The 122042-nt window shown below is 48.0% G+C and overlaps 5 protein-coding genes and 1 long non-coding RNA gene across 10 annotated transcripts; 3 read left to right on the forward strand and 3 right to left on the reverse strand.

Annotated features, from left to right (window-relative positions):
- The first annotated feature begins 2810 nt into the window (after nucleotides 1–2810).
- Nucleotides 2811–8988, forward strand: LOC129630690 (sialic acid-binding Ig-like lectin 5). The gene is made up of 9 exons (XM_055551189.1): nucleotides 2811–2894; nucleotides 2967–3347; nucleotides 3509–3796; nucleotides 3997–4044; nucleotides 4513–4812; nucleotides 4921–5214; nucleotides 5450–5546; nucleotides 6049–6115; nucleotides 8098–8988. Exons 1-9 carry the CDS (start codon nucleotides 2858–2860, stop codon nucleotides 8386–8388), a joined length of 1803 nt encoding a protein of 600 aa, XP_055407164.1. The 5' UTR covers nucleotides 2811–2857; the 3' UTR covers nucleotides 8389–8988.
- A 1885-nt stretch (nucleotides 8989–10873) lies between these two features.
- On the reverse strand, nucleotides 10874–46506 carry VRK3 (VRK serine/threonine kinase 3). 3 transcript variants are annotated; one of them, XM_055552970.1, is made up of 15 exons: nucleotides 46396–46506; nucleotides 45426–45488; nucleotides 40475–40608; nucleotides 38849–38998; nucleotides 38397–38591; nucleotides 29374–29438; nucleotides 28025–28091; nucleotides 26389–26473; nucleotides 26012–26117; nucleotides 23585–23677; nucleotides 20902–21034; nucleotides 19420–19540; nucleotides 15655–15713; nucleotides 12567–12715; nucleotides 10874–11347 (listed from the first exon to the last, which is right to left on the reverse strand). In XM_055552970.1, the coding sequence occupies exons 3-14, from the start codon at nucleotides 40605–40607 to the stop codon at nucleotides 12567–12569; spliced, it is 1356 nt and encodes a 451-aa protein (XP_055408945.1). In that variant the 5' UTR covers nucleotide 40608; nucleotides 45426–45488; nucleotides 46396–46506; the 3' UTR covers nucleotides 10874–11347. The 3 variants fall into 3 exon arrangements, with proteins under 3 accessions (XP_055408945.1, XP_055408944.1, XP_055408946.1); XM_055552969.1 differs by having other exon boundaries at nucleotides 46316–46483; XM_055552971.1 differs by lacking the exon at nucleotides 38849–38998 and having other exon boundaries at nucleotides 46316–46483.
- Nucleotides 29972–35677, forward strand: LOC129631813 (uncharacterized). 3 transcript variants are annotated; one of them, XR_008704180.1, is made up of 4 exons: nucleotides 29972–30107; nucleotides 32565–32761; nucleotides 33490–33542; nucleotides 34473–34625. It is a non-coding gene; the product is annotated as an uncharacterized LOC129631813 (long non-coding RNA). The 3 variants fall into 3 exon arrangements; XR_008704182.1 differs by lacking the exons at nucleotides 33490–33542; nucleotides 34473–34625 and adding an exon at nucleotides 35544–35677; XR_008704181.1 differs by lacking the exons at nucleotides 33490–33542; nucleotides 34473–34625 and adding an exon at nucleotides 33107–33216.
- Nucleotides 46507–46619: 113 nt separating the features above from the next.
- Nucleotides 46620–58519, forward strand: ZNF473 (zinc finger protein 473). Its single transcript, XM_055553047.1, has 5 exons — nucleotides 46620–47188; nucleotides 50888–51091; nucleotides 52335–52461; nucleotides 53827–53916; nucleotides 55267–58519. The coding sequence occupies exons 3-5, from the start codon at nucleotides 52362–52364 to the stop codon at nucleotides 57810–57812; spliced, it is 2736 nt and encodes a 911-aa protein (XP_055409022.1). The 5' UTR covers nucleotides 46620–47188; nucleotides 50888–51091; nucleotides 52335–52361; the 3' UTR covers nucleotides 57813–58519.
- A 4981-nt stretch (nucleotides 58520–63500) lies between these two features.
- LOC129630691 (zinc finger protein 260-like) lies at nucleotides 63501–78125 on the reverse strand. Its single transcript, XM_055551190.1, has 5 exons — nucleotides 77314–78125; nucleotides 74243–74334; nucleotides 73374–73500; nucleotides 71897–71983; nucleotides 63501–68320 (listed from the first exon to the last, which is right to left on the reverse strand). Exons 2-5 carry the CDS (start codon nucleotides 74294–74296, stop codon nucleotides 66480–66482), a joined length of 2109 nt encoding a protein of 702 aa, XP_055407165.1. The 5' UTR covers nucleotides 74297–74334; nucleotides 77314–78125; the 3' UTR covers nucleotides 63501–66479.
- A 5255-nt stretch (nucleotides 78126–83380) lies between these two features.
- Nucleotides 83381–91874, reverse strand: IZUMO2 (IZUMO family member 2). The gene is made up of 7 exons (XM_055553029.1): nucleotides 91643–91874; nucleotides 91384–91458; nucleotides 87718–87804; nucleotides 87453–87473; nucleotides 86033–86113; nucleotides 84677–84803; nucleotides 83381–84139 (listed from the first exon to the last, which is right to left on the reverse strand). The coding sequence occupies exons 1-7, from the start codon at nucleotides 91872–91874 to the stop codon at nucleotides 84097–84099; spliced, it is 666 nt and encodes a 221-aa protein (XP_055409004.1). The 3' UTR covers nucleotides 83381–84096.
- Nucleotides 91875–122042: the final 30168 nt, after the last annotated feature.

Raw genomic sequence — 122042 nt, forward strand, 5'->3', positions numbered from 1 at the left:
TTTCTTTCACATTTATGTTGTATAAGCTGCCCAGAGTGTGGTATGTTGTGCTGTGCTTAGTCACTCAGTCGTGTCTGACTCTTTGCAACCCCATGGACTGCAGCCCACCAGACTCCTCTGTCCATGTGGATTCTCCAGGCAAGAATACTGGAGTGGGTTGCCACGCCCTCCTCCAGGGGATCTTTCCAATCCAGAGATCGAACCCAGGTCTCCGGGATTACAGGCAGATTCTTTACTGTCTGAGCCACCAGGGAAGCCCAAGAATACTGGCGTGGGTAGCTTATCCCTTCCCCAGGGATCTTCCCAACCCAGGAATTGAACCAGGGTCTCCTGCATTGCAGGTGGATTCTTTACCAGCTGAGTGGTATGTTACGGCAACTCAAAACTGACCAATACACCCAGGGGCAACGTATGACAACGCAGATGGAGCATAGACCTTGGAGTCTAGTGTTTACTGGGGGCGTGCTATAGGTTTGTGTCCCCTCGCCCAACAAAAGATGTTCAAGTCCCAACCCCCAATCCGTGTGAATGGGACCTTATTTGGAAACAAGGTCTTTGCACGTGATCAAGTTAGATGAAGTCATGGGGCGGGGGGGGGAGGGGGGGACCCTAATCCAATATGAGGCCTTCCCAGGTGGTGCTAGTGGTAAAGAACTCATCTGCCAATGCAGGAGACGTAAGAGATTCTGGTTTGATCCCTGGGTCGGGGAGATCCCCTGGAGGAGGGCATGGCAACTCACTCTAGTATTCTTCCCTGGAGAATCCCCATAGACAGAGGAGCCTGGTGGGCTACAGTCCATAGGGTTGCAAAGAATCAGACACAACTGAAGCGACTTAGCACGCATCATGCAATCCAATATGACTGGTAGGTATTCTTATTTTAAAAAAAAAAAAAAAAAAAAAGGAAATGTGGACACCGAGACACGCATGCCAAGGGCTTAGCATTCCCTCCCAGTTGCTGGGCAAAGCCCACACCTCTCTTTGGATGAAGGTAATTTTTTTTTTTTTTCTGGCCGTCTTAGTTCCCAGACCAGGGATTAAAACCGAACCCCCTGCAGTGGAAGCATGGAGTCTTAACCCCTGGACTGCCAGGGAAATCCTGAGGTTACTTCTTGACTACGTGCATTGCCAGTCACTTGGGGAGCTGGGTTGGAGCCGGCCAGCAGAGTCGCCCCAGATACGCGTCCTTCGTTGCTATTTTGTTCTGACCTTCAGGAGAGGGATGGACACTCATCAACTCAGCCTCTGGGCAGTGCTGACCACGCTCTCCTGTTAGCGCGGGTCTCAGTCTGGAAGCTTCTCACCGGAGATGCTAAATCTTCTGCAGGCCCCCAAGCAAAATGAAAATGTGCGGCCCCTTTGACAAAAAAAAAAAAAAAAAGTAGGAAAAACCTTTTTCCTTTTTTTTTTAACATTAAAAAAAAAATTGGTGTGGGATTTCCCTGGCAGTCCTGTGGTTAAGACACAGAGCTTCCACTGCAGGGGGCACAGGTTCAATGCCTGGTCAGGGAACTAAGATCCCACAAGCCATGCAGTGTGGCCAAATAAAAAAAAAAAAAATCATTGTAAAATACCCATCACGTAGAATTTACCATTTTAACCATTTTAAAGTATACAATTCCATGACACAAAGTGCATTCTTGATGGTGTGCCACCCTCTCCACCATCTGGTTCCAGAACTTTTACATCTCTCCTAAAAGGAGACCTCACGCCCATCAACAGTCACACCCACAGCCCCAGGCAACCAGTAGTCTACTTTAAAATATAGGCCCCTTCCGAGTATGTGGCCCTGTGCAAATATATATATGTTATAATAAATAATAATAATAAATTATAACATATATATATTTATATATTTATCTGGCTGGGCCAGCTCTTAGTTCTTTGATCTTCATTGTGGCATACCAAATCTTAATTGCAGCATGTGGGATCTAGTTCCCCAACTAGACTATCAATTGAACCCCGTGCATTGGGAGCCCGGAGTCTTAGCCATTGGACCACCTCGGAAGTCCCTCTTCAGTGTTTTTAATTTACTAGCTAATGGCCAATTCCTCAGGTTTGACTGGGAGTTGGGGGGCGGGTGAGCAGTGTAGACTCTCACAGGCACTCAACACAGCACGTTCCAGACTCTCTCTATGCCCGAGTAGGGGGATGGAGGTGGGAAGGGGGCTGAGAACCTGTCTCTTGATCTAGGCTGTCCCTGGATTGACCTGGTGTGATCCAAGCTTCCAGTTCCCCAGGTGTGTGCTCCTTATCCCATGAGATTTCACTTACAGAACACAAAGTCCAAGATCAAAATTATTAGCAATTTCAAGATGACCCTCTTAGAGCATCAGACCTCAGTCGGGAAGCCCTTTGGAGCATGGGGCCCTGTGTAAATAGTTCACTTCCTACTGTGGAGCTGGAGGCCTTATGTGGACACAGATATGTCCCCAGGACAGGCGGGGAGATTGTGTCCTTTGGGGATCCTGGGTTTGGGGTCACACAAACAGTGAGGCAGGATTTGTGAGGTCTTGCCTTCCTCTGCCCTCAGCTCCTTCATGGAGTCGACATTTGCCTGGCAAATGAATGAATGACTGCATCCCTGCCTCTGCAGCCCCTCCCCACCCATTTCCCTTGAGAGCCCCACTGGCCCTAGGCTCACCCAGGGTGGCTGCGTCCTGAATTAGAGCTGCCCAGCAACGTCCAAGCAGGAAAGGAGAAGTCAGAAGAGATATTTACCAGACTTCGGCAGCTCCGAGCTTCCTCTTTTGCTCATTTGTGGATGGTCACTCTCCCTGTCCTGTTGGAGCTTCCTTCACGGACAGAGAAGCAGCTCAGAAACTGGACTGCCCTGGGAACTCCTGGCCCCTTGGACATGGAGAGGCTGCTGCTGCTGCCCCTGCTGTGGGCGGGTGAGTGGGTCATGGGGAGAGTGGGTCCCAGGCTGGCTCTGGGGCTGCAGCTGAGCCTCTGTGTTCCCCCAGGGTCCCTGGAGAAGGAATCACTATACCAGCTGCAAGTGCAGGGATCGGTGACAGTGCAGGAGGGTCTGTGCGTCTCTGTGCCCTGTAACGTCTCCTATCCCCAGCTTGGCTGGGCCAAGTCCACACACGTTTACGGCGCATGGTTCCGGAAAGAGGATAGACTCCAAGAGGACGTTCTTGTGGCCACAGACAACTCAGCCCGGGGTGGGAAGAAGAAGAGAAATATCTCATTCCACCTCCTTGGGGACCCCAGGGCCAACAACTGCTCCCTGGGCATCGCAGAGGCCCGCAAGAGGGACAGTGGAAACTATTATTTTCAGCTGATAAGAGAAGCTGCAGAACACAGTTACAAGAATAACCAGCTCACTGTGAACGTGATCGGTATGGAAGGGTCCCCAGGAACCGAGGTCAGGGAGGGTGGGAAGGATGGACCCTGCCCCTCCATCTCTGAGGGCAGTGGGAGACAGTGGCCCACAGTCAGATCAGGGTGGGCACACACGGGGTCCCCCTCGGGGTCTGGCCTCTCCATCTCTCCTCTCCAGCACGAACATGGACCCCCAATGTCCACATCGAGGAGCCCCTGGAGTCCGGCTCCAGCAGCCACCTCAAATGCTCCCTGCCTGAGGCCTGTGACTGGGCCACGCCCCCCACCATCTCCTGGACCGGGGCTGCCCTCAGACCCCTGGGACTGGACTCCAAGGAGGACTATAACTCCTCGGAGATCCTGCTCACCCCCCGCCCGCAGGATCACGGGACGAGCCTCACCTGTCGGGTAACCTTCCGCAGGGCTTCTGTGAGCGCGGAGAGGACCGTCACACTCAATGTGTCCTGTGAGCACCGGGCCAGGCCCGCGGGGTGCCTGTGGGGCTGGGAATGGGCGCTGGTGACCCCAGGCCAGGGGCTTGGCGGGGGGGTCCTGTTCTCCTTTGCTTCTGGTTCTGTGCCTCCGGAAGTGTGGGGGCCCTGGGAAGGGGGCTGGGGCAGGGGCGGCTCTGACTCCCTTCCTCACCATGGCGTCTCTGCCCCCCAGATCCTCCCCAGAAGCTGACCATCAGTGTCTCCGGAGGAATTGGCACAGGTAGGAAGGGAGGGCCGTGCAGCATGGCAGGGATCGCAGAGAAAGGAGAGCCCCCCCACCCCAGGCCCTACCCCCCCCACCCCCCGCCCCCGCCGCCGTTCATTCCGGATACACGTAGATGAACCTCAGAAACATCACCTTGAGGGGAAGAAGCCGGATGTTTACACGCCACATCCGGAAGACACAAATCTAGAGAGACAGTCGTGGTCGCATAGGGCTGGGGTAATGGAAGGATTGGGGGAGATGGCTGAGGGGTGCAGTGTTTTGGAGGGGGTCGTGAAAATGTTCTAAAATTGACTGTGGTGATGGTTATCCGAGTGACTTTCAAGTGGTATGTAAATGGAGTTGTATGGTTTGTGAATTATGTCTCTATAAAGCTGCTTAAAGCTACTTGTGGGATCTCTTGGCAACTTGAAAAAAACAAACAGGATAGAGAAATAGAGACAGGGCTTCAGAGTCTGGGCTCAGCTCTCTGTGCCCCTCTGTCTCTCTGTGTCTCTCTCTCTCCAGAGCTGAAACACCTGGGGAACGGCTCATCTCTTCCTGTTCTGGAAGGAGACTCTCTGCGCCTGGCCTGCGACACGGACAGCAACCCCCCGGCCACACTGAGCTGGTCCCAGGGGAGCCGGACCCTGAGCCCCTCACATCCTTCAAGCCCTGGGGTCCTGTACCTGCCCCGAGTGGAGTCGGGCCACGAAGGCGAACTCACCTGCCGAGCTCAGCACCCTCGGGGCTCCCTGTGGATCTCCGTGCATCTCTCTGTGCAGAGTGAGCTGCGGGGGGGTGGGGGGGAGGGGGGGAAGAAAACCCCCCGGGGAGAGGACACTCGGGTGCAGGGAGGGGACAGACACCACTGACTCTCCTCCCTCCCTGCAGCACCCCCGCAGCTGCTGGGCCCCTCCTGCTCCCAGGAGGACGAGGGTCTGCGCTGCAGCTGCTCCTCCCGAGCCCTACCAGCCCCCTCTCTGCGCTGGCGGCTGGGCGAGGGGCTGCTGGAGGGGGAGCTCAGCAACACCAGCAACGCCTCCTTCGAGGTCGCCTCCAGCTCCGCCGGGCCTTGGACCAATGGCTCCCTGAGCCTCCGCGAGGGGCTCAGCTCCGGCCTCAGCCTCAGCTGCGAGGCCCTGAACGTCCACGGGGCCCAGAGCGGGTCTGTCCTGCTGCTGCCAGGTCAGGGGTCTGTTGAGGGGAGAGGCTTAGAGGGGACAGGAGTCATCCTAGAGAAGATGACGCTAGGCGGGGAGAGGCGCCTGGGCAGGAGGGTTGAGAGGCAGGGGTGGGGGCAGAGAACTGTTCTTTGGCTGGCTGGGGACTGAGGACAGGAGAGCTCAAACTCTACAGGAGGAGGGGGCACGTGGGTCCTGGGGCTTGGAGGGGAGTCACCCTAAATCTTGCTCATTTGCAGGGAAGCCCAGGCTTGGAGGGGAATTTTTTCTGGGGGCCATCGGGGGAGCTGGCGCCGCTGGCCTGCTCAGTCTCTGCTCCTGCCTCATCTTCTTCAGGTTAGTGTCATCTCTGGGGGCCAGGCGAGTGCAGGGTGGGGAAGGGGATGGCCTTGGAATCCCTGGAGGGCCCCCTCTGGAGGAATCTGGACGGTATGGCGCTTTGGAGAACCGGGTCATGGGTCAGGGAATCAGAGCAGGATCTGTCCCCACCGTGCACCCCAGCCATCGGTGAAGGATGCCCGTTGTTGCTATGAAGGTCATGAGATGAGGGGCGTGCCCTACCTCTTGGCCTTGGTCAGTCCTTCTAGCCTGTCTCTCTCTTAAGTTTTCTTATCTTTTGGCTGCCCCACGAAGCATGTGGGATCTTAGTTCCCCAACCAGGAATCGAGCCTGCAGTGGAAGTGCCGAGTCTTAACCACTGGCCACTGGCCTGCCAAGGGAAGTCCCAGCCCCTGCTAGCCTCAAGTGGGGATGGGGAGGGGGTTAGGAAGGGGGCAATAGCCACTCTCCAAGCTCTGAGCCAGCTGGGCTGCTCAGAGGTCCTGGCTTCCCCTCTCAGAGTGAAGACCTGCAGGAAGGCAGCCCGTGAGAAGGATGAACCTTGCACACTGGGTCCCACCTCCCAGGTGAGTGATGAGCCCTCGGTCCCTCAGGATCCCAGCTGGCTGACTCCCCACCTGGCTGACTGCCATGGCCGCAGTCCTCGTGATGACTCAGGTGCTCATCACGACCCACACAGACATTTCTTCTTGGGTCCCATCAGCATGGGGCTTCCCAGGTGGCTCAGCTGGTAAAGAATCCACCTGCCAATGCAGGACACATGGGTTCTATCCCTGGGTTGGGAAGATCCCCTGCAGGAGAAAATGGCAACCCACTCCAGTATTCTTGCCTGGGAAGTACCATGGACAGAGGAGCCTGGTGGGATATAGTCCATGGGGTCGCAAAAAGTCAGACACGACTTAGCGACTAAAACAACAACCCATCAACACAGCCACTCAGTCCAATGACCTGGGAGCCCCTCCCTTTTGCCCTCTATCTCCTCTCTCGAGAGCCAAGGACCACTAATCCATCTTACTGATTGCATTTATTTCCAACCGGGCCCTCCTCCTTTCTGTCTGGACCCCAGACCCACGTTGCCCCCACTTCCTACCTCACCTCCCCAAGACAGGATGCCGCAAGGATCTCCCCAAAATAACTATTATGTACTACCAACAAAATCAATTTCAGGGGTCCCCAAGATACCACCAGGCAAGTTCTGAGACAAACTTATCAGGCAAGACATTTCAGGGGCTTAGAGGTTCCCTCCCAGGTGCTGGAGCAAAAGGTAAAATTTTCTTCAGGCAAGGTTAACTCTTTGCGCCCTAAGATCTTTCAATTATAACACCATAATGGGGGCTTCCCTGGTGGTCCAGTGGTTAAGGCTCTATGCTCCCAACGCAGGGGGCCCGGGTTCCATTTCTGGTCAGGGAACTAGATCCCACGTGCTGCAGCTAAGAGTTGGCATGCTGTAACTAAGACCCAGTGTAGCCAGATAAATATTAACAAAAAACAGGCAAACAAAAAGGCTTATAATGCAGTTTGGGGATTGTGTTTGCCTGACTCTGTAATGATGAGTGGTCCCTGAGGTCAGTCCAGGCCTGAGCAAATCCCTGACCATCCATCCCATTCCGGTCCTATTAGATAGTAATATAACTGACTACAGCTTGAGTGTCTGCTTCCCCCACTGCAACTGCGAGATAGGGGGTGGCATCGTCTTTGTTCCTCACTGAATATCCAGCGCCTGGCACCAGGAGAGCAGGTCCTTAAGGCAGTACTGGAGTCAGAAGGACCTAGCATAAATCTTGGCTCTACCAAAGATTAAATGTCGGGCCTGGGGACATTCACTTAGCTTCAATTTCCCCACCTGATGTGTGTGTGCTTAGTCGCTCGGTCATGTCCAACTCTTTGAGACCTCATGGACTGCAGCCCACCAGGCTCCTCTGTCCATGGGGATTCTCCAGGCTAGAGTACTGGAGTGAGTTGCCATGCCCTCCTCCAGGGGATCTTCCCAACCCAGGGATCAAACCCAGGTCCCCCTCACTGCAGGCGGATTCTTTACCGTCTGAGCCACCAGGGAAGCCCAAATTTATTGCCACAGCCCTCATTTATCTCCACCTGATAAATGAGGATAACTGTCTCCCAAGTAGATTGTTGTGAGAAATCCAGAAGACTGGCAACTGATTACCAAGTGCCGGGCATTAATACTCTCAAGCATTGAATGAACGAATTGAATGGGGGCCCAGCCAATGTTTGGAGTGAATAGATGAAAAGACTGAACGTTCAGTTTCCAGGTTCACTTGTGGACCCTTCTTGCTCTCTTCCATCTCTTTATCCCTTTAAAAATTTTTTCAATTATTTATTTTTATGTGGCTGTGTCGAGTCTCAGTTTCAGCCTGCGGATCTTTGATCTTCCATGGGGCATGTGGGATGTTTAGTGGTGGCTCGTGGGATCTTAGTTCCCTGACCAGGGACCCTGCACTGAGTGGGTGGAGTCTTAGCCACTGGCCCACCAGGGAAGTCCCCAGACCCTGTTATCCTAATATGACGCCCTTCTTTCCCCTCCACATAGGGTTACCAGGATGAGTGTCCTTCAGGCAGCCCCCTGGACTACCCGCCCCCAGCCGTGGCCGCCCCCCTCTCAGGGGAGGATCAGGAGCTTCATTACGCCTCCCTCAGTTTCCTTGAGCTGAGGCCCTGGGAGCCTCGGGACCAGGCTGCCACCAGCACCACTGAATATGCAGAGGTCAAGATCCTAAATGACGACCCCGCCTCCCGGCCCCGCCTCCCGCAACCTTCTGCACCCTGCGGCTGGGGCACCTGGGGCTTCTCAGGGAAGAGAGACATCAGGGACGATGCCTGAGAGAACAGTTTTCCATGCACACGGGCTACCAGCTAGCGTATGCGAGTCCCGCTGGTGGCGTGATGGGCAGAACTGGGCTCACGTTTCAGACCCGTCACCAAACATGCGTGTGAGTTTGAGCGAGTCACCTTCTCCCTTCTCAGTCTCCTGCTCTGTAAAATGGACACCACAAACCTAACTCACAGGGTTGTCGTGGGGCGTCAAGGCAGTAATTAACGTATATAGTGTCCCACGGGGGTGAATGTGCAAAGGGCATCTCACCCAAGCTTAAACCTCTTCCCAAGACAACCTGCTGGGATAAAGGTCTGGCATGCTGGGCCAAATGGGGACCACTCTGCAGGGCTATCTAGCTCCAGAGGTGCCTCCCCCTGCCCCCAAGGCTGAGCAGAGGTTGTCATTAGGCAGGATCACATCCTTAGGCTCCACGTAGCCAGTCCCCCCTTCCCTTCCACCGGGACTCACCCCTGGGGCACTTTCTGCGAACACACTGCAAACTGGTCTTTCTCTGAGCCTGCTTCCTGGAAACCCAACTTGTCTATTTTCTCAGACACAAAAATCATTCACTGATTATCTGAAATAAATGACAAGGGTACTTTTTAATTCTGTGTCCTTGATACTGTGGTTCTTAAAGAGGTGGTTTTTTTTTTTTTTGTAGAATCTGCGTATAAGATTCCTTGCAGTTCCATTCTGTGTCCATTTACATTGTAATATAGTTTTTACAAGGGTCACGGCCAACTGCTTTTGTTCTTTTTCCCATTGAGCGTCCATTTAACTTTTTCCATTGTTTCCATTCATGAGGGAACACGCCCAACAGTAGTGTTATGAGCCAATATAGGAGTATGTTTTAGCATACAGTTAATAACTTCAGGCTGTAACTGCTCTACAAACTAGAGGTGTTAAAGGTCGTAATTCCATCTTTCATGGCACATTTTGCCTTGCCATTTTTCAGGATTATATTGCATCTCTTGATCAATGACCTTTAGAAATGTGTCCGGACTTCCCTGGTGGTCCAGTGGTTAAGAATCTGCCTGCCAACGCAGAGGATACAAGTTTGATCACTGCTCCGAGAATGAAGATCATTAATACTGAGCACAACACCCTCCTCTTTCAGAAGTTGGGATGAACTGTCAAAACCTGGGCTCTGGAGACAGATAAAGGCTGCTTGAGAGACAGGGAGGGAGACTGCCCACCGCCCACACTCTTGCTGCTCTGCCTGGATGTGGGCTTCTCCCGCTGTTTGAACAGTGCTGGTCCTGCTGGGTGGGCTTGCTCGGAGAGGGGAGGGGAGGGCCAGGGTGAGGAGGGTAGCTGGACCTTGGCCAAGTGGTCTGAGGGCAGGAGGGTGGTGGAGTCGGGGGGCAGGCGTCGACTGTGACCATCCCTCCTGCCTGATCTGGGATCCCCAAGGGTGGCTGACGTCCCTCTTCCCTTGTGGACTCATGAACACAGAGGGGCTGCCAGTGGGAGATTTTCTGATGGGTTTTCTCTCTCATTGAAGAATACGTCCTTCTGCAAAGGGTTATACACCCTTCCTTTCAGCCAGGAAATTGTCATCAGTCTGCTCATTCTTCTTTCCTCTCCAGAGAAGGGGGAGAATCGAGGCTTCTCTGAGCAGTTTATCCCTGCTTCCGGCCTCTGATTCTTCCCATCCCAAAGCAGGGTGCATAATTTAAAATATCGAAAGTGAAATTCAAGAAGGCATGTTTATCTCCTCCTCCATTTTTTTTCTTTTTCTTTTTAATTGAAGCTCCTCCTTCGCAATCCCTCCCAGCCTAATTATTTGCACATGCTGCCAGCCAGCCTGCCTTTGAAATCTCTCCCCAGGCTCGCTCGCTCTGTCCTGTGGCCTCCTCCCTGGTCTCTCTGTGTCCAGGCTCCCCCCAGAGGTGCCCTCCAGTCTGGAGGACCCTCATTCTCCATCACAACCGGTGCTCTGTCTTCAGAGTGCCGATCACAGCCCCAAGTCGTGTCCTTCTGCTTGACTGTAGACTCCATCAGCTCAAGGGCCTTGGCACATAGGTCTGGTTCATCGGGGTCCTCTGGGCAGCACGATGGGTGTCGTATAGCATGAACTCAAGACATGTCTGCTGAATGTTTGTTGAATAAGAGGAAGGGTGAATGTGTGGAAGAGAAGAGGTAAGTGGATGAGAGAATGAGCGGTAAATGAGTAGATGGATGAAAGGGTGAATAGATGGATGGACAAGCATATGGATGGGTGCATGGAGAGATAGATGGATGGATAGATGATGGATGAATAAGTGAAAGAATGGATGAATGAGTGTCTGCTCGAAAATGTGGACAGATATATGGAAAAGTGGAGGGAATTCCCTGGTGGTCCAGTGGTTGAGAATCTGCCTTCCAACACAGGGGACGTGGGTTCAATCCCTGATCAGGGAACTAAGATCCTACATGTTCTGGGGCAACTAAGCCCTCTCACAGCAACTAAGATCTGACACAGCCAAATAAATAGATATTAAAAAAAAAAGAGTGGGTGGTTGGATGAAAGGTTGAGGAGATGGATGGATGGATGGATGGGGAAGAAAAATGAGCTAAATTTTTCCAAAAGGAACTTCTTTTGCAGACAGTCGACTCTCCAAGTTCCAGTGAAACAATTTATTGTCAAAGCATAGTGGTGCCAATGGCAGTGTCCCCACTGAGGGGACCAGCCCAACCCCCGACTGTGAACCAGGGGTCTTCTCCGCCCAAAACCTCAGGGGCTGGCGGGAGACAACAGCTGAAGGGAGGGACAGTCGAAAGGAGGGAGTTCACAGTATCTGGGGCCTAACTTCCGGGTTCCCTGAGGCTGATCTAGACCGATGATGAGCAGTTTCACCTAAAGAAGTGGCAGGAATGCACATTTGAGGGATCTTTTGAGAAGCTTATCTGTGATTCTACAGCAGGCCTTGAGTCACATAGCTCCTTTTTTTTTTCTTCTATTTCAAACTCCAGGCTGAAAGTTCTAGAAGACAATAGAAATGGCTGTCAGTGTCATTCATTCAAAGGGTGCCCTTTAAGACCCTACGCAGCAGCAGCAGCAGCAGCAGCAGCAGCAGCAGCAGTGTGATAGCAGCTTTACATCAATACTTTCTAGGGATGGGCAACACCACCACAAATAAGAGGACCAAGGAGGCTTTGCTGGGCTTATAATCTGGAGGAGAGTTGTGGAGACACGACAGATTAAACACACAATTCCCCCCAAGAGAGGACAAGGGGTGTGCAGAAAACAGGAGACTTGATAAGGGAGGTGGTCGGGAGGCACCTCACTGGGGCGATCTGGGGAGGCCTTGGGATCTGATGGGCGGTGATGTGAAGGAGCTGGTCATGGCAAAAACAAAGGGGACAATGGTCACAGGCCGTGGGGATGGGGCATGCCGAGGTCCTGAGGTGGGACTGATCTCTGCGTGGGCTGGAATCTGAGGGGAGGACGGGCAGTCGGGCCTAGGCAGAGCCAAGAGGATCGCCAAGTTACTCCAAGGTCCCCGGGCTCCTTAAGGAGCATCTCCTCACTAACGTCCTAACTGAGGGACAACCCTGCTGCTGAGTGAGTGGTCCTCGGAGACTGAGCAGACGGGAAACTACAGTCCTGAAAAGGGCCGTTAGGTTTGCTTTTAAATTTCCACCATATGGGTTGGACGGGGAGGTACTGTAAGACAGGCCAGCATCGACGGGAAGACCGGATGGCCCACTCGGTAAATATGGGTAGGGCATCTGTGAGCCAGGCCAGCGACGTGCGTGGGGAACACAGAGATGCAGAGACAGACTCGACCTGGTCCTCACGGAGCTCATTGCCAGCAGGTGACTATGACAAGTGCCCATGCTCCAGGGGATCCCGGACAGAGGACGGACGCAGAGCCCTGGAGGAGGTGGACTAGAAGGAACTTAGCAACTGCCCGGGGAGAGAGGGGTGTGGGAGGAGCCAGAGGTCTCTCAGACAGCTGTGGGGGTGGGGACAGAGACTGGGCGGGGCGCGGGGTGCGGTCAAGCTGGGTGGAGGAGGTCATGCCTTCATTTTTGGAGAGTGTCTGTGGTTAAGGTGGACAGTGTGCTAGGTTCCTGAACAAACAACCTGGCATTTCTGGAGCGCTCTGTGCCCATCCCATCATACGGCATCAGTGGAGATAGCCATGGGAGCCAGGGACAGGGTTGAGACCCCCCCGGTTCTTCCTGCTGGAACCCACCTAGGGTACCACCTGGAGGTCCAAGGGGTCATAGGCGGACGCCCGCAGGTCCTGCAGCAGGGCTTCCAGCTCGTTCCTCAGTGTGGAGTAGGGCGGCTTCTCCTCGTACTGGAGGGCCATCACCACCTTCAGATACTCCTGCAGGGTCTCTGCGGCCAAGACATGGGGGAGGTCTGAGGGGAGCAGCCCCCCAACCCAGAGCCCGGGGGGCTGTGCCCAGAGGGTCTCAGCCACGTGCTCCTTTGCTCAGTGCTTCCTCCGTGCCTGGCACTGCTGCAGCCACTTAGATTTTAGTTTTTTTTAAACATTAAACATAAGCACTGGGAAAGTGGTACCAAGAGCAGCAGCGTGTCTGTCCCCTAGCGTCACTGATAGGGACAGAATAGGACAGTGTAGGGAAACAACAGCCAGTCAAGACGGTGGTGGTCCGGCTCTCTCGCCCGGCTCCCTCTCACTGCCGTCCCACGGTCCACTTGCTCTGGTCCACATTGTGTAAATAGTGACCCTGCGTGGTTATGGAACAGCTGAGATCGTTTACAGCACTGCGCAGGAGAATCATGCCTACAGAAGCTCCACCTGAAAAGCCCTTGCCGCGCGGTAGGGTGATGTCAACCATTAGAGAAGAATAAAGCCTGTCTGCCTTGCTGCTGCGAACAAAGCGTGTCTGCAGCTCCTCACATCTTCTTCCAGCTTCCTATCTGCTGCCTGGCTTGCAGCTGGCCTACCCTGGGCTCAACTATGGCAAGACAGACAGACAGTCAGGACGTTGCAGAAGCCCCAGTAGGGGACTATAGATAGAGAGGAAACCTAGGCAGCTTTTGGAGACCACTTTAAGTTGATGCTGCCTCAAGAAAGCTACTGGGGCTTCCCGGTGGCGCAGTGGTAAAAGAATCCGCCTGCCAAAGCAGGAGGCACAGGAGATGTGAGTTCGATCCCTGGGTTAGGAAGATCCCCTGGAGGAGGAAATGGCAACCCACTCCAGTACTCTCGCCTGAGAAATCCCATGGACAGAGGAGCCTGGCGGGCCACAGTCCATGGGGTCGCAAAGAGTCGGACACGACTGAGCAGGCATACACACACACACACAGCCCGCTTAATTCTGGGGCAGAGCCCACTTGCCTGCTGGCTTGCACCTCTCACGAGCATCCTGTATTAATAAATCTACATCATGCCTATGATTTTGCCTCTTCTGAGCTGAGACAAAAAGAATCTGAGCCTTGGTAAGTCCAGGCATCAGGTGAGTGATTCCAATTAAAAGACAGTGGGGTCAAGGCCTAATCTGAGGTGCACGGATTTATCATCAGCTATCAACTCACGCCAACCTTGTTTCAGCAAAACCCCTACTGCTTCCCCCTCCTGTATTGTTTTAAAGCAAATCCCAGCTGATTATATGATTTTATCTCTAACTATTTGGTGTGTATCTCTGAAATGGGGGCTAACAAGCTTTTACTGTGAAGTGCCGGAGAGTAAATATTTTTGGCTCAGAACGCAGGGAGCCTGTGAGGGGAGGACCAAACTCGGCTGTTCTCCCACAAAAGGCCCAAGGAGGGAGGCCGGGAAGCCAGTGCGCCAAGACTGCTTTACTGATGGACGCTGCAGCTTGAACCTCACAGGGTTCATGTGTCACGAAACGATGTTATTTTGATGTTTTTTCAAAAGATACAAATGAAATTATAAACAAAACAGAAACAGATGTATAATTAGAAAGGCATTTGTCATATGAAATATGTATTTCTAATTATAACCCGTTACTCACATACATATACATGACTATAAATATGTATCACTGAAGCTAGTATCTCATTAAGCATTTCCTTCTGCAAGGCATACTTTTTCTGTCTTTTAAGTTTTGCTTATCTGTTTGTTTTTGGCTGTCTCGGGGCTCCTTTGCTGTGCTCGGGCTTTCTCTAGTTGCGGCGAGTGGGAGCCTGCTCTCTAGCTGTGGCGCCTGGCCGTCTCACTGCAGTGGTTCCTCTCGTTGCAGAGCACAAGGTCTAGGGTGAGCTCAGCAGCTAGGGCTCCCAGGCTCTAGAATGCAGGCTCAGCAGTTGTGGCATAGGGGCTTAGTTGCCCCTTGGCATGTGGAATCTTCTCAGCTCAGGGATCGAACCCATACCCTGGCAGGTGGATTCTTAACTACTGGACCACCAGGGAAGTCCTTTAATTTTTTTAAAAAACCACCTGGCCCTCCATCCCTGAGCGAATTGCTGTTAACATTGGCTGCACATCCTCTGCAATGCTTTCTTCTCAGATTTTCTTCTCTGATGAGACCTTTTAATAATGAAAATGGGATCTGACCATGTGTGCTGCTGCTGCTAAGTCGCTTCAGTCTGTGTCCGACTCTGTGTGACCTCATAGACGGCAGCCCACCAGGCTCCCCCGTCCCTGGGATTCTCCAGGCAAGAACACTGGAGTGGGTGGCCATTGCCTTCTCCCTGACCACGTGTGGTTTATATATATATATGTAAGTATTCGGCTGCAGGGGCCTACAGGTGTGGCACGTGGGACCTTTGATCTTCACTGCAGCATGCAGAATCTTTAGTCGCAGCATGTGGGATCCAGTTCCCTGACCAGGGATCAGACCCGGATCCTCTGCATTGGGAGCCCAGAGTCCTAACCACTGGACCACCAGGGAAGTCCCTGTCTTTTTCACTTTTAAAATCCCCATTAAATGGATTTCATGACTGACTAATGAGTCACAACTGCAGTTTCAGCTGTTAAGTGTATTTTACCACAATTTTTAAAATATCCATAAAATTCTATAAGTATTGACACAGAAAATCTCCAAGGAATCTTCTTAGATGAAAAAGTAAGTCAGAGACAAATATAGGTGATATGACTCTGTTAAAAAAAAACCATACATTATGTGTATGTGGTTACGTGTGTGTGTGCGCATTGGTGTTGTTACTGTTCAGACACACTTCTGAATCTTGTGGGGGGGAGATTTTTGTTTCTACGAGGGGCACAGATACACATGTGATTTGGAAAACTCCAGGGAAATAGAGGGGTGTGAGGACAGGCACCCCCCGGGTGGGCCCGAGCCCTGGTCCCTCCGCGGCCCCCGCCTGCTCCCTCCCTTGCGACATACCTGAGGGGGTGATCCAGCGACTGCACTGTCCCACGAGGCCCTCCGGGTTGTCAAGAAACCTGACGGGACAGAGGCACGCGTGAAAGGCCTTTCGGGGAAGGACAGTCACCTTCTGAATCAGGAGGTCTGGTAGACCTGCCCTAGTTTTCCTTATTCTCATTAGTTGTGATCTAGAACAGGGGTCCCCAAACTTCGGGACCTAATAATGCCTGATGATCCAAGGTGGAGGTGATGTCGTAATCATAGAAATAAAATGCACAATAAATGTGAGGCGCTTGAGTCATCCTGAAACCACCCTCCCGCCCTCCAGCAGTCTGAAAAACCAGTCCCCGGTGCCTGAAAGGTAGGGGACCGCGGCTCGAGAGAGTCACCGTGGACACTGGATGAGTGAATTCTGAACCAGGCGTTTAGGGGAAGCACAGCGTTAAGTACTTGCAGGCTTCCAACTGCAACATTTTTACCAACTTATCAATACATCACCCGGTTTCACCTGTGTGTGTGCCTGTGCGCACGCTCAGTCGCTTCAGTAGAGTCTGACTCTTTGTGACCCCACGGACCACAGCCCGCCAGGCTCCTCTGTCCATGGGATTCTCCAGGCAAGAATACTGGAGTGGGTTGCCATGCCCTCCTCCAGGGGATCTTCCTGACCCAGGGATCAAACTCAAGTCTCCTGAGTTCCAGGTGGATTCTTTACTATCTGAGCCGCAGGGAAGAAAATGTTCCTATTGCAACATGACCCCTTGTGGGCCCTTAGGTCAGCTGACAGGCTGGGCTGGGGGGTCTAGAATGAGTCCCGCATCATCACTGACATTTCCTTGAGGAGCATCTTCATGTTCCCGGCCCTCTCTCTGTGGCTGTGGTTAGGATCTGGGGTTCTGGAAGGAACTGTTACTTATTCTCTCAGGGTCTCCTCATACGAGCAGCTCAGTCTCATTGCTAACACAGCAGAGTGCGTCAAGGAGCAGTTCAGACTTCAGCCACACTAAACACATCAGTGATTGGGCTGTGTCCTCCGACTACCTGTGTCACTAATCCTGAGGCCCATTGTTTTCACCTGGCTTCATTGCAAAAAACACAAAATTACTGGAAAACTAGAAAATAAGTGCAAAAAGAAAAGAAGAAAACAGGGCAACGGGCTTGTGTTACGGCAGGTACTGAGGCTGCCTTCCAATGTAGAGGTTGCCTGCGGAAGCCTGGTTGCTTAGGGCTTCTCTCTCTCTCTCTTTCCCCCTTCTGCAGAGATGTTGCTGCTAAGTCATATCAGTTGTGTCCGACTCTGTGCGACCCCATAGACAGCAGCCCACCAGGCTCCTCTGTCCCTGGGATTCTCCAGGCAAGAACACTGGAGTGGGTTGCCATTTCCTTCTCCAATGCATGAAAGTGAAAAGTGAAAGTGAAGTCGCTCAGTCGTGTCCGACCCTCAGCGACCCCATGGACTGCAGCCCACCAGGCTCCTCCATCCATGGGATTTTCCAAGCAAGAGTAGGGCGTATTAGCACCCAGGTGGGACCTCCTCACTCACCTTCTAGAGTTGCTTCACCTGTCACCATTGCCACGAGACCTGCCCTTTAAATCTAAAAGAGCAGGCATGCCCACACCCTGCCAGTGCCACTGGTGGATGCCCAGGGCTCTGAGCTGACTGCCCCGCCCTCTGACCTCTGACATGCTTTGTGTTTCACTATCTGTTCATAGCCTCTCCCATTAGAACGTGAGTTCCTTGAGGGCAGGGGTGTCTGCCTTAGCTATTCTGTATCCCCAGGCCCTAGAAGAGCCTAGTGCAGGGAAGTGCTCAGTGAGTATCTGTTGAGTGGAGGGTGGCTGCATCTAAACGCCACCGATCTCCTGAGATGAGCCTTACACTTGGGAGGTACCAGCTTCCAGGTGAAAGGGCCTCCTCGGGAGTCAAAGGGCCTGGGAGCACCTCTCATCAGCTGTGTGACCCAGGCCGATCACCTAAGATCTCTGTGCTTCAGATTGGGAGAGCACTTGCCTCAGAGTTGACACAGGGAAGTGGTGGGCACACTGCCGGGGGCAGAAAAGCATACAGCAATGTCAGCCGTGAACAGGTTGTTACGGGCAGGCCCATGTGACAGGTGTCCCTTCCTCAGAAGTGAATAAGCAGGAGACCCGATGCGGTGGGGGTGAGGGAAGGGCTCCCTGGGGAGTGATGACTAAGCTGAAACATGACGGAGGATGAGATCTGGGCCGGGGTACCACTTACACCAACGGAACACACACATACGGGTGAGTGTTCGATTGGCAAAAATCAAACACAACGTATTTTTCAAGGACACAGCTACATCTAAAATTACTTGAGGAGAAGCACTGAGCTTCTTTAGCAATGTAAAAAGTTAAAGAAATAAAGCATTGAGTGAAAGAAGGAGAATGAGATTTAGAGCACAAGACCATTTATGCAAGTCAAACGCACTCATCACATGTTTAAGAAAACAACTGTTGTTTAAGGACACAGATGTGCCTATACCTTATTTAAAAGCAATAGTCAGAAACAGTAAACTCGACGCACATGTAACTGGGGTTAAACTGGAAGTGTTGAGTGAAGAAAGCCAGAAACGGGTGAGATTCGAAGTAGAGTAACATTTATGCGAGTCACATACAGTGCCACGAGCGTCATGCAATTTTAAGATACAAATACATTTAAGCAAGCATATCAGTAGGACACATATATATTCAGTATGTATGAGTGGGTATCCATGGTTGAGTAAAGGAAGATGGGATAATAAAGGGGGCAAAGTGAGAGGCTCAACATGAACCATCGACACAGCATGCTTGGAACTGAGAAGACAGACTTGATGCTGTTCACTGGAGAGTTTTCTCTCTTTCCACTCTCCCAGGGCTTCTGCAGACAGCTCCTGAGACACTGCTGAACTCTGAGTCTCCGTTTGAACTTCAAGTTTGCACTTCAGATGTGATACCCAACCATCTCCTGAATGGCTCCTCTTGGGGTAGCTCTCCTTCCCCAAGCCTACACCACAGCTTGAATCCCGAGCTCTGGACCTGCAGAGCTGCCCTGGGTCTAGTTGTCTACTGTCCACACAAGCAGCAGCACCTCCCTTTACAGCCAACAACCCCTCTGTCTTTGGTGCTGAACCGCGCACCCACCCACACCCCCTGTACCCCCACTGCCCTCTGTCCTTGGTGCTGAACCACACCTCCCTACACTTCTGGTTTTATCCCACTGTCCTTGGTGCTGAACATCTAAACCAGAACTAGCAAGATCTGGTGGTTTCACACACAGAAGAGAGGGAAGTGTGGACACCAGAGGCCAGTGTTGCCAGATACTGAGGCAAAGCCCAGGCCCAACTGCTCAGGTTGCCCGTGTGTCCCTGTGGGAGTGAATGAATCATGGTGTCCTGCACACCGTGAGCATTTTCTACAGGCCAGGCTCTGTGCTGAGTGCTGTGCACCCAGCTCCCTCAAATCCTTCCACCCTGAGGTGGGCGCTAATAGGATCCCTGACACTGGAGGACACTGACGCTTGTGGAGGTTAAGCTGCACCCCACAGCCTGCAGTGGTGGGTGGGATGGGGCCAGAGTCTGCAGTGCTGGGGCCAGAGTCTGGCCCCAGGCAGTGTGGCTCCAGAGCCCACGCTCTGGTCTACTGGAATTGACGCAGAGCACGTGCCTGAGAACTGCAGAGGCCAGAGGCTGCCTCCCCCTCTTTTCTGTCCCCTCTTGGGTTCTGAGCTTCTGCCCAACCTGCAGGGGTGCTGGACCAGCACTGGGCTCTGCTGACCCCTAGACTCACTTCTGTTTCAGCTTCACGATCTCCTCGGTGTTGGGAAGGCAGTTTGTCCATGGCAGGGTCCCATAGAGCCACTTCAGCAAACAGTAGCCCAGGGTCTGGAGGTCACTGCGGCGGGAGGGCCCTGGGGAGGGAGGGAAGGAACGTGGCCACTCAGGCAGACGTTCTGACACGCCCACCCTCATCATTTCTCTCTCTCACCAACTCAAGCATGTGCTCACACATGCAACCATCCACATATACTGGCTCTCAACTGTTCATCCACTTTTCACTTGCCTACTCTCACTCCTTCATGAGTCAATTACTCATTCACTCCCTTGGTCATCTCTTCATCCCTGGTTTCACTAGCTCACTCCCTCACCTACTGGTCCTTCATTCATGAACCTATTTGTTCCGTGAATCCTCAGAGCCTCAGGTGACAAGCCCCTTCTCCCATTCTTTTTTCGTATTTATTTATTTAGCTGCACTGGGTCTTAACTGTCACGTGGGATCTTTGATCTTCATTGCAGCACATGAACTCTTTAGTTGCAGCATGTGGGATCTAGTTCCCTGACCAGGGATGGAACCTGGGGCCCCTGCATTGGGAGTGTAGAGTCTTTGCTGCTGGACAACCAGAGAAGGCCTCCTTCCCATAGTCTTAAATTCCAGACAAGAGTTTGGTTGGGTCCCAGCCTTTGACAGTCCTTCACAGTCCAGTGGAGAGATGTAATGAGGCATGAAGGTGCCTAGAAGGATGGCCACTGAACTCAGCCTCACTTGGTAGGGAAGGACAAACAGAGCAGACAGTGGGGCTTGGTTTTCTTACACTTCCTGAATCACATGATTTAAACATTTCACATAAGCACTCGACAAACACTGCGAGCTGACTGTGTCGGACCCTCTGCCACCTGGTGCTGGGGGCACACGCACCATCCCATCCCTGGGGGACTTAGCATAATGGGAGGATGCGGGCAAGGACTTGGATGGCCATGGATTCAAGGGGTTTGGGCGAGAGAGACCAAGACCTCCTCAAGGCGTCTCCTCAAAGTGCGCTCTTCTCTCCCCAAGCGCTTGCCCGGGATAATCTCACTCCTGTCCCTGGGCTTCAACTGACAACTTCTGAAATACCACTGACATCTGGGTCTCTGTCTAGACCTCACTGGTGTGCTGCAGAGATGGATAGTCAATGGTTTACAACTGGGTATTCAGCAGCCCCTCCTGGATGACGTCGGGGTCCCTCTCGCCTTCTAAGTCCACACAGGTCCTGAACGTGAGCCTGGGGACCCGCAGGGCTTCCTGGTAGTCCACCGATCACTGGCGTCAGTGCTGCCCCGCAACGCCTGATGTGCGGGGATGCTGTCCGTGGTTCTGACCCCTACCATGGCTCCCCGCCTCAGTGTGACTCCTGCGTTTGGCCACCTGCTGTCCATGGCTGTGACAACCGGGAGCTGCCCTTGTCTGAGCAGCATGTCTCCAAGCTCCTGAATCCCTTCTCTGGCCTCTTACCGCATCCCTTGTGCAGGTCCATGCTAATGAACTCAAGGTCCCCCTCATGTGGGCTCCTGCTGCCTTCGGTGTAGGCCACGTGTCTGCCACCTGGCGAATAGCGGAAGGTGAAGCCATAGCCTCCCAGGGTCACCTGTGTGCACATGGGGAGAAGACATACAGTTTGAAGATTAGGAATCTGTATTCTGGAGTCAGAGATTTCAATTGTGGGTGCAATTTGAAACAACCCAATGCCAAACAGTACAGGAGGATGTGGAAAGAACCCAAACCGGTCATTCCCATCACTGCTCAGTTCCAGTTCCCAGAAGTAACCACTAATAGCTTTCTCATATGTTCATCTTCTTTAAATAATCAGCAAACGCATGTGGATAAAGACGACGCTCTAATTTTCCACAGAGGGATCGCACTGTACCTCCTGTTGGGCACACAGCTTTCTGCACTTTAACAGTGTATTAACTGCAGAGCCAGACAGACCAGACTCCAGTGCCAGCTTGGCCCATTAGTGCCCATACAACTCTGGAGAAATTATGAAACTCTTTGTGCTTTGATTTCTCTATTGGTCAAATGAAGATAATCATAGTCCTTACCTTGCAGGGCTGTGAGGAGGCTTAACTGAGTTTAAAACACAAAGTACTTAGCCACCAGATACACAGTCAGCCACATTGGCTTTGTAATGGCTACCTCTTATTCTGCTGAATGGAGAGGGGACACCTGTTGGCTTTGTCCATGTGAGACCTACATTCTTCTGGTCAGTTTGTGATGGTTACTTTTGTGCGTCAACCTGACTGGGCCACACGGTGCCTAGATGAGTCGCCAAAGGTTAATCTGGGTATGTCTGTGAGGGTGTGACTGGAGTGGATGGTAGACTGCCCTCTCTAGTGTGTGGGCCTCATCTCATCAGTTGAAGAACAGGACGCAAAGGCTTAAGTGAAAGGGAATGCCCCTTGCCTGTCCATTTGAGCTGAACATCAGCATTTTCCTGCCTTAGGGTTTGAACAGAAATACCAACTCTTCTCAGGTCTCGAGTCTGCCACCTTTCAGACTGGAACTCACACAGGTTTCTTCGGGCCTTTGGACTCTGACCAGAAGCACACCATTAGCTCTCCTGTTCTCCAGCTTGCCAGCTGCAGATCTAGGGACTCTGAGCTTTTTGAATTTGAGTCAAATTCTTATAGTCTCTCTCTCTCTGTATATATACATAGATACATATATATGTTTATGTATACACACACACACACACACTGGAGAAGGCAATGGCACCCCACTCCAGTACTCTTGCCTGGAAAATCCCATGGATGGGGGAGCCTGGTAGGCTGCAGACCATGGGGTCGCGAATAGTCGAACACGACTGAGCGACTTCACTTTCACTTTTCCCTTTTATGCACTGGAGAAGGAAATGGCAACCCACTCTGGTGTTCTTGCCTGGAGAATCCCAGGGACGGGGGAGCCTGGTGGGCCACCGTCTATGGGGTCGTACAGAGTCGGACATGACTGAAGCGACTTAGCAGCAGCAGCACACACACACACACACACATACTCATTCTGTTGGTTCTGTTTCTTGTTTTTCTTTTAGGCCTCCTGCTATGTGGGATCTTAGTCCTCTGACCAGGGATCAAACCCATGACCCCTGTATTGGAAGCTCAGAGTCTTAACCACTGGACTAACAGAGAAGTCCTAGCTTTGCCTAATATGGTTCTAGGATTTTTCTCTGAGACCACCCCTCTCCAACTCAGTGCAAGTGATTGAGGTGGGGCTCACCCAATCCATGTCCACTGGGGTGGCTAAATGGAGGGGACTTAGGCCTCATTTGCTGGTGGTTATTTTGTCATCATAGCAAAGAGGGACTGCCTGATAATGAGCAATGCAAACACGAGAAGAGCCCAGAGACGAAGATCCAGTTTCCTTCTTAACCACTGGACTACCAGGGAAGTCCCTGTAATATATCTTTCAATATATGGAATGGATAAATTCCTCACAGAGGAACTGGTAGGTCAAAAAACCTATGCAGTTAGCTCCATCAATCTTGCGCAACCAAATGACAGTTGGTGGGCTCTGCTACCCAGGCCCGCTGCTACCTCCCACCCCGACAACTGGCAGGGGAGGGGCCCTCTTCTGTGCACTGACTGCCTGTGGAAATGGTGACCAATTAGTGTGAAATGCATGTTTAGCAAATGTTAGGTGCTGTATTTGAACCAATAAATGTGAATCCTGCAAAAAGCAAAACGAAAATCCATATACATTTAAAATTTTGACTGCTATAAGAAATTACCTTCCAAAAAGTTTGCCCAAGTACACTTCCAATAAGAATTCCTGTTTCCTCACATACTTATCAGCAAGAGATATTATTTTTCTTTTAATTTTGTCCACCCGAAAGGTAAAAAGTAGTAGTTATTTTAAGTTTAATTTCCATGATTACTAGAATCTAATAATAATTGCGGGAGGTTGAGCATTTTTTCATACATTTAACTGACTTGTGGATTCCTTTTTCTATGAACTGCTTTTCCTATCCTTTGTCCATTTTTCTACTAAGTGGCTTCTCTCTTCTCATTTACTCGAAGAAGCACTTTATACATGATGGATAGCAATTCTTTGCAATAAGCGTTGTGAAATAAACGCAGGTTTTAAGACAGGCGAGCCCAGGAGCCCAGAGAGCCCCCAGGGAGGGCGCGGATCTGGCAGTTACCTGGCACAGGTTCTCTGGATTCACAAAGATATTCTCAGCTGTCACGTTGCCATGAACGTACTCATTCTCATGGAGGAACTCCAGGGCATCCAGCTAGGGGAGGAAAGCAAGTGTTTCTGTGAGAAGTGCTGACAACACAAAGAGGCTCCGATGCGAAGCCCTGGAAGGAAACCCCACTGTTGGGCCTGGGGTCACGAGGTCCTGCTTGTCAGGGGGTTGGTAACACTGGTAGATTGCCTGTGTGTGCGCTCAGTTGCTTCAGTCATTTCCAACTCTTTTCCACCCCATGGACTGTAGCCTCCTCTGTCCATGAGATTCTCCAGGTAAGAATACTAGAGTGGGCTGCCATGCCCTCCTCCAAGGGATCTTCCCAACCAGAGATCGAACCCGTGTCTCCTGAGTCTCCTGCATTGGCAGGCGGACTCTATACCCACTGAGCCACCTGGGAAGCCCCGGTGGTGGATTGAGCCTAATTCTGAGTGAAGCATTTGGATGCCCGCCGTGACAGCACATCTAAGAATGTCTTAGAAGACATTAGGGTTTTGAAAAATTCAGTATTAAAGCTGATATTTCATTTCCCATCAATCTCTTGTATCTATTGGGTTGGCCAAAAGTTTGTCCTCAAGCTGGTACAGGAAAACCCGAATTAACTTTTTGACCAACCCATTATTTCTTAGTTGATCAAAATCTCCAGAGGGGAAACAGTTGGTTACTTATTGGTTACTTATTGACCCTTGCAAAAAAAAAAAAAAAACCCACACTCATATATACCAAAGAGGTTTTCTCATTTGTTCAAAGAAGCAGAAATACATTTAGCTGAGCACTTTGTATTTTTATTTCTAGCCCTCACTTTTCCACTGAGCTCTGATTGCATATATTGAACCCCCAGGTGCTCGCCATATCTTGACTGCAACCCCCTTGACTCCAAGGCTTAACTGCCCACCCCATTCTGCTGCTTCCACAGACACTCTGTCCCCACAGCCCAGCTCCTCCTCAGGCCTGGTCCTCTCTTGTGCCTGCTTCACTCAGCCTCCACCGCACCCTCCCCAGCCATCCCCACGTGGCCCACGGGGTCCTTCTACACCGAGCTGACGCTGCCCCTCCCCTGTCCGTAGTCCCCACGTGGGTTCCCGGTGCCCTCGGGACAGGGGTCCCCGCCCCTCAGCTTGGTGTTCAAGGCCCTGGGTCCTCTGGTCACTGCTGAGCCTCCACACCAACCGCAGCTCCTGCCTTTCACCCTCGACACATCACACAGCAAACGCTGTGTGTCATACCTTTGGGACCCATCCCGCCAGCTGTTTATTTATATTTCTCATTTATTTTTATTTATCTTTGGCTGCCCTGGGTCTTTACCACTGTGTGAGGGCTTTCTCTACTTGTGGCAGCCGAGGGCTACTCCTTGCTGCAGTGTCCAAGCTTCTCACTGCAGTAGCTTCTCTTGTTGCAGAGCACAGGCTCTAAAGCGCGGGCTCAGTAGCTGCGGTGCATGGGCTTAGCTGCCCTGCATGGCATCTGGGATCTTCCCGGACCAGGATTGAAGTCATGTCCCCTGCACTGGCAGACGGATTCTTAGCCACTGTGCTACCAGGGAAGTCACTATGTGTGTATTTGGCTGTTCCGGGTCTCACGTGTGGCAAATGGGATCTTCGTTGTCACATGCGGGGTCTTTAGTTGCGGCATGCAAACTCTTACTTGCAATATGTGGGATCTAGTTCCTGGAGCAGAGATTGAACCCGGGGGGACCCCCTGCATTGGGAGGGAGGAGCCTTAGCCACTGGACCACCAGGGAAGTCCCCCCTCCAGCAGTTTAAGTTAGGTCCTCTTCTCCGTCACAGCATGGGGACACTTCTATCCAGAGCACTTTTCACTATTGGTGCAACTGTGGCTTAAACTCAGCCTGTCCCAGCAAACACAGAAAGCATGTCTGTGCAGCCCCGCACTGCACTCCCAGGCCTTGGGATGGTGTCTGACACTCAGCAGGGACAGCATAAATATTTCATGGGAGGATGGATGGAGGAAGGAACGAATGACAGATGTCCTGTGCGCTCTCCCCAACACGAGGCTTTGCCTAAGCTACTTCCTTGGGCTGGAATGCTCTCCCCATGCATTTCCACTCCCACTCTACCCAGCACCTTGTTATTCCCCACCCTTGGCTTAGAAATAAACTCTACCAGGAAGCACAACCAAACCCCTCAATTTAGGCTGGGACCCTTCCTCCAACTCCCACAGCCTCCTGAACATCCCTCATGGCAATACTTATCGCTCTGGTTCTAATGGTCTGGGGTTCAGCTGTGCCAGTCACCCTGCTTGCCCCAGTGCCCAGCGGAGGGCGATGCGGGCTGAATGTGTCAAAGAGCAAACAGACTGATAAACTAGGACCCGGGGCAGCATGCCCTGGATAGGAGCCTGAGACCCTCCAGTACCTACCAGCCGGCAGGCCATCTGGAACACAGACCTCACCGACATCACGTGCTTTGGGAAGTCATCCAGGATCGACTGAAGGCTCCTCCCCAGGGTGGGAAACACCAAGAACCTGGAAGACATGGGCGTCCCAGGAGGTGGGAGAGAGGACTGGGGTGGGGACAGAGTATCGTTCACCAAGGAGGGACTGTGGCTGGGGACTCCCAGGTCCTAGTCCAGGGTGAGATGAAGGGTTGGATGGGTGGGGGATCGGTCTGGCTCAAAGCTGGGGGAGGAAGGAAGCGACTAACTGGCCAGTGGCTCTAGGGTCCCAGCCACGCCTGGTCATGAGGCAGAGAGACAGGAAGCAGCCAGCAAAGCGAGTGCCAGGTGAAGTGACTCACCTGTACTTGTCCTGGTGAACACCGAAACCGATGCAGGTGGGGATGGCCAGCTGGGGGATTGAGTACAGCTTCTTCCACTTGTTCACTGAGGGAGGCAGGGGCCTGAGAGGTCAGGGCCCACCTGGCCCCACACCCACAGCGGACCACAGCCCATTCTGAGACTTGAAGCAGAACACACCTGAGTCCCGGCCAGACCCTGGGTCTCCTTCCTGCTTGGAGACATTGCTTCTGTGGGTGGGTGAGGGCTAGGGGGGCAATGACGGGGGGTGTGAAGGTGGTTTTGAGAAAGCACTGACAAATCTGGAGAGTGGAAGGGGTAGAGTGACCGTGTAACCCATGAATTCTCACGCAGAGCTGATGAGATCGGGAGAAGTCTACACTGGTCACTGTGTCGCTAGATGTCTGACCACCTTTCAGGATCGCAGCTGGATGGCAGACATGGAGCAGTGTGCTGATGAAAGTTTAATAACTGGTTGTTCAGGAAAAAAAATGGCCCTGATTTGTGTTTGCAGACTTCCTTGGTGTAAATGCTTCCCAGTACAGCCAATTACAAGCTACCAATGTGGTATCACCGAAGATAGAGAGTTGGGGTGAGAGGCAGTAGCATGGCCTTATATGGTATTTCCATCACACGGATACAGTGAATGGAAGCAACTTCAAGGGATAGATAATAGGGACTTCCCTGGTTTCCCAGTGGTTAGGGCTCCGTGCATTCACTGCCAGGGTCCAGTTCAATTCCTGGTCAGGAAACTAAGATCCCATATGCCACACAGTCTGGCCAAAAAAGAAAAAAAGCACAGATTATAGATGACAGGTAATGGAAAATGTAGACAAATAATAAGGAAGTGATAAACTTTGAGTGTTTATTACCCTTGCTCCTCTCTTTTACATTTTATTTCTGGCTGTGTGGGATCTTGGTTGCTGTGAAGTCTTTGCTCTAGCTATGGTGAGCTGGGGCTACTGTTTGATGTGGAGCACAGGCTCTACGGTGCGGGCTTCAGTAGCTGCGGTTCCCGGGCTGTAGAGCACAGGCTCAGCAGTGGCGGTGCATGGGCTTAGATGCTCTGCAGCATGTGGGATCCTCCTGGGTCAGGGATCAAACCTGTGTCTCCTGCATTGGCAGGCGGATTCTTTACCACTGAGTCACCAGTGAAGCCCACTCTTGTTCTTAACCTGATTGTAAATTGATATAATTAATTATTTATTTGGCTGCGCCAGGTCTTAGTTGCGGCATGGGAATTCCGAGTTGAAGTGCAGCATTCAAACTCTTAGATGTGGCCTGCGGGATCTAGCTTCCTGACCAGGGACTGAACCTGGGCCCCGTCCACTGGGAGTGCAGTCTTAACCTCTGGACCACCAGGGAAGTCTCTGGTACAGTTAGTTTATGATGGCTGTGTTTTAATAACTGGCTTACAGTATTTCTGAAAATGTAATACTCGGCTCTCAAGAGCTGGGACGATGAGCCAGCCTCAGGCCATGTCTGTTGTCTGTCCTCTGAGGCCCGAGGGGTGATGGGAGCAAACCTGGGCCTTGAATTTCATCGCCACCCTTCCCACACCTTCAGGGAGAAGCCAGTTGTTCTGATCAAGCTGGTACCTCCAAACTCACCCCACTTGCCCACTCCCCTGAGGAATACCTTGCAAAGGCTTGGCAGCCCGCTGGAAGAAGTTCTGTTCGTTGAACAAGCGCCCATCCTTGGCATCCTAGTGGGGGAGGGGAGGGGAAAAGGCTGTCACACTGGAATCTCATAGGCAAGGGCTCCCAGATCATCACTGGCCGTGGGTCATCCCAGGGTAATGCCAGCAACACCCTAGGTTGCTTCATGTGACCACATATCAGAGACTTTGAGTTACTGCTTAGGTTCCTTTTCTTTTACGACAGGATCCACAAGTTTTCCCCTAGATACAGGCCCTTCAGCTAAACACTACATTTTTCCAGTGTCCCTTGCAGTGAGGAATGGCCACACGATCAAGTTCTGGCCAATGGGGATGTGAGCAGAAGAGAGATGGGCAACTTTCAGGTTATGCTCTTAAAGGGCTAAGGCAGGCTCTCCCGTCTCTTCTCCTGTTCCAGTTGGCTGGAATGCAGATGAGATGGCAGGAGCTGGAGCAGCCATTTGAGCCCATGAAATGATTATAGGTTGAAGGTCTTGGAGCAACAAGAGAGAAGGAAATTAACCCCTTGTTTATGGAACCACCATGTCAGCCCTGGGCCACTGCCCCAGACTTTTAAGTGAAAGAGCAATAAAATATTATTTTTGTGTAAGCCATTATTAACATTGGGTCACTTTTCCCAAGTAGTCAACCCAAATACTTTAATTAAATACAATTAGTAAAGCTGGGTTCTTAAGAGCACAGCATCAAAGAGAGCTGGATTCAAATCCCAGCTCTGACATTCATTCATTCTTTCTATAAAGTACCTATTATGTGCCTAGTATTCTTTTGGGTATTGGTGATACAGCAGTAAACAAAGCAACTTGCCCACTGGTGCCCCTGGGCAAGTGACCAAGATTTTATTTTCTCATCTGTTAAATGGGGGAATATGGTGACTATCCTAAAGGTTTGATTATGAACTCGGGTTGGGCATAGAACAAGCTCTCAGCAAGTAGGTGCTATTACTCATCTGGCAAGTCTGGCTCCGGAGCCCTCACTCCAAATCACTCACAGGGCCTCCATCTAGATCCAAGGGAGGGCATCTGAACTAGCTGTCCCAGTTTTTGGGTGCTTGTGCAGATCACACGGCCAGAAAACATCCGAGTCAGGTCTCAGGGATGGACCTGACTGCAGCCTCTGGAGGGGCCCCGTGTCGGAGAGCCCGAGGCCAGAGGAAGGTGTGCCCCGCCCAAGGCCCCACTGCTCCCTGCTGGCCAAGGCTGTGCTCTTTGGCCCACCCAGCCCAGCCCAGCCCAGCCCAGCCCTCCCCTCCCCTCCCCTCCCCTGCCCTGCCCTCCCCTCAGGGCTGCCCACCCCACCTGGGCCCACTCACTAGTTTAAGTGAGAATCTTTGTTTCTGGGGACTTGACTCGCTGCCAGTGGTGGAGTCAGACTCAGCTGTGGACGGACAAAATGAGCGAGGTTATCATGTGCAGGGAAGATGAGGGTCACTGTCCTCCAAGTAACGAACAGCAGTTGTGGTTAACAAGTTCCCACGGGGTCAAGTGCATTCTTAACTTTCAAGACCTGAACCTTCTCATTTTCAAACAGCTTCTTTCTTTCTACCGATTTCTCTAATACACAGCTGTGCACACTTGTGGGTTCCCCTAGTGAATCACTGAGCCTGGAGGGTGGTCCTGAAGCCCCTGACTCAGCCGCTGTATGCATGTGTCTGCATATATGGGTGTGCGGCTGAACCACACTGACTCCGTCTTGTCAGGGTCATCTTAGGCCCACTCTTCTGCCCCCTCCCCTTTATTAGCCACTGAGCTTTTGCTTATGAGGAGTGTACCCAAACCAGCTGCGTTACTCATTAACTCTTGCCTTCCTCTGAAAACTGGAAGAACGCCTTCTGCTGATACAGATGGTTAATGGTTCATGAGGAATAATGGTCATGAGATCCCAGGGGAAGGAACCCCCTGGTTCCTGTTGGCCTAGATGTGCCTCTCCCTCAGTAGCTGGATTCTATCTTTAGCTTCGTCCCCTTTAAATCCCTTTGCACCCCTCTGGCAAAACAGCGCAGTTGCAAATGCTTCCGGATTGCTGACCACTGAATCCTATCCATATGTAAGTTACCCATGATAATCTTCATAACTGTACTTTATGTTCCTTGTTTTTTTTTTTGGCAGTGCTGGGTCTCAGTTGCCACACTCACACTCTCTAGTTGTGGCGTGTGGGCTCGGAAGTTGCAGGCTTAGCTGCCCCGAGGCACGTGGGATCTTAGTTCCCAGACCAGAGATCGAACCCACATCCCCTGCATTGGAAGGTGGCTATCTTAACCACTGGACCAATAGGAAAGTCCCTCCACTTCGTTTTTCTCTTTTTTAAATCTCAAGATTCCTTCTCAGGTCAGGGGATACTATTCATTATTCCTGTTTTTGACCAGTACATAAGCTCCCTCCCCTTGGGGGAGGGCCCCTGCAGCAGCCTTCAGCCCCTCAGGGATCCCCTGAGCTCCAAGCGCCAGGACGGCCGTATGCAAAGGCTGATGGCGAGGGGGGGTGGGGGGGGGAGGGGAATAGGAAGGCCCAGTGGTGGTGGCCTAGCACAGAACCATACTGAAGAACCACTTCTGCTCCAAAGCCCAGAGCTCCAGCTGAGGCCCCCTGACCCGTTTCTCCCACTGCCTCACCACTTCCTTCCCTTCCCCTCTTTAGGTGTCGATCTCCCCCGGGGCACTTCCTCGTAAACATTCCTGGAGCTCGGCCCTTTCTGCTTAATTACAGACCCTGCAAAGGCTCCTGTCCTGTGCCAGGTGTGCACTTTGCACACATTGTTTCCGTTACGGCTCGTGACAGCCCAGGGAAGGTCTGTGTGCTCAGTCGCCTCCGACTCGTCTACAACCCCATGGACTGTGGCCCGCCAGGCTCCTCTGTCCATGGGGTTTTTTAGGCAAGGATACTGGAGTGGGTTGCCATTTCCTCCTCCAGGGGATCTTTCTGGCCCAGGGATCAAACAAGAATCTTTCTACTACCATAAAATTATGGTGGTTGTCGTTAGCTATATTAAATATATATATAGGCTGCATTGGGTCTTAGTTTCAGTATGCAGGCTCCGCTGCTCTGCGGCATGTGTGATCTTAGTGCCAGGGATAGAACCCACGTCCCATCCATTGGAAGCGCAGTTTTAACCAGTGGACCACTGGGGAAGTTCTCATTCTTTTTTTTAAAAAAAGAAACGGAAAAATCTTATCCAAGCCAAATTTGAGGATTACAACCTGGGAAGAGTATCTCAGAAAGCTCTGAGAACTGTTCCGTGTTCCCACTTCACGGATGAGAGCAGAGCGCTGAAGCTTAGAGAGGTCACGTGACACGGGAGGCTCTGTGCCAGGCAGATCTGGGCTCAAGCCCAGGCCCTCCGTCAGCTCTGTGTGACTTGGTGTCACCCAGGCTCACCCCCTGGGCCTCTCTGCTCCACGTCAGTAAAGCAGGAGTGATGAAGCTCACCCTGGAGAGTGCATGCAACGGTTCAGAGGGCAGGAACAACAGTGGTGCCACTGAGCAGGAATCGCAGCCAGCTTTTTTTTCTTCCTGGCTGTGCTGCATGGCTTGTGAGATCTTAGTTCCCCGACCAGGGACTGAACCTGGGCCCTCAGCAGTGAGAGTGCAGAGTCCTAACCACTGGGCCGCCCGGGAATTCCTCAGTGTCACCTTTTTTTAAAAAAAATGTTTATTTGGCTGCGCCAGCTCTTAGCTGCAGCATGTGGAATCTAGTTCTCTGACCAGGGATGGAACCCGGGCCCCCTGCATTGGGAGTCTTAGCCACTGGACCACCAAGGAAGTCCCAGCTTCACCCTTCATATGAGCCACTCAATGACCCTCTTCCCAGCCTCAGAGCCCGGCACCACTCTGGGCACACCGGGAGCACTTAATATGTGGCAGCTTTTAATCTAATCAGCTGAGGGCCCACAGCTGGTAAGTGGCAGAGTGGCCTTGGCCGAGACACAGCTCATTCTGGAGTTTGTGAACTGAACTATCGCCCAGGGTCCCAGCGGCCCTCTGCGTCATCCTTTTTTCTCATCTTCCCCACCCTTCCTAACCACCCAGGCTGCGGTCGTCTAAGACACTGAGATAAAGGGCAGGGAGGTGGTAAAGTGACTGAGAAGCCACGCTTGCCCACAAGAAGCTCCGGCTGGAGCAGGGCGGGAACCAGGGCTTACTGAATCAAGGCCGAAGGTGACATGAGCTCGGCCTTTAGGAGGCAAACTTAGGAAGGTGCTGGATCTCAGGGGAAAGGGGGTCCTCCTCACCTGTGAGGAGGGGGCTGGGGGAATCTTCGAGGGGCAACCAGGAAATGGCCGGGGCACCTCGTAGGCATAATAGCAGGATCTGTCTCACAGAGTCACCTCGAGGTCTGAGGGTAAGTACCACTCAATCAACCACTCGATGAAAGCGTTATCCTACGTGCCCGACACTCAGAAGCAGGTAGGACAGCTGGCAATTTAAATACAATTTCCCTGCATTTCTCTGCAGATTATAAAGGGCTTTTCTCCTCCACTCTTCTAACCATCCCTCCCGCCAACAGCTGGAGAGTCAGCTGGGAAATATCCATCACAGAAAGGAGCCAGCAGAGACCCAGGAAGGGCAGTGGACGTGGCCGAGGCCCCTGGAGAGCCTGGATGTAAACCCCTGGAGCTCCAGATGCTGTGACCTGGGAGACCCCTGATGGATGTATGGAAGGTCCCTACATGTGCCAAAGGCAGACAAGAGCGTGGCAGGCAGGTAGGTGGCAGCCTCTGATCGCCAAGAGACAGGTGACCTTGAACTTGGAGCAAGAATGCCCATCATAACCACAATACCTGAGAATTCCCTGGTGGTCCAGTGGCTAGGACTCGGTACTTCCACTGTGAGGGCCTGGGTTCAATCCCTGGTTGCGGAACTAAGATCTTGCAAGCCTCTCAGCGTGGCCAAAATCCCCAATCCCACCCCCCCAAAACTAAAACAAAAAAACAAACCAGAGTGACAACAGGCAGCACTCATATGCTGCTTGCTGTCCACATTGTTCTACTTGTTCAACTCTCCAACGACAACCCTGTGAGGTCAATATTAAAGCTCTCCATTTTGCAGGTGAGCTGGGTTGGGAATCCACCTTCCAATGCAGGGGACGCGGGTTCGATCCCTGGATGGGGAACCAGGATTCCACATGCCGTGGGGCAACTAAGCCCATGTGCCACGACTAAGACCTGACGCAGCCAAGTAAGTGAGTGAGTGAAAGTTGCTCAGTTGTGTCCGACTCTTTGCTACCCCATGGACTGTAGCCTGCCAGGCTCCTTTGTCCATGGAGTTCACCAGGCAAGAATACCGGAGTGGGCAGCCATTCCCTTCTCCAGGGGATCTGCCCGACCCAGGGATTAAACCCATGTCTCCTGCATTGCAGGCAGATTCTTTACTAACTGAGCCACTAGAGAAGCCCAAGTAAATAAACTAATGTGTGTTTTTTTTTTTTAAAGAACAGTGATTCCATCTGAGGATTACTAGCCGACGGTCTCTCCGTCTTTGGAAGGTACTCTGGGACAGCCTGACTCAGTGGTTCTCAACGGTGGGCGGTTCTGCCCCCCAGGGGGCATCTGTCAATGTCTGGGGACAGTTCCAGTTGTCATGAGGAGGACAGGGGACTACTGCTCCTGGCAGCTGGTGGGTAAAGGCCGAGGATGCTGCTAGACACCCTATTGTGCACAGGACAGTCCCCACAGTGAACGCCAAGGGTGCTGAGGCTTAGAAACCCTGGCCTAATTTATAAGAGGGTAAACGGCATACTTAAAACGAGCTCTAAGGGCCCGTGGGGGAACCCATGGAAAAGAGAGGCAACCATTCCCCACAGAGCAGCTGAAACTGAGGACCAGGAAGAGGCTCAGGGATGCTACTGGGAGAAACACACGGGTGTGTTAAGGGGCTGCAAGTGGAGGTTCTAGAACCACACACTTTGCAGGTGTGAGTAAATTAAGGGATCCAGAGGGGCCCCAGTGTAATCAAGGGCTTTCCAGGTGGCACTAGTGGGTAAAGACCCTGCTGGCCAATGCAGGAGATATGGGTCCAATCCCTGGGTCAGGAAGATCCTCTGGAGGAGGAGATGGCAACCCACTCCAGTATCCTTGCCTGGAGAATCCTATGGACAGAAGAGCCTGGCGGGCTATAGTCCATGGGGTCTCAGAGTCGGACACGACTGAAGCGATTTAGCACGCACACACACAGTGTAATCACAAGGGTCCTGAGAGGGAGGCAGGGGGAGATCTGACCACAGAGGAGGAGAGGGCGATGTGATGGCAGAAGCAGAGGCTGGGGTGATGTTGCGCTTTGAGGATGAAGGGGCCACAAGCTGAGGAACGCAGGCAGCCTCCAGGAGCTGAACAGGCAAGGAAATGGATTCTCCCCTGAAGCCTCTGGCAGGACCAGCCCTGCCCACATCTTTTTATTTTTTTGGCCACGCCACAAGGCATGCAGGATCTTAGTTCCCCAACCAGAGACTGAACCTATGCCCCGTACAATGGAAGCCTGGAGTCTTAACCCCTGGACCACCAGGGAAGTCCCTCTGCCCATGTCTTAACTTTAGCCCCGTGAGACTGATTTCAGACTTGGGACCTCCACAACCAGAAGAGAATAAATGTGTGCTGTCTTCAGCCATTAAGATTGTGGTGATTTGTGATGGTGGCCACAGGAAGGGACTACAAGGCGTGTATCTCCATCCACAGGGGCACAGACCTGGAGGGTGGGCCTGAACTTGAATCCTAGCTGCTTCTAGGGAGCAGCTCTCCACACACACTGCAGTGAGCAGCTGCAGAAATGGATGTAGAAGCCTCTATACTGGTCCTCCCAAATTGTGCCAGGGAGACCAGGGAGGGTGATGTTACAATTCAGTGTCTGACAAAGGAAGAGAGAGTGCCATCTCACAGGGCTGTTATGGGAGTAAGACGAGTTGGTGAGTTAACAGACATAAAGGACTTAGCAGGGAGCACCCAGAGGAGGCCGGGAGTGTCAGCTGCTGTAATACAAATCACCATTCTGGTTGCTGCTGTTGTATTACTGTCAGTTTTCAACTATGTCCTCCCGACTGGTGAAAACTGGCTGAAGCCAAGGGCAACCTGTCCTGGGGTAACGCCGCCCTGAAGCACATCCACACACAGCCCCCCACCCCACTGTGCCCACGCCAGCACCTGGGCCTGGCACCAGGTGGGTATCTGCAGAAGAATGATGATACTGGCAGGCTGGGAAGGGGTTTGCTCTTTTCATCAAACAACCCAAGCCACAGAAGGTGAAGACACGCGGCCCAGAGCCTGACTTTCCACTGCGGGGTGCTGGTGTGAGGGCACGGGTGGCTTCCGCCTTCAGATGCCTCCTGCCTTGTCTGTCTTTCTCCCTCTTCCCTCCCCGCCCGCTGGGGCTCTCCCCATCCTTCTCCCTCCAGCCAAGTCTGCCAATCTTGGTTACTGTTGAGCCGGCACCACTAACAGACACCTGTGGCTGGGCTTGTCCTTCTCGAGGTTCATTACTCTCTGACCCCACACAGATCGCGCTCTGCACCCGGCGTCCCTCTCCCCCTACACTCTCTGTAGCAGCCTGCATTTCAGAAAGAAGGTCACGGGCTGATAACTTCAGGGACACCACGCCCGGCTGCTGAGCTGCCTGATGTCAGCTGCGGTCGTTTTGAAACTTTGCAAAGAAAGAAAAACAAAAAAGCAAGATCTTCACCGGGATATAAAACCTCTCCCTATTCACCAGAGAGGGGAGCGCAGTTCTTGAGGTGCTTGCCTGCTGTGATAAAGCTAATTCTTCTATTTCCTTCAAACCCTGTCTCTGTAATTTTTTTTATTCAGCATCGATGGACAGAGGGCGGTCAAGATTTCGGCAACACTCCCTCTATCCTCTTCTCACTCCTCCTCATTCAGATTCCCTCCTCTTCCCTCCCTCCCTCCCCGTCTTGTGGTGTAATGCTTACGGAGCCAGAACACCTAGGTTCAAGTCCCAGTTCTGCCTCTTTGAGGCTATGTGACCTTGGGTGAGTGGCTTCCCCTCTCTGTGCTCCAGTGGTAGGATGAGGTAACATGAGTGTCTCCCCCTAGCATGGCTAGGAGCAATAAGTGGCCCAGAACAGTGTCCAGCAGGGAGTGCAAGCTCCCGAGTGTCCCTTCACGCTCCCCTCTCTCTCGCCCGTGCCTCTGTCCCTCCACGCCTAACGCTGCCTCTGCCTGACAAGATCCCTTTACAGTTTTCCAAGCTCACTGCCTCTGTCCCTTCTCGTGCTTTGGGGTCAACAGCCCCAGGAGGCGGGCAGGACACTCTCTCTCTTTCCAACGGGGACGCTGAGGGACAGCTGCTTGCCCAGGCCCAATGGGTGCACCAGAGCCGAGTCACGGCTCTACCCGGGTCTGTCTCCAACACCCAGGCTCCACGGCAGGACAACCAACCTGAGGCTCAGAACTGCCTGCACGAGTGTCTGCCTGGCACTTCCAAGTCCAAGGTTTCCTCTCCGAATCCACATTTCTGGCTTTTCCTGACAACTTGGAAGCTCTCTGGAGCCAGGGCTAGTCATTAACACCTCTGGGTTTCATTTTCCTCATCAAGAAAACAGGGATGATGACCATACTGACATCGTGAGGCTGTTGTGAGAATTAAACTGATTAACATGAAGCAAACATATGTCCATGTGAAAACCTATACACACACATGTTCACAGCAGCATTATTCATCACGGCCCAAAGCGGACACAGTTAAAACCAACCGATAAATAGAGCCAGATGTGACATAGACACATCTTATTCAGCCATAAAACAGAAGGCAGTTCTGACAAAGGCGACAGCGTGGGATGGACCTTGAAAATATCGTGCTGAGGGGAAGAAGTCAGACACAAAAGGCCACCTAGTGTATCACTTCATTTGCCCTAATTGTCCAGAACAGGCAAATCCATAGAGACATAAAGTAGATTAGTGGCTGCCAGGGGATGAGAGTGACTGTTAGAGGTACAGGGTTTCCTTTCCGGGTGACAGAAATATTCTGGAACGAGATGGCGGTGATGGTTGCACACCATCATGAATCTGCTAAAACCACTAAATTGTAGACTTTAAAATGGTGAATTTTAAGTTATATGAATTTTATCTCAGGTTTTTAAAAAGGCAAAAAAAAATCTCACAAAACCACATAAAGTTCTTACTTAGACAAGGTCTGGGTCTGGAGTATGCACACGGTAAATGTCAGGTTGATTAAGACTAATATTTCCAGCGCAGTTATTTTTTTCTTCATTGAAACAAGGTGTCTGACTGCATTTTTTTGTTTACCTGCTGCTGCTGCTGCTGCTAAGTCGCTTCAGTCGTGTCCGACTCTGTGCGACCCCATAGACGGCAGCCCACCAGGCTCCCCCTGGGATTCTCCAGGCAAGAACACTGGAGTGGGTTGCCACTTCCTTCTCCAATGGACTGCAGCGCACCAGGCTCCTCTGTCCATGGGGGTTTGTTTACCTACTGACGGTTTTTAAGCTTGGCCCTGCTTCTTCCCGTCGATAAGAAAGCCTGGAGCTCCCTCTTTTGCTAATGGTGGAGATTCAAACCAAATGAAGCTCTGGCTCATGTAGACTCCTCACCCCCGCCTTACCGCTTAACCACAATAAAAACCTGTGCTGGGTGCTTTTCCTTGTTCTTGTAGAGCTGTTCCCTGCCCCCCACCTCATATCTCATAATGCAAGCAATAAACCCTTCATATCCTCATTCACTGATTCCAACCAACGTTCGGGGGCAGGGTCTATCTTATCTCTGGTGGCAGAGATGGGCTTCTCAGGTGGTGCTAGCGGTAAAGAATCCGCCTGTCAGGGCAGGAGACGTAAGAGACGCAGGTTCGATCCCTGTGTCAGGAAGACCCTTTGGAGGAGGGCATGGCAACCCACTCCAGTATTCTTGCCTGGAGAATCCCATGGACAGAGGAGGTCAGTGGGCTACATTCCATAGGGTTGTAAAAAGTCAGACACAGCTGAAGCGACTTAGCATGCATGCATCCATCCTATCTCTGCAGGGCGGACAGAACAGTCATCAGTGCCCTTATCTCCCGGCTGCACTGGGCTTGCACTCCTGTGTGAGGACAGGAGCAGCCTCTACACAGGGCGCAAGCTCTCTGGTTGGCCACAGTCCCCACCACTCCCAGTCGCCTGACTCCCCGCCTCCTGCGCTTACTCTACCTGCCCGGTAGCTGCAGGCACCTACGCTGTAGGCGACTACGTCTGCAGCCCCAAATCTACAAGAAAGCTGCCGTGAGGCCAGTCTGCTGCTGGGATACACTTTCATTTCTGTTCTCAGAAAGGGGCTCTCTCCCCTCTGCCTGGGCTCCAAGACGGCCCACCCAGCCCAGCACCTGCCCGCCTGTGCACACAGCGTACCTTCATAGAGAATGCCCTGGTCATCCCTGGTCTGCAGGCATCTCAGCTTCCAGTGCTGCCCACTCTTGTCTGTCAGCACCGTCCCCACTGGCAAAGCCTCCAGCGAGGCGGTCATCCGGCTTCGCTTCAGGGTCTGAGGGCTCTGTCTGGTCATCTGAGGGCTGCTACAGGGAGCTGGGGATCTGCTCAGGTGCCCTGCAGGAGGATGGTCAGAATAAAGGAAAGGCAGCCATGGGGATGGCAGGGAGCTGTGAGCAGGAAGGGGAGAGGTCAGCTCCGGCCATGGAGAGATGGACTGCAAGGGCAGCCTGTAGGCAGGGTGGTGGGGGAGGATGCTGGGAGGAGGGTCCAGCAAGGGGGAGGCAGGCCTGAGCAGAGGCATGATGCCCCACTGGCAGATGACCCTCCTCTCCCCCGACCGAGAGTCAGGCCAGGTTGAGTAAAACTCTCACCTTTGGGTTTCCCACTGGTACTCAAGGTGTCTTCAGATCCAGAACTCTTGCCTTCTGAGGGGAGGGGTAAGGAGGGGGAGGCAGCATAGCTGCACCATTTCACTTTCTTGGAAGATGTTTCAGAACTGGTGTTCGTCTTTCTCCTTGAGCCTAGAGAGGCAGCCCGAATGCAGACTGCAGTTACAAAGGTCCTTTCCAGGAACCATTAGACCAGAAACCCTGAGATCATATTCAACCACTCTTTTCCCTTTGACCCTCACAGCCAACTTCTATCACCTGAATAATCTAAGCAAACTCTCCCTTTTAGTTATTCTTTTCTTCATGGGTCAGAACCCCTTATAAACCCTCGAGCACTGTGTGGTCTCCTTTACATAATCTCTTCAGATCTATCTTCCAATTCACTATTTTCCCTTAAGCTGTGTCTAGTCCACAGCTTAAACAATACTATGAGTTTCTCATTGCCATGATGTTATTTATTTGGTTGTGCTGGGTCTTAGTTGCAAGATGTGGGATCTAGTTCCCTGATCAGGGATTGAACCTAAGCCCCCTGTGTTGGGAACACAGAGTCTTAGCCATTGGACCACCAGGAAGTCCCAATATTTATTTTTATTATCATAGATTTTATTTGGTTCTTTAAAATTCTGCCTAATCAATTCTAACTAGTTTTTGTTCCTTCATTATCAATAAGATTTCTCCGCACCCAAATCTGTGCCAGGCATGGTCCTGGGTGCTGTGCAAACAACAGGGTTACAAACCACAATCAACAGAGCTTACAAACCAGGATAAACTCCTATCCTTACAGAGCTCAAAGCTGAACAGTAATATAAATGAGTAAAATAATATATTTAGGGCTTCCTTGGTGGCTCAGTCAGTAAAGAATCTGCCTGTGATGCAGGAGACTGTCTGAAGTGCAGGAGACGCAGGTTTGGTCCCTGGGTTGGGAAGAGCCTCTGGAGATAAGAAATGGAGCAGCAGCAAAGTCCCCTGACTTTGTTTTTATAGGATCCTTTGGACTGCCACTTGAAGAGAACCGCAGGTGATGGAGAAGCAGGGACAGCAGGGGGAAGAAAGCTTCTATGACAATTCTGGGGTGGGTGAGATGGACCAGGGTGGTGGGAGGAAGTGGTCTGATTCGCAGTGATTTTTAAAGGGAGAGCTGACGAGATCTGCTGGAGGGCTGCAGCTGTGGGGTGGGAGAGAAAGAGAACTGGAGGATGACTCTAAGGTCGGAGAAACTGGACAAACTGAGTTGCTGTTACCTTGATGGGGAAGTCTCTGGAAGGGGCAGACAGGGCGGCAGGCCTATCAAAAGGTTGGTTCTAGGCACGTGGAGACATGTATGGGACATCCAATAGATGTCAAGCAGGCAGTCTGATTTATATGGATATAGATTTCAGGGGAGGAGTCAAGCCGGAGACAGAAATGAGTCAATGTCAAGTTTAGAGCCGTGAGTCTGCTAAAGATGACTGAGTAGAGAGAGACTGAGTAGAGAGAGCCTGAGCTCTGGGCTTTAGTATCCACGCGGGGTCTGGCAGGCTGTAAAGGCGTCTGTGGCCTCTTCCTAGATGCACGCACACACACACATCACCCCTCCTCCAGGGAGAAGCACAAAGGCCCGGTTCTTACCTTGGGAGGATGATGTAAACGGTTTGACAAAGGACTGGGACCCCTCATGCTTCTCTGCAGGCAAAGGTTTTCCGCAGTAGGGGCAGAATTTGAATGTTGCTTCAATACCTTGGCCACAATCTGGACAGATCATGCTAGGAAACAGAATGGTGGGGAGGGGGGGGACAGGAAGCTGAAAAACTTAATCTGTTGCTGTTGAGTAGTCACCTGAGTTCCTTTTGGTGACAAGAATGCAGAAGGAAGAAAAGTTATCATACCTGGAACACCCTCTCAGAAAGTAGCCTTTTTTTTTTCCTGGCCACACCCTGTGGCATGCTGGATCTTAGTTCCCTAACCGGGGCTCGAACCTGTGCTCCCTGCAGTGGAAGCACAGCATCATAACAATTGGACCACCAGGGAATTCCCACAAAATGGCCACTTCTAAAATGAGTTCCTGCCCCGTGTCCAGTCTCTCCCTAAGGGCCCAGGGCAGGTGCAAAGCAGAACAAACGCAGAGTGAAAATACAGAGCTCACAAAAGGTACACAAATGCCCTGAGGTCAATAAAATTGGGCAGGAGAACTGCTCCAATCATGGAAGCATGGAGGGTCTTCAATTGTAATCGTGATGCTCACCTCTTGAACCACGTGATGGGGATGGGAGAGACGGTTAGTGCTCACCAGATAGTCACATACTCCCCCTGCAATTCCCAGGGTTCCTTACAGTGAGACTGGGGCCACATGACTAGTTCTGGCCAATGGGGTGTGAGCAGAAGTCATTTTCCAGCCAAGGTAGTTAGGGGCCCCAGTACCTCCTCTGCCAGGCTTTCTCTGCAGGGATGGCCCTGAAGCGGCAGAGGCATGAGATGAAGGGCGGCTGCCCAGTCCACACTGCAAGCCCGTGATTGGCAAATAAACTTTCCTTCTACAAACCACCAGGATTTCAGGGTTTATTCGTTACTGCAGCATAGTCCACCACATCCTGACTAACTTAGTCAGATAATGGATGTTCACTGTGATACACTCTAAGCCTTGTGTATTTCTGGAGTATTTCCTAATACTTTAAACAAAAATCAAAGCCAAAATCACACACAGCGCTTGTGACAAAGGAGGACACAGCAGGTATATTCACTAGCTTGGGCAGCCACAACTCACTCCCACAGACTAGATGGTTTAAATGACAGGAATGTATTTTCTCACATTTGGAGGCCAGAAGCCTGACATTGAGGTATGAGTGCTTGGTTTCTTCGGAGGCCCCTCTCCTTGGCGTGCTGATGGCCACCTTCTCGCTGTGTCCTCGCATGCTTGTCCCTCTGTCTGTGTTCTAATCTCCTCCTCTTATAAGGATACTGATCATATTGGATTAGGGCCTACCTTAGTCTGTTTAAATGGCTATGATCAATATTATAATAACATAATAATCATAATAAATATAATAAATATTGCAAACATGGGACTTCCCTGGTGGTCCAGTGGTTAAGAATCTGCCTTGCAATGAAGGGGATGTGGGTTTGATCCCTAGTTATGGAACTAAGATCCCACATGCCATGGAGCAACCAAGCTTGAACACCGCAACTAGTGAGCCTGTGAGTCACACTAGAGAATCTGCATGCCTCAACTAAGACCCAACACTGCCAATAAAACTAAACAAAACAAAAAAGCCCATAGCCTGGTGGCTTACAAACAATAGAAACTTACTTCTTACAGTTTTAGAGACTGGGAAGCCCAACATCAAGGCGCCACTGTGGTTGGGTCCTGATAAAGGCCCTCTTCTGGGCTCCAGACTGACAACTTCACCCTGTGTCCTTATATGGAGGAAGGGGCTGGGAAGCTCTCTGGGTCTCTTATAAGGGCATTAATTCCATTTATGAGAGCTTTATTTTCACCAGGACTTCCCTGGTGGCTCAGATGGTAAAGCATCTGCCTACAATGTGGGAGACCCAGGTTTGATCCCTGGGGCGGGAAGATCCTCTGGAGAAGGAAATGGCAACCCACTCCAGTACTCTTGCCTGGAAAATCCCATGGACAGAGGAGCGTGGTAGGCTACAGTCCATGGGGTCACAAAGAGTCGGACATGACTGAACGACTTCACTTTCACTTTCCACCTTCATGACCTAACTACCTCCCAAAGGCCCCACTTTCTAAAACCATCACATTGGGCATTTCAACATATGAACTTTGGGACGACACAAACATTTAGGCCATAGCAGGCCCACCCTAAAGACCTCATTTTAATTGCCTCTTTAAAGGCCCTATTTACAAATATGGACACATTCTGAAATACTCAGGTTGAGGGTTTCCGTGAACGAATTTTTGTGGGACACAACTCAGGTCATGAGAGCAGGATGAAACTAGTTCATAAGACAAGTAGAGAAATTCAACAGGGATAACAGTACAACAGGCATTTTCAATGAATATATTTTAAACAGCAAAAGGAAAAAAAGCAAAATTATTTTATTTGTTCTTAGTGTACAGTCCCGGTTATTAGCTGGGATATCAAAATCAAAGTCAAAATAAACTTTTGCTCATGACTTCATTTAACCTTGAAAGACAAAGGTTTTTTTCTTTTTACTTTTATTTATCTTTGACAAATAACAACTGTCTATATTTAAAGTGTAAAACTTGTGTGTATAAGTATATGCCTGTGTGTGTGCTCAGTTGTGTCCAACTCTTTGTGAGTCCATAGACTGCAGCCCACCAGGCTCCTCTCCCCATGGGATTTCCCAGGCAAGAATACTGGAGTGGGCTGCCATCTCCTCCTCCAGGGGATCTTCCTGACCCAGGGATTGAACCCACCCCAGGGACTGAACCTGTGTCTCTTGGGTCTTCTGCACTGACAGGCAAATTTTTACCCGCTGAGCTATCAGAAAAGCCTATATATATATATATGACAAATTGAGATTAAAACAGTGGTCATAGTTCAGGCATAAAAAACCACAACTGGGTGGTCACTGAGGGTCTGTGAGAACTCGAACTTTCTGTGACTGCTGCCTAACCCAAGGACACAAACCGTGTTCTGAAACATCTGCTACCTGGCATCTTGTGTGTCAGGGTTGTTTCCCCTGTAACCAAACAACCATTTTGGATCCCAACTAATTCTTGCTTAACAAGCACCCTTACTTCTTGCCAGCTCCAATTGTAATTCTCGATAAACAACTCATGTAACTAACTGTGGCCTTGCAGTTTTTGCCTTTAGAAGCCTCCTCCACTTGTAGTCCAACAGAACACAATTCAAGTTGCTTCTTTTTATTATTTTACCAAAATACGAATATAGGTATACCTTTTTAAAATAAAAGTGTTTATTGAATTTTTCACAACACTCCTTCTGTTTTACGTTTTGTGTTTTTTGGCAGCCAGGCACATGCAATCTTAGTTCCCCAATAAGGAATTGAACGTGCACCCCCTGCACTGGAAGGCGAACTCTTAACCACTTGATCACCAGGGAAGTCCTGATGTATTTCTTTATTAGGATGTTCTCAAGTGCTTCTTGAATCTGGGTCTCCTGGGCTGCAGTCCTAACAAACCTCAAATAAATGCCTATTTTAATCAGGTCCCCATTTCTGAAATTTTGGTTACCAGTATATATTATGAAACTATTACCATAATAAAACTAATTCACATATCCACCACCTCTCATAATTCCAACTTGTGTGTGTGTGTGTGTGTGTGGTGAGGAAACTTGCGATCTACTCTCTTGGCAAATTTCAAGTATACACTCACATTATTATTTGGAGAAGGCAATGGCACCCCACTCCAGTGCTCTTGCCTGGAAAATCCCATGGACGGAGGAGCCTGGTAGGCTGAGTCCATGAGGTCACTAAGAGTCTGACGACTGAGTGACTTCACTTTCACTTTTCACTTTCATGCATTGGAGAAGGAAATGGCAACCCACTCCAGTGTTCTTGCCTGGAGAATCCCAGGGACAGGGGAGCCTGGTGGGTTGCCATCTGTGGGGTCGCACAGAGTCAGACACAACTGAAGCAACTTAGCAGCAGCTGATGCACATTATTATTTACTATAGTTTCCATGTTATACATTAGGTCTCCAGAACTTAATCATCTTACAATAGGAAGTCTGTACCCTCTGATCAATATCCCTTTTCCCCCACAGCTTCTGGTAAGCACTATTCCACTCTGTTATCACGAGTTTGACACTTCTTTTTAGATTCCACATATATGTGGGATCATGGCATATTTATCCTTCTGTGCATGACTCAGTCCAATTAAAACATTTTCCTTATTCACTTTAAAGGCTGGTCTCTTGCAATTGCAAGGAGGGGAGTCCTTACAGTCCCAGGCTTTAGTCCCAGGCTGCCTGGATTTGAATTCCAGATGTGCTCTTTGCTGGGCCTGTTACTTAGCCTCTCTATGCCTCAGTCTTCTCAATGGTGAAATGGGGCTTTTAACAGTTCCTATTTGACAGAGTGGCTTCCTGGGTGGCTCAGTGGTAAAGAATTTGCCTGCCAATGCAGGAGATACATGAGACGCGGGTTTGTTCCCAGAGTCGGGAATATCCCTGGAGGAGGAAACGGTAACCCGCTCCAGCATTCTTGCCTGGAAAATTCCATGGACAGAGGAGCGTGGCAGGTTGAAGTCCATGGGATTGCAAAGAGTCAGACACAACTGAGCCTGCTCACATTTGAAAATGGTTGGAGGCATAAGTGGAATACATTTCTATTAACTGCAAAGAACAGGAAAGTCATTTATGTTACTGGTTATCATCTTCCATTTGTTAATATTTCTATTCCTCCCTTTCCTCTTTCTATATCTTAAGCTCTGAGCCTCTCAGATCTCTCTAGTTCCTCTTGGGGCAGACTCATGAAACTCCAGTGTCTCCCTTGAAACCACTGCCATGCCCATGAAAACTTTCCTCTTGGGAATGAAGTCTGAGAGAAGCAACACACAAGAGATGGAGCAGGAACAGGCTGCTGGTGGGGAACAGGCTTTCAGGGGCATGTGCCCGAGGGGATGGTACCTTTATGGGGTCACGATCTGGCCCTCAGATTCACTGGGCTGGAAACTCCATCTTAACTGTGTCCTGTAAATGAATAAACGTGGAGAGGCTGACTCAGGCTTGCTGTACGTGGGAGTAAAAAATAATGGTTGGTGTTTATTGAGAATTGGCTATGCAACCAACACATGCTAAGTTCATTCATTTATTCAATTATTCACTGAACTCCTACAGCAGCAAAGGAAACCAACAGCTCCTGACCTGACAAAGCTCATTCTAGTGGGGGAATACAAGCTTAATAAACGAATAAGTAAGTAACTTTAAAAAGTCACAAAAGGAAAGAGCTATAGTAAACTCTCAATAAATATGTATAGAAGAAAGGAATCCGAGGGCTGAAGTCACCATTTCAACGTCATCTGGCTAGCTCAGGACTCAAAACCAAGGCTCCAACACTCAAGTCAGTCTTTATCATTCATTCATACATTTTCTTTATTGATTTGTTCAATATTTACTGAACATATGGAGTGTGTTAAGTATTGTATCCCTCCTGGCAGGTCCTGAAACGCAGCACAGCAAAAGAGCTAATGGCTAGACTCCACCTTCGGGCAGGAGGAGTAACAGTGAAATTATTTGCCTCGGCCCCGCCCTCTGCAGGGACCACGGATGACGTAGTTCCAAGGCGGGGCTTCCGTCACACTCTCCATTAGCCTTGCCCGTCTCCGTTGTATCCACGCCCACCACCAAGACCGGACAGCTGCAGCTGACAGGTTATCTCGGAGGCCAGAAGATTCTCTCATCCTGACCCGCGATCCCCGCTCCCGAGGACTCAGTCTCCCACAAAGGGTCGCGCTGACGTCACAGGCACCACGACCGAACTGTGGCTAGGCCCCTACTCCGCCTCGTCTTCCCCTCACCTCTGGATTTGGCGAGCTGAGTGGGCAGACAGATATTTGCAGCCAGACTCTCTTGACCCTCCAGGGGAACTGGGACTCACCTTCTCAGTTGCCCTGCGGAAACTTCCGCTAGGGCGGGAGGCGCTGCGCGCGCATCCTCTCGCCAGAGGGAGGACTGCGCCCGCGCAGCCTATGCCGACTTCCCGACTGCCTGTGGGCTGTGCCTGCCTGGGAACTCCATTTCCCAGGCACCTTTGCGGCAGGCCAGTCCGAAGACTCAAGGCTGGGGGATGGATTATTCCCTCATCGCCCAACCCTATTCCACCTTTAGTGGAACGCTTCCTGGTTCTATTGCGCATGTGCCAACATAGGGCCAATCGTAAGGCGGGATGAACTCCGAGGCATTTTCCCGCCAATCAGAGGTCACAGTCTCATTTCTCCCGCCTCAACTCCGCCCCTTACCATCGCGCGTCCCCTCAGGAATTGTTTCCTCCTCAATGTGTTCCCATGGTGACACTCCGTTTCCTTCAGAAATGGAAAACCCTCTCAATCTTCTCGAAAAGGTAGAAGACTGATTTGGTTGCCCCTCAAAGCCTTGTCTACAATACCCAAATGCCACCTGGGGCCGGTTGTTTTTCTAGTCTATTTCCCAGCGTGCTCAGCGGGCCCGCTAAAGACAAGAGGCTGGTGGAGATAGGAAGACAAGGGGAGGCCTTCGCACAGCCCTCTGGGAAACAGTCCTGGCTCTGGCGCAGAGGCTACTGGGTGAAGTAGTCGGGAAGATATAAGCCCGGCACCGGAAGTGGATACGAGGAGGCGCCTGAGATCGGTCGCGTCTCCGCCTCCCGCCTGGCTGCAGTCGTGTCTGTTAATCCGGTGGACTGCAGTCTCGAGGTGAGGATATACTGGGGCTGGGCTCACTGAGGACTCTGGAGCCTTGTGGGCAAGGTCCTTCCCGAGGGGTGACGGAATGCTTCTGGGGCGATTTCGGCTCTGGGCGCGTCGCCTTGGGCTGTGGTTATCTAGGTGGAGCCTCGAACGCTGGTTCAGAGTAAAGGATCAGGATCTTGCTAACGTGCTTCCCTGGTAGCACAGTTGGTAAAGAATCCGCTTACAATGCAAGAGACCCAGGTTCGATCCCTGGGTGGGGAAGATCCCCTGGAGAAGGGAATGGCAACCCACCCATTCTTGCCTGGAAAATCCCATGGACAGAGAAGCCTGGCAGGCTTCAGTCCTTGGGGTCGCGAAGAGTTGGGCGCGACTAAACCACCACCGCATCTTGCTAAAGTGCTTTCCAACGCTAACCGGCCGCCCTGAGAGGAACGATTCTATTTCATTTTATTCGGATGATGAAACTGATACTGAAGGAGGTGGTGAGTTGCCTGAAGTCTTTGGCAGAGCTGGGCAGGATCTTGGGGAATGAATGAATGGGAGTTCTTTAGGAATTCAAGATATTTACCATTCATTTGAGCGCTATCTGTGTGCCAGGTGCTGTTCTCACATTTTCTCTTGTAATCTCCGCAGCCGCTACCCTGTCATCAGAATTTTCTAGACTTTAGAAAGTTAATAGTGTGCGTATTTCATAATTGGGGCTTCCCAGGCGGCTCAAGGCTTCTCAGTGAGTGGTTCAGCGGTAAAGAATCCGCCTGCCAATTCAGGAGACGTAGGAGACGCGAGTTCTATCCCTGGGTAGGGAAGATCCCCTGGAGGAGGGCATGGCAAGCCACTGCGGTATTCTTGCTTGGGGAATCTCACGGACAGAGGAGCCTGGCAGGTTACAGTCCCTAGGGTTGCAGACTCAGACGCGACTGAGCACGGGGGCACGCAGGTGGCTCAGTGGTGAAGAACCCGCCTGCCAATGCAAGAGATGCGAGTTTAATCCTTGGGTGGGGAAGGAGGAAGAAATGGCAACCCGCTCCAGTGTTCTTTTCTGGGAAACCCCATGGACAGAGAAGCCTGGCGGGCTACAGTCCATCTAGTCGCAAACCAAACAACAGTATTTCATAATTAGGCCACACCCCCAGTGATATCTGGGGCAATTCTTGGAAATTGAATATTTCTGCTGGAAAAGGCGTTAATCCCACTGAAGGAGAATAAAGACTATGCATAGCCTGTGGCGATTTGGGTTCAGTTTGACTACCAATTTATGAATGAAGTTCTGGTTCTAAGCCTTTTGTTTTTAGAATTGTAGATAAGAGATTGTGGGTTGGTATTTTTCTGCTTTATTTTGTACATGTAGAAAGTGACACACAAAAAGGGTGAATGATGTGGCCGTGGTCCCACACCAGGAAGAGGCAGGACTCCCTGGCTCCAGAGCCTAAGACTTTCCAGTCTGGTAATGATTTGCCTTAAGTTACTATGACAGAGTGGGTGACCTTGAGCTTCACCTCAGGGCTCCAGTTTCTTCCCTCCCAGGTCTAAGAGTTTATGAGATGTGGACAGAATGGGATTTGGAAACTGTCCATAGAGTTCTCAAATTCAGATGTCTGAGGGCCAGGCAGATAAGGAAATGAAGAGAAGAGTCTGGGTGAGGACTGTGCGGCATCTCAGAGGGATCATCCCATCTAAGGGGTGGAGAGCTCTAAATGGCTTCCAACAAACTAGCTCTGTGGGAATGCAGACCCCATGTGGCCAAATCCTAGGATTTTTCGGAAACTGGAAATTGAATTTTTAGGTGAAATCTCCCAGCTTTTGATTTTGGGATTACTTAGAAGAATTTTCTGTCAAAGCATTCTGTGCCGGGGCTTTCCTTGTGTCTCACTGGTAAAGAATCTGCCTGCTAATGTAGGCGACCCGGGTTCGATGCCTGGTCTGGGAAGAGCTCACAAGCCATGAAGCGGCTGAATCCATGTGCTACAACTACTACTGAGCCTGCCCTCTAGAGTCTATGAGCCGAAACTGCTGAGGCCTGCACGCCCCAGAGCCCGTTCTCCATAACAAGGGAAGCCACCGCAATGAGAAGCCCGCACCCCACAGCACAGAGTAGAGCCTGCTTGCCATAACTAGAAAAAAGCCTGCACAGCGATGAGGACCCAGTGCAACCAAAAATAAAAATTTTTAAAGAAAAATAAACCAAACATTCTATGCCAACTCAGGCCAGATAAAACATCTGTGGATCAGACATAGAACAGACCTGTGGTTGCCAATTGGGAGGGGGACTGAGGGAGGGATGGATTGGGAGTTTGGTATTAGCAGATGCAAACTACTATATATAAGATGGATAAGAAGATCCTACTGTATAGCACAGGGAACTATATTCAGTATCCTATAATAATGGAAAAAATATGGAAAAGAATATACATATATACATATAACTGAATCACTGCTGTATACCAGAAACTAACACAACGTTGTAAATTAATTATACTTAAAATTTTTTTTTTAAATCTGTGGATTGACTTATACTCACAAGTCAAGTCTTAACCTCTTTGTGAGGAAAATCCTTGTTGTGTAAAACATTAGCTCTTATTATAGGCCTGAGGTTTCTCTGGTGGCTCAGCGGTAAAGAATCTGCCTGAGATGCAGGAGGCCCAGGTTCGATCCCTGGGTCGGAAAGATCCCCTGGAGAAGGGCATGGCAACCCACTCCAGTATTCTTGCCTGGAGAATCCCCATGGACAGAGGAGCCTGGCAGGTGACAGTCCATGGGGTCGAAAAGAGTTGGACATGACTGAGAGACTTTCACTTCACTTCTTAGGCCTATCACATTCCATTATCTGCAGTCACAAAATCTAGAAAGCTCTGAAAACCAAATATTTTTTCCATGAATTTGATACCTGAACCTGACTGGAAATGCTGTGATTTATTACTTTGAATTATCCTAGCTAGAGTGGATATTTTTACCTCCACTCTGGGAATATTGAAGTGTTCAGTTATGAAATGCTCCCCTTATTCCTCTCCCCTCCCCCCGTACTGGGATTTTAATGAACTACACCATATATGGTGGATTACCTTTTTATAATCTGAAAACTTCTGAATTTAAAGCATACTTGGCCCAGAAGCTTAAGAATTATGGACCCATGGTGTTGCTTCATGATGTGGAATGCTTTCAACACCCATAGATATATGCCACTTAGGAAGTACATAGAGGCCACACCAGTGTACAGTGTTTTGCCTATTTTGAGTTGAGAATGACCCAGTGGGCAGGGACCATATTTTTTTTTTTAAGTGAAGTAAATAGAATGGTAAACATCCTAGTCCACCCTACTTTGTAAGATGAAGTATTGTTTCACGAAGCTTTTGTTCAGTTATGTATGCAAATGAGAAGTCATAGTATATATTATCTGTGTTACTGTGGGTCATGGTTTAAAAAAAAAGTTGAAATCATGCTGTTGTAGAAATAGCACAGTCTTGGAGACTTGCCTGAACTCTAGTCTTAGAGATGATACAAGTCCCTACTGTGTGCCAGGCACTGTGCCCACAGTGGTGAGCAAGACAGAAGGTTCCAGCAAGGTGAGAGATCTGAACATCCACATCTCCCACGTGGATATTTACGGACTGTACTTAACCCTGACAAGTGCTAAGGGGGGCTGTGTAGGCTCTGAAGCACTGGGGCTGGGTGCTTTTAGTAAATAGAATTGTGTGATTCCTGCAGGGAGACGCACGTCCTCACTCTTCCTGCTTCCGGACGTTTTGGGAGCTCCTCCAGCATGGCCAGAGAGTCAGCTCTAGGAGGAAGGCACACTTTCTCCCAGTTTCCTAGTCCTTTCTGCCACCCTGCCAGCCAGGATTGTGGAGGGGAAGGAGGGGGAGCTTAAATGAGGAACTGGTTGTTGGGTCCCCATCAGCTACGACTGAGGTGAGTCAAGTGTCCCTCTCATCCCAACCTGTCATCCCCAGAGGCTGCACATCTGGCCTGCCTTGTTCCAGCTCACTGTCTTATGATGCCCGCCCCCCGCCCCCAATCAGTCTCAAAGGAAAGCTCTCACACCATCACTGTCCTGCCCAGTACCCTTCCAGGAATCCTTATTGCCCAGTACCCTTCCAGAAATCCTTATTGCCCCCTGGATAAAATCCAGGTTTCTCAGCCCATCCCTGCATGGCTTGGGTCCTGCCCTCCTCTTTCCTCTTCTTCCATTTCCCTCACACAAGTTGTACTACTCCCTTCTTGGCCTTGTGTGAAAATGTTATTCCATACTTTCCAGCTTCCTGCCTTTGATCAGGCTCCTCCCTCTGCTAGAATATACTGCAGCCACTATCTCCAGCTGGTAAATCTTCCATAGCCTTCAAGACTCAGTTTAGTCTCCCCACCTTTCCTGGGCAACGTTAGCTCCTCCCTGCTCTGGTTTCCCAGGTCACCCCTGCCTCCTCCACTGTAACACAGATCCACCAGGTTGGGGTGTCTCTGCCCATATCTGTCAGTCCCATCAGACTGTGCATTCCACAGGGACAGGTACTAATTGGGACTCATCTCTGGGTCCCTAGGAACATTACTAGTCTGGCACACAGAAAGCCTTGAGGTGTTTGTTGAATGAATGAATGAAAATGGAAATGAAACAGAAGCAGACCCACAGACATAGAGAACCATCTTGTGGTTGCAGAGAGAGGAGGGGGTAGGGGAGGGATGGATTGGGAGTTTGGGATGAGCAGAGGCAAACTGTAGAATGGGTAAACAAGGTCCTACTGTATAACTTGGGGAACTTTTCAATATCTTGTGATAAACTGTAATGGAAAAGAATATGAAAAAGAATGTATATACAACTGAATCACTTTTCTGTACAGCAGAAAATAACACATTGTAAATCAACTATGCTTGAATTTTTAAAATAAAAAAAAATTTAAAAACTTAAAATCTTGAACACTGAAAAAAGCAAAAGTCAAGGTAGGTAGGTGGATGTTAGGATGAGGCAGACCTGCCTCTGTGACCTTGAGGGGATAGCATGTCTCCTTTTCTAGACTCCTTGTCCTTGCCTGGAAAATATGGGGTCTCACATCTGAAGCTTCTCACAAGATGATTTTTGCCAGAGGCCTGGCATGTGGCGGATGAGGGTGCTGAGGTGAGCCATTGGCCCCTCCCTGACCCTAGTCCCACTGCATTCCAGGAAATTGCCACCCTCAAGGACATAGCCATGGACTTCACCTCGGAGAACTGGGAGCAGCTGGGGCAGGGGCAGGGAGACCTGTTCTGGGACACGGCATTGGACAACTACCAGAACCTCTTCCTGCTGAGTGAGTGCCACCCCTGCCCTGGGGAGTCACCGCCCTGCTCAGGATCACCCATGGCTCTCTGTCACCCATGGGGTGATCTCCTGGCTCCTGAGCGCCTCATATCACTGTGCTTAGTTGCCTGATTCTGTGACATCAGTAGTGCCTGGTGACCTTTTTGATTGTCACCACTTGGGAGGAGTGGAGGGTGTACTCCTAGAATCCAGTGGGTGGAGCCCAGGGGTGCTGCCACACACTCCAGAATTTCAGGGATTATCCAACCCCTAATGTCAGTACTGCCTGGGAAGAGAAACCTGTGCTTGCCCTCTAGCTCCATCAGCACTTTCCTCTTCCTCATGGTAGAGGAATTCCTCCAGCTGACACTTCAGGGGCTTCGCTGCTTTAAGACAAACTGCAACCCCTTGAGCACTCACTGCCTCTCCCCTGCCTGGCTTGCTCACCGCTCATTTTATGGTCTGTCTCCCTCTGCCGGAGTGGGAGCCTCATGCGGGCAGGAACTTGTGCTGCTCCCTGGTAGAGCCCCTGTGTCTGGAACAGACAGTACTGGCTTTGAGGGCTCAATGAATAGAAGAGGGAGAAGCAGGAGTCAGTGTGTTAGAAACTAGGTCTTGTGCCAGGCCAGCACTTAGAATGCTCTCCTCTAGTCCTCCAGACACTCAACTGTGTGTATTTATTAGCGGTGTATTCCTTTCCTGTAGCTACTTTTACAGATGCCACAAGTGTGGCTGAAAACAACATACACTGACTCTGACAGTTCTGGAGATGGGTCTGACTGGGCTAAAATCTGGGCATGGGCATAGTTGGTTCCTTCTGGGGGGCCGTTGGGGAGAATCTCTTTCCTTGTCCTCTTTCAGCTAAAAGCCAAATGAAACCTACTTGCTGTGCTCACGGCTTCTCATCTTTGAAGTCAGCAGTGGTTGTCTCCCCACTGTAGCATGTATCCCCTGGGATTACAACTCTGTTCCTGCCCTTGAGGAAGTTTGCAGAGGGTAGGAAGCAGGATTGGTCTTTGGGACCCCCTACACACTCCCATCATGGGGCCCATCTTATGGAGGCCTCTGGTATGTCCAGTCCATGGGAGAATGAGTGAATCACGGATGACTGAGGAGGTACATGACTCTCCCTGGCAACTCTTTTTTCTCTCTCAAGAGCTGTTACAGATCCTTTGTGTCCCCAGCCCCGGTGGTCACATCTCTGATCACCCTGGATTGTGACTGGGTCCCTCTCCTCCACTGGGCCAGGAACCCTGCAGAGCTGGATCAGGTGCTGAATAATCATCAGGACACCCAGGAAGTTCCTGCTCAGCAGCCCGATGGCCCCCCATGCTGATGTCATCTGGTTGGTGACAATGCCTTTCTCTCCCTACAGACCCCCCCGGACCCAACCTGACCTTCCATCCAGATGGTGGGGAAAAGCTGGAGGCCCTGGTGAAAGAAAGCCCAGAGTCAACAGACACTGGTGAGTGGGCAGCCAGGCCCCCCCAGGGGAGGGTTGGTCCTTTGTAGGCCCTCTGTCTTTAGGACCTCCATCCTGCCCACTAGGTCTGCTGACACATCTCCACCCCCTGCCTCTCGGCTTCACTCTGCCATCACTGGCTTCAGGCTGGGGAGCCTCGCCCTGCATACCTTTTCTGCGTGTACCTCTGTGTTCAGCACATGGCTGTTTTGGTGCCCTTCCTCTGTCCCCTCTGCATCCTTCCAGACTCAGCAGGGCTCAGCATTCCATTTTCTGAGTCAGTCTCTTCTCCTTTCTGTCTTGTGCCCCCTGAGCACTGTGGACCTCCTGGTCTACCTATTTCACCTGCCTTCAGGCAGGCCCATCCTTCCTTCCTGGCCCAGCAGATGGCCTGTCTGTTAGTGACTCAAGCCTGGGCCTAAACACTGCTAAGAGCATTCACTCTGCCCTCTCCCAGGCCACAGTTTCCCTGGGGGATCAGTCAGGCAGTCAGGATTCCCGGGTGTGCTGGTTGAGACATCCCTGAAGGGAGAGTCAGGGGCCCTCTCTGGGGTGCCAGCAGGTTTTCTCATTGTTAGACTGTTCACATGAGGAGAAGGGCCCCTGAACCAGAGGCCATGGTGTGGGGGCTGCATGGCTCAGTCTCAGCCTACAACCTAGCTGTCAGCAGGCAACTCTTTTTGGTTCACCTCTCGTGAGCATGGACCTTCTGTAGCCTCCTGTTGAGCACACAGGTGTTTCACAGGGACCCAGGCACCATGCGTTTCCCTTTCTGCCACCTTGACATCCAGGCTGACTCCAAGCTTGTGTAGCCACATCCAGATAAGTCCTCCTGTGATGACAATGGTATTGTGTTGTCATCATTTATACCTCTTTTCCACTGAGTGCACTTCTCTAGGAAGTATGCCTTAGCTGATGGGGCTGATGATGGCAAGTATCCCTCTGGAACCTCCATGGCTGCCCAGCACCACCCCCACCCCCCCTTTTTTAAAAATATCTATTTGGCTGTGCTGGGTCTTAGTTGTGTCAAGGTCTGTGTTGTAGCACATGGAATCTAGTTCCTTGGTCAGGGATTGAACTGGGGTCCCCTGCCTTGGGAGCATGAGTCTTAGCCACTGGGTCACTAAGCAAGTCCCCCAGCTCCCCCTCCTAATACCTCTTGAAATGGGCTCTTTTTCCTGTGATGCCAGTACCCACTGGATCACCATGCTGGCCCTGTCTCCTTCATTCCCTTCCCAGTCAGGACTGACTCAGGATGCATCACCTGTTCTCCTTTTTGTTTGCTCTTAGCCTGCAGCTCCTGTCTTTAACTCCTAGGGAACAGGAGACATTTGCACTTGCTTTCTCTTTCAGGCATAGCTGAGACTTCTCTGCCTCAGGACTTTTTGGAAGAAGGACTCTTCCAGGAGATTACTGAGACTTTTTCCAAGGATGATCTCTGGAACTCCCATTTGGGAGAAGCCTCCATAGGCCAAAGCTGGTTAGATAATTTGCTAGGAGATTCAGAAAGTCTTCTGAGGTCTGATATTATCAGTCTGGAAAGTCCCACAGAATGCAAAAGCCACAAATTCAAGAGCCATGAACTCAAGATAGACCTCAGTCCTGAGTCCCACCTTTCCCCAGGAGCGGGTTCCATGACACCTGATTTCCCTGAAAAGAGCCTGGCACCAGCTAACTCTCAGGAATGTGGGAATGACTTTGGGTGCTACTCAGACCACAGCCAGCAGGATACCATCCAGGGAGGGGAGAAACCATATGAGTGCAGTGAGTGTGGGAAGAGCTTCAGCCAGAGTTACCATATGACCCAGCACTGGATTCTTTACAACAGGGAGCATCCCACTGTGCTTCAAGAGTATGAGAAAGATGTCAACCAGCGTTCCTGCGTTTTCATGCAACCAGTGACTCACACAGGCTACAAATCCTATGTGTGTAACAAGTTCGGGGAAACTTTTAGTCAGAATACACACCTTCTGTGTCATCAAAAAGTTCACACTGAACAACCACCATGGGAGAGTCAAGATGGTGACTGTCCAGCAGATCACAATTCACAGCCTTTTGAGTGTCATAAACCACCCCCAGGTAAAACCTACAATTGTAAAGAATGTGGCCAGAGTTTTAGCCAAACCTTTCATCTCTCTGTGCATCAGAAGACCCATACTCAGAAATGCTGTGAATGTGCCGAATGCAAGGCAACATTCAACTCCAACAGATACCTCCTCCAACATCAGAAAATTCATGCTGCAAAAATGATCACTGAGGATCAGGAGTGTGGGAAGGCCTGCAAGCAGAGCTCCTTTCTTGTCCAACAGCAGTCTGTTCACACTGCAGAGAAGCCTTATAAGTGTGATGAGTGTGAGAAAACCTTTAGCTATAGCCTGGCCCTAAAGATCCACCAGAGGGTTCACAGTGGAGAGAAGCCTTACAAATGCAATGAATGTGGGAAAGCCTTTTACCGGAACAGTCACCTTAGTGAACACCAGAGGGTTCACACGGGTTACAGGCCCCACAAATGTCACAAATGTGTCAAGAGTTTCACCCGGCCCTCCCACCTGATTCGACACCTGTCCGTGCACGCTACAGAAAAGCTGTACAGCTGTGCCAAATGCAAGAAGACCTTCAGCCACAATGAACACCTTGTTCAGCACCAGAAAATCCATGCTGTGGAAACCCCCTACGAATGTCAGGAGTGTGGTCAGCAACTTGTTTGCTGCTCAACCCTAACTTGCCACCAGAGCATTCACAATAGAGAAAAAGGTCTCAGTGAGAGCCAGGAGATCTTATATGAGAAACCCGAGCATAGAGAGCATCCAAGGATCTGTGGGAAGCACTTTAAGTATAACAAATGCGAGAAAACCTTCTGCTGCAGAAAATACCTGACTCCGCACAAGTTGATTCATGCCAGGGTGAAGCCCTTTGAGTGTAACCACTGTGGGAAAGCCTTTGGGCAAAGTTCACATCTCATCCGGCACCAGAAGATCCACTCTAGATTGAGATCATACAGATGTGGGGACTGTGGGAAGGCCTTTATCTACAGGACCTCCCTCATCAAACATCAGTCCCTCCACGGGATCAAGCACCCCTTTAAATGTAACGAATGTGGAAGGATCTTCAGCCAAAGTGCACATCTCTTAGAACATCAGTTAATCCACACCACGAAGAAGCCCTTGAAACCTAACAAGTGTGACAAAGTCTTGGCCCACAGTAACCACCTTATTCAGCATCAGGGAACTCAGGCTGGAAAGAAGCCCTTTGAGCAGAATGAATGTGGGGAAATTATCCAGGAGAGCTCATGCCTTTCCAAGCACCAGGGAGTTTACACAGATGAGAAGCCCTATGTGTGTGGTGACTGTGGGAGAACCTTCAGCCTGCATGCTCAGCTCGTTTACCACCAGAGAGTTCACACCGAAGAAAAGCCTTATATTTGTCAGGAATGCGGGAAAGCCTTCAGCCAGAGCTCGTGCTTCTCTAAGCATCAGAGAATTCACAAAGGTGAAAAGCCCTATAAATGTGACAACGGTGGGAAAGCTTTCAGTCGGGGCACTCCGCTCATCCAACACCAGAGGATTCATACTGGAGAGAAGCCTTACGTTTGTCAGGAGTGTGGGAAAGCCTTCCGGCAGGGCTCATGCCTTTCTAAGCATCAGAGAGTACATACCAGGGAGAAGCTTTATGTGTGTGCTAAATGTGGGAAGGCCTTTGCACAGAAAACAAATCTGATGCAGCATGAGACAACTCACACAGTGGAGAAGCCTTATGCTTGTGGTGTGTGTGGGAGATCCTTTGGCCTTAGGGCCCATCTCAGTCAGCACCAGAGAATTCACACCCAGGAGAAATCATATCAGTGTCAACATTGTCAGAAAGCTTTGTGCTGCTGCTCAAGTCTCAGCCGACAGCAGTGAGTTCACACTCCAAAGTAGCAGGTAGCAATCCTCCCTATGACCCCTGGGTAGCAGCAGGCTCCCAGACATCTGAGAATGTTCCTCTGAGGCCCAAAGTTGAAACCATCCCAGTGTAAGCCCCTCCCTGCCATGAGTAATTAATCTCTCTGGTAATAAAGATTGATTAGAAAATTTACACACATTTCATTAAAACAATGAAAACTGGAGCTTTGGAAGTCAGATAGACTGGACCCTGTTTACTGACTTCAATCCCAGTTCTGCCATCTGCCAGGTGATCTACAGAGAGTCATGGAACCTCTCAGGGATTCAGTATCCTCATCTTTAAGATGGGCACAATCCTAGTTACTACCTCAAAAGACTACTGTGAACATAAATAGATGCAAAGTACTTAGAACCAAGTACCTATCAGATAGTGAGTACTCACCAAGTGTGAGCTACAAATACGCATCAGATATAACAAATACACTCTTTTACATTAAAACAAAGAGATGATTCAGTAACCCTCTATTTGTATTCAATTGCAGTTACTGTTGTTACTGTTACTCATGGCTTTAATTTTCAAAGTTTTCCTTCAGTATACCCTTGGTTTAATTGTTTCCAAAATGTCAGCACTTTGTTCTTTATTGAAACGAAAAAAAAAAAGTCTAGCCTTTTCCTTCCCTTCATCTCAGGTCTGTCCTAGTACTTTCTTAACTAACCCACAAAAAGCCGAGAAGAATCTGTAACATCTAACATCTCACAGAAAGAACTTTCCACTCTTAGCTTCCCAAACCTCTCACTCAAAAGGATCCCTCCCACATCCACATGCTACCCCTTCCCACAGTCTCCCATTTCAAGTGGTTGGTTAAATGATGAGACCAAATTTATCATGAAAGTTAAAGCTGTAAACAGCTGGATTCAGTTATGAAAGCTGCAGTGGATTATCATTGTCTCCACGTGGTTCACACGATCTATGCAGAAGATGTGCTTGGTGCAGAAATAGCGATGCACAGAAATGACTTCTGGAATGTTCCTCCTCCATCATTTGTCCAACCTGGCCACTCACAAGCACTTTACTATAGGCTCCAAGGTGGGGAACACCAATACTTTAAAGTGCTGCGCTTGCCTTGAAGCTTCTGGAATCAGGGAAATGAATGACCTCATTTCATAGAGGAGTGCTATTTGTTGCCAGGTGATTCCTTGGAGTTAGAGTCCTTGCATTCACTGCTCACCGTGGCCAGGCCTGTTCTACAACTGAGTCTCACTTCGGGGAACCACATGACCAGCTCTTTTGATGGCACCTCCTCAGCTCTGAGCTTTTGTGTTCCACTTGCTACATGATCCAGTCACCTGTTTGCTGAAGCACAAACAATCTTAGGAAGATACTGGACTCTGGCACTTTTAATCTTTCATATTTTTCTTTTTTTTTTTTTAATATAAATTTATTTATTTTTGGTGCTAAAAAATGTTCAGGAGTCTATACTCTGGGCCCTTGGGATATTTAAAACCTTACACCTTGAGTTGCACTGGTTGGTTTGTTGAAAATGGGAACTTACCGGCTGACCACACCACAGTGGGGAGTGTACTGGTTTTCAAATGGCTGAAAACGTCCAACTTCTCTCTGCCTTTTGTATCTGAGCAAGGGGCCTGATATATACCCAAGGGGTGGGGTAAAGGTGGGAACTCAAATTTCTAAGTGTATTCAAGCAAGAGTTTTGACACCAAAGGTAGAAGTCAGAGGCCCTGTGGAAAGTTGGCAGCCATTTGTGTGTGTGTGTGTGTGTGTGTGTGTGTGGTATCTGTGTAACTAATGATCTGTGTTCTGTGGACCAGGATAGAAACGTCTACCCTCACGTTTGAGTGTTCTCTGATTAAAAGTTTTTGAATTTCTAAGGGTTGATTGCTTTTCTCAGCTCAGTGCCACACACCCGGCCAGGGGCTGGGCATGTACAGTCACTGTCGAGTGCTCACAGTTCTGGGAGGGGAGGGCTCCTGATGGTGAAAACCATCCCATGATGAGATGGTTAATTCTGTTTTTCCAAAGCCTTGGGAGGGTCAAGGACAACTAGGGAGCCACTCATTTTCAGTTGTTCATCAGCACATCATCAACCAGCAATTTTCCATCCTCATTAGTTCTGCCTAATCAAGGGGGAAGTGTGGACTGCATGTTGTTTATTCTTTTCTAGTTATAAAGATACAGTTGGGCTCAGGCAAGAGTTGTTGCTAGAATTTAACATTATTTTGCTCTCCTGGTACTTATTTTACTTTCCCTCTCCCCCTTTATCCTCTACTGATGAGAGACCAGTTTCCCACTCCTGGAAAGGTAGTAAGTCCTCTTGAAAAATAGATCGATTTAAGTGTTTTTTTTTTTAAAGCTGATCTGAAGGAAAATATATGGCATACATCTGCAGCTGAAAAATTTGATGGCAGTATATCACTGAGGTTGGGGAACTTCAGCTAAAGCCTTGCATCCTGCCAATGGATAAACTAGATTATGCTATGGCAATCCAGTTGCCAGATCTGATCACTGTGTGTCAGCTCACAGCAACTGTTCATTCCCCTCACTAGTGCTTCATGTTCACTGTGGGTTGGCAGGGGTGGGGCTGTATCTGCTCTATCCACCTTAAGTGGCTGAAAGTAGCTTTAACACCGCCTCACTCCAAGGACTCCAAACTCTGCACTTTGGGTGGGCATTGCTGTCCATTGAAAATGTGCAAATTTCCATTCATGGCAAGTGATACTGATCATTTAATCATAGTTGTGGTTGAAAGTTTTTAAGGACATAGACTGAAATTAGTAGAATCTTCAGACAGGCAGTGGCATCTTAGGAGAATGGAAGTTAGCCATTCTGCATAAACCAAGGAGGTGGCATGTGGATACCTAACACTGAGAAGTTACTGGTCTGGGAAAATCATACCTATTAATAGAAATGGTGGTTTCAAGGAGCTGGGGAAAAAGGCAATTTTACAAAATGCCCACTTAGTAATGGGCAAAGGATCTGAATATAGATTTCTTCAAAGAAGATGCACAAATGGCCAAGAAGCACATGAAAGATGTTGAACATCATTAGCAAGATGCACATCCAAACCACAATGAGATGCTGCCCACTAGGATGGCTATAATTAAGAAGAAGAAGAAAAAAAAAAGTCAATTCCCTGGTGGTTGAGTGGTTAGGACATGGCACTAACACTGCCCTGGTCCCAGGGTTCAATCCAGGTTGGGGAACTAAGATCTCAAAAGCCGCATGGTGCAGTTTAAAAAAAAAAAAAAAAAGCGATTATTACATGAAGATTTCCTTTTGGGGGAGGGGGGCACTTACAGCATTTAATTGCTTGGTTTTGAAACTTACGGGTAGACTTACCTCTCTGTTGGTAAAGAAAGTCCCAACAAGATAGAAACGAATTGTTCCCTTTGTATCAGAAGCTGTAAAAAAGCAAATCCCTGCTGAGTCAGAAAACATCCTTGTTTGGTAAATATCAGCTGTTACAGAGAAACAGAAAAGAACTGATAAACTCACCAGGAAAATAGCATCACAAGGCTTGGGCCATTCCATTCCTGAGAGATTATTTACACCTGGTATGACAAAGTGAAAGTGTTAGTCACTCAGTTCAGTTCAGTCACTCAGTCGGGTCCGACTCCTTGCGACCCCATGGACTGCAGCACGCCAGGCTTCTCTGTCCATCAGCAACTTCCGGAGTAACATGAGTTACTCAAGTTACGCAAACTCATGTCCACTGAGTCAGTGATGCCATCCAACATCTCATCCTCTGTCATCCCTTTCTCCCACTTTCAATCTTTCCCAGCATCAGGGTCTTTTCCAATGAGTCAGCTCTTCGCATCAGGTGGCCAAAGTATTGGAGTTTCAGCTTCAACATCAGTCCTTCCAATGAATATTCAGGACTGATTTCCTTTAGGATGGACTGGTTGGATCTCTGCAGTCCAAGGGACTCTCAAGAGTCTTCTCCAACACCACAGTTCAAAAGCATCAATTCTTTGGTGCTCAGCTTTCTTTGAAGTCCAACTCTCACATCCATACATGACTACTGGAAAAAACCATAGCCTTGACTAGACAGACCTTTAGTGGTAAAGTAACGTCTCTGCTTTTTAATATGCTGCCTAGGTTGGGCATAACTTTTCTCCCAAGGAGTAAGTATCTTTTAATTTCATGGCTGCAATCACCATCTACAGTGGTTTTGGAGCCCCCCCAAATAAAGTCTGCCACTGTTTCCACTGTTTCTCCATCTACTTCCCATGAAGTGATGGGACCAGATGCCATGATCTTTGTTTTCTGAATGTTGAGCTTTAAGCCAACTTTTTCACTCTCCTCTTTCACTTTCATCAAGAGCCTCTTTAGTTCTTCTTCACTTTCTGCCATAAGGGTGGTGTCATCAGCATATCTGAGATTATTGATATTTCTCCTGGCAATTTTGATTCCAGCTTGTGCTTCTTCCAGCCCAGCGTTTCTCATGATGTACTTTGCATATATATATATATATAAGTTAAATAAGCAGGGTGACAATATACAGCCTTGATGTACTCCTTTCCCGATTTGGAACCAGTCTGTTGTTCCATGTCCAGTTCTAACTGTTGCTTCCTAACCTGCATACAGATTTCTCAAGAGGCAGGTCAGGTGGTCTGGTATTCCCATCTCTTTAAGAATTTTCCACAGTTTATTGAGATCCACACAGTTAAAGGCTTTGGCATAGTCAATAAAGGAGAAATGGATGTTTTTCTGGAACTCCCTTGCTTTTTCTATGATCCAATGGATGTTGGCAATTTGATCTCTGGTTCCTTTGCCTTTTCTAAATCCAGCTTGAACATCTGGAAGTTCACAGTTCACGTACTGTTGAAGCCTGGCTTGGAGAATTTTGAGCATTACTTTGCTAATGTATGAGATGAGTACAATTGTACTGTAGTTTGAGCACTCTTTGACATTGTCTTCCTTTAGGATTGGAATGAAAACTGACCTTTTCCAGTCCTGTGGCCACTGTTGAGTTTTCCAAATTTGCTGGCATATTGAGTGCAGCACTTTCACAGCATCATCTTTTAGGATTTGAAATAGCTCAGCTGGAATTCCATTGCTCCCACTAGCTTTGTTCGTAGTGGTGCTTCCTAAGGCCCACTTGACTTCATATTCCAGGATGTCTGGCTCTAGGTGAGTGATCACACCATCATGATTATCTGGGTCATGAAGATCTTTTTTATACAGTTCTTCTGTGTATTCTTGCCACCTCTTCTTAATATCTTCTGCTTCTGTTAGGTCCATACCATTTCTGCCCTTTAGTGAGCCCATCTTTGCATGAAATGTTCCCTTGGTATTTCTAATTTTCTTGAAGAGATCTCTAGTCTTTCCCATCCTATTGTTTTCCTCTATTTCTTTGCATTGATCACTGAGGAAGGCTTTTTTATCTCTCCTTGCTATTCTTTGGAACTCTGCATTCAGATGGGTATATCTTTCCTTTTTTCCTTTGCTCTTTGCTTCTCTTCTTTTCACAGCTATTTGTAAGGCCTCCTCAAACAGCCATTTTGCTTTTTTTTGCATTTATTTTTCTTGGGGATGGTCTTGCTCCCTGCCTCCTGTACAATGTCACAAACCTCCATCCATAGTTCATCAGGCACTCTATCAGATCTAGTCCCTTAAATCTATTTCTCACTTCCACTATATAATCATTATGGATTTGATTTAGGTCATACTTGAATGGTCTAGTGGTTTTCCCTACTTTCTTCAATTTAAGTCTGAATTTGGCAATAAGGAGTTCATGATCTGAGCCATAGTGCATTCTGTTGGCAAAACTCTATTAGCCTTTGCCCTGCTTCATTCCGTACTCCAAGACCAAATTTGCCTGTTACTCCAGGTGTTTCTTGACTTCCTACTTTTGCATTCCAGTCCCCTGTAATGAAAAGGACATCTTTTTTGGATGTTAGTTCTAGAAGGTCTTGTAGGTCTTCATAGAACCGCTCAACTTCAGCTTCTTCAGCATTACTGGTTGGGGCATAGACTTGGATTACCATGATATTGAATGGTTTCTCTTGGAAATGAACAGAGATCATTCTGTTGTTTTTGAGATTGCATCCAAGTACTGCATTTCAGACTCTTTTGTTAGTCACTCAGTGGTGTCCAACTCTGCAACCCCATGGACTGTAGCCCACCAGGCTCCTCTGTCCATAGAATTCTCCAGGCAAGAATACTGGAGAGGGTAGCCATTCCCTTTTCCAGGGGATCTTCCCCACCTAGGGATCAAATACAGGTCTCCTGAATTGCAAGAGGCTTCTTTACTGTCTGAGCCTCCAGGGAAGCCCCCTTACAATGAAGAGTGAGACAAAAAGTAACACAAGCTTCAGTTTTGTATTATTGACTGTGTGGATCACAATAAACTGTGGAAAATTCTGAAAGAGATGGGAATACCAGACCACCTGACCTGCCTCTTTAGAAACCTATATGTAGGTCAGCTTTATTTTTGGTTGTGCTGGGTCTTCATTGTTGCATGCATTACTCTCTGTTTGCAGTGTGCAGGTTTATTGTAGTGGCTTCTCTGGTTGGAGAGCACAGGATCTAGGGCACATGGGCTTCAGCAGTTGCAACTCCCAGGCCCTAGAGCACAGGCTCAATAGTTGCTGCACATGGACTTAGTTGCTCTGTGGCATGTAGAATCTTCCCAGACTAGGGATCAGACTCGTTTCTCCTACACTGAGGGGCAGATTTCTTTTTTTTTAAACCACTGAATCACCAGGGAAACCCTAAACTGTCTTTCTTGTTTGGGTAGTTTTGAGTTTTCTGTTACCTGAAACCCAGACGTATTTGTAATATAGCTTACTATCTCATTTTAAGTACAAAGAAATGATCAGTCAGCAAGACAACGGCAAAGGCAAGATTCAAAATTGGGTTCTCTTAGACTAAAAATCCAATTATTCTACACCAGTATGTTAGTAAAGGAGGGGTGAGTCTTTGAGAAGGGAGTGGACCAAAAGTGCTGAGAAAGTTACATATGTTGTGGAATATATTCTGATGAGTTATTTAAAGATGCCACGCTGCTGACATTAAGGATGAAGGGGCCACTGGCCAAGGAATCAGTGCAAGTGATTTCTAGAAATTGATTTATACCATAAGACATAATAAATGCAGAAGGAATAAAAATTTAATTGTTAAAAATCATAAAAGTACTAGAATAAAATATAGGAAAACTTTTTTCATAATCTTGGGTATGAGGAAGGTCTTTCTTAGCATGACAGTTTATCCAAGAAATAGGAAAGAAAATAGAATTGAATACATAGAAATTTAAAAACTCTATATAGCCAAATATACTATAAGCAACTCTAAGAGAAATAACAAACAAAATACCAAAGAATTAATATGTGTAATACATAGACTTGTTCCTATAAATCGATTAAAAAATGCAGCCTAATTAAAAATGGGCAAAATACACAAGTAAGCAATTTGAAGAAGACAAAATATCAATAAGTGTATAAAAAGATCATTAATTTCCCTATCAATAGGATATTTTACTTATTAGATTAGAAATGTTAAAAATAATGAGACTAATACTGAGTATTTATGAACAACATGGAGGAACAAAGAAACAGGCACTCACATAGACTTTCAGGAGTCATGTAAATTGGTTCATCCTTTTCTGAGGATTATTTAGCAATAACTATCAAAATTTTAAATATGGACATTCTGTGATCCCATAAGCTTACTTCTAGGAATTCATCTTATGGGGATAATTTGCACAAGTGTTAAATAATGTATGTCCAATGATGAAAAAGTAAATAAAACAAATATCCATTAACAGAGGTTGGTTAAATAAATTCAAGAAACTCTAGCATGAAATATTATGCAGCTGTTAAAAATGGCAAATGATGACACAGATATGTACACATGTATATATATTATGTTTGTACAATATGTACTATATATATTTTTTGCATTGTCATGGGAAAATATTCACATTATATCGTTAAAAAGTTGTTTATAAAATCACGTATCTGTGATTATACCTATAAATATTTTAGGTGTGCCATACCATGCTCAGTCACTTCAGTTGTGTCTCTTTGCCATTCCATGGACTGAAGCCTACCAGGCTCCTCTGTCCATGGGATTTTCCCAGCAAGAATACCGGAGTGGGTTGCTATGCCCTCCTCCAAGGGATATTCCCAACCCAGGAACCCACTCCAGTATTGCCTGGAAAATTCCATCAGAGGAGCCTGGTGGCCTATAGTCCAAGAGGTTGCAAAGAGTTGGACATGACTCTTGACATGACTCATGACTTGGACATGAATGACTAACATTTTTAGTTTTCATATACTTCATAAGAACAGAAAGGGAGAAACAGCAGAAAACTGAGAGACCTTATTAAAGATCCCAGATGAAGATGCATCTCATTTAGACCACCCCATACTTACCACCACCTGGAGACACTGAAAAGCTGAGAAATAGAGGGGAAGCCAGGGTTTTAGAGTGAAGCCCTTTAAATGATCAGAAGCTGTCCCAGCTGGTGATAAATGGTGCCATCCTCCTTCTAGGAAAATAAAGGAACCAACTCTCTCAATACATAGTGTTAGGGCTCCTCTCTGGGAGGAAGTTACAACTGCTGATGAAGGTTGAATGGACTTCAACAGCAGAATCGCTAGTCTGTTTCACTCACAGGCTCTCTAGTCAGCATGAGTTCTCTGATCAGCGAGCTGCATGCTCTAAGAAATGGCTTTTTCAAAATCACCACAGACATAGCCACCATGCATAGTATGAAGTCTCTGGTGTTCTGCCAGGTGTGATCCCCAGTTGAAATCCTCTCCATATTTGTTACATGCAGAGTGCTTGCCACCCCTGTGAACTTTCTGGTGTTGAATGAGGTGTGAGATCTGGGTATACGTTTTCCCACAGTTCTTACACTTGTAGGGCTTCTCCCCAGTGTGAATCCTCTGGTGTTGAGTAAGGTGGATGCTCTGGTTGAAGGCTTTCCCACATTCCTTACAGGCATAGGGCTTCTCCCCAGTGTGAATCCTCTGGTGTTGAGTGAGGGATGAGCTGTGACTGAACATTTTCCCACACTCCTTACACTTATAGGGTTTTTCACCCGTGTGGATCTTCTGATGCTCGATAAGATGGGTACTCCGGCTAAAGGCTTTCCCACACTCACAGCACTCATAAGGTTTCTCTCCAGTGTGAGTCCTCTGGTGCTGAATGAGATGGGAGATCTGGGTGTATGCCTTCCTGCAAACTTTACACTCATAGGGCTTCTCCCCGGTGTGAATTCGCTGGTGGCATGTAAGCGAGGAGTTCTGGCTGAAGGTTTTCCCGCATTTGTTACACTTGTAGGGCTTTTCACCAGTGTGAACTGTCTGGTGTTGAGTAAAGGAGGAGGTGTGACCAAAAGCCTTTCCACACTCATTACATACATAGGGTTTCTCCCCTATGTGAATACTCTGGTGCCTCATGAGGTGGGAGATCTGGGTGTAAGCCTTCCCGCAATCGTGACACTCATAGGGCTTCTCACCAGTATGAATTCTCTGATGCTGAATCAGCGATGAACTGTGGCTGAAGGCTTTGCCACACTCAGGGCACTCATAAGGTTTCTCTCCAGTGTGAACTCGCTGGTGCTGCGTCAGAGATGAGTTGTGGCTGAAAGTCTTCCCGCACTCGTTACACTTGTAGGGTTTCTCTCCGGTGTGGATTGTCTGGTGCTGAGTCAGGGAGGTGTGACAGAAAGCCTTGCCACACTCTTTGCACTTGTAGGGCTTCTCTCCTGTGTGGATTTTCTGGTGGCGGGTGAGGTGGGACACCTGGGAGTAGAACTTCCCACACTGGTGGCATTTATAGGGTTTCTCCCCTGTGTGGCATCTCTGGTGCTTGATGAGGGAGGAACTCTGGGTGAAGGCTTTCCCACACTCCTTGCATTTGTAGGGTTTTTCTCCAGTGTGGATCCTCTGCTGCTCAGTGAGTGATGAGCTCTGGGTAAAGGTCTTGCCGCACTCGTTGCAGGCGTAGGGCTTCTCTCCTGTGTGGATCATGTGGTGCTGGATGAAATACGAGCTGTTGCTGAAAGTCTTCCCGCACTCGTTACACTTGTAGGGCTTCTCTCCAGTGTGAATTCTCTGGTGTAGAATGTAGTCAGAATGGTAGACGAAGGCTTTCCCACATTCTGTGCAGTTAAATGGTTTCTTCTCTACAAAGGACCTTTGGCATTTGAGGCTCTTTCTTGACCCGGTCCACTTCTGAGGCCTCTCTCCCCCAGGCACTCTTTGCTTCCTGATGAAGGCTGAGGTCCTCTTGAAGCTTCTCCTAAGCTCATTGCAGCCAAGGCCCCTCTCCCCATGGGTATCTTCCCTGGGAGTAGCGAACAACCACCTCAAACACCTCGCCTGCTTGCCCTGGTCTTCCAGCTGACAGCCACGCGTCCAGGACTCCCCCAGCTTGGCGTCTCCAAGCACTGCCCTTAAAATTCCCTCCATCTTTGCCATTGGGGAAGCCACCTCTTCAGAAATATTCTTTTTTAGAAGCATCTCCTGATTGGTTGCAGAGCTTGTCTCCAAGTCTAAAAGAAATGGAAAATATCAACTTCATCTGTCCCAGGACAAAAGAAGCTGATTATTTAGTTATGGCATTGTAATCTCAAAAAGATTTCCAAGTTCATATTGCTAGTTCAAAAGGCATGAGGTAGACTCATGTTGTGACACAGAAGGATGGACTCAGTATACTCTAAACACACAAAAAATTGAGTGGCAAAGCAGTTTATGTGCATAGTCGTTTCTTAGCCATAATATTTAACACATTTTCACAAATCAATAAGAAAAAGAGAAATAGTCTAATGAAATCGTGAAGCAGGAATGTGAACAGACATTCTACAGAAAAACAAGTGGCTGATATACTGTAAAAAGCTGCTCAACATTAGTGGTAGTCTAAAAAGTCAAATTGCTGCTGCTGCTGCTGCTGCTGCTGCTGGTAAGTCACTTCAGTCATGTCCGACTCTGTGCAACCCCATAGACGGCAGCCCACCAGGGTCCCCCGTCCCTGGGATTCTCCAGGCAAGAACACTGGAGTGCGTTGCCATTTCTGTCTCCAATGCATGAAAGTGAAAAGTGAAAGTGAAGTCTCTCAGTTGTGTCCAACTCCTAGTGACCCCATGGACTGCAGCCTACCAGGCTCGTCTGTCCATGGGATTTTCCAGGCAAGAGTACTGGAGTGGGTTGCCATTGCCTTCTCTGAAAAAGTCAAGTTACTCAGATGCCATTTGATACTTTTTAGATTGGAAAATATTAAAAACTATTCAGTGTTGGCAAATGAGGATGGTAGGAGCATTCTCATACCACTGCTGTAAAGAGTTAACACAGAAGGTCCACTTTACTCAGTTTTTATCTCTGTAACCATGGCAATGACACTTGGCTAAGCTCTGAGCACTGAACTCCTGGGATGTTTACATAGCTACAGGTTAATTATCTTTTTCTGTGTGCTCGAAACCATGGGTCAAGATGTGCTAGGCTGTCAGCACTGTTTACTGTACGTGGAGGATTCATGATGTCCACCTGGTGCCTGGTTTGTGGACGTCACCATGGCTGGTTATGTAGCAGGTATATGCTAATGTTGGGCTTCCCAGGTGGTGCTAGTGGTAAAGAACACACCTGCCAATGCAAGAGATGTAAGAGACACATGTTTGATCCCTGGGTTGGGAAGATTCCCTGGAGGAGGGCACTCCACCCTCCAGTGGAGCAACCCACTCCAGTATCCTTGCCTGGAGAATCCCATGGACAGAGGAGACTGCTGGGCTACAGTCCGTAGGGTTGCAAAAAGTCAGACGTGGGCTGAAGCAACTTAGCATGCACATACATAGGCTAATGTTAGAGCATCTTTTCATGTGTTTGTTGAACATTTGTGTGTCTTTGAAGAAAATGGCTATTGAGATCCTTGGCCCACTTTTTTCCTTGTATTTATTTATTTGGCTGCACCGGGTCTTAGCCGCAGCGCTCAGGATCTTTAACTGCAGCATGCAAACTCTTAGTTGTGGCACGTGAGATCTAGTTTCCTGATCAAGGAGGGAAACTAGCCCATGCACTGGGAGTGTGGTGTCTTAGCCACTGGACCACCAGGGAAGCCACCCTATTTTTAACGAGATTTTTTTATTATTGAGTTGTATGAATTATCAGCTGCTTGCCAGACATATAATTTACAAAATGTGTCCTGTGTTCTGTGGGTTGCCTTTTCTCTGCAGTGTCTTTGAAGCAAAAAAATTTAAAATTTTGATGGTGTCTGATTTATTTTTTCTTTCGCCGCTTGTTCCTTTGATGTCATATCTAAGAAACCATTGCCTAATCCAATGACATCATGATTATTTTCAAAATCCCACACTGCATTTAGTTGTCATATCTCTGGAGGTGATCCCACCACCATCCACTCATTTGGTGATTTTTTTCTGGAAAGATTTACATGACTAACAAGTTGAATGCCCAAAGTTTCTACAGCAAAATATATAACAAATATGTGTGTGGGTAAAGGGCTTCCCAGGTGGCGCTAGTGGTGAAAAACCTGCCTGCTAATGCAGGAGACCTTAGAGACATGGGTTTGACCCCTGGGCCAGGAAGATCCCTTGGAGGAGAGCATGGCAATCCATGCCAGTATTCTTTCCTGGAGAATCCCATGGATTCTCCTATAGGAGCCAGGTAGGCTAGAGTCCATGGGGTTGCAAAGAGTTGGACACAAGTGAAGTGACTTAGCACGCATGTGGGCTTCTGAGTCATCCTCTCTGCAAGAGTCACGTGAATGTGCTTTTCTCCACTGATGTGAACTTCAAAGACATATGGGAGATGATCTCATCCATGGAAACCCACTTGAGTCTCAAGAGTCCAGAGTTCTCTTAGTCCTCATAAGAAACTCAGTGAAGTGGGTACTATTAGTGTCCCACTTTACATATAAGCACACAGAGCTTAAGTCACTTGCCCACAGTCACATGGCCCGTCAGTGGCAGAGCTCAGATTCGAACTCAGAGAGTCTGGCTCTAGGGCGCACACTCTCACTGCCGCATGAACCACTGCATTAATAGTAGCTCAAGCAAGCAGCCGTGAAAGCACCAAGAAGGGGCAGGTCACTCAGCCTGGAAGTCAAGGAAGGCCTCCTGGAAGAGGAGACCTGTATCCTTGAGGAACATGAAAGGGGTTTGCCAGGCAGACAAAGGAGGGAAGGGTGTTTCAGGCAGAGGGAACAACATATGCGAAGACCCAAAGTGGGAACACACGTTCATGTTCAGGGAGGGACAGGGGCTTTGGTGAGTGACGTAGGGTGTAGGGTATCACCACAGGTGGATGGTGATGAGAGATGAGGCCAGAGATAGAACGGGCTGGACCATGTAGGGCCTCGAGTAGCAGGTTTGGGCTAGGACTCTGACTCAGGTCACTGGGGAGTCACAGGAGGGCTGTGGGCAGGGGAGGGATGGGCTCTGGGGCTGTTTGTGAGATGAACCATAGGGTGTAAGACCAGAAGCTGGGAGGCCAGGGAGGAGGCTGGGGTGAGGGTAAGGGTTGCTGAGGCCTCGAGCCAGTGCTGTGGGAGAGGGGGAGCAGAACTGGACAAAGAGAAGGGACAGGAGGGACAGGACTGGAGCCTGATGTGATGATTGAAGGGGGGGGAAGGGGGCAAGTCCTGGTCCCGCAACAGGAGGACAGTGATGGAAACAGAGATGCTTCTGTCCCCTCCTCTGATGAGGTTGTGGGTTAGTAGGGGCAGAAATCTGGCTTCTTCCTGTCTCCTAACATGTCAGGCGAGGCACCACTTCTGGGTACCACAGTGATAACCACTGGAGCCTAGTCTGAGCATGGGGTTTCCTGGGTGAGAAGCTCCAGGCTGCCCTCTATGTGTTAACTCACTTATTCTTTCCAATTCCAGGTACTATCATTGATCCCATTTTGCAGATGAGGAAAGTGAGGTACACAAGGGCTAAATGACTTGCCTGAAGGTCACAGAGCCAGGAAGTAGTGGAGCTTGGATTCAAATCCAGGGCCCGCAGTGACAGCCTGTATATTACATTCCCTCACTCTTGAATAACCATCACTGATCACAACAGATGGGGTGGGAAGATGTCTCACACTTGCTAGACACACTTACCCACCTGGACAGGTAACTTATTGGGTTTCTCTCCTCTCCATCCTGGGCTCTTTCCCTCGCTCCAGACGGGAGATCACATCGGGTTTGGCCCCAGGAAACCCTGCCCCTGGAAAAGACACAAGACTAGGCCATGGAGGCCATGGTTACAGGGAGGCCTCAGGGCTGGGCTCCAGGCTCTAGGTCTACAGAGGAGATGCATACATTGGATGCCTAATGACTGGATGATCTAATGGCCAACACAAAACTTGATTACTGAGTGCCTACTCCATTCCAGAGAGAGCCTGAGCCCCGACGTCACTGTTTAAGCTTCCAGCTCTGTGTTCAAGTTGAATGCAAAATACACACCACATTCTGAAGACTTGACATGGAGAAAAAAGAAAATGATCTCATGAATAATTAATTGGGTATTATGATGTCAACATGTGCCCACATGATCATACTTTGGCTAGATTGGGTGCCACAAAACAGATAACTAAAATTCATCTCAACTGATTTTTTTTTCCCCAGACCTGCTGTCTTTGGGTTTCCCAGGTGGCTCAGTTGTAAAGAATCTTCCTGCCAATGCAGGAGATGCTGGTTTGATTCCTGAGTGGGGACATTCCTGGAGAAGGAAACGGCACACCACTCCAGTATTCTTGCCTGGATAATCCCATGGACAGAGGAGCCTGGTGGGCTATAGTCCATGGAGTCACAAAGAGTTGAACATGACTTAGCAACTAAACAAACAATTCCTCTCTTCCTGCAGTGGGGGGAAGTGAGTCCCCAGGGACCTCAGCACGTGACCTTATTTGGAACGAGGGGCTTTGCAGATGTAACTAATTACGATGAGGTCCTAATGGATTAGGGTGGACCCTAATTCTAATGACTACGGTCCTTATAAGAATAGACACACACAGACACATTGGGAGGGAAAAAGGCCAGGTGAAGATAAGAGGCAGAGATTGGGGTAATGCGAGTACAGGGCAAATGAAACAGATGTTTCATTCTATGAAACAAACAGACTCATAGACATAGAGAACAGATTTGTGATTGCCAAGGGTTGAGGCGGGGCGGGAGGGAAGGAATGGGAGTTTGGGATTAGCAGATGCAAACTATTATATATAGAATGGATAAAGAAGGTCCTATTGTATAGCACAGGGAACTCTATTCAACATCCTGTGACAAACCAAAATGGAAAAGAATGTGAAAAAGGATATATATATGTGTAACTGAGTCACTTGGGTGCATGGCAGAAATTAACATTGTAAATCAACTATATTACAATAAAATTTTTTTAAAAAGAAGCAGAAGGCAGGGGCACTGGCTGAAGGGTCGGTGGGACAAGCAGAAGACTCGGGGCCTGGGATTCTGGGAGAATCCATTGGAGAGACAGATGAGTGGGCCACCCAGCAAGGGCCCGGGAGAGGAGCAGAGAGGACCCCAGTGAAGGAATGCCCACAGTTAAGCAGTGGGTGGGCACAGAGGCCATGAGAGGACGGCAGGAGGCAGAGCCTCACCCAAAGACAGAAGGTTCTGGTAGTTCTCCAGCATCACGTCCCGATACAGCTCCCTCTGGCCAGGCCCCAGGCGGCCCCACTCCTCCAGGGTGAAGTCCACGGCCACGTCTTTGAAGGTCACTGATTCCTGCAAGGGCCAATATTACATCACAGAGGGGCATGTCTTTCTAGGATCCTGGGGTGGGACAAGTCATGGGTCAAGAGCCTACCACTTGCTCTGTGGCCTGAAATTCTGACTCGGCAGATTAGGGGGGCAAAAACTCGAACGAACTTTTTGGCCAACCGTATAGAACACGGTCCCCTGTCTTTACCGCCATCTAGTGGAAAGTTGTTATACTACACCAATTATTTCTAGCATATGACAGTTGACTGCCATCTGCGTGTAAATTGCTATAATAAATACACCGATGTATGAGGGAGGATATGCAAATCATGCCATTGAATTGAGGTGCCCTTGTGTAGTGCGTAACCTACACACCTGTACATGACAACCCTGAGAAACACTTAAAAAACTACCAAGTCATGTGTGCCCGAGCTATTCCTAAGTCACACTCCATCCTAGACTCCTACTCGGATCCCAACCCTCACTCACTAAGGCTCAGGGGTGAAGCAAAGCCATCACTACCCACTTTACCTGGTAACCAAAAGGCTGCTGAGCGTTAGATGACTGATTTTTAGACCTCATCTAACACCCTACCCAGTTCAGAGCATCCTGTGCCCCACCCCGCACCTCCCAGTTTCAGAGAAATCCCATCATTGTATCTCTCCTAGTACTGAGAGAGGCAGAAGGTCTTGAGGGCACACACAGAGGCGGGGAGGCCCTCTAGGGCCCACAAAGTTATCTCCGGGAAGAGGGAGCCCAGACTCACCTGGCCCTTGCTCGTCAGGGTCCTGATGGCCATTGCAGGGTCCCAGGAATGCATCTCCAAAAGGAAGGACCAGGCCTGAGTCCACAAAGCTACTAGAGGAAGACAGAGCAGAGAGGGCGTCAGTTCTGGCTTGGACAGACACTTTGCCAAAGACGCCTCGTGACAGAGGGGCCCCTGCTCTCCTGAGAGCCAAGGCAGAGACTCAGGGCAGGCTGCCTGAGGCCTCCATTCTGTAACCATCACCATTCACAATCAAGGGGTTCAGCCCACTGCACCCAAACAACAGCTCTCAGAGAAGTAGCTACAGTTACCCCCAGGTGAGGAAATCCGAGCCCAAGAGGCCAAGGTCATTGCTCAAGGTCACAGAAAGATCAAGTGTTGGAGGGAGAATCAAATCCAGAAGTCTGCTCGCAGAGCTAATTCTTTTTTACAGATTTGCTGTGTTGGGTCTTAGTGGCATCTTGTGAGATCTTTCACTGTGGCACATGGACTCTTTAGTTGTGGCCCAACAGCTCAGTAGTTGTGGCGTGCAGGCTTAGTTCCTCCACGGCATGTGAGATCTTAGTTCCCAGACCAGGGATCAAACCCGTGTCCCCTCCACTGCAAGGCGGATTCTTAACCTCTGGACCACCAGGGAAATCCCACCAACCCCTCCTTTTTGTCTTACAATTTTTATTTATCTTAAAAAAAATTTTAAATATTGGAGTAGAGTTGATTTGCAGTGCTGGGTCCGCTCCAGGTGTACAGCAAAGTGATTCAGTTACACACCTATATGTGTTCATTCTTTTTATTTTTAGGTTATTTTCTCTTACAGGTTATCCCAGAATATTGAGTAGACATCCTTGTGCTCTACTGTAGGTCCTTGTTGGTTATCTATCTTATACATAGAAGTGTCTTATAATTTTTAAATTGTAGTAAAACACGTAGAAAATATACCATTTTAACCATTTGAATATATACAACTTGGTGGCATTTAATGCAGTCACAATGGTGTGCAACCATCAGCGCTATCTAGTTCCAAGACACGTTCACCATCGCCCTGCAGGGAGATCTTGTGATATTAACCAGTCGCCCTTGACTCTCGCTTCTCCCGTGCCAGCCTCCCCCACCCCCCATAATCGCTCATCTTTCTGTCTCAATGCATTTGCCTATTCTGGACATGTCACATAAATGGAGCCACCCACATATGAGCTTTTGTGTCTGGCTTCTTTCACTCAGCACAGTGTGTTCAAGGCTCCTCCATGTTACAGCTCACCATCAGTGCCTCATTCCTATTTCATTTTTAATTGGAGGATACTTACAATATTGTGATGGCTTCCCTTTAAAAATTTTTTTTCATCTGGACCATTTTTAAAGTCTTTATTGAATTTATTACAGTATCGCTTCTGTTTTATACTTGGTTTTTGGCCCCGAGGCATGTGGGATCTCAGCTCCCAGACCCCTGGATTGAACCCGCGCCTCCTGCATTGGAAGGTGAAGTCCTAACCACTAGACTGCCTGGGAAGTCCCTCCTCATTCCTTTTAATGGCTGAGTAATATTCCAATGTGTGGATGGACCACATTTTGCAGAGCTCCTTTTACCTGTCCCCAAATCCTGCTTCAGGATCCTGGAGTCCTGCTTAAGATGTCATTTAAAGAAAGATTGCAGCTACTGAAACCAAGTTCAAGAATCCTCTACATAGAGAAGTTGGTGTTCAGGGACTTCCTTGGTGGTTCAGTGGTTAAGACTCGACACTTCCACTGTGTGGGGTATGGATCTGATCCCTGATCAGGGAACTAGGATCCCATATGTTGCGTGGCACGGCCAAAAGAAAAAAGAAAGAGAGACAGAGAAGCTGGTGCTCAGACTGTGGTCTCCTTCATTCATTCATCAAACATGCTCTGTGCCCCATGTGAGTAACAGGATCCACTTAGGGTTTTAAGAGCAGAGAGATGAGTGAGCTGTGATTCTGCCCTGGAGGGACTTTCTGCCTGTGGGGAAAATAGGTGTGAGCAATAGACCAGGTGGTGGGCTGAATAATGGTCCTCAAATATATCTCCAGGATGAAATTTTAAAAAATATTTATTTGGCTGCACTGGGTCTCAGTTGCGGCATGTGGACCCTTAGTTGCAGTATGTGGGATCTTGTTCCCCAACCAGGGATCAAACTCGGGCCCCCTGCCCTGGCAGATCAGAGTCTTAGCCACTAGACCACCAGAGAAGACCTGGGATGAACTTTTTTTTTTTTAAATAAGATTTTAAAGATTTTTTTTATGTGGACCATTTTAAAAAGTCTTTATGGAATTTGCCACAATACTGTTTCTGTTTCATGTTTTGGTCTTTTGGCTACGAGACATGTGGGATCTTAGCTGCCTGACCAGGTGGATCAAACCCACATCTCCCACATTGGAAGATGAAGCCTCAACCACCGGACGTCAGTAAAGTCCCCCAGGATGAACTTTTGATGTGATTAAGTCAAGCATCTTGAGAAGGGAAGGCCATCCTGGATTATCTGGTTGGACCCTAAGCATGATCACAAGGGTCCCTATAGGAGGGAGGCAGAGGTCAATCTGACACAGAGGAGAAGGCGGTGGGACAGATGTAAAGAGGAGTGGAGTCAGAGAGACAGGCACCGTGCTTTGAAGCTGGAGGAAGGGGCCACTAGCCGAGGAATGCAGGCAGCCCCTGGAAGCTGGAAAAGGCAAGGAGATGGATTCTCCCCTGAAGACTCGGGTTTGGGGAGGCATGGCCCTGCTGATATCTTGATAGAAGCCCACTGAAACCCATTTCAGATTTCTGGCCTCCAGAACTGTAGAACACTACAGCTCTGTTGTTTTAAGCCAGTAAGTTTTGGTAATTTGTTACAGCAGAAATGGGAAACTAACACAGTCCAGAAATAGACTCAGCCTCACAGGTGGCAAACAGCCACACGTACACACTTAGCTCCACAGGAACGCATGCACCTGAGGGCTGAAACCAGGGGGTGGAATTTTCATGAAGGTCTTACACAGTCTTAACTCTCTCCTCACAAGTCACTCATTACTGCAGAGTTTCCCCTTATCCACGATTTTGCTTTCTGTGATTTCAGTTACCTGAGGTCAAGTGTGGTCCAAAAACAGAGTGGAATATTCCATAAAGAAACAATTCATCAGTCTTAAATCACACAGCATTCTGAGTATTGTGCAGTCCTGCTTTGTCCCACCTGGTGTGAATCATCTCCTTGTCCAGTGCATCCTGTCAGATGTTCAGTCACTCAGTCACGTCTTAACTCTTTTGCGACTGCATGGACTGTAGCCCACCAGCCTCCTCTGTCCATGGGATCCTCCAGGCAAAAGTATTGGAATGGGTTGCTACTTCCTACTCCAGGAGATCTTCCTGATCCAGGGATCGAACCCATGTCTCCTGTGCTGGCAGGTGGATTCTTTACCACTGAGCCACCTGGGAAGCTCCATCCCGTGTGATAGCCACTTAGTTGTCTTGACTGACTCTTGAGGTATCACACTGCCTGTGTTCAAGTAGCTCTTATTTTCCTTACTAATGGCCCCAAAGCTAAAGAGTAGTCATGCTGATGCTGGCCACTTGAATACGCCAAAAAGAAGCTTGAAGTGAAAAGGTGAAAAAGTTTTCAACTTAATAAGGAAAGAAGAAAAAATCATGCTGAGGTTGCTAAGACCTACAGTAAGAATTAATCTTCTAACCGTGAAATTGTGAAGAAAGAAAAAGAAATTCAGGACTTCTTTGGCATCCAGTAGTTAGGACACTTTCACTGCCATGGCCCTGGGTTCAATCCCTAGTCAGGGATTATCTTGCAAGCCGCGTGGCACAGCCAAAAAAAAAAAAAATTCAACCTGCAAAGTTAGTCACAGTGCCTAAGTGCTTAGTTAAGATGCAAGAGGCATTAAATTTGTACAATGATATTTTTTGAGAGATGACATTCATAAAATTTTTATTACAGTGTATTGTTATACTATTTTATTATTTTTAATTTCTTACTGTGCCTAATTTATCAATAAAACTTTATCATAGGTACAAATGCTTAGAAGAAAACATGGTGTGAAAATTAATAAAGGGGAACCTCATTTAAAGTGGGGCTCCCCTGGAGGTTCAGATGGTAAAGAATCTGCCGGTAATGCAGGTTCAATCTCTGGGTCAGGAAGATCCCCTGGAGAAGGGAATGGCTACCCACTCCAGTATTCTTGCCTGGAGAATTCCAAGGACAGAGGAGACTGAGGAGACAGAGGAGGCTACAGTTGTAAAGAATTGGACATAACTTAGCGACTGACACGCATAAAACTGGAAAAGATGTACACTGCATCTCCTCCTTCAAGAAATTACCGCAGCAACTAGGCCAATGAGAAACCATAATCGGCTGGAACTCTCACTTTTCTCCAATGGACTTCTGTTAGAAACAACTCTTCCCGAATTCCTTGTTTTGTTTTTTCTTTATAAAATAAAGTTTCTCTCTCATTTGTTGGACTTCCCATGGGTTTTGCTCTAACCTTCTTTTCCAGAATTACAATTCTCTGTTATTCCTGAATAAGCCCATTTTGCTGGTAAAATAACTGGTTGTTTTATTCTTTAGTTAACAATGGCATATAGAGGGTTCAGTACTTTCCGAGATTTCAGCCATCCACTGGGGATCTTGGAATGTATCCTCCAAGGGGAAGGGGATCTACTGTAATTATAAAATGAAGATAATTTTTAAGCGGAGAAACTTGGCAGACACCACATTAGCCAAATGATCAAGACCAATGTGACTGGTGATGGCCAAGCTGACATCACAGGCTGCTGGTCTGTTAAGGACACAGCATCATTCCTAAGGTATTCCTGCCAAAAGCATGTGACCTAAATCTAATCACGAGGGAACTTCAACATGTTTAAACTGAGGGACCATAAGAGAAGCACACAGTCTGTTATATATTCAGGACTGCCGAGATGAATGAAGGTCAAAAAAAGACTGAACTGTTCCAGGTTAACGGAGACTAAACAGGAGCACGAATGCACTGCATGATATGGGATTTTTCTTTTGCCATTTAGGACATTAGGACAATTATCAAAATCTAAGGAAAGCTTGCAGAGTAGCTAATCAATAGTATTGTATGGATGTTCACTTCCTCGTGTGATCGTGATGCAATGGTTTTGGAGTAAACTGAAACTTTGTTTTTAGAAAAAACACAGAGACTTATGGGGGCTGGGGGCACACAGAGACTGAGAGAGAAGGGGACAGACTCAGAGATAAAGAAGCAGAGACCTAGGGAGAGAGAGGGAGACAGAATGGGGATTAGGGTGATGGTGGGAGATTAGAGAGGGAAGATGAGACCCAAAGAGAGGGGAACAGACGCTCAGTATCAGGACAGGCACCGAGGGCGTGACCGTGCAGAGTAGGCTAGGGCTTTGGGGTTGGACATCCCTGGGCGTGAGCCCAGGTCGACCACTCATCAGCACTGGGTTCTGGGAGAAGCCACAGAATCTCCTTGGCTTCTTTCTTCACCTGCCAAGTGAAGAACTGGTACATTGTCCTTTTTAAGAAATCGCAACATTTCCGCACTCGGATAGACTCCTCGAAAACAGCAGGCGCCCAATTGCTGCGCGCTGAGTGGAAGGCAGTCGGCTCTGGGGCCGCCTCGAGAGCGGCAGGAGGGGCCGGGGCGCTGCCCACAGCGCCCTTCCCCTCCCACCCAGGCGGACTCTGGCCCGCCCCCTACGTGCCTGCCTGCCTGCTTGGGGCAGCCCACACCCAGCTGCTGCCCCTCGGATCCGCCAGATCGGAACTCACCTGTGCGCCCCCGCGGGTGGTGCAAGGCGGCCAGGCCTTCCCGCCCTCCTTCGAGCCCCGGAGAGCGCCTGCGCGGTACCACAAGTCCCGGTACTTTAAACTCGGTTTCGCAAACTGGACCACATTTCCCGGAAACCATTGCGGCTCATGCTCCTCCAGGCCTCGGGTCTCTGAGAGCGCGGGAATGCTGGGAAATGGAGTCCAGAAATAGAACGTCGGGAGAGAGAACAGGTGTAAATAGCTGCTTTGCAGCTCGTGAAATCATGGTATTTGGGAAATGCATGGCTCTGCTGGCACAGTGAGTGTTCCTATTATAGCCAGAGTCTTTCACTGTCCTCCACAGAAGGCGACGTCATAGGCAAGTTAACCCATCTAACTGAAATATCTCCGACTAAAGCAAAAGTCTTCAAGACACCAACTAACACTGCTGGTGAATGAATCGAGCCTGTTACTTAATTGTTCAATTTTCCTGGGCAACCAACCGCCTTCCTGTTTGATTCAGTTTCACTGCAGATGGGGAGATAAAAAAATATCCTCTGCGTTGGGTTGTGAGGTTTAAATACGTTGATATAAGTAACGCCAGTAGAATATGTGATGTAAATGGAAAACACCATCTATGTCAAGTTATTAATAGTTCCCATCTCTTGATCTTTGTATTTTCAGTTCCCTCTGCCTACAATATCCTTTCTCTTCTACTTTTGGAAAATTCCTACTTTTCTTGCAGGAAAACCTCTTACAACCTCCTGTAGGAAACTTTCCTCTATTTCTATAAGTGAAAGTGGGATCACACTGCTTGCTTCTCAAAAGCCAATAAAGAGACAAGGCTGGTGGAGAAGAAAATGTGCTTTATTTTGGATGCTGGCAACTTGGGGGAAACTCTGCATTCAAATGGGGTATATATTTCCTTTCCTCCTTTGCTTTTCACTTCTCTTCTTTTCACAGCTATTTGTAAGTCCTCCTCAGATAGCCATTTTGCTTTTTTTGCATTTATTTTTCTTGGGGATGGTCTTGATCCCTGCCTACTGTACAATGTCACTAACTTCCATCCATAGTTCATCAGATACTCTATCAGATCTAGTCCCTTAAATCTATTTCTCACTTCCACTGTATAATCATAAGGGATTTGATTTAGGTCATACATGAATGGTCTAGTGGTTTCCCCCACTTTCTTCAATTTAAGTCTGAATTTGACAATAAGGAATTCATGATCTGAGCCACAGTCAGCTCCTGGTCTTGTTTTTGCTGACTGTATAGAGCTTCTCCATCTTTGGCTGCAAAGAATATGATTGATCTGATTTTGGTGTTGGCCATCCGGTGATGTCCACGTGTAGAATCTTCTCTTGTGTTGTTGGAAGAGGTTGTTTTCTATGACCAGTGAGTTCTCTTGGCAAAACTCTATTAGCCTTTGCCCTGCTTCATTCTGTACTCCAAGGCCAAATTTGCCTGTTACTCCAGGTGTTTCTTGACTTCCTACTTTTGCATTCCAGTCCTCTCTAATGAAAAGGACATCTTTTTTGAGTGTTAGTTCTAAAAGGTCTTGTAGGTCTTCATAGAACCATTCAACTTCAGCTTCTTCAGCGTTACTGGTCGGGGCATAGACTTGGATTACCATGATATTTAATGGTTTCTCTTGGAAATGAACAGAGATAATTCTGTTGTTGATATTGCATCCAAGCACCGTATTTCGGATTCTTTTGTTGACTATGATGGCTACTCCATTTCTTCTAAGGGATTCCTGTCCGCAGTAGTAGATATAATGGCCACCTGAGTTAAATTCACCCATTACAGTCCATCTTAGTTTGCTGATTCCTAGAATGTCGATGTTCACTCTTGCCATCTCCTGTTTGACCACTTCCAATTTGCCTTGATTCATGGACCTAACATTCTAGATTCCTATGCAATATTGCTCTTCATGGCAAATAGATGGGGAAACAGTGGAAATGGTGGCAGACTTTATCTTTTGGGGCTCCAAAATCACTGCAGATGGTGATTGCAGCCATCAAATTAAAAGATGCTTACTCCTTGAAAGGAAATTTATGACCAACCTAGACAGCATATTAAAAAGCAGAGACATTACTTTGCCAACAAAAGTCCATCTAGTCAAGGCTATGGTTTTTCCAGTAGTCATGTATGGATGTGAGAGTTGGACTATAAAGAAAGCTGAGCACCAAAGAATTGATGCTTTTGAACTGTGGTGTTGGAGAAGACTCTTGAGAGTCCCTTGGAGTGCAAGGAGATCCAACCAGTCCGTCCTAAAGGAGATCAGTCCTGGGTGTTCATTGGAAGGACTGATGCTGAAGCTGAAACTCCAATACTTTGGCCACCTGATGCGAAGAGCTAACTCATTGGAAAAGACCCTGATGCTGGGAAAGATTGAGGACAGGATGAGAAGGGGAGGACAGAGGATGAGATGGTTGGATGGCATCACTGACTCAATGGACATGAGTTTGGGTAAACTCTGGGAGTTGGTGATAGACAGGGAGGCCTAGAATGCTGCGGTTCATGGAATTGCAAAGAGTCGGACGCGACTGAGAGACTGAACTGAACTGAAATTGGGGAGATGGCGGTCACCCCACACACACACAACCAGTGGACAAAGCTTTTATAGGCTGAGAGAGGGGGCTACATGCAGAAACAGAACAGTCAGCTCTGACAGTCATCTTGAAGTTGGTCATCAGTGGTCTGACTAGCATCATCTTGATTATTTTAAGTACAATTAACCTTCACTTCCAAGATTGATTTGTTCCTATTTCCTTGAGGCCAATTCTCAGAATTGTGGCAGTTTATGTCACAGCTACAGTCTGGCTATCATGTAGATAACTTCTGCCATGTGATGGGGGTGGTATTTAAATATCTACAAGACAGCTCATTGGATGTGGCTCAGAATATTAGCTATAACCCCTGAGAAGGAACTAAAGTTCCTTAACCATGCTTAAATACTAAACTCTTATTTAGTCTTGTTGGATTGTTTTTTCTTCTTCTGCATTTTCTGATTTTTCTGATGATGTTTATTCTTTGGTTGAAGTTTTTCCACAGGGCGGGGGTTGGGGGGAGGCTGGCTGAGGACATGGGGGGAAGGACCATGGAGTCCTGCTCCATTTCATTACCATGTGGCATAGCCAGGATTGTCAACTCCTACCCTTGGGTTCCCACCAACTTGATAGTATAATAATTGCTGTATTGTAATTATTAGGTAACTGTCTTTCCCACCCCAGATTGAGCTCTCCTGGAGCTCTCATCACACTATAATTTTTTTATCACACTATAATTTATGAACAATTTAAGTACCAATCTATTGTGCATTGCTCCATGAAATTCCCAGGAACTTAGGCAGTGGCTGGACCTGTAGTGTGAAGATATTTCTAAAAACCAAAACAACACTACCCAAGCAAAAAGCATTTTGAAGCCACCAGCTGAGGCTCTCCTCATCCCCCCAAGCTAAAACCTTTCCCGGGGTAGATACTGGTCTGCCCACCAGCTTAAGAAGTGAGCATCTCCGAAGGGGCTGCAGTACCCCCAGAGCACAGGCCAGCGGTGCAGGTGAAGGGGATGGCGAGCGCATCAGAAGCAATGTGGCCAAGGGAACCAGCGTCTGCAGCCTCCTGTGAAGTATGCCTATGCTTGGAGAGGCTGGAAACAACTCTAAAACCCTCTCAATTGGAGATGGTTCTGTTTCAGAGGTCACCTCCTCTGTTATCTCTCTTCAAAACCGCCCCAAAGTGAGCTCTACTGTGCAGGTATTAAAACTGGTATCTTGGCAACAGGTGGCAAGCTTTCGACCTCTATGGTCGCACCACAGTACTTCTCCTTTCGGATGCATTTTTTTCCCCAAAAGTAGGAATGGTTGCCCCCTTCAAGTCCTCATCGTAGGTTATCGATCACTCTTGAAAGTCTAAACAACTTCTACTTTGAATTAGGGTAATTGGAATCGACAGATGAGTGAGACATGGTTCCAACCTTGAGAAGCACTCAGTCAGGTGTGCAGAGCTACACCAGCTGAGGCAGAGTCCTCCAGATACTGATGGAGACATTGAGGAATTTGTCACAGACTTTAATAAACTTCTTTTCCTTTCCCCTTACAAACCTCAAAACCAGCGCCCTACTGAAGCAGGAGTTTTCGGTTTCGCCTGTATGTAATAGCCCTGGTCAGAGAGACAAAGCCCACCGGTTAGAAAAAGAACTTCAGACCCCACCAGGTCTACTGACCACCCAAAACTTTCCCTCCAATCATTGGCGTTATTTGGCTCAGCCAGTGACATCATGAGTCTCTGGGCAGATTTCCAGGGTTCTCAGCCAATCAGTTACGTGAGGAGGGAGGAGAGAAAAGTTGGGACTGGGAGAGAGGATATGAAATGTGAAAACAGAAAGAAGGGAAAAAGACAGGAGGCTCTGGATTGAGGACCCAGGAAAGACTTAATGGGGCCCAGGGGTGGGGGAGAGCATGGGGCCACACCCACCAGCTCTCTCCTGGGCCCAGAGAGGAGAGAGAGAAATGGACAGAGAGATATGAAAGAAAGAAAAAAGAGGTGCGGAGAGACAGAGGGAAACAGAGAGAGAGGCATAAAGTGACTGCGGAGGAGATTCCCAAATGACACAGTGACTGATCCAGGGCAGTGCCATTCCTTGAGGGGTCCAGTGGGGGCATTTGGCGACCTCAGGAGAGGGCAGGGATGACTCACGAAGCCACGATGATACCGAAGGCCAAGACAGCAAGACACACGGAAATGATGCTGCCAGTCAGGCCAGGACTCCATTGGAATTCATTTTTCTTATGATACTGCAGGTCCATGCGGGGCTGCCCGTCGACTGGGGTGGAGGGGTGGGCGGTCGAGAGGGAGGGGAAACAGCCCGACCTCCAAGTCATCACCCTTCCTTGGGCATGCACCCACACCCACCTGCTCACTCCGCAACCTGGCCAGGGTCGGGCTTCTCTCTCCCTTCTCCCTGCTTGGTCCCTGCCCTTTCCTGGGTCTGACTTTTTGATTTATCCGTTCCACATATTCTGTGTCCCAGGCACCTTTCTAGGCTTTTGGGATACTGCTGGAAATTCCTTTGGCAAAATCCTTGCTCTCATGGAGCAGTCAACATAGCACAGCGCCAAATGCATCTCATTGGATGGGAGGTGGAGGTGGCGGAGAGGACTTGGTGAAAATGTTAGTCCCTCAGTTCTGACTCTTTGCAACCCCATGGACTGTAGCCTGTCAGGCTCCTCTGTCCATGGAATTCTCCAGGCAAGAATACTGGAGTGGGCTGCCATTCCCTTCTTCAGGGGATCTTCTTGACCCAGGGATTAAACCAGGTCTCCTGCATTGCAGGCAGATTCTTTACCATCTGAGCCACCAGGGAAGCCCACATCTCCCAGGGAAGTGATCCTTTAGTTTGTGATCGGGGAGTTCTCTCTGAGGAGGGGAATTCTGCGACTTTATTGAAGTAAGGGACAAAGAGCAGCAGTGAGAGAGTGGGAACAGCGTGTGAAAAGGTTGAACATAACTATTCAACCTTGATGGATTTATAGCAGTTCACTGTATTACGCTTTGTACTATAAAGATACATATTTTTAAAGCCTCTGAATGAGTGAATTCAGCACGTCCTGCCATACTCCCCAAGTATGGCACTGGCTATAAATAAAATGCTTTTCTAGTACCTGCCATTTTGGCCTTAGAAGCATTGTAAAGTTACAGAGGGGTCTTCCAATTAGTAGGAGGAAAGTGAATTTCAGAATATGGAAGCAACTTCTGGGCCATACAGTAATCAAATGGCAAGGGAAGAGTTCAAGGTTGTATGTGGGAGACCTCAAAAGCCATATTCAGGAGTTCTCTCATGGTTGGGTGGCTAAGACTCTGCCCGCACTCCCAATACAGGGGGCCATGTGTTCCATCCCTGATCAGAGAATTAGATCCCACACGCTGCAGCTAAGACCTGGTACAGCCAAATAAATAAATAAACATCTTTTTAAAAAGCCATATTCACTGGGATGTGGCTGACTTCACCTCTCATGCACCTGTACCATGCCTTCCCCTACTCCAGGAGCTTACTGAAACAGTACTTTTCTCTGATGCATTTGGGACTGATCATCTGACAATGTAAACAATCCAGGACTTCTTCTTTCAGCAAGCCTGAGCAAGAGGAAAGGGAGAAGTGGGATGAGGGGAGATACCAGAGGACTGGCAAAGGGCAGGAAGGCAGAAGGGGAAAGAAGAGAGGGAGTCCCTTGGCCTTCCTGAATTTGGAGGTCCCATTTTGCTCAATGCACTGATGAGTCACATTAAAAATAATTTGTACATAATTACTCCAGTACTCTTGCCTAGAAAATCCCATGGACGGAGGAGCCTGGTGGGCTGCAGTCCATGGGGTTGCTAAGAGTCAGACACGACTGAGCGACTTCACTTTCACTTTTCACTTTCATGCATTGGAGAAGGAAATGGCAACCCACTCCAGTGTTCTTGCCTGGAGACTCCCAGGGATGGGGGAGCCTGGTGGGCTGCCGTCTATGGGGTTGCACAGAGTCGGACAGGACTGAAGTGACTTAGCAGCAGCACTGAAGGGTGGAATTAGTTGTGTAGTTGACTTAACATTCAGTTGGTAGACATGTGATTATGTTAAATTAATTTTAAATTAAATGTCTACCACAAGAATGTGCTTTCTTCTCTGTTCTCATTCTGCTGCCCCCAGAGGCATAGATTGGCTGCCTGCTCACTCATCCGTCTTCCCTGCTTCCTGACACACAGGAAGACTACATTTCCCAAGCTCCTTTGCAGTAGGTTGCACCCATGTGACTGAGTTCTGGCCAATGGAAGGTAGGCAGAGGGATGTATGTCACGCCCAGACCTAGTTATAAAAGGCCCTGCGGGATTCTCTATTTACTCTCCCTTCTGGAGCTAGCTTAGCAGCTATGATATAGGTGCAGCCTGGATTCTTGAGCTACTTGGAATATCTGTTCAACTTTCAATGGAATTTTGGCAAAAGAGAAATAAACCCTTTTTCCGTTAAACCACTGAGATGTGGGGGTTTATTTTTCACTACAACATAGCCTATCCTAGCCTAAAATCTCCCCCACAAATCCTTTTTTGCAGGTTGCAATGACTTTCATAAGCCCTCAAAAGTTAGATACCCCTTGGTGCCATAGCTTTGGGGTAGAGGAAATACCAGATGGCGTAGGTATGATAGCAGGGCTTGATTTGGGGGGGACAAGGTGAAAAGGGGGTAAAGTGAAGTGAAAGTTGCTCAGTCGTGTCCAACTCTTTGTGACCCAATGAACTATACAGTCCATGGAATTCTCCAGGCCAGAATACTGGAGTGGGTAGCCTTTCCCTTCTCCAGGGGATCTTCCCAACCCAGGGATTGAACCCAGGTCTCCCACATTGCAGGTGGATTCTTTACTAGCTGAGCCACAAGGAAGCCCAAAAGGGTAGGAGGGTAGCAAAGGGAAGAACAGACAATAAACCCAGGACTTACGGCAAATTTTGGGATCGCAGGCTGCAAGAGAAAAGAACAGAGGTGACTTAGATTGGGCCAGCAATTTAAGAATTTAATGGGAAAGGACTGGGAGAGGGAGGAAGGAGTGAGATTGGAAAAGGAGAGAAGGGAATTTGGGGGAGAGGCAGAGAAGGCTGAGTCATAGGGGAGGTAAAGAGAGGAGTCTGGAAGACAAGGTGGGAGAAGGGAATCAAGTGATGATGAGGAAGGGGAGAAGGGGGCTTAGTGGAGAGAGATGCCACACCTTTTAATTCATATGATCTTAACACTTTCTTGAGTTCCTTGATTACCTTCTCTCTAAGAGTCACCAGCTCATCCAGCAGAGGCTCATCTGAGGAAAGAAGCAGATCCTTACTTGATGGGAGGCACTCAGCAAGCCGCCTCACCTGCAGCTTCAAAGAGAACAGGTGATGGGAATTCCCTGCTGGTCCATTGGTTAGGACTCGGAACTTTCACTGCCGAGGGCAGGATTATCCCCAGTTGAGATGCAGCCAAAACAAACATTTGAAAGAATAGGGGAGGGATGAGGAAACTCCTTTTCTAAGCAAGACTGTCTATTCCTCTGGATCCGCTGGGCAAATCTATGGCCTGGAGAACCTACGTCTACCTTCTGATCCACTGCAGGGACCCAGGCTAAACCATCCTCCCTTGGCCTCAGTTTCCTCATCTGGTAAGTAATAGAAGGGTGGACTCGAGCACCTCTCCTCTCCTTTTCCCTGACCTGCTCTCCTCTTTTCTTCTATTCTGTCTGCACTCACACCTTCATGATTTCATCCAGCTGAATAGTTTTGTATATTACCTGGACATGCACTGTCCAATATGGCAGTCACTAGACACACATGAGGATTGAGCACTTGAAATGGGCTAGTCTGAATTGAGAGATGATGTTAGTATAAAACGTATGCTGGATTTCAAAGACAGGGTATGAAAAAAATAACTATGACGTCTCAATAGTTTTTGTGTTGCTCTCATGTTCAAACGGTAATATTTTAGGTATTAGGTTAAATAAAATCTATTAAAGTTTATTTTACCTGCTTCTGTTTACCTTTTTAAAAGATGTGGCTATCAGAAATTTTTAAATTACCTGTGTGACTATTTGTGCCTCACATATCTCCATTGGACAGCACTGTTCTATATACACTGAGGTTTCCTGAGCTGGTGTCACTAACCTAGACCACTCACTGATATCCAGGGGCATATCTCTAACTACCCATTCAGGATCTCCACCTTCAATGTCTAACAGGCATTTTAAACTCAGTGAGTCCAAGACTGAACCTTGACATCCTCCTCCAAACCCACTTCCAACTCCATCTATGAAGACGAAGTCTTTTCCATCTTCATTGAGGGAGCCATCATGTTTCTAGTTACCCAAGCCAAAATCCTTGGTGCTTTGGCTCTTTTTTTCTTACATTTAATATGCAATTTGTCAACATGCATGTGAGCAAACCTTGTCTGTGAATATTCAAGAGAGGTCCAGAAATCCAACATTTCTTAGCCCCTCCACCTGCCATCCTGGTGCCAGCCATCATCGTCTCTTGCCTGGGCCATTGATTGCTACAACCTTCCCACTGGTCCCCCAGCCTTCCCCACTGCCCTGCTTAATCTGTTCTCTGCAGACAGAGGGACCCCATTAAAAGCTCAGGCAGTTCACTAGCATCACGCTTCTGCCCAGAATCCTCCTATGTGACCCAGAGTAGAAGTCAAAAGTCCTTACCGTTAAAAGTCCCTACCAATTAATGGGTACCAATCTATGCATGCCCACCCTGTTACCTCTAGAATCTCATCTTGTACAGTTCTCCCTTGCTCTCTCTTCTCTCCACTCCAGCCTCCCTGGCCTCCTCGAGGTTCTGTGAATATGCCAATCATTGACCCATCTCAGGTATTACCGTGGTTATCCTTTCTGCTTCAGCCTTCTACCCTAGACTTCTACCCCTTCATAGTTGCTTCCCCCTCTCCTCTACATCTTTTCTCACATGCTAATCTTTCAGTGACATCCTTCTTGGCTGCCTTATTTTTTAAAAAACCATCCTTTTATGTATTTATTTTTTTATTTTTGGCTGCACCACGCTGCATGTGGGATCTTAATTCCCAGACCAGGGATTGAATCCATGCCCCCTGCAGTGGAAGTGCGGAGTCTTAACCACTGGACCACCAGGGAAGTCCCCTGGCTGCCCTGTTTTTACCTGCGAGCCCCGCCCCTATTCCCAGCACTCCCTATCCCCTGGTCCCTGCTTTATTCTTTTCTCCATGGCATTTGGCCCCATTTGACATATTGTCTAGTAAAGGGTTAACTCAGAAGGCCTGAGTTGTCCAAATGTGCACATTCCACAAAAGCTTTGGCTCTCATCTGACTCCCTGCCTCCTGGGAGGTAACCTCTAAGTCCTTTGGAATATCCTGCCTGTCAAGTGTGTCTGTCTTTACTTGGGAGCCTTGGGCCACACCATGTAGTCTATGCTAACGATGTGATTCATGGTGGTGGCTGTGGGCCACAGGGTAGCAGGTCGATCTCTGGGGGAGCTGGAGACAGAATAACTAAGATCAGCCACTTGGGTGCTCCATGCCTATGTAGCCAACCTCCAATAATATTAGTTGGTAGAATCATTGACCCAGGCTCTTCAAAAATGTCATTGTTATAAAAGACAGCTGAATCAGAACAGATCCAGAGTTGAAAGAAAACTAGTGATGAATGGCATGATTGAAACAATTGGGAACATTTGAATGAAGATTACTTACTAGATAATAGTATGGAATTGTAATATAAATCTGTATACACTGTAATATAAATTCCAAGTTACATTCATTGTGCGAGAGAATGTCTTTGTTTTTAGAAGATTGCCTGCTGAAGAATTTAAAGTGTCACTAACTCTGAAATGGTCACACACACACACACACACACACACAGACCAAATGTGGCAATAGGCTATCATGTAGTGAAATGGTAAGAATGGTGAATTCCCTAGTGGCTCAGACAGTAAAGTGTCTGCCTACAATGTGGGAGACCCAGGTTCGATCCCTGGGTCGGGAAGATCCTCTGGAGAAGGAAATGGCAACCCATTCCAGTAATCTTGCCTGGAAAATCCCAAGGAGGAGGAGCCTGATAGGCTCCAGTCCATGGGGTCGCAAAGAGTTGGACACGAATGAGTGACTTTACTTTCACTTTCCAGTGGCTAAGACTTCCTGCTCCCAAAGCAGGGGGCTCTGGTTTGATCCTTGGGTTGGGGAACTAGATTCCACATGCTGCAACTAAGACCTGGCACAACCAAATTAAAAATATTTAAAAAGAATGGTGTATAGGTGCTTATTGTATTATTCATACAACTTTTCTATTAGAAGTTCTTTGAAATATAAAAATCAGTTTTTTTTTTTAAAGGTGAGAGCTTTAAAAATGACTGATGTTCAAGCCCCATCCCCTGTATTCTGATTTAATTGGCCTGGGCTCCTAGACTGTTTTAAAAGTTTCCTAGGGGATTCCAGCCTACAGCCTGAGTTGAAACCTGTGGCTATAAGCTTTTTTGTGAAGGTCCATCCCGACAGTCAATATTTTCAGGGCCATATGGTCATTGTCCCTACTCAGCTCTGCCTTGGTGAGCAGGAGCAACATAAACAATACCTACATAAATGGGTGTGGCTGTGTTCCAATAAAACTTTATTTGCCAAAAAGAAAAAAACAACGGGGCTGGCATGTTGCCTAACCCCTCTGAGTCTCAGTCTTCCCCTCCGTAAAGGGCAGGTCACAACAACGCCTACCTTGATGAACTGTCCTAGGCTTTTCTAGAACGCTGTCAGACACACAGTAAAGGCTATACGTGCGATTGCTTTTATTTTTGTATGAAGAGAAGGCTTAGTGGACCGGTGGAAAGGGAGGAGGGGCAAGGGAGCTGGGAAAAGGTTTTCCCTCTTAGCTCCTACCTCTCAGAGAACTAGCCATTAAGTTGCTTGTTTGATTCTTGACAAAGGACGCCACTAGGTCCAGACGGTCTGTCCCTGGGGACGAGAGGGGAGGAAATTCCCGTGGGTCCCTGGGAAAGCCAAGGGATCATCGACTCCATCTCCCTTCGGGATGGCCCCGCCCCCCCGCTCGAGGGCGTGGCCTCCCCGCCCAGCCTCGGGCTCGCCCACTGGTCCCTTTCTCCAAGGTCCAGGGCCCTCTCCCCGCCCCAGCACGCACCCACTCTGCCCACAAAGGCGTTTAGCGCGTAGTCCCGGAAGAAAGGCCCTTCCATGCCCCGCAGCACGACCTGAGCGCGGGCCTGCAGCTGCCCTTGTTGGAACCGGCTGGGGATGAGGGCGAGGCGCAGCTGCTTCAGGGCCTCCCGCACCGAGTTGTCACACTGCAGGCAGCCCCAGTCTCGGCGGGCGCTCAGGCCCAAGAGCAGCAGAAGGGCCCAGGCTAGAGGCATGGCGGGGCCTTTGTGACGTCACAGAGGGCACCCCGGTCGGCCCCGCCCCTCAGGCAGAGGAGGGGTCAGGGAGGCCCGGGGGTAGTGCGCGCTGGGGCGGGTTGGCTGAGCACCTACTGTGTGCCAGGCGTGGAGCTGGGAGCTAAGGAGACAGTCTTCAGAACCCAGAAGTCTCTGCCCTGTGCTCTTGGATCTAACATTCATTCTTTCAACTTATGTGTATTGAGCACCTACTATGTGCCAGGTGCTCCTCCAGAAATTAGGGTTAGAGCTGAGAAAAGCAGGAGCTCCTTGTTCTCTTCAGCACTTACATTCTTTAATTCAACAGATATTTATTGAACACCTACTATGTGCCCGGCCCAGTTCTAGGCTCCTAATGGAGCTCGGAGACAGAGATAGTCTCTACTCACATAGTTTACCGTTAAAGAAATGTCAGTGGAAAGCCCACTATGTACTGGGCGCTGGAGACACACTGAAGGAGATGGACACAGTTCCTGTTCACGGGGTTCCTTCTAGCAGAGGTGGAAGGAGGTGAGCCAGGAAAAAGAAATGTAAAACCTAGTAAACAGATTAGTAAATAAGATCCTGACACAGCATTAAGTGCTGAGAAGCAAATAAACCCTGTGATATATGATGAGCTCCTGGTATGCTAGTGCCCCGAGGTCAGGGTTGTGTTCACTGCTCTTGTCTAATGTCTGGCACGCCCTAGGTGCTTGATAAATGTTTAACAAATTCAGTGATGCCACAGAAGAGGAAAATGTACTTTGTTTTTGCCCTGGGTTTTTTTTTTTTTTTTAATCTTCAAACCTAGAGAAAATTTGCAGGAGCAGTATAATAAATACTCGAATATACCGTATTAACACTCACATCCTCTGTATGTCTCTCTCTCCAAAATGAAGTAGGGCAAAGGCTAACAGTTTTGCAAACTTTAAGAGGGTCATAGTAAACACCGTCTTCCAACAACAAAAGAGACAACGCTGCTGCTGCTGCTGCTAAGTCGCTTCAGTCGTGTCCGACTCTGTGCGACCCCATAGACGGCAGCCCACCAGGCTCCCCCGTCCCTGGGATTCTCCAGGCAAGAACACTGGAGTGGGTTGCCATTTCCTTCTCCAATGCATGAAAGTGAAAAGTGAAAGTGAAGTCGCTCAGTCGTGTCCGACTCCCAGCGACCCCATGGACTGCAGCCCACCTGGCTCCTCCGTCCGTGGGATTTTCCAGGCAAGAGTACTGGAGTGGGGTGCATTGCCTTCTCCAAGAGACAACTCTACACATGGACATTACCAGATGGTAAATACTGAAATCAGAGGGATTATATTCTTTGCAGCTGAAGATGGAGAAGCTCTATACAGTCAGCAAAAACAGGACTGGGAGCTGACTGTGGCTCAGATCATGAACTCCTTATTGCAAAATTCTGACTTAAATTGAAGAAAGTAGGGAAAACCACTAGACCATTCAGGTATGACCTAAATCAAACCCCTTACGATTATACAGTGGAAGTGACAAATAGATTCAAGGGATTACATATGATAGAGTGCCTGAAGAACTACTAACATTGTAGTGTTCGTGACATTGTACAGGAGGCAGTGACCAAGATCATCCCCAAGAAAAAGAAATGCAAAAAGGCAAAATGGTTGTCTGAGGAGGCCTTACAAATAGCTGAGAAAAGAAGAGGCGCTAAAGGCAAAGGAGAAAAGGAAAGATATACCCATCTGAATGCGGAGTCCCAAAGAACAGCAAGGAGAGATAAGAAAGCCTTCCTCAGTGATCAATGCAAAGAAATAGAGGAAAACAATAGAATAGGAAAGACTAGAGATCTGTTCAAGAAAATATAACATGTAGAGATTAATTAAATGTTAGTTTCAATTAAAAATGGACAAAGGATTTGAATAGATATTTCTTCAAAGAAGATATAAGAATGGCAAATAAGCACCTGAAAAGATGCTCAATGTCACTGAGCATTAGGAGAATGCAAATCAAAACCACAGTGAGAGGACCTTCCTGGTGGTGCAGTGGATAAGAATCCTCCTGCCAATGCAGGGGACACGGGTTCAGTCCCTGGTCCAGGAAGATTCCACTTGCCAAGGAGCAGCTAAGCTTGTGCACCACAACCACTGATCCTGTGCTCTAGAGCCTGTGAACTGCAACTGCTGAGCCCACGTGTTGCAACTACTGAAGCCCGTGTACCCCTAGAGCCTCTGATCTGCAACAAGAGAAGCCACCAGAATAAGAAGCCCAGGTACCACAACTACAGAGTAGCCCCCACTCTCCAGAACTAAAGGAAGCCCGAGTACAGCAGCAAAGACCTAGCACAGCCAAGCATAAATAAATAAAAGAAATAATTAAAAAAATTAAAAAAACCACAATGAGCTACCACCTCACACCAATTAAGATGGCTACCATCTAAAAAACAGAAAATGACAAGTCTTGGTAAAGATGTGGAGAAATGGAAGCCTTGTAGACTGTCATTGGGAATGTAAAATGGCACCACTGCAATGGAAAACAGTATGGATGTTTCTCAAATAATTAAAAATAAAATTACTATATGACCCAGAAATTCGACTTCTAGGTATTTATCCAAAAGAATTGAAAAGAGACTGAAAAAGATCTTTGTACACCCATCTTCATAGCACCATTATTCACAAAAACTGAAATGTGGAAGCAACCCATCGACTAACAAATGGGTGAACAAAATGCAGTATACACATGCAACGGGATATTATTCAGTCAAAAAGGAAGGAAATTCTGATATACGTGACAGCACAGATAAACCTTGGTGGTCACTATGCTAAGTGGAATAAAGCCGGTCACAAAAGACACATACTGCATAATTCTACTTATACAAGGTATCTAGAATACCTAAAGTAAATTCACACTCAGGATTTTTAACATTGGTTTGATTGGTTTAACCATATTCGAACTTTCTTAAATGCCTCGTGACACTTTGCTGCTTCACCTCCTCTGAGAAGTCCTCCCACATTACTCCTCCCTGTAAAGCATGTCTCCTTCTGTTCTCCTCTATTTTCGGGATCAGCCTATACCCTGAAAGGGCCAGGTTGTAAATATTTTAGGATTTGTGATCCATAGTTCTCTTGCTACTGTAATAGGAAAGCAGCCACAGACAATATGGAAATGAAAAGGTGTGTCCCAATAAAACTTTATTTATAGACACTGAAATTCGAATTGCATGGTTTTCACATGTCACAAAATGTTATTCAGACTTTTTAAACCTTTCAGTTCAGTTCAGTTGCTCAGTTGTGTCCGACTCTTTGTGACCTCATGGACCGCAGCACACCAGACCTCCCTGTCCATCACCAACTCCCAGAGTTTACTCAAACTCTTGTCCATTGAGTCGGTGATGCCATCCAACCATCTCATCCTCTGTCATCCCCTTCTTCTCCTGCCCTCAATCTTTCCCAGCATCAGGGTCTTTTCCAATGAGTCAGCTTTTCGCATCAGGTGGCCAAAGTATTGGAGTTTCAGCTTCAACATCAATCCTTCCAATTAATATTCAGGACTGATTTCCTTTAGGATGGACTGGTTGGATCTCCTTGCAGTCTGAGGGACTCTCAAGAGTCTTCTCCAATACCACAGTTCAAAAGCATCAATTCTTCTGTGCTCAGCTTTCTTTATAGTCCAACTCTCACATCCATACATGACTAACCTTTAGAGATGTAAAAACTATTTTTAGCTGAAGAGTCGTGGTGGTTTGCCATTAACTCTAACTCATTATCCTGTTAGTTTCTGCCATAACATTAATTATAATTATTTTTTGTCTTTCTTTTATATCATCTGATGAGCCCCTTGAGGCCAAGAACCATGTGTATCTTCTTTACCAGCATGTCCCCAACCCCTAGCAGGGAATCTGTAATCTATTCAAACTTAGATTTAAAAAAAAAATGGAACCTCAATTCAGTTATCTAAACCCTTTAAATGTATTTGGAAAAATATTTCAGTATGGGAATCTACCTCTTCAACTGTAAATGTAATGAAGTCTAAATAGAGCTCAAGTGTTTTTAACGAAAAAACTAGTGTCCACATTAACCTGGGCTGTCCTGAGAACACTTTAAAGGCTCAGTACAATAATAGGTAAACTAGTTCAATAATTTTTATATTGGTTGCAAGTTGAAGTGATAATATTTTGGATCTATTGAGTTAAAGAAAACACTATAATTAGTGTCACCTGTTTCTTTTTACCTTTTATTTTGGCCAGCAGAAAGTTTGAAATCACATGTGGGGCTTGAATTATGTTTGAATTAGACATTGCTGGTCTAGCACATAGATGGTGCCAATAGGTATCATTTGAATTGAATTAGATGTGATTCTAATTCTAATTGAATTAGCTGGGGTTAATGGGAAGAATTCTCCAAGCCAGGCTTCAGCAGTATGTGAACCGTGAACTTCCAGATGTTCAAGCTGGTTTTAGAAAAGGCAGAGGAACCAGAGATCAAATTGCCAACATCTGCTGGATCATTGAAAAAGCAAGAGAGTTCCAGAAAAACATCTATTTCTGCTTTATTGACTATGCCAAAGCATTTGACTGTGTGGATCACAATAAACTGTGGAAAATTCTGAAAGAGATGGGAATATCAGACCACCTGACCTGCCTCTTGAGAAATCTGTATGCAGGTCAGGAAGCAACAGTTAGAACTGGACATGGAACAACAGACTGGTTCCAAATAGAAAAATGAGTACATCAAGGCTATATATCATCACCCTGCTTATTTAACTTATATGCAGAGTAAATCATGAGAAATGCTGGGCTGGATGAAGCACAAGCTGGAATCAAGACATGCTGATGACACCACCCTTATGGCAGAAAGTGAAGAAGAACTAAAGAGGCTCTTGATGAAAGTGAAAGAGGAGAGTGAAAAAGTTGGCTTAAAGCTCCAACATTCAGAAAACTAAGATCATGGCATCTGGTCCCATCACTTCATGGCAAATAGATGGGGAGACAGTGGAAACAGTGACAGACTTTAATTTTGGGGGCTCCAAAATCACTGCAGATGGTGACTGTAGTCATGAAATTAAAAGACGCTTGCTCCTTGGAAGGAAAGTTATGACCAACCTAGACAGTATATAAAAAGCAGAGACATTATTTTGCCAATAAAGGTCCATCTAGTCAAAGCTATGGTTTTTCCAGTGGTCATGCATGGGTGTGACAGTCGGACTATAAAGAAAACTGAGAGCCGAAGAATTGATGCTTTTGAACTGTGGTGTTGGAGAAGACTCTTGAGAGTCCCTTGGACTGCAAGGAGATCCAACCAGTCCGTCCTAAAGGAGATCAGTCCCGGGTGTTCATCGGAAGGACTGATGTTGAAGCTGAAACTCCAATAGTTTGGCCACCTGATGTGAAGAGCTGACTCATTTGAAAAGACCTTGATGTTGGGAAAGACTGAGGGCAGGAGGAGAAGGGGATGACAGAGGATGAGACGGTTGGATGGCATCACCGACTCAATGGACATGAGACTGAGTAAACTCTGGGAGTTGGTGATGGACAGGTCCTGCGGTCCATGGGGTCGCAGAGTCGGACACGACTGAGTGACTGAACTGAACTGAATGGGAAGAAAAATAATGACTCAAGATGTAATGGGGAGATTGGACCACAAGATGGTGCTCTCACCCCAGTGAAATTCTCTTTTCCACCTGAGAAATCTCACTCTCGGCTTCCTGCCGCCCTCGCCACTTAAAATTACAGCTAATGCGGTGCAGATCAAACTTTGAGACATGAATGAAGATATGCTCTTCCCCGCCCTTTCCTTTTTCCCTATTACCATGCCTCAGGCAGGCAGGGAAGCAAGGGGCTATTTGCCCTAAGAAAAGGAGTTATCAGAAGGGGACGGAAAACAAAGGTGGGGAAACAACTGCAAATTCTTCTGCTTCTAAGCCCCAAAGCCTCAGGTCCAGGTGGGAGGCAGGAAGAATCAGGGAGCAGAACAGGTTTGGTTTCTCTGATGATGTAGCCACGCTAACGCGCCATTTGGTAGAACCTGGTTAAATTGATTATCTGCAGATGTCACAGTCTGGCAATTCCCACTGGTTTTAGAGAAGAGGCTGAAGTCGTTCTCACACTCGCCCATCAGGGAAAAAGATGTTCAACCCAGCGGTGTTTCTAGTGGGGGGGGGAGAGGGGGTCAAAGGCAAGTTGGTGTTCATCACTGGGGAGGAGGAGGTGTCTGTGGGTGTCCAGAACGGAGGGTTCTGTGGGTGGGAAGCAACCGACTAGGCTGTGCTCACACACCAGGAATACATCTGAGTGAAAAATTGTTAACAACCCAGTGCTGTTTATATAAATGTAAAATGCATGTGTCCTAAGCAAAAATACACAATGTGTAAGAGCACCTGCAAAGAAAAGAACCACAATAAACATGATGAAATAGTGACTCTGGCTGGGAAGGAAAAGAGAGCAGGTGGTGAGGGAAAACTGGAGTAAATGAATAAGAAATAAAACACTGGCTTTTGTGTGAACCAGGCAGTTAAGGGTCCTTCTAGGGTCAGACTGCCCGTTTTAATTAATTAGTTAAAATTAAGCTCTGCCACTTAATAATTGGGAGCCCTCCATGAAATTAGGTAATTCTCTCTGTGCCTCAACTGCCTCATCCATAAAATGGGATAACAAGAGTCCTGAAGTTATAGGGTTCTCCCAAGAATGAAAAACGTAAAATATGAGAAAGCTGAATGTCAAAGAATTGATGCCTTTGAATTGTGGTGCTGGAGAAGACTTTTGAGAGTCCCTTGGACTGCAAGGAGATTAAACCAGTCCATCCTAAAGGAAATCAACCCTGAATATTCATTGGAAGGACTGATGAGGAAACTGAAGCTCCAATACTCTGACCACCTGCTGTCAAGAGCAGACTCACTGAAAAAGACCCTGATGTTGGCAAAGATTGAAGGCAAAAGGAGAAGGAGGTGACAGAGGACGAGATGGTTAGAGAGCTTCACTGACTCAGTGGACATGAATTTGAGCAAACTCGGGGAGATAGTGGAGGACAGAGAAGCCTGGCAGGCTACAGTTCATGGGGTCCAAAGAATCGGACACAACTTAGCAACTGAGCTACAACAATATAAAGAGTTTACAATAGTACATAGCAAGTGCTATCTAACAGCTGGTTGTTTTTATATGTTTTAGGAATTGAAGATTATTTACTTTATCTTCTACACCTGAAGTTATTAGAAATGGAAAGGAAAGGGAGGGCTTTTGAGCTGGGGCAGGGGAGAGAGTTGTGTGAGAGAGAAAACAAGATTTGTATGTGAGCATGGGGACTTCTGAGTATGGCAGGGGTGAGGGGGCATGTAAGATGCTTGTATTAGTCAGAGTGGGCTGAATTATGCTTCCGTAACAAATAGCCTGAATATCTCAGTGGCTTAAAACCACAAACTTATTTTTTTGTGATGTCATTTTGGTTGGCTGGTCAGAACTCTGGCAGAGGGGGAAAAAAGAAAAGAACCCACAGTTCTTAAATGCTTTCACTCTCAAATGACACCTGCTTGTTGGCCAAATGAGTCACAAGTCCACATCACACTTTACCAGCGTGAGGAAGAATGATCTTTCAGGGGTCCAGAAGGATTGAGGGTTGGGATATTTGTGAGCAGCTTGAATGATCAGCTTGAAGCCTTCTTGAAACTTAGGGACCTGAGAGCTGAAAAAACTTACCCTGAAAGTCGAGGGCTGGTTCAGAGAGAAGACAAGCCTGTCAGAAAAGTTCTCTCATGCCATTATGGTGGGGTAGTGTAATAATCGCCTACAGCTGTGTAACAAAGTAGCCCCCAGAAGGAGAGGATGGGAGGAACTGAGAGAGTAGCACTGAAACATACGTTACCATATATAAAATAGCCAATGGAAAGTTGCTACATATCACCGGGAGCTCAACCTAGTGCTCTGTGACAACCTGGAGGGCTGGGATGGGGTGAGGGGTGGGAGGGAGGTTCAAGAGGGAAGGGACACTTGTGTACTTATAGAACCAACACGGCATTGTAAAACAATTATCTTCCAATTTTAAAAAAAAGTACCCCCCAAACACACTGCCTGAAAACAACAATAAATGCTTGTTATCTCATAGTTTCTATGGGTCAGGTGTTAGGAGGCGGATAGTTCTGTCACTGGGTCTTGTGACGTTCAGCCTGGGCTGCAGTCATCCGAAGGCCAGACTGGGGCTGGAGAGTCTGCTTCCAGAATGGCTCACTGGCAAGCTGGCACTGGCTCTTGGCAGAAAGTGTTGTGTCCTTGCTGTGTGGGTCTCTCCACAGGCTTGTCAAGGGTCCACAATGTATAGCAGCTGGCTTTCCCCAGAGTGAACATTCCAAAAAAAAAGCCAGGAGGAAGCAGCCATGTCTTTCGTGAACTCGTCTCTGAAGGCACACACCATAGCTTCTAGCATATTCTATCTGTTAGAAGCAAGCCAGTGAGTCTGGCTCACATTCAAAGGAAGGGGAATTAGTCTCCACCTTTTGAAGGGAGGAGGGTCAAAGAATGTGTGAGTATGTTCTAAAACCACCTCTGGCAGCCATATGGTGAAATGGGTGTGTGTCTGGACATCAGAAGTTGCCGTAAACTTCTATAGGCTTAGGGCCACAAGGGAAATGGGGGTCGAAACTGCTGGTTGTTTAGTCGCTTAAGTCGTGTCCGACTCTTTTGCAACCCCATGGACTGTAGCCCTCCAGGCTCCTCTGTCTGTGGGATTTTCTAGGCAAGAATACTGGAGTGGGTTGCCACGTCCTTCTCCAGGGGATTTTCCTGAGCTAGGGATCAAACCAATGTCTCCTGCATTGGCAGGTAGATTCTTTACTACTGAGCCGCTAGGGAAGCCTGCTAGTTGCCACCAAAATCTGATTTCCCCTTGAGCATGTGTTTAATTCAAGTCATCCTCATGACAATCACTCGGTCACAGAACAACACCTTATGGTTACTGAGTCCTTGCTAAGCATCAGGCACCGTCCTAAGTGTTTTCTTTATATTTAATCTCAACACCGACTCAATCAGGCAGGTACAGTTTGACCTCCATTGACAAACAGGGAAACTTCGGAGTGGAGAGGCTAAGTAAACTCTTCTAAGGAGGCACAGCTAATAATAAAAAGAGTGGGAGGGCTGGGATTTGAACCCAGGCAGTCGGGTTCCAGCATCCAGGCTCTGGAACACTGTATGATAAAGAAAAGACGTTATGCTCCACGCACCCATTGTGATCGTAAAAAGCGGTGCCCGCTGCTCCATTATTTTCAGAGGATTTACTGTGCTCTCTGAACCTTGTAAAGTAATTGACATGAAACGGTGTATTGCCTGAATGAAGGCATGATTTAGTACATTTAACGGTCGTGCCACTTTTTAAAAAAATCTCCATGTGATAGCGGTGGAAACTCAGGATTAGCAGGGTCAAACCACTTGCGCTGGGTCGAGTAAATAGAGACAGAAGCAGGAGGGGGACCCGGCAGCCAAGGACGCGGTCCCGGCCATGAGCCGCTCCCCTGGGCAACACCAGTGGCCTGGTTTGGCGTTGGCGCGAGGCAGGCGGGAAAGAATGCCAGGGAAAGGATCTGGGAGGGATCTGGCTTTGAGCCGGGGAGGCGGGGGAGTGGGAGGGGGAGGAGGAATGAGAGATGGCGGTGCCAGCGCCCGGGATGGGGGTGGGGCAGGGGGCTGTTTTCCCACCGTCTGCAGCCCGTGCCCCGCCCCCACGCCCCAGTCCACACCGCGCGGTGGCAGAAAACAGTGGCCTGTTCTCAAGCACTGCCGTGGGAGGAGAAATTGGGACAAGCCCTTTGGAAGACAGTTTGGCAGCATCCGGGAGGGCTGGCAGTCTGCACGTCCCCTCCTCGGCGTGTGCGGGTGAGAAATGGGTGCACGCGGCCGCCAAGGAGACAGGGATGCCCCCAGCCTCCATTCTCTGTAAGGATCCCCAAACCAGCCCAATGTCCATCAACAAGAGACCCACTGGATAAACCCGCTGTGTTCTTTTGTGGATTAGTAAAAATGCATTCCTTTTCCCATTTTAAACCAATCAGGGCTTTCCTTCCCTTTTCAGTAACTGGGTGTTAAAAGGGGCTTCCCAGGTGGCGCTCCTGGTAAAGAACCCGCCTGCCAATGCAGGAGAAGCAGGTTCTATCCCTGGGTGGGGAAGATCCCCTGGAGGCAGGCATAGTAACAAGCTCCAGTATTCCTGTCTGGAGAATCCCATGGACAGAGGAGCCTGGCGGGCTACAGTCTACATGGGTGGCAAAGAGTCTGACACGACTGAAGCGACTTAGCAGGCACCCAGGTATAATAAACAAGTGTTGCAGCTTTATGGTTTTTAAAAATATTTTTTGTTTTTTAATGAAAATTTTTAATTTTTATAATTTTTTCATCGACATTGTCTTTTAAATATTTAAAATATTCTTCAACTATGAACCTTGCTAACATCTCTGTGTTGCCCCATTGCCAACTCTGTACTTGGACTCTTACTGACCCTCCTCCTCACAAGCCCCACGTGGACATACACTTTGCCTAATGATGTTCATTTGGGCCTCTGGTGTCAACCCCCTGCTGCTGCTGCTAGCAAAGCTCCCTACCACTTGTTCATTAGCAAGAATGCAAGGTTGGACCTTTCAACCGTTAGAACACAATTTTTTAAATTGGCAGGCACAGAAATGTGGGGCCTTTTTACATTGAGCTTTTGCTAATGCTCAGATGGTAAAGAATCGCCTGCAATGAAGGAGACCTGGGTTCGATCTGTGGGTGGGGAAGATTCCCTGGAGGAGGGCATGGCAACCCACTCTAGTATTCTCGTCTGGAGAATTCCTTGGATGGAGGAGCCTGGAGAGCTACAGTCCATGGGGTCGCAGAGTCAGGCACCCCTGAGCGACTAACACTAACTAATGAATTTCACTGATGCAGCGAGCCATAGGAGCGGTCTGTGTTGCATGTGTGACTTAATAAATGTATGAATCGTTCAACAACAACAACTCCACAACCACTGTGGCACATGCATCCGATGGAATGCTGCAAGACACTGAGATGCTTTCCAGACACGCACACTAGCTCCAAGGCGTGTATCATGCTTGACAGGCAAGGGAAGCCACACGCAAGAGAAGATACCACCTACCATTCCATAGACAGAAAGCTCAAAACAGGCCCAAGCAAATATCAGGGTCGGACTGATTGCTTGGCCAATACATGGAGGAGAAAATCATCAAGTGATGATGGGGAAGTGAGGAGGGTGGACCTATGACAGAGGGGCTGACGGGACTCTTTTTCTTGACCCGCTGGACAAGGGTTTCATTTCGTAGCCATCAATTAAGCTGCAAATTACAATTTTCAAATTCATGTATATACTTTATTCCAGTAAGTAAATAACAAAGACTGGTTGTATGGCACAGGGAATTATCTTCAGTTTCTTGTAATAACCCACAATGGAAAAGAACCTGAAAAAGAATATATATTTATGTATAATTGAATCACTTTGCTGTACACTTGAAACTAACACAGTATTGTAAATTAACTCTACTTCAATTAAAAATGGTTTAAAAATTGTAGCGAAGGACATACAACACAACCTGCTGTTTCCACCATCTTTAAGTGTACAATGTGGTGGCCTCTAGAACACTCGCATTCTTATGCAGCCATCACCTTCATCTGTCCCCAGAACATTTTTCATCTGGCCAAACTGAAACTCAGTACCCATTAAGCTCTAACTCCATTCTTCTCTGCAGCCCCCAGCATCCAATATTCTAACTTGTCTCTGTGAATTTAACTACTCTGTGCGTGCGTGCAAGCTATACTTGTGTCTGACTCTTTGTGACCCCATGGGCTGTAGGCTGCCAGGCTCCTCCATCCAGGGGAGTTCCAAAGCAAGAATACTGGAGTGGGTTGCCATTTCCTTCTCCAGGGGATCTTGCCAACCAGGGATGGAACCTGAGTCTTCTGCATCTGCTACATTGGCAGGTGGATTCTTTACCACTGAGCCACCTGGCAAGCCCTTAACTACTCTCAATTCAGTTCAGTTCAGTTCAGTGGCTCAGTCGTGTCCAACTCTTTGCGACCCCATGAATTGCAGCACGCCAGGCCTCCCTGTCCATCATCAACTCCCAAAGTTCACTCAAACTCATGTCCATCGAGTCAGTGATGCCATTCAGCCATCTCATCCTCTGTCGTCCCCTTCTCCTCCTGCCCCCAATCCCTCCCAGCATCAGAGTCTTTTCCAATGAGTCAACTCTTCCCATGAGGTGGCCAAAGTACTGGAGTTTCAGCTTTAGCATCATTCCTTTCAAAGAACACCCAGGACTGATCTCCTTTAGAATGGACACTCGTTGGATCTTCTTGCAGTCCAAGGGACTCTCAAGAGTCTTCTCCAACACCACAGTTCAAAAGCATCAATTCTTCGGCGCTCAGCCTTCTTCACAGTCCAACTCTCACATCCATACATGACCACAGGAAAAACCATAGCCTTGACTAGATGGACCTTTGTTGGCAAAGTAATGTGTCTGCTTTTGAATATGCTATCTAGGTTGGTCATAACTTTCCTTCCAAGGAGTAAGCGTCTTTTAATTTCATGGCTGCAGTCACCATCTACAGTGATTTTGGAGCCCCAAAATATAAAGTCTGACACTGTTTCCACTGTTTCCCCATCTATTTGCCATGAAGTGATGGGACCAGATGCCATGATCTTCGTTTTCTGAATGTTGAGCTTTATGCCAACTTTTTCACTCTCCTCTTTGACTTTAAGGATCTCATATAAGTGGAATCATGCAGTACTTGCATTTCTGGGACTGGTTTATTTCACTTAACATAATGTCCTTCAGGTTCATCTATGTTGTAGCCTGTGTTGTAATTTCCTTCCTTTCTAAGGTGGATTAATATTCCATTGGATGGGTAGACCACATTTTCTATATCCAATCATCCATCAACGAACATATGGGTTGCTTTGACCTTGCGTGTTATGTCCTTCTGGATGTGTGTTATATTTTGCAATAAAGAAAAGCTTTATAAATTAATAATGTGCATCCAAAAGCTAAATATAGAGTTGCCATATAATCCAGCAATTCTACTCCTGGGCATTTATCCAGTCACAACTACAATTCAAAAAGATACACCCACCCCTATGTTCATGTTGGCTTTATTTGCAACACCAAGCCGTGGAAACAACGGGAATGTCCACTGATAGATGAGCAGGTAAAGAAGCGTATATAGTGGAAGATCGCTGACTGTAAAAAGGATGGAGTAATGCCAGTGTTAGAGACACAGATGGCCCTAGAGACTACCGCACTTCGAAGTATGACAAAGACAAAAGTCATATGCTATCACTTATGTGAAATCTAAAATCGGACACAAATGAACTTACCTATGAAACAGAAACAGACTCAGAGACACAGGGAACAGACTCGTGGTTGCCAAGAGGGAGGAGGGTGGGGCGTGAGAGATCGGAAATTTGAGATGAGGAGATACAAACTATTGTATAAGGATGGATAAACAATAGGTCCTACTGTATAGCACAGGGAACTATTCACTATCCTGAGATAAACCACAATGGGGAAGAATGCGAAAAAGAATATGTGTATGTGTATATGTATATGTAAAACTGGGCTTCCTGGTGGCTCAGCTGGTAAAGAATCCGCCTGCAATGCAGGAGTTCAGTTCAGTTCAGTTCAGTCGCTCAGTTGTGTCCGACTCTTTGCGACCCCATGAATCGCAGCATGCCAGATCTCCCTGTCCATCACCATCTCCCGGAGTTCACTCAAACTCATGTCCATCGAGTCAGTGATGCCATCCAGCCATCTCATCCTCTGTCGTCCCCTTCTCCTCCTGCCCCCAATCCCTCCCAGCATCAGAGTCTTTTCCAATGAGTGAACTCTTCGCATCAGGTGGCCAAAGTACTGGAGTTTCAGCTTTAGCATCATTCCTTCCAAAGAACACCCAGGGCTGATCTCCTTTAGAATGGACTGGTTGGATCTCCTTGCAGTCCAAGGGACTCTCAAGAGTCTTCTCCAACACCACAGTTCAAAAGCATCAATTCTTTGGTGCTCAGCCTTCTTCACAGTCCAACTCTCACATCCATACATGACCACAGGAAAAACCATAGCCTTGACTAGATGGACCTTTGTTGGCAAAGTAATGTGTCTGCTTTTGAATATGCTATCTAGGTTGGTCATAACTTTCCTTCCAAGGAGTAAGCGTCTTTTAATTTCATGGCTGCAGTCACCATCTGCAGTGATTTTGGAGCACACAACAGACTGGTTCCAAATAGGAAAAGGAGTACATCAAGGCTGTATATTGTCACCCTGCTTATTTAACTTGTATGCAGAGTACATCATGAGAAACGTTGGGCAAGGCGGGAGACCTGGGTTCAATTCCTGGGTTGGGAAGATCCCCTGGAGAAGGGAACAGCTACCCACTCTAGTACTCTGGCCTGGAGAATTCCATGGACTGTATAGTCCAAAACTGAATTACTTTGCAGTACAGTAGACAGTGGGCTTCCCTGGCGGCTCATATGGTGAAGAATCCACCTGCAATGCAGGAAAGCCAGGTTCGACTCCTGGGTCAGGAAGATTCCCTGGAGAAGGGAATGGCTACCCACTCTAGTATTCGTGCCTGGAGAATTCCATGGACAGAGGAGCTTTATTTATTATTTGTAAATCAACTAGGCTTCAGTTAAAAAATTAAAATAAATAATGCACAGTGCCGTTTGCTGAATTAATAGTACACACACACATACACCCTGACCTGTGCCTGGGTGTCACCCCGAGGCAGAGCTAGCGCCCGTCACCTGGGGCATCTCCTGGGGCACTCTCACACCCATGGGGTGGGGCACCCTCACACCCACAAACTCCAGGCTCCAAATACTGTCACACCCTCCAGCCAGCTTCCTCTCAGCTCTGTCACCCGCCCTGGACTGCCGAGCGGCTACCCCGTTTCTCTTCAGACTTTGGCTCCGAGGCTGCTCCTGGGGCCAGGGCAGCCCACACCCTCCCCAGGTCCCTCCTCTTCTTCAAGCTTGGCCCCCCACTCTGTTTTTCTCTCTTTTTTGTCTTTCCCTCTTTTTTGTCTTTCCCTCTCTCTGGGTCTCTGTCCTTCATCTCTGGATCTCCATCTTCCCATGGCTCTCCTTTCTCTGGGTTTACTTTTTCTTTTCCTTCCTTCCTTCCTGCCCCATCCTTTCCTCTCTGTTCGGGGAGCCGCGTAATCGCTGTGTGACCTTGGGCAGGAGCCTTTGCCTCTCTCCGCCTTAATTTCTCATCTGTACTGTGGCACACACAGGGCTGCTTTGAAGCTGAAAGGAGTTGCCACATATCCTCAGGGCACCTGGTATACAGCTGGGGCTCAATCAAGACCACAACCAACATTGGTGACTCTGCCCCTGGCCCTGGGCTAAGATTTCAGACATGATGACTCATTTACCCCTCACAGCATCCCGGTGAAGGAGGTAAGGCATTGCCCCCAGTTTTCAGATAAAGAGACTTGGGTTTACAGGTTAGACTTGCCCAAAAATCAAGCGACTAAGTAATGGGATCAGAAACTGAACTCAGATCACCTGGCCCTGGCCCCACCTCTCACCCTGAGCTATGAGGCTTCGATAGTGTTAACTTATGTTTATTAATAAATATCAGAATTTCTGAGGTCCTACCGACTTTTAAGTCTGGATGATTCTTCTGTGGGAGCTGTCCCATGCACTGTAAGATATTTAGCCTCATCTCTGGCCTCTGCCCTTGAGATGCAATTTGTTGTTTTTCAGTCACTAAGTTGTGTCTAATTCTCTGCGATCCCATGAATGGCAGCATGTCAGGCTTCCCTAGCCTTCACTATCTCCCAGAGTTTGCTCAAACTCATGACAATTGGTTCTGTGATGCCATTCAACCATCTCCTCCTCTGTCGTCCCTTTCTCCTCCTGCCCTCAATCTTTCCCAGCATCAGAGTGTTTTCCAATGTGTCAGCTCTTCGAATTAGGTGGCCAAAGTATTGGAGCTTCAGCTTCAGCACCAGTCCTTCCAATGAATGTACAGGGTTGATTTCCTTTAGGATTGATTGGTTTGATCTCCTTGCTGCTCAAGGGACTCTCAAAAGTCTCCTCCAGCACCACAGTTTGAAAGCATCATTTCTTCGACACTCAGCCTTCTTTATGGTCCAACTCTCACAGCTGTACGTGACTCCTGGATGCAACTACCACCCCCATAAACATGAGCTGGAAGCAGCAGGAGAGGTGTCCAATTGATCCATTCAGAAATTCTGATTGGCAAGACTCAGCCTCTGTCCTCTCCCCTAGCCCCTTCCCTGGCCTCCCTGCCCCAGTCTCACCATCTAGCCGGGTTCCAGGGCCGCAGAGTTAATCCAGTCCCGCCTTTGCTCTCTGCCCTCCCATGGCTCCCCAGTGCCCCCAGGATGGAGCCCAGCCCTTCATTGGAGACACCTGGCATCTCCTGCCCTTTACTGTGTAGACTCAAGCGCTCAAGAATAGCTTGACTCACACCTCCAGACCCTTGTCTGGGCAGGTCCCTCCGCGAAGAATGTCTGCCCCATTCTTTCCTTCCCACTTTGCCCAGTGGACTCAACTCCACGCCCAAGACACAACCTGTCATGTGTCCTTTGACCAGGGACTCCAATCTTTGAATTCGGCCTTCAGATAACACTCATGCATGAGCTTGAAGAACTAAGCATGTGAATATTCACCATAGCCCTATGCATCCTAGCAGATTAGAGGGGAAATGCCCTAAATGTTCATCAGGAGGGGACTGTCAGGAAAACCTAAGGAGGAGACTGTAAAATAAACAAAGTTTACAGATGCCCACAATTGCAGATGGAAACTTCTTCAAGATACGTTATTAAGGGGAAAAATAAGGTGCAAAATCAAGTGGACTCTGAGCTCTGCCCTTTCCTGATTTGCTGTGTGAGCTTGGGAAAATCACCTCACCTCTCTGAACCCCCATTTCCTTGTCTATAAAATGGGATATTCATCATAAAGACTGAGGTGAAGATTACTAACAAATCGTGAGAAGGGAACCACGCATATACATATTAAATGTGAGTTTTTAGGGCAGAAGTTGGCAAACTTTTTCTGTAAAGGGTCAGTTAGTAAACATTTTTTGCTTTGCTGGCTATATGGTCTTTGTTGCAATGACTCAATACTGTTGTTATTGGGCAGAAGCACAGATAATGCATCAAAGAATAGTCGAGGCTGTGTTCCAGTAAAACTTTATTTAATATAACAGACAGCTGGCCCATGGGTCATGGTTGAGACCTGTATTAGCATTGAAGAAGAGGTAACTGTTTATTTTAAAAGGTCTTCTATGCCCCTCCAACTGCCAAACTCATTTCCCTCAGTTTTATCAGACTGTATTATGATATCCAGTTTCTCTTTCCCTTTAGGGGTCCAGCCCTCCCCACGCCCAGACCTTGAACTCTCTGATCAGGATCCTTATCTGAGCTCTGTAGGTCTCCAGAACCCAGCCTACCCCCCTGTCCTAGGAGCACAGCAGAAATATTGGTTGAATTCATTCATTCACAGAGACAACACACGCAGGCACTGTTCTAGACGCTGAGGCTATAACAGAGACCAACACAGACACAAACCCCTGGAGCTTATGTTCCGAAGGGAGAGACAGACCATAAAGCAAATGAACACTTTAAACGTGTAACTTTAAGAATCTGCCTTCCAGATTCAGGAATAAAGAGAGGAATTTTGAACAACCGTTGCTGCTGCTGCTAAGTCGCTTCAGTCGTGTCCGACTCTGTGCGACCCCAGAGACGGCAGCCCACCAGGCTCCCCTGTCCCTGAGATTCTCCAGGCAAGAACACTGGAGTGGGTTGCAATTTCCTTCTCCAATGCATGAAAGTGAAAAGTGAAAGTGAAGTCGCTCAGTCGTGTCTGACTCCTAGCGACCCCATGGACTGCAGCCTACCAGGCTCCTCCGTCCATGGGATTTTCCAGGCAAGAGTACTGGAGTGGGGTGCCATTGCCTTCTCCGTTTGAACAACTAGAATATTCTGAATTTTGTGATAGTTTGAACACTGGAAATGAGAAAACATTAGGACTTGGGATTGTCAGGTTTCTGACTTCAGTGACAGAGAGCATGATGATGTCATCAGGAGAATTAGAAGGGAAGTGGACTTGGTGGTGGGGAGGAGAGGACTTTGAGGTATATTTGGGACATGTAGATTGAAATGTCTACCAGCTAGTTGGACATAAGTGCAGTGGTTAGGGGAGGGCTGAGGACTAGCAACATTGATTTGGGAGTTACAGGCAATAGTTAAAAATCTTTTTTAAAGTATAAATTTGGTATCGTATTTAAGCCTTCACTATCATTTATCTGTACGCTTAAAGCACAATTCACTACATTCTCAATTTCCATTTTATTTTTGCCATTACCTGTCATTTCATTTGTATCTATTCTTGTTGGTCTTATTTTCTTGGCATAATATCCTGGGATTTTACCTCTTGAAAAGAAAAAAAAATCTGCCTTCCAGTGCAAGGGATGCAATTTCTTTGCCTGGTTAGGGAATTAAGATCCCAAATACATACTGTGGGGCAACTGAGCCGATGCGCTACAGCTAGAGAAGCCCGTGTCCTGCAATGAACACCCAGTGCAGTCAAAATAAAACCAACCAGCCAAACAAAAACATGTAAACTGTTAGATGGTCTTATGCACCAAGGAGAAGTAAATAAAGTGGAAAAGAGAATGAGACCAAAGGGGGCTGCTGATAATTTCCATCATTTTGCCAGAGGAGGCCTCAGTGATGAAGGAGACATCTGGATGGAAATGAGGAAGTGAGGCAGGAGGGTATTCCAGGGGATGGCTTTCTGGGCAGTGGGCACAGCATGTGCAAAGGCCCTGGGTGGGAACATGCTTGGCGTTTTCAATGAACAGCTAAGAAATCAGCGTGACAACAGCTGAGTGTGTGCAGGAAAGAGTGGAAGATTTGAAACAGGGTGAGAGGGGAGATGGGGTGGGTCACACATGCCTTATAGACCTTATGGTGAGCACTTTGCCTTTCCTCTGAGTGAGGTAGGAGCCAGGGGTGGTGTCTTGGCTGGCTCAGGCTGCCATAAAAAAAATACCACAGACTGGGTGGCTCAGACAACAGGAATTTATTTCTCACAGTCTGGAGGCTGCAAAGTCCAAGATCAAGGTGTCAGCAGATACTTTTCCCAGTAGGAGCTGTTTTCCTGGCATGCAGATGACAGTTTCTCCCTCTGTCCTACAGCAGAGAGAACTTGAGCTCTGGTTTCTCTTCCTGTTCTTATGGGGATAACAATCCCATCCTGGGGGCTTCAGCCTCATGACCTTAGCTAAACCCAATTACCTCCAAAGACCCCACCTCCTAATATTGTCACACTGTGGGTTAAGGCTTCAACAAAAGCTTTAAAAATATATTTATTTATTTATTTAACTGTGTCAGGTCTGAGTTGTAGCAGCTTGGATCTAGTTCCCTGATCAGAGATTGAACCTGGGCCCCCTGCCTTGGGAGCAGGGAGTCTAAGTCACTGGACCACCAGGGAAGTCCCAACAGATGCATTTGGGAGGGACACAAGCATTCAGTCCATTTTGGGAGAATTTTGAGCAGGGGGGGATGAGATCTGTTTGAAGTTTTAACAGGATCCTTCTGGCTGCCAGGGAGGGAATAGGCTGTGGATGGAAGCAGGGAGCCCATTGAGGAGGCGATAGATGAGTCTGGAGGGATATATAGGATGAGTGATGAATGAATGTGTAAAAGATTGAGTAAATACAGGAATGGAGTAAGCAGGAAGTGTGCTTGTCTTTTGAAGATAAGAATAGAGGGTTAGAATCCTGCCTGTATGGTCTTAATCAAGGAACATCAGCCTCTTGGGTACTGGCAGCCAAGGGGAAGAGAATTGGGTAAATGGAAAACCTGTTTATAATGACCTGAGCCTGGAACATAACTCTGTTTTGCCTATAAACTTGAATTACCTCTTTCTCAGTTTGGGTTTATACCAACTGTTCCAGGGGTGTGGCTGGTACATATACTGAGAGATTTTGCACCATCCTGGGAACATTAGCAAGAGTTGACCGCCCTTTGGGGGAAAAAAAAATCCCACATCTGACAGTAAAGCATCTCCTGGTTTTTGACTTCATACTTGTCCCCTCGTCAGTCTGGGTTGGTAACTGTTGCTTTCATGTTGATTGTTATGCATACAAGCCCTGGCAGCTTCTTTATGTAGCCTGGCAATGAATGTGTAACTCCTCTGGGGGTGGAGGTGTTCAAGCGCAGATTCTAAATTACTTTTTTTTCCCCCGAATGCAGATTTTGATCAAGGTTTGGGGTGGAGCCTGAAATTCTGCATTTCTAAAAGGCTCCTTAAAAAAAAACAACAAACTTTACTTTTTAAATTTAAAATTTGTTTTTGGTTGTGCTGGGTCTTAGTTGTGGCACCCAGGATCTTCCATCTTTTTTTGTAGAATGTGGGATCTAGTTCCGGAACCCGGGATTGAATCTGAGCCCCTTGGATTGGGAACGCAGAGTCCTAGCCACTGGACTCCCAGGGAAGTCCCTGATTCTACATTTCTAACAAGCTTCTCAGATTAGCTATGCTAATCTGAAGGGCTATTGCTGCTCCGCGAATTGCCCTTCCAGTTAGGCTCTGGAGCGGGGGTTTCTCAACCCCGGCACTCCTGACATTTAGGGCTGACTTCCTATGTACTGTAGGATGTTGATTTCCACCCCTTGGCTCCACCCACCCCTCCTCCCCAGTCATGACCACTGTCTTAGTCTGTCTTTAACAAAATGCCTGTACTGTAGGATGTTGATTTCCATCCCTTGGCTCCACCCACCCCTCCTCCCCAGTCATGACCACTGTCTTAGTCTGTCTTTAACAAAATGCCATAGACAGGTAGCTTATAAGCAATAGACACTTATTTCTCACAATTCTGGAGGCTGAAAGTTGAGGACCAGGGTACCATCCTGGTTGAGTGAGGGTCACAGGCTTCTCATTGTATCCAAACGTGCTTGTAGGGGTGGGCCCCCCTTTTATTAAGTTTTACTTTTAAAAATATTTCTTTTTATTTATTTGGCTGCACCAGGTCTTCATTGTAGCAGGCGGGATGTTGTTGTGGCATGCCCCCTGCATTTGGAGTTCGGAGTCTTAGCCACTGGACCACCAGAGAAGTCCCTTGGGCCCCTTTTATAAGGAGACTAATCCCAGTAGTGAGGGCTCCATCTTCATGACTTAATCACCGCTCTAAGGTCCCACCTCCTGATACCATCACCTTGGTATGAGGATTTCAACAGATGAATCTCTAAGGGACATAAACATTCAGACCTTAGCAACAATCAAATGCTCTCCAGACATTGTTAAGCATCCCCTGAGTGACACAATTGCTCCCTGCGGAGAATCACTCATCTAATTAGAAAAAGATTAGAAAAAGTTTGACAACCCCTGCTAGAATGTTTCTTAGGAGCCCGATTGTAATACCCCCAACTGGAAACTACACAAATACCCATTCACAGTTGGATGAATAAACAGTGTTGTCTTCCTACAATGGAATGTCATCCAGTGGGGGCTGACAAGCTTTTTCTGTTAAGGACCAGATAGTAAATATTTTCAGCTTTCCCTCTCTGCCTCAGCCACTGTGCCATGTGAGTGGCTATGGACAATAGTAGATGAATGGGTGTGGCTGTGTTCCAATAAAACTTTATTTAAACAAACAGGCAACAGACTGGGTCTGGCCTCCAAGCTGTAGTTAGTTTGCCAACACCCACCATACAACAATGAGAATGAGCAATCCGCAACGGTGACTTCCCTGGTGGTCCAGTGGTTAAGATCAGCCCTGGAATGCAGGGGTCACGAATTTGATCTCTGGTCAGCAAACTAGGATCCCACATGCCACAGAGCAACTAAATGGGAGAGACGGCTATCCCTGAGCCCCTATTCCACAGCTAGAGATCCGTGCACCGCAGTGAAAGATCCCACCTGATGTGAGGAAGATCGCCAGTGCCAATGCTGCCAAATGAATAAATACAGACATACAAAAAAATCCACAACGTAGAACCTGGATTATTGTCATTGTTGTTCCGTCACTCAGCCGTGTCTTACTCTTTTCGACCCCATGGAGTACAGCACGAAGGCTTCCCTGTCCTTCACTACCTCCCAGAGCTTGCTCAGACTCATGTCCATTGAGTCGATGATGCCATCCAACCATCTCATCCTCTATCGTCCCCGTCTCTTCCTGCCTTCAATCTTTCCCAGAATCAGGATCTTTTCCAATGAATTGGCTCTTTGCAGCAGGTGGACAAAGTATTGGAGCTTCAGCTTCAGCATCAGTCCTTCCAATGAATATTCAGGGTTGATTTCCTTTAGGATTTACTAGATTGATCTCTTTGCTGTCCAAGGGACTCTCCAGAGTCTTCTCCAGCACCACAATTCGAAAGCGTCAATTCTTTGGAACTCAACCTGCTTTATGGTCCAACCCTATGAAAGAACAGGCTGTCCTATTGCATTTATATGAAATTCAAGAACAAGAACTGAAAGAAAAGAGAGCAAAAGAATAAAAAGAACAGGAAGAACTAGTCTATGGCTTTAGAAGAGAGGACAAAGGTGAGCCTTGGGGGAAGGAAGACAAGGACGGCTTTGGGAGGGGGTGTCCTGCTTTTTTAATCTGGCTTCCTGGATGCACTGGTTCAGTTCAGTTCAGTTCAGTTCAGTCGCTCAGTCGTGTCGGACTCTTTGCGACCCCATGAATCGCAGCACGCCAGGCCGCCCTGTCCAAGGATGCACTGGCTTTGTGATAATTCATTGAGCTGTGCACCTATGGTGTGAGCCCCTCTTTTGTGTGCCTGTTAGTCTAAATAAAGCTGGTAGGGGCCTTGGCTGGACTACAGCAGCTGGCCCGCTGACCTTTCGCTGGAATCGGGACCGGAGGATTTTGCAGCCTCACAGCTGTTGGGGCTTCTCAGAACTGATGGGAGTGAATTCGACATGGTGGAAACATTCTCAGATTCTTACAGGAACCACACCCCCATGAGTCTACTGCTTCTTAATCTCACTGGTTTCAAACCAGGAAATGAGCAGGAAAAAAAAAAAACAAAACCCAACAAATTAAACACATTCAAGATACCAAGGGGAATGTCATAAACACCAGGTGATGAAATTTATATGTTTCTCATAGGAGAACGCTGTCAACTCCTCTCCTTCAGGCTGTGACTTGAGTGGCAGAGAGACCTTCCCAGGCCGCTCTATCTGAGGGAGCAGCCCCTCACCCCACCACTTCCTGTCCCCCTTCTCTGTTTGTGTTTTATCTTAGTGTGTGTGAGGGGCTGACGTCGACATATCCCAAAAGGATATGTTGAAATCCTAGCCTCCAATAGCTCAGAAAATGACCTTATTTGGAAATAGAATCATTGCCCATATAATTAGTTAAAATGAGCCCATACCGGAGCAGGGTGGACCCCTAATCCAATGTGATTGGTGCCCTTATAAAAAGAGAACCTTGTGAAGATACAGCACAGGGAGAATGCCATGTAACAACAGAAGTGGATATTGGAGGGCGGCAGCTGCAAGCTGAGGAAAGCTAAAGATTGCTGACAGCCACCAGTGGCTAGGAAGAGGCAAGGAAGAATTCTTTCCTACAGGTTTTAGAGGGAACACATCCCTGCAGACACTTTGATCTCAGGCTTCTAGCCTTTAGAAACTTGAGACAGCAAATTTCTTTTGTTCTTAGCCATCCAGCTGCCCCACTCAGCATGGGGCATCTTAGTTCCCTGGCCAGGGATCCAACCCATGTCCCCTGCCCTGGGAGTGCAGAGGCTTAACCACTGGACCGCCAGGGAAGTCCCCTGTGGTACTTTGTTAACGGCCACTCTAGGAAACAGATATAGTGTGTATCACCCTCTGGCTTATTTACCTTGTTTATTCTCGTCCCACTGGGATGCAAAACCCATGAAATTAAGGATCGTGTGTCTTTCTTGTCCACTGCTGCAGCACCATGGACTAACGCAGAGCTTGTCATTAGTAGGTCCTCAATATATGTGTGTTGAATTAATTTATTATTCCTGAAAATGTAGAGCAAGCACTTTCTTTGTATTAATACATCAGTGCCCTGTGTGGACAGAGAGTCTGGCCTTGGCATTGAAACTGCCCTCAGTGATCTCCCATCCTAAGGGGACAGTTACAGAATACAGACAAAAATAACTGGACAAATCTATACAAAATGGGTCGGAGGACTTCCCTGTTGGTCCAGGGGCTAAGACTCGGGGCTCCCAATGCAGGGGACCCAGGTTCCATCCCCGGTCAGGGAACTAGATCCCACATGCCACAGCTAAGACCTTACTTACCAAAACTAAGACCCAGAAGAGACAAATAGACAAATATTTAAAAAGAAAAAAAGAAGTGGTTTTGGAGGACAAGGCTCTGAAGTCTTAGGAAATAGATTAGTGTGGGTTGGGCAATGAGGGAACATTTAAGGAAGAATCTGGGTTTGAGCTGAGCTTTGACAAGTTGAATTATGTCCCCAACCCTCCAAAGATGTTGGAGTCCTGATCTCCAAGGATCCTGGGAAGATTCTAACAGCCCTCACGAGGAACCAACCGAAGCTACACCTTGATTCTGAACTTCTATATTCCAAAACTGTGGGATGATACATCTGTTGTTTAAGGCACCCATTTTTGCAGAACTTGGTTATGACAGTCCTAGTAAACTACCAAGATGGGCAAAATTCAGATAAGTGGAAGAGAGAGGTTGGGCATTCAAGTTGAGGGAACAGACTCAGTAAAGGTAAGGAGGCAGGAACCCCCTGGGCGTACACAGAGGAGAAAGAGCAGGTTAGTTAGATGAGACTGTTCCAGGCTGTATTACAGGGTGCTTTATCTCTAGGACACTTAACCCAGGCATCTTAACCCTGCATCCCTAGGACACTTAACCTCCTTCTCAGTCCCAGGCAGAGAGGATATTTGAGTTGGGTATTGAAGGATGAATAGGAGTTCACCAAAGAGAGAGGGGGAGGGAATTCTGGGAAAGGGGGCAGTGCTTGTGCAGAGATGAAAATTGAAGGGCTGACATATTGTTCTAGAAGCAGTGGGAGCCCTGGGAGGACTGAGCAAGGGATGAATTCTGGGCATAGAAAGACCTGGAACCATATGGGGGACAGGCCACAGGAGAAACCTGGAGGCCTGGAAGGAGGATAAGGTAAGGGTCTGAATTGAGGCTGTGGCCCTGAGGGTGGAGAGATGGGCTTGGGCACAGACAGGGACAAGATGGTCCAGTTGTGGGGGGTAGGCAATGAGAGGCAGTGATGATGGTGTCCCTGTTAGCCAACCTAGACGACTGGATGTGTGGAGAGGCCATTTACCAGGAGAGAAAGTAGAGGTATTAGAGCAGGTTTGGCAGGGAAGATAATGAGCCCTGTTTTAGGGTAAGTGCAAGGCACACCCATGAGAGACTTTCTTTCAGGATGACTGGCCCCAAGTAATGTGGAATTTAAAGAGTTAATTCCTCTGCTATTTGGAAAAGAAAGGGCTTGTTTAAAGGCTGGTATAGTCAAAGCCATGGTTTTTCCATATGGAAGCTATGGCTTTTCCATATGAAGCTATGGTTTCCCTAGTAGCTGTGGGCTTCCCTAGTAGCTCAGCTGGTAAAGAATCTGCCTGCGATGCAGGAGACCTGGGTTTGATTCCTGGGATGGGAAGATCCCCTGGAGAAGGAATAGGCTACCCACTCTAGTATTCTTGGGCTTCCCTGGTGGCTCAGCTAGTAAAGAATCCACCTGCAATGTGGGAGACCTGGGTCCCCTGCAATGTGGGAGACCTGGGTTTGATCCCTGGGTTGGGAAGATCCCCTGGAGAAGGGAACGGCTACCCATTCCAGGATTCTGGCCTGGAGAATTCATGGGGTCGAGCTATACAGTCCATGGGACCGCAAATAGTTGGATAAGACTGAGCAACTTTCAGTTTTCACTTTCATGGTTTTTCCAGTAGTCATGTACAGATGTGAGAGCTGGATCATAAAGAGGGCTGAGCATTGAAGAACTGATGCTTCTCGAAGAGAAGATTCTTGAGAATCCCTTGGACAGCAAGGAGATGAAACCAGTCAATCCTAAAGGAAATCAACCCTGAATATTCACTGGAAAGACTGTTGCTGAAGCTGAAGTTCCAATACTTTGGCCACCCAATGGCAAGAGCAGACTCATTGGAAAAGAAACTGAGGCTGGGCAAGATTGAAGGCAGAAGGAGAAAGGGCGTAGCAGAGGAGGAGATGGTTGGATAACATCACCGGCTCAGTGGACATGAGTTTGAGCAGACTGGGGAAGCTAGTGAAGGACAGGGAAGCCTCGCAGTGCTGCAGCCCATGGGGTTGCAAAGAGTAGGACACGACTCAGTGACTGAACAACAACAACAAAAGTGTCTTTCTCTCTTTTCCTTTATGTCTCTGGGAATAAACACACATCAGATAACTTAGTCAAGAAAGTACCTGGCACTCAGTAAATACTCATTAGTTGGTAACTGAGTGTGTATTTTTTTTAATGTAATGAATGCTTATAAAGTGCCAGACAATTATTATTATGGTTGGATTTTTTTCTCATTCTCACCTCTTCTTTATTTCTTCCTCTTCTCACCCTAGTGGGAAGGCAGTTGTCTGGCATAATAACACATTTGTGTAATCTTAAGAAAGGCAGTCACTTCTGCAAGAGACAGGTTGATTTCCCTGGTAGATACTTCTAGAACTTTCCGGAAAGGGAACTGTTGCACGTCTGTGCTGCCAACACAGTAGCTATTGAGCATTTGAAATATGGCTAGCAGGACTGTGGAACCAGATACTCAATCTTATTTAACTTTAATTCATTTCAACTTAGAATTATGTGACTAGTGGCAGCCATGATGGTTAATATTAACATGACTGACAGTGATAAATGTGGATGAAGAGGTGGGGCAGCATGAACACCCATTTATTGCTGGAAGGAAGGTAAATGGTAGGCAGAGTAATATCCCCTAAAGATGTCCATGTCCTAGTCCCCAGAACCTGTGAATATTACCTTGTGTGACAAAAGGGACTCGGCAGGTATGGTTAGATTCAGGATCTTGAGTTGGGCGGATTCTTCTGGATTTGACATGGAACAGAACCCCTACGATCCCTGCCCACTGCCCCTCACTCACCTCCCCAGCCCTATGTTCTGTGCCTGCCTTTTGTCTCTGGAAAGCTTTAGTCAAAGAATAAGTTTAATGAGAGAAATAAGAAATGCAGAAGCAAAGGAAAACAGTCAAAGGAGACTAAATAGTAATAAAGTAGTCACTAAGCATAGTCAAGGGTCTTTAGTTCTTCCTCAAGGGCTATGGGCTTCCTTGGTACCTCAGTGGTAAAGAAACTGCCTGCAATGCAGGTTTTTTTTAATAGGCAATTTTTTTTAATAGGAGCAGTAGGAAGCTAATATAGTCACCTCCGGAAAAGGTGTGGTGTTTTCTTAGACATTAAATTCACATCTACTCTGTGACTAAGAAATTCCACTCTAGAGAAATAAAAACTTGTATCCATGGAAAAGACCAGTAGAAGAATATTGACAGCAGCTTTATTCATAATAACCCCAAACTGGATATATGTGTCCATCAATAGGAGAAGGGATGAACAAATGGGTATATGCATACAGTTCAGTTCCGTTCAGTGCAGTCGCTCAGTCATGTCCAACTCTGCAACCCCATGAATTGCAGCAAGCCAGACCTCCCTGTCCATCACCATCTCCTGGAGTTCACTCAAACTCACGTCCATCGAGTCGGTGATGCCATCCAGCCATCTCATCCTCTGTCGTCCCCTTCTCCTCCTGCCCCCAATCCCTCCCAGCATCAGAGTCTTTTCCAATGAGTCAACTCTTCGCATGAGGTGGCCAAAGTACTGGAGTTTCAGCTTTAGCATCATTCCTTCCAATGAACACCCAGGACTGATCTCCTTTAGAATGGACTGGTTGGATCTCCTTGCAGTCCAAGGGACTCTTAAGAGTCTTCTCCAACACCACAGTTCAAAAGCGTCAGTTCTTTGGCGCTCAGCTTTCTTCACAGTCCAACTCTCACATCCATACATGACTACTGGAAAAACCATAGCCTTGACTAGACGGACCTTTGTTGGCAAAGTAATGTCTCTGCTTTTCAATATGCTGTCTAGGTTGGTCATAACTTTCCTTCCAAGGAGTAAGCGTTTTTTAATTTCATGGCTGCAGTCACCATCTGCAGTGATTTTGGAGCCCCCAAAAAATAAAAATCTGACACTGTTTCCACTGTTTCCCCATCTATTTGCCATGAAGTGATGGGACCAGATGCCATGATCTTCGTTTTCTGAATGTTGAGCTTTAAGCCAACCTTTTCACTCTCCTCTTTCACTTTCATTAAGAGCCTTTTTAGTTCCTCTTCACTTTCTGCCATAAGGGTGGTGTCATCTGCATATCTGAGGTTATTAATATTTCTCCCGGCAATCTTGATTCCAGCTTATGCTTTACCAAACAGTGGTAAAAAGGAAGCAACTACAGGGATCTCCCTGGTTGCCCAGTAGTTAGGGATCTGCCTTGCAATGCAGGGGACCTGAGTTCGATTCCTCGTCAGGGAACTGAGATCCCACACGCTGCATTGCAACTAAGCTCTGGCGCCACACAGAAAGTTCCCGCATGATGCAATGATGCCAAATAAATAATAAAAATAAATTTTTTAAAAAAGGAAGAGACTACCCATTCATACAACATCATGGATGAATATCAAAAGCATGATGTGGAGTGAAGGCAAGCAGATACAAAATAACACCTACTGTAGGTTTCTGTTTATAAAAAGGTCTAGAACAGATAAAACTTAATCTAAGGTGATAAAAATCAGAACAGTAGTTGCCTGGGGTGGGGTGGAGGCAGGGATTGACTGGGAGGGAACATGAGGTGACTTTCTGGGGCATGCCATCGTTCTCTGTATTTTTATAGTTGGGTGTGTATTCATCAAAACGCATTGAATGGTGTTCTTAGGACTTGGGCGTTTTGCTGTATATAAAGAAATTTGCTCATAGAAAGATCCACTGAAGAAACAGCAAACTCCAGCTGATCATGTGTGTGATGAAGTGTGTAGGATGAACTGGACTGATTATTTAAGTGAGTGGACAGACGACCATGTTTCTCAACTTCAGCGCCATTAGCATTTGGGGCCAGACAATGAGGGGCCGGTCCTGTGGGTTTCAGTATACTAATGAGAGTCTCTCCCACACACACAGGTTGTGACAATGAAAAAATGCTTCCAGAGGTGGCCAAATGTCCTCCCTGGGGGCAAAATTGTTCCTGGTTCAGAACCACTGAGAAAGAAGGAAGGAAGTGTAATAAAGCAAATACAGTAAAAGGGTAACATCTATAGGATCTAATTAGTGCTACTGTGTGTTCATTGCATACTTTTTTCCCCCAGTGTTTCCATATGCTTGATATGTTTCACAAGCATAGAGAACAATGCACGTGCCCTACCATCCGGCAGTACCATTTATTAGAATCCACCCCAAAATAGTCGGACACCACTTAGCGATTAAACAACAGCAGAGGGAAACAACTGGTCCTTGTTCACAGAAAGGCATCTATTAGGACCTCCACGTTCTCCCCACTTCCTTGTTTATAATAGTGAAATCCTGGAAACAATCTCAGGCGGTCTATTAATCTAAATGACCATCCACCCCTATCAACTAGGGATTGTCTAAAATAAACTGTGGTGCGTTTATGCTATGGAATTCTGTGCTGCCTTTTTTTTTTTTTTTTTTTAATGAGAAAGACATGAATGTACTAACACAGAGAAATCTTGAGGCTATATAGTCGACTGAGTGCGGCAGTGCTTGTAGACCCGGACAAGGGGACTGCGGGAGTGATGGATCCGCCCTGTGTCCTGATCTTGGTGGTGGCTGCACAGCTGTCAGGACCCACAGGACTGTACACTACAAAGAATGAATTCTACCTCGGAAACTTGTGCACATACTGACGATGTGTGTGCTCAGTCGCTCAGTCATGTCCAGCTCTTTTCGATCATGGACTGTAGCCCACCAGGCTCCCCTGTCCATGGGATTCTCCAGGCAAGAATACTGGAGTGGGTTGCCATTTCCTTCTCCGGGGGATCTTCCCCACCCAGGAATCGAACCTGGGGCCTCTGGCATTGTGAAAAGTGAAAGTGAAAGTCGTTCAGTCATGTCTGACTCTTTGCAACCCCATGGACTATAGGAGTGGGTAACCTTTCCCTCCTCCAGGGGATCTTCCCAACCCAGGGATCGAACC

Source organism: Bubalus kerabau, chromosome 17 (genome assembly GCF_029407905.1).
Source record: "Bubalus kerabau isolate K-KA32 ecotype Philippines breed swamp buffalo chromosome 17, PCC_UOA_SB_1v2, whole genome shotgun sequence".
Lineage (NCBI taxonomy): Eukaryota > Metazoa > Chordata > Mammalia > Artiodactyla > Bovidae > Bubalus > Bubalus kerabau.

Coding starts and splice junctions, on each gene's coding strand:
- LOC129630690 (XM_055551189.1), top strand. CDS start 2,858: ATGGAGAGGCTGCTGCTGCTGCCCCTGCTGTGGGCGG. Junction 3,348..3,508: donor GCTCACTGTGAACGTGATCG/GTATGGAAGGGT, acceptor TCTCCTCTCCAG/CACGAACATGGACCCCCAAT. Junction 4,045..4,512: donor CTCCGGAGGAATTGGCACAG/GTAGGAAGGGAG, acceptor GTCTGGGCTCAG/CTCTCTGTGCCCCTCTGTCT.
- VRK3 (XM_055552970.1), bottom strand. CDS start 40,607: ATGATCTGTCCAGATTGTGGCCAAGGTATTGAAGCAACATTCAAATTC. Junction 38,592..38,848: donor TACCAGTGGGAAACCCAAAG/GTGAGAGTTTTA, acceptor ATCCTCCTGCAG/GGCACCTGAGCAGATCCCCA. Junction 26,118..26,388: donor GTTCACCAGGACAAGTACAG/GTGAGTCACTTC, acceptor CATGTCTTCCAG/GTTCTTGGTGTTTCCCACCC.
- ZNF473 (XM_055553047.1), top strand. CDS start 52,362: ATGGACTTCACCTCGGAGAACTGGGAGCAGCTGGGGCAGGGGCAGGGA. Junction 52,462..53,826: donor CCAGAACCTCTTCCTGCTGA/GTGAGTGCCACC, acceptor CTCTCCCTACAG/ACCCCCCCGGACCCAACCTG. Junction 53,917..55,266: donor CCCAGAGTCAACAGACACTG/GTGAGTGGGCAG, acceptor TTTCTCTTTCAG/GCATAGCTGAGACTTCTCTG.
- LOC129630691 (XM_055551190.1), bottom strand. CDS start 74,296: ATGCATTCCTGGGACCCTGCAATGGCCATCAGGACCCTGACGAGCAAG. Junction 73,501..74,242: donor CCCTGACGAGCAAGGGCCAG/GTGAGTCTGGGC, acceptor TGGCCCTTGCAG/GAATCAGTGACCTTCAAAGA. Junction 71,984..73,373: donor CCAGAACCTTCTGTCTTTGG/GTGAGGCTCTGC, acceptor TGTCTTTTCCAG/GGGCAGGGTTTCCTGGGGCC.
- IZUMO2 (XM_055553029.1), bottom strand. CDS start 91,874: ATGCCTCTAGCCTGGGCCCTTCTGCTGCTCTTGGGCCTGAGCGCCCGC. Junction 91,459..91,642: donor CGCCTTTGTGGGCAGAGTGG/GTGCGTGCTGGG, acceptor TCTCGTCCCCAG/GGACAGACCGTCTGGACCTA. Junction 87,474..87,717: donor AAGATCATATGAATTAAAAG/GTGTGGCATCTC, acceptor TTTCTCTTGCAG/CCTGCGATCCCAAAATTTGC.